This window comes from Podarcis pityusensis, assembly GCF_964106645.2.
Source record: "Podarcis pityusensis genome assembly, chromosome: 2".
In the NCBI taxonomy this organism is placed as follows: Eukaryota; Metazoa; Chordata; class Lepidosauria; order Squamata; family Lacertidae; genus Podarcis; species Podarcis pityusensis.
Window position 1 is genome coordinate 110,020,439 of NC_138029.1, and position 139,233 is coordinate 110,159,671.

The 139,233-nt window shown below is 47.4% G+C and overlaps 8 protein-coding genes and 1 long non-coding RNA gene across 17 annotated transcripts in view; 3 read left to right on the plus strand and 6 right to left on the minus strand.

Moving 5' to 3' along the window:
• Positions 1-16,778: 16,778 nt before the first annotated feature.
• Positions 16,779-38,981, minus strand: LOC308465118 (cholinesterase-like). Its single transcript, XM_080984961.1, has 5 exons — positions 38,362-38,981; positions 20,390-20,423; positions 18,213-19,674; positions 17,809-17,972; positions 16,779-16,962 (listed from the first exon to the last, which is right to left on the minus strand). Exons 1-5 carry the CDS (start codon positions 38,968-38,970, stop codon positions 16,868-16,870), a joined length of 2,364 nt encoding a protein of 787 aa, XP_080841087.1. The 5' UTR covers positions 38,971-38,981; the 3' UTR covers positions 16,779-16,867.
• Positions 35,079-38,351, minus strand: LOC308470160. The gene is made up of 2 exons (XR_013982203.1): positions 38,107-38,351; positions 35,079-36,454 (listed from the first exon to the last, which is right to left on the minus strand). It is a non-coding gene; the product is annotated as an uncharacterized lncRNA (long non-coding RNA).
• An 11,756-nt stretch (positions 38,982-50,737) lies between the features above and the next one.
• LOC308469628 (cholinesterase-like) lies at positions 50,738-57,891 on the minus strand. Of its 2 annotated transcripts, XM_080992361.1 has the most exons (4): positions 57,764-57,891; positions 53,282-54,743; positions 52,378-52,541; positions 50,738-51,506 (listed from the first exon to the last, which is right to left on the minus strand). In XM_080992361.1, exons 2-4 carry the CDS (start codon positions 54,730-54,732, stop codon positions 51,412-51,414), a joined length of 1,710 nt encoding a protein of 569 aa, XP_080848487.1. In that variant the 5' UTR covers positions 54,733-54,743; positions 57,764-57,891; the 3' UTR covers positions 50,738-51,411. The 2 variants fall into 2 exon arrangements, with proteins under 2 accessions (XP_080848487.1, XP_080848486.1); XM_080992360.1 differs by lacking the exon at positions 57,764-57,891 and having other exon boundaries at positions 53,282-54,915.
• A 15,844-nt stretch (positions 57,892-73,735) lies between these two features.
• LOC308469612 (cholinesterase-like) lies at positions 73,736-80,139 on the minus strand. Of its 2 annotated transcripts, none has more exons than XM_080992321.1 (4): positions 80,003-80,139; positions 77,732-79,141; positions 76,764-76,930; positions 73,736-75,112 (listed from the first exon to the last, which is right to left on the minus strand). In XM_080992321.1, the coding sequence occupies exons 1-4, from the start codon at positions 80,122-80,124 to the stop codon at positions 75,045-75,047; spliced, it is 1,767 nt and encodes a 588-aa protein (XP_080848447.1). In that variant the 5' UTR covers positions 80,125-80,139; the 3' UTR covers positions 73,736-75,044. The 2 variants fall into 2 exon arrangements, with proteins under 2 accessions (XP_080848447.1, XP_080848448.1); XM_080992322.1 differs by having other exon boundaries at positions 77,732-79,214; positions 80,003-80,099.
• Positions 80,140-83,174: 3,035 nt separating this feature from the next.
• On the minus strand, positions 83,175-91,264 carry LOC308469579 (cholinesterase-like). Of its 2 annotated transcripts, none has more exons than XM_080992250.1 (5): positions 91,168-91,264; positions 86,685-88,185; positions 85,634-85,779; positions 85,058-85,146; positions 83,175-84,135 (listed from the first exon to the last, which is right to left on the minus strand). In XM_080992250.1, exons 1-4 carry the CDS (start codon positions 91,232-91,234, stop codon positions 85,076-85,078), a joined length of 1,785 nt encoding a protein of 594 aa, XP_080848376.1. In that variant the 5' UTR covers positions 91,235-91,264; the 3' UTR covers positions 83,175-84,135; positions 85,058-85,075. The 2 variants fall into 2 exon arrangements, with proteins under 2 accessions (XP_080848376.1, XP_080848377.1); XM_080992251.1 differs by lacking the exon at positions 91,168-91,264 and adding an exon at positions 90,051-90,199.
• A 6,038-nt stretch (positions 91,265-97,302) lies between these two features.
• LOC308469674 (acetylcholinesterase-like) lies at positions 97,303-104,244 on the minus strand. The gene is made up of 4 exons (XM_080992471.1): positions 104,095-104,244; positions 100,549-102,010; positions 99,160-99,299; positions 97,303-97,618 (listed from the first exon to the last, which is right to left on the minus strand). The coding sequence occupies exons 1-4, from the start codon at positions 104,105-104,107 to the stop codon at positions 97,578-97,580; spliced, it is 1,656 nt and encodes a 551-aa protein (XP_080848597.1). The 5' UTR covers positions 104,108-104,244; the 3' UTR covers positions 97,303-97,577.
• A 1,346-nt stretch (positions 104,245-105,590) lies between these two features.
• On the plus strand, positions 105,591-112,896 carry RPP21 (ribonuclease P subunit p21). 4 transcript variants are annotated; one of them, XM_080993375.1, is made up of 6 exons: positions 105,591-105,693; positions 106,296-106,408; positions 110,093-110,193; positions 110,713-110,795; positions 111,598-111,782; positions 112,259-112,896. In XM_080993375.1, the coding sequence occupies exons 2-6, from the start codon at positions 106,361-106,363 to the stop codon at positions 112,442-112,444; spliced, it is 603 nt and encodes a 200-aa protein (XP_080849501.1). In that variant the 5' UTR covers positions 105,591-105,693; positions 106,296-106,360; the 3' UTR covers positions 112,445-112,896. The 4 variants fall into 4 exon arrangements, with proteins under 4 accessions (XP_080849501.1, XP_080849500.1, XP_080849503.1 ...); XM_080993374.1 differs by having other exon boundaries at positions 105,613-105,748; XM_080993377.1 differs by having other exon boundaries at positions 105,614-105,748; positions 111,636-111,782.
• A 3,182-nt stretch (positions 112,897-116,078) lies between these two features.
• On the plus strand, positions 116,079-126,538 carry LOC308469644 (cholinesterase-like). 3 transcript variants are annotated; one of them, XM_080992394.1, is made up of 5 exons: positions 116,079-116,263; positions 117,299-118,802; positions 122,152-122,315; positions 123,410-123,484; positions 126,138-126,538. In XM_080992394.1, exons 2-4 carry the CDS (start codon positions 117,307-117,309, stop codon positions 123,454-123,456), a joined length of 1,707 nt encoding a protein of 568 aa, XP_080848520.1. In that variant the 5' UTR covers positions 116,079-116,263; positions 117,299-117,306; the 3' UTR covers positions 123,457-123,484; positions 126,138-126,538. The 3 variants fall into 3 exon arrangements, with proteins under 3 accessions (XP_080848520.1, XP_080848521.1, XP_080848522.1); XM_080992395.1 differs by having other exon boundaries at positions 116,080-116,263; positions 123,413-123,484; XM_080992396.1 differs by having other exon boundaries at positions 116,083-116,263; positions 123,430-123,484.
• Positions 126,539-132,891: 6,353 nt separating this feature from the next.
• Positions 132,892-139,233, plus strand: part of PPP1R18 (protein phosphatase 1 regulatory subunit 18) — a 42,326-nt gene continuing 35,984 nt past the window's right edge. The window contains exons 1-2 of the mRNA XM_080992258.1: positions 132,892-134,110; positions 135,512-137,160. Of these exons, the coding sequence (XP_080848384.1) occupies positions 135,541-137,160 (1,620 nt within the window). The 5' untranslated portion in view covers positions 132,892-134,110; positions 135,512-135,540. The remainder of the gene's footprint in view (positions 134,111-135,511; positions 137,161-139,233) is intronic.

Sequence of the window (139,233 nt, forward strand, 5' to 3'; positions counted from 1 at the left end):
AAAGATTTGCTCCGCCGAGCTCGTGACTTCTCTCCCTCCCTTCAACTGATTTCTAATTTCCTGATAAATTATATACACATTTCTGCTGTCAGTTTCTTTTTTTTTTTTTTAGAGAATATTTATTCCAGTTTTAAAGTTACAAAAAATATAGAAAAAACAAACCACACACATCTTACAAAAAACAGACAATATAAAAGAAATAAGAAAAAACAAAGAATCACAATAAAAAATAACAAAAATCGAATTAGAACTTTACAACCTTTTTCCCTTTTACTTATTTCCATGACTTCCTCTCACCTCCCTGCTTTGTATTCTAGTTTAAATCGTATCTCCAGCAAATCCTTCTAGCCTTCTTTTCTTTTACTTATTTTAACATTCGAAAGTATTTAATTCTCCTCTATCCTCATTTTACGCTTCATATTTACTTATTCCATTGTACCATGTCTGCCAATATGGCCTAATATTCTTTTCCAACCTTTTTCTAACATTCTTTTATATTACAGTGTTTCTGAAGATATATTTTAAATTTTCTCCAGTCTTCTTCCATCGACCCTTCTTCCTGATCTCGGATTCTGCCGGTCATCTCAGCCAGTTCCATATAGTCCATCACTTTCATCTGCCATTCTTCTCGGGTAGGCAATTCTTGTGTTTTCCAATATTTCCCAATGAGTATTCTTGCCGCTGCTGTCGCATACATAAAAAAATTCCTATCTTCCCTTCGCACCAATTGGCCGACCATGCCCAAGAGGAAGGCCTCTGGTTTCTTCACAAAAGTGTATTTCAATACCTTTTTTAGTTCATTATATATCTGTCTGGGAACTGACATCAGAGCGGGAGGCGAAGGGGAGGCTCCTAGATGATGCTGGAGAAGGACCCAGCAGCAGGGGGAGAAGCAGCTCAGTGGAGGGGGAAGCATTTAAGCGCAACACCAGGAACAAAAGTGAGCTGATGGGGAAATCGGAGAGAGGGCTCACGGACTCTTCACTGGAACTCAGTGAGGAGGGGACAGGTCCTCCGCTACCTACGCCCACCCTGCGCAGAAGGCTCCCGCGCAGTGAGAGGCGGAGGAGATTGGGTGTCAAACAACTCTTATGTTGGAAGAGATTCAAGAAATGCCCACTGACGGATTCTGCTAGTGACTGAGACAGTCATGATGAGAAAGGGCTGTGCAGTCAGAAAGGTTTAACAAGGCAAATGAGCCTAGAGAAGCACCAGTTTACGCACGAGTAACTCATAATCATCACAGCAATCCGTCAGTCCCTGAAAAGTTGCTTGTGCGCAGCAGCAGGCAGGCAGCATCATGAGCAAGCCCGGAGAAGCAGGCACCCAGGGGGGAGCAGCTGGAGGGCAAACGCTGGTGGAGAGGAACCGAGAGTTGGAGCAGCATGTGGCCATTCTGACGGCGCGGCTGGACGAAAGGCGGTCTCAAGATGCACAGGTCAGACCCACCCCCATAGCAAGGAAGGTACCGGGACTGGTGCACAAGTTTGGGGGGAAGCCGCAAGAATACAGTGCGTTTCGAACGGAAATCGAGTACGCATTGGAATTGCAGCATAACGATTTTGAAGACGACGCGGCGCGGGTGGCATATGTTGTGGGTCACCTGCAGGACGGGGCCAGGGAATGGGTCAGGCCCCTTATGGCGACGCAGAATGCCGCCATGCAGGACCTGAGGAAATTCTTCCAAGCAATGGACGCGATGTTTTCCACTGATGTTCAAAAAAGTGTGACAAGGCGGGAATTGATGAACTGTAAACAGGGGAGCCAGTCAGTTAGGGACTACTGGTCGCGCTTTGCCATGATAGTTCACCGCCTCGGGTGGGAACTGGGCTCCGAACCCATACAGATGTTATTCGAGGAGGGGTTGTCCCCAACGGTTAAGGATGAACTTTCCCGCGCACCCCGCCCACAGGGGATGGATCAGCTGACCAAGGCTGTGCTTGCGATTGGCGTGCGCCAGGAAGCGCGGGCCCAGGAGAGGCGGGAAGGGAGAGAGCAACGTTGCCATGACTACCGCATTCCTGAAATACCAAGGCAGCCCTCCCCGCCAGCAGAGCCAATGGAAATAGATGGGGCACGCGCGCGGGAAGTTTCAAGCACCAGCGAAGGGCGCAAGAAGGAGGGAAAGGATTGGAAAACCTCCAAGAAGTGTTACCTTTGCCAGCGGCCAGGCCATTTTGCCAGAGCCTGCCCTCAAAGAAAGGCTTGGCAAGGAATGGTGGGAACCGCAGGGGGTGAGGAGGAGGTGGTAAAGGAACAGGGAAACGGGAACGCTTGGCTGCCAATCAAGGGGCACAACAGCCAGGCCAGCCACCAGTAAAAGTGCCCCAACCAGACCCCCCCAAGGCGGCAATAGCCATCGAAGTGGTGCTAGAACTCCCGAACGGGCACCCAGTCAAGGTGAAAGGGATGCTGGATTCAGGCAGCTCATGTAATTTCTTCAGCAAAGACTTTGCATTAGAGCACCAGCTCCACTTACTGCCTTTGGATTTTCCCTTGCAAGTGACCACCATTGATGGCAGGGAGCTTCTAGGAGGGGAAGTGACACACCAGACCCCGCCAATGAGAATGAGGGTGTCCAGGCACTCGGAGACCATCGCCTTTCACGTCGCCTCACTAGCAGGACCCCCAATAATATTAGGGATGAGCTGGCTAGCACAACATGATCCAGTGGTGGCGTGGCATCAGAGGACAGTCACCTTTGGGTCAGCTTACTGCCTGGAACACTGTCTGGGGGGGAAGCCCCAAGAATGACCGTGGCCAGGGTGGCTGGGATGGCGGTGGAGCGGAAAGGGGAGGTGCCGACACAATACGCAGATCTGCGGGAGGTCTTCAGCGAGAAAGAGGCAGATAGACTGCCACCCCATAGGCCCTTTGACTGCCAGATCAACTTGCTTCCGGGGGCTCAGCTGCCAGTGGGTAAGCTGTACGCCATGTCAGACAGGGAGATGAAGGAGTTGCGAGAATTTATTGACAAGAACCTGAAAAGAGGCTTCATAAGAGAATCAAAGGCAGTAGGGGGCAGTCCGGTGTTCTTTGTGGACAAAAAGGACACAAATAAACCCAGGCTCGTAGTGGACTATAGAGCTGTCAATTTGGTGTCAGAACCCGTGACCTTCCCAATGCCCAGGATTGACGACATTTTAACGCGAGTGAGGAAAGGCAAAATTTTTACCAAGCTGGACCTCAGGGGCGCATACAATTTGATCAGGATGAGGGAGGGGGACGAATGGAAGACCACAATGTTCACACCCCTAGGTGCCTTTGAGTACTTAGTTATGCCTTTTGGATTACAGTCGGGCTCCGCCTGTTTTCAAGCTTTCATGCACCACGTGTTGGGGTCTCTGCTGTACAAGAACTGCGTAGCCTTCTTGGACGACGTCTTAATTTATTCGGACAATGAGGAACAACATGTTAGAGACGTCAGGGAAGTGTTACAACGACTGCAGAAGCACCAGTTGTGGGTCAAGCTGGAAAAATGTCAGTTTCACGCCAGAGAAGTCGAGTTTCTGGGGTACAAGTTGTCTGACAAAGGCTTAGCGATGGACCCAAGCAAGGTGCAGGCAGTGCTGGAGTGGAAGGCTCCCAAAACACGGAAGGACGTACAGAGGTTCCTAGGGTTCAGCAACTTCTACAGGAAGTTCATCAAGAACTTCGCCCACTTGACAGCGCCCATCACGGATTGTCTCAGTAGCAAAAAGAAGTTTGTGTGGACAGAAGAGGCCCAACAATCCTTCGAAAAGCTGAAGAAGGCGTTCGCATCGGAAGAGCAACTCCTGCACGTGGATCTGGAGAAACCACTGAGGCTAGAGACCGACGCGTCCGACAGAGCCGTAGGGGCGGTCCTTTTGCAGCCAGGGAAGAGCAAGCAGGAATGGAAACCGTGTGCCTTTTTCTCGAGAAAACTGAGCAAGTCGGAGCAAAACTATACAGTGTGTGACCGCGAACTGCTGGCAATCTACGCGGCCTTTCGTCGTTGGCGTCATCTACTGATAGGAGCGCAACAACAGATCCAGGTTTGCACAGATCACAAGAACTTGGAGTACTGGAGAACCGCACGAGTACTCAACCAGACACAGATTCGATGGGCACAGGAATTCTCCAAGTTTTTCTTTGAAATCCGCTACGTGCCCAGAGAGGAAAACGTAAGAGCAGACGCTCTCTCGCGTAAACCGGAGTACCTGGAAGGAGAGGGGCCGCTGGAGAAACGACACGTGATCCCCGAGGACCGATGGGTGTGTGGGGGAACTTTGGTGGGGAAACGAGAACTAGCCGGGCTGACCAGAAACGACGTGTTCGCGCAAACTAAAATCCGGGAACTACGAGACGGAAGAGGGACCCAAGAAGGGTTTGAGGAGAAGGAAGGGGTACTGTACTATAGGGGAGCGCTGTACGTACCGGGGGAGACCCTGAGGGGAAAGGTACTCAAACAACTCCACGACAACCCCACAGCAGGGCACTTTGGACAGCACAAAACCATGATGCTTGTGACCAGGCAGTTCTGGTGGCCCAGGGTGAGGGAGGATGTACGGGAATATGTACGGGGGTGCGACCGCTGCCAAAGGGCAAAGGGGGAGCGGGCTGCCCCCACAGGATTGCTGGAACCCTTACCCACGCCAGGGAAACCCTGGGAGGTGGTATCCATTGATTTTATGACAGATTTGCCCAAGTCCCGGGGAAAGACAGCAGTCATGGTAGTGGTCGACCTACTGACAAAAATGTGCCATTTTATAGCTTGCTCACATGCTGTAACGGCAGAGGAAACAGCCCGGTTGTTTGTGGAGCACATATTCCGGCTGCATGGCGCCCCCTTGAGGGTTATCTCCGACCGCGGAAAACAATTTACTTCCCGGTTCTGGAGGAAGCTCATGAGCTTACTGCAGGTGGAGGTGGGTTTCTCGACGGCGAGACACCCAGAGACCAACGGGCAAGCAGAAAGAGCGAACAGTATACTCCAGCAATACCTACGCTGCTATGTCAGCGAGAGGCAGAACGATTGGGTAGAAAAACTAGCGCTGGCTGAATTCGCGTACAACAACACGGAACACGTGTCCACGGGAATGAGCCCATTCATGGCCAACCATGGGTGTCATCCCAGGGCCTTCCCGGGGAGTGGGGAGGAAAGCTGGAGCGTACCCGCTGCAGAGCAGTTTGTGGAAGAAATGGAGGACCTACACCAGCAACTTAAGATGAACTTGGAGCGGGCCAAGGAAACTTACAAGAGGCAGGCAGACAAGCACCGCAGGGAAGGGGAGACCATACGGGTGGGGGACCGGGTGTGGTTGTCCACCCAAGGGCTACCTTTCAAAGGGGGGTGCAAGAAGTTGCAGCCCAGACGGCTGGGACCTTTTGAGGTAACACAGCAAGTTAATCCCGTGGCATTTAAGCTCAGGTTGCCTGATAGCATGAAAATACACCCGGTTTTCCATAGGTCCCTGCTCTCACCGCATAGGGAAGGGCGGGAATTCCAGGGGCAAGAGGGAGAAGTCACCACACACCCGCAGGTAGAAGAAAGGGAACACCACCACAGGGCCACGGAAATACTGGACTCAAGGTGGCAAGGGCGCCGGGTGGAGTATTTGGTAGCGTGGGAAGGGGAACCCAGGTCCGAAAACACGTGGGTCCCCACGGAAGCCGTCGAGGACAGGTATCTGGTGGAAGTATTCCACCGCCGGTTCCCGGACAAACCCAAACCCCTGGAGAGATTCTGGGAGGAGCAATTTGGAACCACAGATGAGGAAGAGGTTTTTGAGGGATTTTCTGACTCCGAGGAGGAGGGAGGAGAGGTTTCGGAGGAAGAAGCGTCAGACGGGGAAGACCACCCCGTTGGTAGGTGGAAGAGCGATTGGGAAGCGGGTTTCGAATCCACAGAAGATGGTGACAGTTCCTTCCGGGGTTTCCCCGTCTCCTCGACCGACGAAGGGGACGAAGTTGGTCCCACAGGTCGGTCCAGGGGTGGAGGGGATTCTGGGGGGGAGGTGGATGTCAGGGAACTGACATCAGAGCGGGAGGCGAAGGGGAGGCTCCTAGATGATGCTGGAGAAGGACCCAGCAGCAGGGGGAGAAGCAGCTCAGTGGAGGGGGAAGCATTTAAGCGCAACACCAGGAACAAAAGTGAGCTGATGGGGAAATCGGAGAGAGGGCTCACGGACTCTTCACTGGAACTCAGTGAGGAGGGGACAGGTCCTCCGCTACCTACGCCCACCCTGCGCAGAAGGCTCCCACGCAGTGAGAGGCAGAGGAGATTGGGTGTCAAACAACTCTTATGTTGGAAGAGATTCAAGAAACGCCCACTGACGGATTCTGCTAGTGACTGAGACAGTCATGATGAGAAAGGGCTGTGCAGTCAGAAAGGTTTAACAAGGCAAATGAGCCTAGAGAAGCACCAGTTTACGCACGAGTAACTCATAATCATCACAATATCGTTTCCCAGAAGGCCTTGATCTTTGGGCACGTCCACCAAAGGTGGAAAAAGGTACCTTCATTTTCTTTACATTTCCAACATTTATTATCGGGCAAATGATAAATTTTGGCTAGCTTGACTGGGGTTAAGTACCACCTATAAATCATTTTCATTATATTTTCTCTTAAGGCATTGCAAGCCGTAAACTTCATACCTGTGATCCATAACCGTTCCCAGTCAGCAAACATAATATTATGCCCAACATCTTGTGCCCATTTAATCATAGCAGACTTAACCATTTCATCCTGTGTATTCCATTTCAACAGCAGGTTATACATTCTTGACAAATTTTTAGTTTTAGGCTCTAACAATTCCGTTTCCAGTTTGGATTTTTCCTCCTGAAAACCAATCTTTTTATCTAGGTTAAAAACCTCCCTTATTTGATAATAATGAAGCCAATCTCGGACTTTAGTTTTTAATTTGTCAAAACTCTGCAGTTTTAGTTTATCTCCAACTTGTTCTAAAATTTCACAATATTTTGGCCAATTTGTCTCCATATTAGTTTTTTTCAATGCCTTTGCCTCCATTGGTGACAGCCACCTTGGTGTTTTACTTTCCAACAAATCCTTATATCTCACCCAAACATTAAACAATGCTTTCCTGACAATATGATTCTTAAAGGCCTTATGCGCTTTAACTTTGTCATACCATAAATATGCATGCCATCCAAACACGTTATCAAAGCCTTCTAGATCCAAAATGTCCACGTTTTCAAGAAGTAGCCAATCTTTCAGCCAGCAAAATGCGGCTGATTCATAGTAAAGTTTAAGATCTGGCAGGGCAAATCCCCCTCTTTCCTTCGCATCTGTTAATATCTTAAATTTTATTCTAGGCTTTTTGCCCTGCCAGATAAATTTGGAAATATCTCTTTGCCACCTCTTGAAACAGTCCATTTTATCCACAATTTGCAATGTTTGAAACAAAAACAACATTCTAGGCAATACATTCATCTTTATCGCAGCAATTCGGCCCAACAATGATAACTTCAATTTTGACCATATTTCTAAATCCTTCTTCACTTCTGACCAACATTTTTCATAATTATCTTTAAACAAATTCACATTTTTAGCAGTCATATTCACCCCTAGATATTTCACTTTGTTAACTATTGTTAATCCTGTCTCTTTCTGAAACCTCTCTTTCTCAATCTCTGTAAGGTTTTTCTCTAATACCTTAGTTTTCGTCTTGTTTAATTTAAAACCTGCTACTTGACCAAATTCTTGGATTAATTGTAATACTCTTTTTGTGCTGACTTCTGGCTCCTGTAATGTCAAAACTAAATCATCAGCAAAAGCTTTCAATTTGTACTGTTTAGCTCCGAGTTGTATACCTTTAACCAATTGGTCTTTTCTAATCATATTGAGCAAAACCTCCAGGACCGATATAAAAAGCAATGGGGAGATTGGGCAACCCTGTCTTGTTCCTTTCTCTATCTTAAATTCTTCTGTAACTACATTGTTCACAATAAGCTTAGCTTTTTGTTCCGAGTAAATTGCACCTATACCATTTTCAAAACTTTGGCCTACCCCCATCCCCTGCAAATTTTTCTTCATAAAACTCCAAGAAATATTGTCAAACGCTTTCTCTGCATCTACAAATATTAAAACAGCTTTGGTATTGATATTAACTTGCAGTTTTTCTAAAATATTGATAATATTCCTAGTATTATCTGACAGATGTCTCCCAGGGAGAAAGCCCGCCTGATCTTTATGGATCTCTTTTACCAATACATTTTTTAATCTTTTAGCCATAATTTCCGCAAAAATTTTGTAATCCACATTAAGTAGGGATATGGGACGGTAGTTCTTCAGCTGTGTCTTCTCCACTTCGGTTTTTGGTATAAGTGTAATGTATGCTTCTTTCCACGACTCGGGTGCTTTTCCTCCCCGTAGTATTTCATTGCAAAGTTCTTTCAGCGGTTGCAATAACCATTCTTTCAAAGATTTGTAGTACTTTGCAGTTAGTCCATCCGGTCCTGGAGATTTGCCCAATTTCATATTCTGAATGGCTCCTTCCACCTCTTGATCAGATATCGTAGAGTTTAATATTGATTTGCTCTCTTGAGATACTTTTTGTAATCCATTATTTTTCAAAAACCGATCAATGTCTAATTCTTTCTGAGTCTCCTGCGTATATAACTGTTTAAAATAGTTCTGAAAGCACTTCCGAATCTCTCCAGGATTCTGTATGTTCTTCCCTTCTACTACCAAGTTCGTAATCGTATTCAGCTTTTGTCTTTTTTTCATTTGCCAGGCCAGTAATTTCCCACATTTATTTGCCGATTCGAAGGTCTTTTGTTTCATCTGTTTGACCTTCCATTCTATCTCCTGGTTCATCAGTTTCATATATTGTACTTGGTATAGCTTTATCTCTTTTAGAATCTCCTGTGAGTTCGGTTTCGCCCTCAGTCTTTTTTCTCCGTCCTTAATTTTCTCCAAAATTTTTTCTCTCTTCTCATTTTGATATCTTTTCCTAATTGCGTTTTGTTGTATCAAAAATCCTCTCATCACCGCTTTGCTGGCATCCCAAATCACTCTTTTTTCTGTCGTAGTATTCAGATTTATCTCAAAATAGTCTCTCAAATTCTTCTGGGCCTTTTTAATAATTTCCTCATTCCTAAATAAGGAGTCATTCATCCTCCATCTGAAAGCTCCAATTGGCGTTGATATCATTTCAATCTTTACTGGATTGTGATCAGAGCAAATTTTCGGGCAAATCGCCGCTTTTTTTATCTTAGGGGCCAGTCCTCTAGTTATCCAGATTTGGTCTATTCTTGTCCATGTCATATTTGCTTCAGAGAAGAAGGTTCCTTCTCTTTCCAAGGGGTTCTTTATTCGCCAAATATCCACAAGATCCATATTGTCAGTCATTTCAAAAAATGTCTTTGGTAGTCTTCCATCTTTTGTCACCGTTTGTCTTTGGGCTTTATCCATATTTGTAGACACTACTCCATTCATATCTCCCATCAAAATAATGTTGTAATCCAAATAATCCAGGAGAGTTTCGTGCAATTTTTTAAAGAATTCTGATTTTCCCTCATTTGGTGCATATACACCTATTATCAAAAATTTCTGTCCTTGAAACTGAATTTCAATTGCTATATATCTTCCTTGGTCATCTTTAAATATAAATTTTGGTGACAGGCTTTCCTTCGCATAAAGTACTACCCCTCTTTTTTTCACATTGTCCGATGAAATGAATTCTTCTCCCAATCTTTTATTTATCAAAATTTTCCGATGTAGCCTTGTCACATGGGTCTCTTGTAAACAAATGAAGTCCAAATGTTCTTTTTTCAATGTATGGAATACTCTCCCCCTTTTTGCCGACAAATTTAGACCATTAATGTTCCAGCTTAAAACTTGTAGTGTCATTTTGTAGTTACTTTCCTTCTCCTCCAACAGCCCCAAGAAGTTTATCTATGTCTGTCGGTGGCGTTGGTTTCGCTTTTTTTTGCAGACTCTTATCCGGTATCGCAGTGTCTTTTCCCAATCCTTTCTGTAGATCTTCTTCGTATGCACTCAAAAACTTGTTCTTTTCCTCCACTGATCTTATCTTGGTCTTTCTTCCTTTAAAACTAAAGGATAGACCTTGAGGGAATTCCCACCTGAAAAGGATTTTATTTTTTCTCAACAATGCCACCAAGTCTCCAAATTCCTGTCTTAAGTCAAGAAGATGTTTTGGTATGTCTTTAAAGATTTCCACTTTTGATTGTATGATTGTCAAGGGTTTTTCGTAATGCAAGCCCAAAATTTTATCCCTTTCTTCTTTGGATCGGGGGGTAATCAGACAGTCCCTTATTTTAATCTTTCTTCCTCCTTTCCCCAGTCGAAAGGCCCTCACAATCTTAAAGTTCTCTTGTTTCAGGTCCGATTTCCAAAATTCCAGAAATTCTTGTGTCAAAAAGTCTATCAAGGTGCCTTTCTCCAACTCAGGAACAGCTCTAATTCTTAAATTCGTTTGTTTGTCTCTAAGATCAATCATAGACAACGTTAACTTATGTTCTGCAATCTCTTTCTGCAGGTCTGGTACCTTTTCAGTTTCCAATTGCCCCAATTTAAATTCCACAGCAGCAGTCTTTTCCTGTATAGACTTTGAGTCTTGCAGTAATCTCTGAATAGATTCCGTGTTGCTGTTTACCTTTTTCTCCAAGTTGTCTAACGTTTCTGTGTTTAGATCAATTTTTCTATTAGCAATGTCCACTTTCTGGTTCGTTTCTTCCACTTTCCTATTCGTCTCCCCCACCCTTGTACTAAGTTGCTGTATAGATTCATTAATCTTAGCCAAAGCACTGGCTAAAATTTCCTCAGACATTCCACCAGTCTTAGATTGTGTTGCCGATGCAGGCAAACCAGCAGATGATTGCCTTCTGTGTACCCAAGGTTTCCCAGATCTCAAGACTGACGGGTCTTGAGATTTTTGGCCATCTGCCATAACAAAGTGAAGGTCAAGTTCTTTTCCCACGTCTGCTGTTCCTGTTTACAAGTGGAAAATTCCTTTCCTGTAATTTCAGGGAGTCCCACTAGGTGGACACTGTTGCCAGTTACTGTCCTTCTAAAATAACAGGAAAGAGAAACTAAGTAGAGAGACAAAGATGGAGGACACAATGTAACTTTCCAATTATTTTCCCCAACGAAATTGGCCACAATATATCTTCTTTACAGCCAACAAGCAGCACTGACAGCTTTTGACAGCTGAGACGTCTCACTGACAGATTGCTCTTTAAATCTTTAAATCTTTAAGCAGTCCGGTAGAGTCAAAACAGAGCCTTTCCCTTTATCCCTCCGAAAGGTAGATTCCGCCAAAATTCTCAGGTCAGAAAGAAAACATTTATTTCAGTTCTATTTTCCCACGTTTAGCTCAAAATCTCTATGCTTTATTCCGGATACAATGCGGGGAAGCGGACTTCCTGTTTGTACTTCCACCGCGGTAGCCAATTCAGACGTTTTTTTTTGTTTTTTTTTGCAGCTAAAACTTTTCCACTTTTATCCAGATAGTCCATTTAATCAAATTAGTGCTCTTTTAATCCAATTCCTCTACTCACAGTTAAAATTTCAGTCCAAATGTTCCAGGAATAAGTCAGCGCTCTCCAGCAACGGCAACACGGCTTCGCTCAGTGAAAGCAGCGATCCGCTCGCAGCACCGCACTTCTCCCCCGCTCCGTTCCGAAGCCTCAGAAAAAGGCTTCCTCTCGGGTTGGGGGGGCGCTCCAAGGTGCCCGCCGAGCCTCCACGTTCGCAGGCTTCCGCGCCTGCGATTTCTAAGGGTCCCCGCTTCGCCGCAGCGCACAGGACCCGATTTTCCGCTGAGCTACCCCCTCCGAGATCAGAGGAGGTCAGCCATTGCTGCTGGCGCTAACCGGAAGTCCCTCTGCTGTCAGTTTCTGTCCTTCAATACATCTCAAGTCCTCCATGGTCAGATACTATTTTTATATTATGTTGCAGGATTCATATCAATCCTGCTAGTGTCTTCACAATTTGCTCCAATCTCTCTGGAATTTTGGATCGCCTTGGTTCCGGATCCTCACAGTCAGGTTGGCTAACTCCGCATAGCCCATCATCTTCATCTGCCACTCCCTGATCAATGGTAATTCTTGTGATTTCCATCTTTGGGCTAAAAGAATTCTTGCTGCAGTGGTGGCATACATAAATAGTCTTTGGTCTGCTTTTGTAGTCTCTTCTCCCATCAACCCAAGCAAAAACGCTTCTGGTTTTGGGGGGAAGGTATATTTTAACTTGACTCTTGCATTGAACCTGAACTCTTGCTGGAGACTGAATCACCATCTGAATGTGACCACCCTCTGGAAGATAATAGCCATTGTGCATTTGAGAAGGACAGTTAATGCCTTACCGGGCAAACTCTGCTCAATATCGCATCACTCTGCCATATATGTTTGTTTATAAATGCTCTACTAAATAAATAAGTAAAGCAGGCAGTGTTCCACTAAAAAATAATAATTATCTAGTACATATCAGTAGAGCATGAAACTCTTGATCTCAAGGTTGTGGGTTCGAACCTCACATTAGGTGGAAGAATCCTGCACTGTAGGGGGTTGGACTAGATGATCCTCATGGTCCTTTCCAACTCTATTATTCTGTTCTATGACTCTCTCTCTCTCTCTCTCTCTCTCTCACACACACACACACACACCAGCTTAAATAAATGTTCTTGCACCACACCACCAAATTGTGTGGCACACATATTTGTCTATAACATAGCAACCACATTTATTATAAACTTCCCCTTTTTCAGTTAAGGGCACAACCCTGGGTATGTAGGCTTTAGCAGGATCCAGATTAGCAATGTGCAACTCAAAGTCTGTTCCAGCTTTTATGTTCTGTGTGTCTGTTCCAGATTTCATGCTCCGGTTTCTTTAGGGACGTTTTTAATATTTGATGTTTTATCGTGTTTGTAATATTGTGTATTGTAATATTGTAATATTGCCAAGTAATCAAACAGAATTGAAAATAACTGCTTACAAGGAGATGCTCAGAAGCTGCAGCCAAATTAAGAGAAAAGGAAATCAATAAGGCCCACACCAGCGGCCCTCTGAAAAGGAGGGGTGAGGTTGCTCTTAAGGGGAATATCTCACTGCTGGGGAAACTTCTTCCAAACAAAGGAAACTTTGCCAAACAAAGAAAAGTAAATCTTTGCTCACAAGGTCGGCTCAATACCAGTTGATTGAAATAAGGGTGCTTAAACAGACAAAAGACTGCAGTTGGTCAAACTGCTGGTTAGTTAAACTGACAATGCAACTAGAGCTGCTGAACTGCCAGGTGCTTAAAGACAATGCCTCACAAACTGCCGGTCACTCAGAGAGCAATCAACTGCCCCAGCAGTTGAAAAACCTGTCTGGTAACTGTGATGACTCAGGCAAGAAGCAAAGGGAACTCCAAGGACCGATGTATCTCCTGAAAGGGTGGGGGGTGGAGGGAGGGAGGACGGGTGGGGGGAGGAGAAGGAAAGCGTGGGGGGGAGTTGGGAGGGAGGAGGGGTGGGGGGAGTAAAATGAACATGCCGGGCAAGGAAGTTTTTGAAGAAAAGGAAAATAGCTGTCCTTTACAGTGAGCCAAAATGAAGTGGAAATATAAACCGTGGGTTAACCTGGACTTTTCAGTAAGGTACTATAAGCCAAAACCTTTTTTGTTGTTGTTGTTTAAAAGTGGTTTTCTTTAGGGAGCCTGTACTGGCAAGTGAAGCCAATGACAAGAACCAGGCAAAGGCACACCTTCAAAGGTTCTAAACGTATAAACGTGCAGTGCTGAGGAATGGTTCCCTGATCAGAAACCCTGAATTGTCCACCCCAAGCCCTGCCTTATTTCTTCCCCCAAACATGAAGCGAAGGGGGGGGGTGGCTTAGAGAAACCAAGAGGGGTGAGGTTTAAGCACACAGTCTATTCCAAGCCCCGGCAGCCTTTAAAATTTTACAAGGGGCTCCCGATTTAAGTGGTACCAATGGAAGGGATGGCAGGGTAAATTAAACCCACGCTAGAAGAGTAATAAATCAATAAACGGCAGGCACAATAAACGGCAGGCACAAACACACAAATCAATAAACGGCAGGCACAAACACACGCTGCAAGCACACACACACACACGACTTAAAATTAGAGAGGAACAGGAAAAGGAACCCTGAGGATCATCTAGTCCAACCCAAGCAATGCAGAAATATTCAGCTGTCCCATACAGGGATCGACTTGCAACCTTGGCATTATCAGCACCATGCTCTAACCAACTGAGCTATCCAGGCTCTCAAGGACAATGGAGGGGGGAAACGCACCAGCACCCTGGCCAACAAATTAAAATGTAAGGCAAACCCACTCAGTCACCCAGACCAGCCATGCAATTGGACAGGCAAGGGCAATAGAGGGGAAAACGTACAAGCACCCTGGCCAAAAATTAAATAAAAACGCACAGCCACCAAGGCAGAGGCAGGGGAAGGAAAGCGAGGGGACGAGGGAGAAAGAAAGATGGAGCCACACTCACACTCAGACCTCGCTGGGGGCACGTGCTGGGCAAGGGAACAAGCTGCAGCTTAAGAAAGGTAATTCGCACTCAAACCGCACAAACAAATCAAGCACCAGGAGTGGGGGGAAATAGGTTAAATGTAGGTTTTTACACGGAAAAGAGGACACAGCAAGGCAAACCTGGATGCCTGGGTTTTTAAAAGCAGTAAAGCAATGAGCGCACGCAAGCCTCCTAAAGTTAAAAGGCAAGCCAGGAACCAGGCAGCCTCCACACACACAGACCCCCCCCCCGACTCCAAACCTCGTGGCTCTTCCCTGTGATGACTCCTAGCTGATGACTCGCGACGAGACGACGGCGAAGAATGAGGCCAGGGAGAGGCTGGCACCGCAGCATAAGGCTGCTGAACACGCCCCCTCCGAGGCACCTGGTTGGATGCCTGCAGAGGGGGCGTGGGCGCCAGCCAGGTGAGGTGGAGGCAGGGGGCAACCGCCCCCTGCTAGGGGCGGTGCTCGGGCTCCCGCCCACAACCACTCCCCTCTCTTCCAGGGAGGAGAGTTTTTGGGAGCTGCCCATAGTGGCTGGGGAAACCCAGACAGATGGGCGAGATATAAATAAATTATTATTATTATTATTATTATTATTATTATTATCATTATTATTATTTAGCAAATAATCTGTAGGAAAATGAGAAACTGAAGCGGACAAATTTGCTTCTGTAGAATGAGAAAAACTCCTGATGGATCTAGGGTCAGCCTTAGCATTAGGGCAGAGAAAGACTATTGCCTTAGAAGGCTGATGCTGGAGTGATGGGGAGTTTCAGCAAGTGTGCGCACGCACGCGCACACACATGCACACACCACTCCTCCTGGAAACCATGGAAAAGATGGGCAAATCTGTCCATTTCAGTTTCTCATTTCTTCCCTTCTTAAATTCAGTTCTCCACATTTCCACATCAGTTGGTCATTTTCTAAAAGAAGATCCTCGTGAAAATTCACGGGCATTTTAGTGTGAATGTCCCTCCTAATATATACATTTTTATGCAATTTTGCCCAATACTCATATCATATCTCTGCAAACTAATTTCCCCTAATATAACACATTTTTTATGTCATTTTCTCCAATATATGCCTTTCTACGCACACTTTACCCTAGTAATATGTGTTTTGGTAAACATTGCTTGACTGGAAAATTGCATTGCAAAATTCAGAGAATTGCACATTTTGAAGGATGTCTGTGCTTTGGTTGGTATGTTGCAACAGAAAGTGTGAATTAGGTAAACTTGCCTTTCAATGCAAACTAAATGGAATTTCCCCCTCATCCCTGTCAGCATTCCCCTCAGTAGGAGATTAGGGCTGTATGTGCCACAAGTTATGCAAACCAGGAAGCTAGGCGCTGCCCTCAAATTGCCAGTGTTGAAAGTAGTGGTCATTGAATTATGGAGCAGTCGATTTCTTGTCCAGATAAGTCTTGCGTGCTTCATTTAAGTTTTATTCATCAGTTCTTCCCATCCCAATGTGTGATAAAAGCACTTTAAAAACTACGTGAACATTTGCATTATATTTGAAACAGTTTCCCTCCCACGAAATGTGCATTTTGTACATGCTTTGTGCATTTTATGCATGTTTTGACTTAGCATATCTACCTTATATGCATTTTGTTATGTTTTTGCACTGAGATCCGGATCATAGTATTTAGTGTGCTGTCGAAAACCAAATGATACCTATGTTCCATTTCCAGAATGTGCAAATTACATCAGCTCGATTAAAAGAATGCAGACTGAGCAAACATTTCAAGGATCTTTATTAGGAATAAGTTGTTGGCAAAGCATTAAAATCCTATAAATGAGATGGAGGCAAAGGGGGTGACCCATCTAACCTCGATTAGAACAAGGCTCACACCATTCCCTTCAGTTTTTCTGCCACTCAAGCAGTCAGTATCTATTTATACTTAGTGTGTGAAGAGGCTATCCAAAATTCACAGGCCAGTCTCACTGGCCATCCTACCTAGGGAATGTGTGGTTGGCACCGTTCCAGATCCCCATTCTTCTTGAAGAAACCCAAGTACAGTGGTACCTCAGGTTACATACGCTTCAGGTTGCATACACTTCAGGTTACAGACTCTGCTAACCCAGAAAAATTGCTTCAGGTTAAGAACTTTGCTTCAGGATGAGAACAGAAATCATGCTCCGGCGGCGCAGCAGCAGCGGGAGGCCCCATTAGCTAAAGTGGTCTTCAGGTTAAGAACAGACCTCCGGAACGAATTAAGTACTTAACCTGAGGTACCACTGTATTCTGGAGATACCAAATGCCTGAAGAGGGTTTACATTTTTATTCGATTCATATCACAGTAATTTATTCCCTCGTTCAGGTTTATTGCAATGCATGGCTATGCTGCCGTATGTTTTGTACATGACTTCAGATCCCTCAGAGTTTGGCCTAGCTAAACAGTTCCTGAGGCATGGTTTTCGCCATCTCGGGCCTCATTCTTCACATCTTTCTCCTGAACAGGTGGTATACAACCTTCTTCAGATTTCCCTGCAAAAGGAAAAATAAACAATGGTTGGGGGAAATAATTGATCAACAGAAGATCAAACTCCTTTTGCAGGCGATCTGATTAGTCTCCCAGTTTTTGTTTTCCATCAAAAGCAGGCCAAAATCCTTCCACCCTGGATTCTTATGGTACTCCTCATGCCCCATTGAAGATGGGGTCCTAAGCTGCTTCACAGGAAGTTCTCTGAGGCATCCAAGGGGAGCAAGTATTCCCTTCCCCAGCTCACATTTTTGAAAATGCTTTATCGCAGTGGCTTCTGCAGTGAGGCCAGCAAGGCTCCAGCCATCATGTCTCCTGTACCAGAATGCTGCGCGGACTAAAAATAAATTTTAAAAAATGAAAAAGGAGGATGGGGGACACATGGCCCTCCAGATGTTGTTGGCCTGTAATGCTCAACCTTGACCACTAACCACTATGGATGAACAGATCTGCCCATTTTGGTTCTCCCAGCTTCTCATTTCTCTGTTATTATGATTCAGTTCTCCACATTTCTCCAGCAATTGGCAATTAAAAAAAACAAAACTCATGAAATGTTGGGTTGCAGATGACATAACTATTCATGTGGTGGCTCTTATTTTAATGTTTGATAAAGCCTGGAAAAGCCAGAGGATAAGTTAGTAAGGGAGTGGGGAGGAGAGTAGGGACCCTGGAGCACTGAGGGGACAAGACAGCTGTGGGGAGTTTGGGGAGGACCTCTGATAAGAGAAAAATGCCCCCTTTTAATAAAATCCCTTCTCCATATTTTCATCTAGCAATTGCACTACTAAGAGCTGTAGGTTCCCAATCCAGAGCTGGGTATCCCCCCTTTCCGAAGAGAGCCCTGAACTCACTTCCTTCTATTTCATTTGCTAGATGAGTGGCCAGGAAAGCACATCGTGGACCAGGTGGCGTCCATTTGTCCTGGGCTGCCTCTGTGGTAATGTGGAAGAAGTTCTGCTCTGTAGCATTGTAGACCGGCCACTGTTCCTCATTCGGCGCAGATCCGGTGGGATTCCTGTAGAAGCAACAAAGAAATCAGAGCTTTATTACAGCCTCAGACTGATTTCAGGGTGAGGATCCAATGCTTGAAGAAGACAGAGCTGACATAAAAGTCAGAAGCAAGTAGTCATCCCTAGAACATTTTCAGTTCTGAAAACCACAGATCTTCATTTATTTTTAAAAGCATAGTAAAAGGCATGTTGGCATATGTGGGCAGGCATACTTAGTCCTTGGCACAGAAAGGTGAATACCTTACCCGCTTCTGGCAAACTCCGCCCAGTATCGCATCACTCGCCGGCTCAATTCCACCTCCGCCTCCGATGGGTCTTTCCGCAATGATGCTGCCAAGTTTCCAAACAAGTAGGGGATCTCTGCTCCATGGGGGGTCCCTATCCACTCTGGCCAAGGAAAGCCAGAACTGCGGTGGCTGAAGTAGAAAGCATAAACTGGGCTCCCAACCTCCCTGGCCTTTGCAGCAAACTCCATCATTGGGCAGAAAAAGGGATAATCTCCCAAATACTGAATCAAGGCCAAACGGTACCGCTCGGGCCCTTGAAAGTATTCAGCATATTTGAGGGCTATAGCCCTTGCAACCTCTTCTGTTTTCAGAGTTTCCAGCACCCCCTCAAGGAGCTGCTCCCAGGTCAGGATCCCATCATTGACTTCAGCACTAGGAAGCATAAGGTATGCCAGGAATGAGTCTTCATTAGCCATGACACCAGTGAGAATAGGTTTGCCTTGAATGCCTCTCTCCAGGAGCTTTCTGGGCTCATTGGTGAGAAATTCACCATCCATTGTTACTGAACTGATACCACAGAGTTCAGAAAGTGCATGGCTCTCAATTTCCTTTCCCTGTAGGCAGCTGACCATTGCACTGTGGTTAGTTTTAGGACACCCCATGACCTGACTCAACATCGCTGATTCTCTTTCAGCCTTTTCAGGATTCCTCCAAATCCGGCGGGCAGTGGGAACTCCACTATGAAGCACACCACGGGCAACAAGGGGTTGGCTTGCCGGTGAAAGCAGGTGGAAACCAACTGAGACTGCTCCAGAACCGAGGCCAAGGAGAGTCAACTGAGCTGGATCCCCGCCAAAGACAGCTGCATTCTCACTCACCCACTTCAGAGCCAGATGTTGGTCCCACAATGCAACATTTCCTGGGGCAGCTGGCGGCAAGTACAGGTAACCTAACATTCCTCCACGGTAATTCATGGAGGCCACAATGACATTCTCTGTAGCAGCTAGTAAGCCTCCATTTAAGACATCTGCTGAGGCTGAGTTCATGCTAAAACCCCCACCATAGATCCATAGGAGGATGGGCACTGGTGTGACTGGTCGTGGATGGGGCACCCAGATGTTGAGGAAGAGGCAGTCCTCTGAAAGTGGTGTGTTTGGAGTCCATATGGGTCGATCAGGGAAGGAATCGTTATTAAACTGAAGGCAAGAGTTGCCAAAGGTGGTGGCCTCCAAGACCTGGCTCCATGGCTGATGTGGAACCGGCTTCTGGAAACGCAGTTTGCCTATGGGGGGCTCAGCATAGGGGATGCCCAGGTAGGCGGTCACAGAGCCAGGGCCAGCTGGGAGCCGTTTGCCTCTAATAGGACCGCTGCTGGTGACCACCACAGTATCATCTTCAGAGGCAGAGCTGGAAGCCAGGAGGAAGAGGAGGAGGCACAAGGAGGAGGGTGAAGTCCGGAAACAAGGCATAGCGGCTGCAGCTGAATGAATCAGAAATAGGAGAGGCATGGGGCAGCAGCATAGGAAGGGGGACGGGGGGGGCAGGCCACCCCAGGTGCCATTACGGAGGGTGGTGACAAATTATCAAGGAACAATTACTGCCCTACTAGGGCGGTTCATAAAAAACTTTTTTTAAAAAAATGCCTGCTCCAAAGGTCTTATCTTACTACACTAGGGATTATATAGCTATACAGTGGTACCTTGGGTTACATACGCTTCAGGTTACATACGCTTCAGGTTACAGACTCCGCTCACGCAGAAATAGTACCTTGGGTAAGAACTTTGCTGCAGGATGAGAACAGAAATTGTGCTCTGGCAGCACGGCAGCAGCAGGAGGCCCCATTAGCTAAAGTGGTGCTTCAGGTTAAGAACAGTTTCAGGTTAAGAACGGACCTCCGGAACAAATTAAGTTCTTAACCCGAGGTACCACTGTATATGAAATTTCATGCATATCAGTTAATATCTTGACCCTCCTCCACAAAAATAGCTGTTTACTCAGCCGTTTTCCTATGTAGTGAAGGCTGAAATTTCAATTCAGTGGAGCAGGGTCAAGATATTAACTGATATTCATGAAATTTCAGATATAGCTATACAATCCCTAGTAAGATCATATATATATAAGTAAGATAAGACCTTTGGAGCAGGCATTTTTTTAAAGAAAAAAGGTTTTTTTATGAACCGCCCTACTGCCCTAACCTCTGCCGGGCTTCCCGGGTCCCGGAAAGTCGGCCTATGTGAAGAAAATGAGACTAGGCTGAGTAGATTAGGCCTTGCCTTGCCTTCACCCCGCCTCCTGCATGCAGCCGATTGGCCAGCTGGGTTGGGGGCGGGGCGAAGGCAAGGCAAGGCCGAATCTACTCAGCCTAGTCTCATTTTCTTCACATAGGCCGACTTTCTGGGCTGCTGGGAAAGCCTGCCAAGGCCGCTGCCTGTCCTGCGCACCCCCTTCAGGCCCCAATCCCCCTCTGAAAAGCCTCTGCTTCCCCCAAAAGCGGAGCTTTTGGGACAGTGGCAGTGCCACCGCCCAGTTTTGCCCATGCGTGGCACCAGGAGGAGGAGCTCAATGCCGCCCTGAGCACTCAGCAGGGCAGCCTCCCCTTTGCCCCCAATCTTCCCTGCATGAAGCTAGGACCCCCCAAAAGCAGTTGTGTAATTAAAAGAAGATGAGAAAAATCAGCAAAGCAATTCTGTGGCTAACTGACCAATTCCTTTAAATAGGGTCTACTAATGAAGTTCACACTTTTGACAAGCTGTCTGATGCTTTTGCAGAAAAATATTCCTAGACACAAGACTTTTATTTTTTAAGCCCTTTCGGACTCCCATGTCAAGGCTAAGTACAGCAAACTGTACATTCCCACCCCCTCTCCCCAAGGCTGGGTTGTTTACTTCTGTGTGCTTGTGTATCTGTGTCTCCCTCGTATCTATTAGGGACTCTCCTTTCTTTGATATCTATGCTACTGATTACTTCTGCCGTTCCAATTTTAGAGAAAGTGTTTAAGTAAAAAAGGATCTGTACGATAGAATAACAGCGGTAACAATACATTGAAGACAAGTAAATATTTTGGGGAGGGTGGTCCCAGAGCCCTAGCACCACCATCCCAAAGAGGATAAAATGGGTGGACTTTGGTACTCTTTTGTCCTCCCTATCTGAGCTGGCTCCCTGCCTGTTGCGTTAAATGCAGGGAAACCCGTGTGGGGTTCCTCTCTGTGTAAAGTCTTCAAGCTGTGCCTGCGCGTGCCTGACTAATCTGCCCCATTGTCAAAATGTATCTTTTCCCCCACCTCCAGTCTCCGTTGTTGCATGTCCTGGCTGAGGGGAAAAACAGAAGAAGGATGGCCATCGGTCAGGGGTGGTCTAGTTGAAATTCCTGCATTGCCCCAGGGGTTTGGCTAAATGACCTTCAGGGGTTCCTTCCAACTCTACAGTTCTCTGGTGCAGGCTTGTGCAGAGTTTTAGGCACAAGTTGGATGCAAGGGGTGCATAGGATTGCAGCCCATCTTATGCACCGTGGGCTCGGGAATAAGTCCCACTGATCATGATGAGACTAGATTGCTGCTGTGCAGTCCTGTTTCTTAAATAAATGTTTTCCTTTTCGGATAATACAGAGCATGGTGAAATCACAATAAATAAAACCTCCCCTTCAGTAGTTTCAAGCACTACTACAGGTTCCACATAATATCTGTACTGCATTGTTTACTGTGACAGGACCTGCACTTTGGAACTCCCCGCCTATTGCAACAAAGCACGTGCCTTTGCGAGACTCTTTTCGGGCACCTGCTAAAAGAATTCTTCTTTAGGCAAGCATACCTAGATGCTTAGGAAGTTGAAGTAATTTCAATCTTAATATTTTAGCTTTTGTATGTTTTAAAGTAGGATTGTTAAATTTTCTTGATTCTACTGCTTGTGGTTTTTTTGGTTTTTGTTTTGGAAAACCACTTTGCAGGTTTTTAAAAATATTTTTTATTAAATAAATAAACAATAAATATAAATAAAATAACACAAGCCATCTCTTGATCATGCACATCTATCCTAACAGCTACACCCTAAATGGAGAAATTGAAGAGAGTCCCCTTCTTGTTCAAATCTGCTGGGGCATCCACACCCCGTTACTCAAAGCATCGCCAAACTGTACTATTGGTGAAGCTTCTCCACAACTACTGCTGTACGGTTGGGCAGAAGGGGTTATCATTCAAATCTCCAAAGACCTCCAAACCTCCCACAAAAAGGGGTATGTGTGGGTAGGTGGGTATATATATATATATATATATATATATATATATATATACTGACACTGCTAGAACTCAAGTTTCTGATTTCCATTCCTATGGCAGATCTTCTACCTATTCTCCCTTTCTCATTCATTTTTTAGAGGCACTCTGATTTGTGGTCTAGAGTTGCTGTGGTTCCAGTGTTTGGTAATTTTCTGAGTCATCCCCCATGGCCAGCTCACATCACATTTCTGTTCCTTACAGACTCACCCTGATGGCGTTCTCCTGCTCCTCAGTATCCTCTGCAGCTCACTCTGAAGAGGAAATTTAGGTACTGCTGAGGATCCAGAGACTCTTATGAAAAACACCTGGGCGTGGGAGCATCTGCCCATCTGTACGTAAGCAAAAGTCAATGACCAACTGGCTTTGCTCACCCAGTGGGAGGAGGCTACACCTTGGCAGCATCCGAATGTATGTCAGGGGTCAGAGAGGCCTTGCTTTTACATAAATTGGGAGAAGGTGCGGGGGGGGGGAGACAACGGGCTGCCTCCAAAATAAGTCATATTCAGAGGAGATCCACTACAATTAAAGGACATTACTATGATAGGACCATTGATTTGCGTGTGTCCACTCTGAGTAGAACTTAAAAGGATTCAGCCCAAAGTTATTGCCATCCTCCTGTCCTTTGGCAACGGAGTAATACCAATGTCCACAAATACAACCAAACAGTTGCCTGGCTCTCAGAACAAGATGCAGTGCTTAAGTGAAAACCAGTGTGGTGTAGTGGTTAAGAGCGGTAGTCTCGTAATCTGGGGAACTGGGTTCGTGTCTCCGCTCCACCACATGCAGCTGCTGGGTGACCTTGGGCTAGTCACACTTCTCTGAAGTCTCTCAGCCTCACTGACCTCACAGAGTGTTTGCTGTGAGGGAGGAAGGGAAAGGAGAATGTTAGCTGCTTTGAGACTCCTGAAGGGGAGTGAAAGGCGGGATATCAAATCCAAACTCTTCTTCTTCTTCTTCTTCTTCTTCTTCTTCTTCTTCTTCTTCTTCTTCTTCTTCTGTCAGCACAAAGGGCTTGTCATGGGCCAGGAGTCGGCTTCACCTGCTGAGCAGCAGCCTGAAGGAGCAGAAGGCAGAGTGACTCCAACTGCTGCTGATCAACCTTCTTGCTCGTGAGGAGAACCAGATGGCTCCAGCCTCAGTCAGTTGCTAGAAACAACATCTATCTTTCCTGGCCAGACCTTGCTGCTTTTTGCTTCTTGTGACCCTGGACTCTCAGCTTCCTTGATCCTCTGGACTGTTTGACTATGTGAACTGAGATCCTCCTGACTTTAGGACTGGGGTGAACTTTGCGTACAGACTCTGCCTCCAGGCAAATACCCACCCACCCTGAGACTTGACTGGTTGGCTGGCCACTCCTGCCACTGAGCTCTGCCATGGTTGGACAGCATGGGACTTGATTTGTTTACAAGAAACACATATAACAAGGGCACATAGGAAGTTACTGATTAATAAAAGATTAGGACAGGAGTTTGTTTCATCTGACAAAGTAAAAAAAAGAGGAGTTGTGATATATGCAAAGGAGAGACTATCACCGAAATTTATCTTTAAAGACGACCAAGGAAGATTTTTGGCAATTGAAATTCAAGTACAAGGAGAGAAATTTTTGATTGTAGGAATCTATGCACCGAATGAGGGGAAATCTGAATTCTATAAAAAGTTGCATCAGATTTTACTGGATTATTTGGACTACAATTTGATCTTGATGGGGGATATGAATGGAGTAGTATCTACAAATATGGACAAGGCACAAAGACAGGTAGTTACCAAGGATGGTAGATTACCGAAAACATTCTTTGAGATGACAGACAACATGGACTTAGTGGACATTTGGAGAGTAAAGAACCCCCTGGGAAGAGAGGGAACCTTCTTTTCTGAAGCCAAGATGACATGGACTAGAATTGACCAAATATGGATAACTAGAGGAATGGCACCAAAGATAAAGAAAGTAGAAATCTGCCCAAAAACCTGCTCTGACCATAACGCCGTAAGGATGGAGATGAAACAAACAACAACCGGATCCTTCAGATGGAGGATGAATGACACCTGATTTAGAGATGAAGAAGTGTACAAAAAGGCCCAAAAAACCTTGAGGGACTACTTTGAAATAAACATGAATACCAACGTAGAAAAAAGAGTAATCTGGGACGCAAGCAAAGCTGTTATGAGAGGGTTTCTGATACAACAGAATGCAATAAAGAAGAGAAGTCAAAATGAGAAGAAAGATAAAATTTTGGAGAAAATAAAAGAAGGGGAGAAGAAATTGAGAGCAAAACCAAAGTCCCAGGAGATTTTGAGAGAAATAAAATTGGATCAAGTACAATATATGGAAATGATGAATCAGGAAATAGAATGGAAAATTAAATAAATGAGACAAAAAACATTTGAATCAGCTAACAAATGTGGGAAATTGTTGGCCTGGCAAATGAAAAAAAGACAAAAATTAAATACTATTACAAACCTAGAAGTGGAAGGAAAGAGTATACATAACCCAATTGAGATTAGAAATTGCTTCCAGAGCTACTTTAAACAATTATATACACAAGGGCCACAGAAAGAAATGGACATAGACCAATTTTTGAAGACAAATGGATTACAAAAAATCTCTCAAGAAAGTAAATTAATGTTGAACTATAAAATATCTGAACAGGAAGTAGAAGGTGCCATACAAAATATGCAACTGGGCAAATCTCCAGGACCGGATGGGCTGACTTCTAGATACTACAGATCTTTGAAAGAGTGGTTACTGCAACCTTTGAAGGAAGTCTGCAATGAAATATTGGAAGGGAAAAGGGCGCCAGAGTCGTGGAAAGAGGCATATATTACACTTATACCGAAAACAGAGACTGAAAAGACCCAGCTTAAGAACTACCGCCCTATATCGTTACTTAATGTGGATTACAAAATTTTTGCAGATATTTTGGCCAAGAGATTGAAAAAAGTATTGATGGTAGAGATCCATAAAGATCAAGCGGGCTTTCTCCCGGGAAGACACTTGTCTGACAATTTGAGGAATATAATTGATATCTTGGAAAAATTAGAAGTGAATATAAACACTAAAGCAGTTTTGATATTTGTGGACGTGGAGAAAGCTTTTGATAATATCTCTTGGAGTTTTATGAAGAAGAACCTACATGGGATGGGGGTAGGCCAAGGTTTTGAAAATGGTATAGGTGCAATATATTCTGAACAAAAGACTAAATTAATTGTAAATAATGTGGTCACGGAAGAATTTAAGATAGAAAAAGGAACACGACAGGGGTGCCCAATCTCCCCACTGCTTTTTATATCGGTCCTGGAGGTTTTGCTAAACATGATTAGAAGGGACCGGTTGGTTAAAGGTATACAGGTCGGAGCCAAACAGTACAAACTGAGAGCATTTGCAGATGACTTAGTATTGACGTTACAGGAGCCAGAATCTAGTACCAAAAGAGTTTTAGAATTAATTCAAGAATTTGGTCAAGTGGCAGGTTTTAAATTGAACAAGTTAAAAACTAAGGTTTTAGAGAAAATTTTAACACCGATTGAAAGAGATAGGTTTCAGAATGAGACAGGATTGACGGTGGTAAAGAAAGTGAAATATTTGGGAATTAATATGACAGCCAAAAATGGGAACTTATTTAAAGATAATTATGAAAAATATTGGACGGAAGTGAAAAAAGATTTAGAAATCTGGTCAAATTTGAAGCTTTCACTGTTGGGTCGTATTGCTGTGATAAAAATGAATGTATTGCCTAGAATGCTGTTTTTGTTTCAAACATTGCAAATTGTGGACAAGATGGACTGTTTCAAGAAGTGGCAGAGAGAGATTTCTAGATTTGTCTGGCAGGGCAAGAAGCCCAGAATAAAATTTAAGATATTAACTGATGCAAAGGAAAGGGGTGGATTTGCCCTGCCAGACTTTAAACTTTACTATGAATCAGCAGCTTTTTGCTGGTTGAAAGAATGGCTACTTCTTGAAAACACAGACATTTTGGATTTAGAAGGTTTTAACAACGTATTTGGATGGCATGCATATTTATGGTATGATAAGGTCAAAGCACACAAAGCATTCAAAAATCATATTGTCAGGAAAGCATTGTTTAATGTCTGGATAAGATATAAAGATTTATTGGAAAATAAAACCCCAAGGTGGCTGTCACCAATGGAAACAAAAGCTCTGAAAAGGCTCAATATGGAGGCCAAATGGAAAAAGGTATGAAAAAAGGTTTATAAATGGGTAAAAGTTTAATGGTAAGGATTTGCTGAACTAACAAACTGAACTGGAATACAAAAAAGGGAGGTATGAGGAGGTCCGGGGAAATAAGTGTAAGGAAGATATGCTATGGAAAATTAATGTGTTTTTAACTGTTTTTATTTTGTTTGTTTCTTTCTATTTTTCATTGCTTTGTTATATCTTAATAAGGGTTTTTTTTATTCTTCTTGCTGTATTTTGTATTTTTCTGTATTTTTATTTTTTGTTTTTGTGTAATCCTTGTATTTTTTTGAAATTTTAATAAATACCATTTTTTTTATAAAAAAAAAAGCATGGGACTACAAGAGGGCTTGGCTCATAGGGGTTATTCTTCTTATACAGTGGTACCTCGGGTTAAGTACTTAATTCGTTCCGGAGCTCCACACTTAACCTGAAACTGTACTTAACCTGAAGCACCACTTTAGGTAGCACCACACCGCTGGAGCACGATTTCTGTTCTCATCCTGAAGCAAAGTTCTTAACCCGAGGTACTATTTCTGGGTTAGCGGAGTCTGTAACCTGAAGCATATGTAACCTGAAGCGTATGTAACCTGAGGTACCACTGTATTGTCTTCTGGATAGGAACCACAACAACCCCTCATTTAAGAAACCTGGAACTCCATTTTGGATTTTTAAGTAGCAGCTTTTGAACAATACGTGTTGGGTGTAGTGAAGGGTTAACCTTCTGTGTCTCGAGGCTGAGAGGAGGCGCTTACAAGGGAAGTAAGCCAGGACGTGACGAAAGCAGCTTGGAATGCTGTGAGCTGAGTGAAAAGTGAAAGCAGCTTTGCTACGCAGCTGCACACTGAGAGAGAAGGACGCAGAGAAAAATGCAGCTTGAATCAGATGGAATTTCTTGCTTGTAAATATGCTACTTTTGAGCAAATAAAGTGCTACTAGGACAGAAGAAACGTGTGGGACTTCTTTTACTGCCCTTTCAACAAGGACGCTGTGCAATTCTGCTAATTGCTTTACGACCTGCAGAGGCGTGCAGGGGAAGCGTGCCGGACGCCGAACAATAAAGCAATAAATCTACCTAACATGGTTATGGGTCAACGTGAAGCGTGTGAGAAAGGGCTTTGAAGGTTTATTTGCTGATCGTCAGCTTGATCGACTGCCAAGCAAGACTTCAAAGGGCAGATCGGAGGAGGCTGGTGGAGAGGGAGCTGAGAGCCACGTCATCCGGAGTTCCCAGTTTGGCTGAGTGAGTGAGTACCCTTTGGAAAAAGCCAACAGAAGGGAGGCAATGGCTCAGCCCTGTGAACATGGCTTTGAGCTTAAACTGCCATGTCAGAAACTGACTAGCCAAAATTGGCTGCAGTGGAGCTTTCAAGTGGAGCTTTTGCTGGTGGGGGAGCAGCTGTGGAATGTAATTCACCCCCCACAGAATGCAGCTGGGAAAGTAGAGGCTACGAGGGCTGCAGAGCAAAGTGAAGTTGAGAAGCGTGTGCTTGCTTTTTTGGCAGAAAGTGTGGATGCTCATCTGGTGCCTGTTGTCCTGGGTGCAAGAAAGCCAGAGGCCGCTTGGCTAGCACTCCAAGAAGCTTGTGGAGCTGGAGTGGGAAGCAAGGGCCGAGAAGTGGCTGCATCCGAAAGGGAGAGGCAAGATGGCGCCGGCCACATTCTTGAGAGCCGATACACAGCTGGGAGGAGCTGTGAGCCCCCACAGGGGGGCAAAGGGACTGTTGCTGTTGCTGTTGCTGTTAATGCTGCTTGTGCTTTTGCTGAGCCTGGGAGCTGTGTGGATGCTGCAACGTGTCTGTGTGAGGAGCCTGGAGAGAGGCCAAGTGTTGGGAGCCCTTCACCCATCAGAGGGGGTGCAGGAAAACGTCCTGGAGACCCCGTGAGCAGTGGGGGGGGCAGTGAGCAGTGAAAGCTCAGAGACGCCTCTTTCTCCAAAAGCTGCCAAGAGTTGTTTACGTCGTGAGTCGGAGCCTGGGAAGCTGAAAAGAGCTAGAGGCTTCAAGGTCAGCCACCTGCAGCAAGTAGAGATAAGAGCTTCAGAGTTGTGTGGGAACGCCGAGACAAGTCCAGTCTCCATGGCAACTGAGAGAGTTGCATCTACGGAAGCTGTGAAGGTCGTGGGCAAGTCTTCCTGCCGGGGGGAGTCTGTTGCCGTGACAACCAGAGAGGACATCTGCAGAAGCCCCAAGGAGGGGGGTAGTGAGGAGATTGTTGCCCTGGCGACCCAGAAATGTAAACAACAAGACTTTCTCACTGTAATAATAGACTCTGGTGCCTCAAATTCGTTGGTGCCATCTCCTGATCTTTTGAGGAATTGCAGGACAGTAAAAACTGAGAAGTATGTTACGTTTGCAGATGGGAGCAGGAAAAGGCTAACAGAGACAGGACTGTTCTTCTGTCCTTTCCTTAAGCATGAAGTCAAAGCTTATGCAGTGCCCGGTTTAACTAACTGTTTGTTAAGTGTGCATGATCTACTGATCGATGGTTTTCAAATTTCTTTTGCAGGTGACAAATGTGAATTCTCCAAGGATGGGAAACACGTGTACACAGTGCAGTCTAAAGATAATTTGTTTGCTGTAAATGTGCCTTTTTCCACAGGAGAAGATGACACCGAAGATGCGAAGGGCCAATGTGTGAATGTAGCACCCCACAATGGTTGTTCACATATTTGGCACCGACGCGTCGCCCATTTGAATTGGAAATATCTCCAGAAAGCACCAGAGCTGACACAAGGGTGCAAATTTAATGTTTGTGACAAATTTCTAGATTGCAATGCATGTAAACAGGCAAAAGTTGTGACATGCTCATATCCAAAATCAGAGAGGCAGACCACACAACCCTTTGAATTAATTCATGCAGATTTGTGTGGACCCATGTCTGTTGAGTCACTGGGAGGTTCGAAGTATTCTCTGCTTTTGATTGATGATTTTTCGAGGTCTGCTTGGACCTTCTCTCTGAAAACGAAAGGGGAGGCGGCTAAAATGATCAGGGATTGGATCACCGCAGTTGAGGTAACCTTTTCCACCAAAGTTCGTGGTTTTCAAAGTGACAGAGGTGCTGAATTCACTGGTTCTGCTTTACAGGATTTCTTTAGGGAGAAGGGGATTAGCCACAGACTGACCAATCCTTACTCTCTGCAACAGAATGGGCTGGCAGAGAGAAAGAATAGGACGGTGCAGGAAGCTGTGTCTGCGATCCTGTGGGACGCAGGGCTACCCCAGAAATATTGGTCTGAGGCCTGGCGCTATGTGGTCCATACGGAGAATAGAGTGTACAACTCTAGTGTAGGAAATACACCGTATTTCTTACTTCATGGAAGGAAGCCCAAGGTACACTACCTTCGTGTGTTTGGTTGTGAGGCTTGGGTGCTTATTCCAAAGGCTCTACGCAAAAAAGGTGAGCCAAGATCTAAAAGAATGATCTTTGTAGGGTATGAGCCTGGCTCAAAGGCCTGGCGGTTTGCGTACCCAAGTGGAGACCAGTCTAGGTTGGTTATTAGCAATAGCGCTGAGTTCTGTGAGCAAGCCGGTTGGAAGCGTCTGCATGCTAATCCAGACGTGCTTCCACAGCAGTTCTATGACTCAGACGTTGAGGAGGAAGAGGAACTTGTTGCTGGGGACCACGGTCCAGAGCGACAGAGTCCAAGGCAGGGACAACTCAGGATCCCTCAGAGGGGGGAACCTAGAACACCTCCTCAGGCAAGTGTTAAGTTTGAGCCAAAGAGTGAGCCTTCTTCACCTGCTGGACCAGCTGTAAGGCCCAAGAGGCGCAGCAGGTCAGAGGGGGAAGACACTGAAGTTGAGGATGATTTAGCTGGACCCAGTGAAGCGGCAGGGTCACCAGGATTCACACTGAGGAGATCAGCGAGGACAAGGAGGCCTCCTGATCGGTACGACGCTTCAGGCGTCTGGGTAGGTTCTGCAAGATGTGAAGCTGAATCCTTCGAGGATATTCAGAGTTTACCTGAGGAAGAAGCAGGCAAGTGGCACAGGGCAATGGACAAAGAGATGAAGTCCATGAAAGATCTAGGTGTGTTCTCACTCACAGAGTTGCCACCAGGCAAGCAGGCTGTGAGTTCCAGGTGGGTTTACCGCTTGAAACCCACTGGTGCAGGAGAGCCGCAGTATAAAGCCAGGTTAGTTGCTCGATGATTTACTCAGAGGAAGGGAATACACTTCACGGAGGTGTATTCGCCAACATCACGAGCGGAGACTCTGAGAACGCTTTTAGCTTGTGCAGCACAGAGAGGCTGGAAAGTAAACCACTTTGATGTGGATGTTGCCTACCTTAACTCAGATCTCCAGGAGGAGCTGTACATGATTCCTCCTCCAGGGTTTGAGAACTTAAGGCAGGATGTTGTGTGGAGATTGCACAAATCCATCTATGGATTACGTCAATCTGCTAGAAACTGGAACATGTGCCTGAATGAAGCCTTAGAAGAGCTAGGTTTCAGGAGAAGTGTTGCTGATAGTTGCTTTTATTTGAGAGGTTCAGGAGCAACACAAGAGTGTTTGCTGATTTTTGTTGATGACGTGCTTTTCTTCTCAGAAACAGATGAACAGGCGGAGAAGTTTGCCAAAGAGCTAGGTAAACGGTTCAAGCTTAAACAGCTTGGTGCTGTCAAAACCTATCTAGGTGTCAATGTTGAGCGTGCACAGGATGGAAGTTTTTTGCTCAGCCAGAGAGGTAAAATTGAGCAATTGCTTCAGAAAATGAGGATGAGTGATTGTGCAGGAGTGGGAAGTCCTATGGAGACTAGTTTTGTGAAGGACAGCCAGCAAGTAGAACGCGCTGCGTTCGAAAATACTGAAGTGTTTCAGTCAGCCCTAGGGAGTTTGTTGTACTTGTCCCAGTGGAGCAGACCTGATATAGCGTTTGCTGTCAATCTGCTCAGCAGGGAGGCATCAAACCCTAGTGTGCAAGCCTGGAATGGCATCAAGAGAGTTCTGAGGTATTTGCAGGAGACCAAAGACTTTTGTCTTAGGTTGCCAGCACAAGGAGAAGTCAAACTGACTTGCTATGTGGACTCGGATTGGGCTAATCTTGAGGATCACAAGTCTGTGTCTGGCCTAGTGGTGAAGTTTGGGAACTCAGTAGTTGGATGGAGGTCCAAGAAGCAAAGTCTTATAGCGCTCTCATCCACTGAGGCTGAGTTTAGTGCTCTTTCAGAGATGTGCAGAGAAGTAGAGTTCTATGCTTGTTTAGTGCAGGAACTCTGCGAAGTGGATTGTCTGCCGATACGTGTTTTCGAGGACAATCAACCATGCCTGCGTTTGGCAGAGTCAGGTCAGTTCAAGGCCAGAACTAAACACCTAGACATTCGCTTTCGGAATGTGTGCCAGAGTGTTCAGGAGGGATTAGTTGCGCTGAAGTATTGTCCCTCTGCCAAGAACCTAGCTGATGGGTTCACGAAGCCACTCACCTTCCAAAGACATGGGGAGTTTTGTGAAGGTCTGGGTTTGGGACGACCAAGGGTCGATTCTCCCCTCAGGCGCGAGACAAGAGGGGGTGTTGGGTGTAGTGAAGGGTTAACCTTCTGTGTCTCGAGGCTGAGAGGAGGCGCTTACAAGGGAAGTAAGCCAGGACGTGACGAAAGCAGCTTGGAATGCTGTGAGCTGAGTGAAAAGTGAAAGCAGCTTTGCTACGCAGCTGCACACTGAGAGAGAAGGACGCAGAGAAAAATGCAGCTTGAATCAGATGGAATTTCTTGCTTGTAAATATGCTACTTTTGAGCAAATAAAGTGCTACTAGGACAGAAGAAACGTGTGGGACTTCTTTTACTGCCCTTTCAACACGGACGCTGTGCAATTCTGCTAATTGCTTTACGACCTGCAGAGGCGTGCAGGGGAAGCGTGCCGGACGCCGAACAATAAAGCAATAAATCTACCTAACAATACGCACCCATTCCTAAGATATCATTGCAGGCAATGATATTTATTCATATATCCTAAAAGCACCACTGTCTCCGCTGTCCATCATTCCAAGGAAACTGAATCCTGCATAAGCACTGCGATCCTGTTGGCATGCAACTCTTTCCAACGTGTCAATGTTTGAGGCATGCTGGGTTCAAACCTAGTTTTATCCCTACTTTTTTTTCCTGAGCTTTATGCTTCCACCACTCTATGAGGTTTATTCTTTTCTATACAGATTTACAACTATACCTGTAATGAATCCCAGTTTTCTCCCTCTGGTTGTACAAAGCCAGGGCTGAAGATCCTGTGGCCCTCCATCTATTGTTCAGCTGCAACTCCCACCAGAAGAGAATGGGTAGAGATAATAGCAAATGTAGTCCAACAAGATAGGAACGTCTACTGGGTCTCTGTTCCAGCATAAGCACTGGGTAGCCTGGTTCTACTGATACACTGGTTAACCAGTAGGTCACTTACATGGAGGTGAAGGAGACTCACTATGATTTCTTTAATTTTAATGCTGCTGAGAAAACATTTCAATTTTAAAAAAGAATGTGGCTGGTAAACTCTTTCCAGGCTATTTAAAATATGGATTATGTAAGTTAAGTTGCATGGCATCAATTCCAATCTGTTACCCCAAAGGATGTGGACAGGCTGCTTGGACAAGTGAAACCAACCACTTGTCTCCTTGATCCTTCCTCATCCTGGCTTATAAAAGCTAGCCGGGAAGGGCTGGGCGATGGGCTTCGCGGGGTGGTGAATGCTTCTCTCTGCGAGGGAGCCTTCCCAGACCCACTGAAAGAGGCAGTTCTCAAACTGCTTCTTAAAAAACCATCTTTAGCTGTGGCAGTATGGCCAACTATCACCCAGTCTCAAATCTTCCATTCTTGGGCAAGGGGATTGAGCGAGTGGTTGCTGAACAACTCCAGGCTCACCTTGAAGAAGCAGACCATTTGGATCCCTTCCAGTCGGGATTCAGGCCTCATCATGGGACTGAAACTGCCTTGGTCGCACTGGTCGATGATCTCCGGGGAGCTAGGGACAAAGGTGAGAGCTGTTTTCTAGTTCCGCTGGATCTCTCAGCGGCGTTTGATACCATTGACCATAACATCCTTCTGGACTGTCTAGAGGAGCTGAGGCCACTGTTATACAGTGGTTCCGCTCCTTCCTCCTGGGCCGTGTTCAGAAAGTGGGAGGGGTGAGTGTTCAGACCCCTGTGAGGTGCCTCAGGGTTCTGTCCTTTCCCCATGCTTTTCAACATCTACATGCAGCCGCTGAGAGAGATCATCAGGGGGTTTGGACTGGGTGTCCATCAGTATGCGGATGATACGCAGCTCTACCTCTCTTTCAAATCAGAACCAGTGAAGGCGGTGAAGGTCCTGTGTGAGTGTCTAGAGGCGGTTGGAGGATGGATGGCAGCTAACAGATTGAGGCTGAATCCTGACAAGACAGAAGTACTGGTTTTGGAGGACAGGAGGCGGGCAGGTGTGGAGGACTCCCTGGTCCTGAACGGAGTAACTGTGCCCCTTAAGGATCAGGTGTACAGCCTGGGAGTCATTTTGGACTCACAGCTGTCCATGGAGGCGCGGGTTAATTCTGTATCCAGGGCAGCTGTCTACCAACTCCACCTGGTACGCAAGCTGAGACCCTACCTGCCCGTAGATTGTCTCGCCAGAGTGGTGCATGCTCTAGTTATCTCCCGCTTGGACTAGTGCAATGCGCTCTATGTGGGGCTATCTTTGAAGGTAACCCAGAAACTACAACTAATCCAGAATGCAGCAGCTAGACTGGTGACTGGGAGCAGCCGCCAAGACCACATAACACCAGTCTTGAAAGACCTACATTGGCTCCCAGTACGTTTCCGAGCACAATTCAAAGTGTTGGTGCTGATCTTTAAAGCCCTAAACGGCCTCGGTCCAGTATATCTGAAGGAGCGTCTCCACCCCCATCATTCTGCCCAGACACTAAGGTCCAGCGCCAAGTGCCTTCTGGCAGTTCCTTCACTGCGAGAAGCCAAGTTACAGGGAACCAAGCAGAGGGCCTTCTCAGTAGTGGCACCCGTCCTGTGGAACGCCCTCCCACCAGATGTCAAAGAGAACAAGAACTACCAGACTTTTAAAAGACATCTGAAGGCAGCCCTGCTTAGGGGAGCTTTTAATGTTTGATGCATTACTGTATTTTAATATTTTCTTGGAAGCTGCCCAGAGTGGCTGGGGAAGCCCAGCCAGATGGGTGGGGTATAAATAATTTATTGTTGTTGTTATTATTATTATTATTATTATTATTATTATTATTATTATTAAATGGGGTGGTTAATTAGAGGCCAAAGGAACAGTAATGGCAAAGTGAGTGTGTCACACAATAGCATTTGGCTCAGCTGCCAAATATTTTACACTCCCAGAACATCTGGGAACCTCACTTCTTGGAAAGACCTGCATAGATTTAGCTATCATTCCTGTCATTCCTTTTAACAACAACAACAACAACAACAAAACACCAAACACTTGCATTATTTTCGAACATATATATTTCCTCACAAAGTCTGCCTTTATCTACACATTTCAACTAAGCACATCCCTTTTTAATATGCATTTTGGTATGTATCTGAGCTGAAACCCAGTATGCAATATTTAGTGAACTGTGAAAACCAAAGTCTGCCTGTGTTCTGATCTGCATATTTCTTTCAGGACGGACACATTTACATTTGTTCAATGAAAAATTCAGACGGAACAAAAGCTTCAAGGATCCCTAATCTTGATATCTTCTTGTGGTGGTTGGAAAATCCTATGAATGTGAACGATGACAAAGGGGTAATCCAGCTGCCCTCTGAGAGAACGAGGCTGTACTCACTTCATTCCTTTCAGTTTCAGTCCCACTCAAGCACTCGCTACCTGTTTATACTGAACGTTTGAAGAGCCTCTCTAGAATGCACAGGCTAGGCCTTGCTGCCTAGAGGATACATGACTGACATCAGCATAAAGGAGTCCTATAGGCCATATGGAAGTGAGAGCTGGACCATAAAGAAGGCTGATCGCTGAAGAATTGATGCTTTTGAATTATGGTGCTGGAGGAGACTCTTGAGAGTCCCATGGACTGCAAGAAGATCAAACCTCTCCATTCTTAAGGAAATCAGCCCTGAGTGCTCACTGGAAGGACAGATCGTGAAGGTGAGGCTCCAATACTTTGGCCACCTCATGAGAAGAGAAGACTCCCAGGAAAAGACCCTGATGTTGGGAAAGATGGGGGGCACAAGGAGAAGAGGAAGACAGAGGACAAGATGGTTGGACAGTGTTCTCGAAGCTACCAGCATGAGTTTGACCAAACTGCGGGAGGCAGTGGAAGACAGAAGTGCCTGGCGTGCTCTGGTCCATGGGGTCACGAAGAGTCGGACACGACTAAACGACTAAACGACGACAACAACATAGGCCATCTGTCATGGATGCTTTAGCTGAGACTCCTGCATTCCAGAGGTTGGACTAGATGACCCTTGGGCCCCTCCCAACTCTGATTCTATTATTCTATGCAGGTGGCTCCCTCCTTGGGGATGGAAACCCTAAATGAGCCCATGTCTTCTGTAGATCCCATTCATGCACTCAGTTGCCCAGAGTACCAAATGCCTGAGCAGGATTTACATTTTCATCAACTGCCTATCAAACCATTTGTTTTTTTCTTCAGTCAGTTTTGTCCCAATGAACAGCTGCGTTGTGAATAGTTGTGTTAAGGAGCAGGCCTAGCTGAAACTGTTTCTAAGGCATGATTTTTCCCATTTCAGAGCTTCCCGTTTCACTTGCTGCAAGATATTTCCTGTTCTGCCTTTCTAGGTTTCTGTCGCACTGTTCACATCTTTCTCCAAAGTAGATGAAGCAGGAACTTCTGGAGATTTTTCTGCGAAAGACAAAGGTGGGACAGAGGGGGAAAACTGATAAGCAGAAAGTTAAACAACTATCAATGCAGGTGATTGCTCAGTCTCCTGACTTGTTTTTTAAGCAAAAGCAGAATACACCTCCCCACATTTTTACGGTACCCTTCATGCCCCACTGAAGATGGGGTATTAGCTGCTTCAGGGGCAAAGCTCTCAGAGGTGGCTGAGGGGAACAGGTGTTCCTTTCCCCCCTCACTTTACCAATTTATTTAAAAAAAAAAAAAAAACCATTGCCGCTACTCCTACAATGACAACAACAAGGTTTCCTTTTCCACAGCATGCAGCCATCATGCCTCCTGTACCAGAATGCTGTGGGAACTGATGAGGCCTTTTTTAAAAAGCAGAGGATGGGGAACCTGTGGCCCTCCAGATGTTGTTGACCTTTGGTGATCATCCCTGACCAGTAGCCAATAAAGATAGACAGATCTGCCAATTTTGGTTCTCCCAGTTTCTCATTTCTTCATTCTTAAATTCAGTTCCGCACATTCCTGCAGCTGCCGGCAATTTAGGTGGACAAGGACTCATGAAAATATGTGTGGAAGATAATTTATCTATTCGTGTCGTTTTGTTAGGTTGTTTAATGTTCTTGCTGTTTTAATATGTTTCATTAGGCCAGTTGCCTGGGAAAACAAGGGAAAGAATTGAATTGTAAGCAAGTGAATGCTGAGGGTTTGGGGCAGCCTTGGCACCTGTTGCTAAGGGATTTGGGGTGTTGGGAGAATGACCTTTGGAGGGTGGTTAAGCCAGTGAGGGAAGAGGAGAAGAGGAACCTTGGAGTACTGAGGGAACAATACTGCTGTGGGGAGTTTGTGGAGAACCTTTGATAAAAGAAAACCGCCCTCAATTTCTTGAAGTGGCCATGAGGAGAACTGAACAGGACCGTGATGTGAGAAAGAACAGCTAGATGATGATTCGCTTTCAGCACTGGTGCCTGATATGCTGAGGCAACTCTTTCTTAGAGAGGGACATATTTGGGCCTTGTTCTAGAACATTCTGGGCTCACAGAAGATAGCACTGGTTTCAAATTTCGGAGGGCCCTTGAACAAAGCACACATCATGAGGCCCCTTCTCTTACCGAGTCAACTGCCACTCTGGCATTATCACTGGCTGGTATTATTCACCTTTCTCCTCATTGCTACCACCGGCTTGTTTGCCAGATGGAGAGGCAAGCAGACAGGGACATCCACTGCTTTGCCTTTTCACCCACCCACCCCTTGTCTGAGCCAGGGTGACAGGCAGGTGTACAAGCAGGTTGCAACGGTAAAGAAGAGAAGCAGGTGGGAACGGATCCTGTCCATGGTCCCTCTCCTGGGGTGTGGGCCCATAACATATGCCCCACAATGCCACCTCTTTGTGCAGCCCTCACAGAAGTGTTGCCTACTCTCAGTGATATCCCTTCTCCTAGTGGTTGCACTGGGGGCATGGTTCTGATCACGCCAAGGCCACGGGTCTCATTCCCTCACGAGCCATCTGCCTATTCCTGTACTGCAGGGGCTTGCACTAAATGATCCTTGGGGTTTGTTCCAACTCTACAATTCTCTGATTCTGTTCTGTGATTCTAATCCAGAGCTGGGAACTGCATATGGTTCCTTTCCTAAAAGGGCCCTAATCACACCTGTTTGTGTGGCCTTAGAATGCAAGGAGCTCAGGAAATCGCATTGTGGGCTAGGTGACATCTGTTTGAGCTGGGCTGCCACATCTGTGCCAATGTAGAAGAACTTCTGCTCTGCGGCGTTGTAGACAGGCCACTGTGCCTCATCTCTCATGGACCCAGTGGGATTCCTGTAGAGGAAACAAAGAAATCAGAGCCATATCTCAGCCTGAGGTTGGTTTGCAAGGTGAAGCTTCCAGTGTTGTATAATGCAAACACAGCTGCGTTCTCACTCACCCACTTCAGAGCCAGATGTTGGTCCCACAAGCCAACGTTTCCTGGGGCATCTGGCGGCATGTACAGGAAACCTAGGGTCCCCACGCGGTAATTCATGGAGGCCACAATGACATTCTCTGTAGCTGCTAACAAGGCCCCATTGTACATATCCAAAGAGGCTGTGCCAGTGATAAAACCCCCGCCATAGATCCAAAGGAGGATGGGCACTGGTGTGACTGGCCGTGGGTGGGGCACCCAGATGTTGAGGAAGAGGCAGTCCTCTGAAAGTGATGTGTTAGCAGCAAATAGCTCTGCAAATGGCATTTTTTCAATGTTTACCTGAAGGCAAGAGTTGCCAAAGGTGGTGGCCTCCAAGACCTGGCTCCACGGCTGATGTGGAACCGGCTTCTGGAAACGCAGTTTGCCTATGGGGGGCTCAGCATAGGGGATGCCCAGGTAGGCGGTCACAGAGCCAGAGCCAGCCGGGAGTCTTTTGCCTCTAATAGGACCGCTGCTGGTGACCACCACAGTATCATCTTCAGAGGCAGAGCTGGAAGCCAGGAGGAAGAGGAGGAGGCAGAAGGAGGAGGGTGAAGTCCGGAAACAACACATAGCGGCTGGTGCTGAACGAATCAGAAATAAGGGTGGGGTGGGAAACATTAAAATATGGGACATTTGAATAATGCAACCAAGCCTGAATACAAGAAGAAACCCAAATGGAAGGGTCAGTATCAAACATATCTGCTTTTTGTATGTCCCTTCCTACAAAAGAACATATACCACAATAAAAACTCTTTAAGGTACCAGGGGACACTGTCCAGTATTTTGATGGTTTTTTGTCCCTGTACCGTCCTAAGCATATATAGTTATTTATTCCTATTTTATTTAACAGAAGTTTTGGTTCCTCTAAATTATGAATGCAACAGGTAACTGGGTATATCACATCTCTCGATCATGTACATCTGTCCTAACAGCTACAGTACACCATAAATGGAGACATTGAGAAGTATCTTCACCTTGCTCAAATCTCCTGGGGAATCAACACCTGGATACTCAAAGCATCTCCAAACTGTACTTTAGCTATTCCACAAATAAGGTTTCTCCAGATCTATTGTTGTACAGTTTGACAGAAGGGGTTATCATTGAAATCGCCAAAGACAAACCCAACCCCCCAAAAGGTAAAAACAGCAACAACATTGACACTGCTAGAACTCAAGTTTCTGATTTCCTTTCCTATGGCAGATCATTTACCTGTTCTACAGAGAACATTTCCCCATTCTCATCCATTTTAAGAGACACTCTGATTTGTGATCTAGAGTTGCTGTGGTTCCAGTTTTTCGTAATGTTCTGAGTTAACCCCCATGGCCAGCTCAAATCACATTTCTGTTCCTTACAGACTCACCCTGATGGGTTTCTCCTGCTCCTCAGTATCCCCTGCAACTCACTCTGAAGAGGAAAGTTAGGTACTGCTGAGGATCCAGAGACTCTTATGAAAAACACCTGGGCGTGGGAGCATCTGCCCATCTGTACGTAAGCAAAAGTCAATGACCAACTGGCTTTGCTCACCCAGTGGGAGGAGGCTACATCTTGGCAGGATCCGAATGTATGTCAGGGGTCAGAGAGACTTTGCTTTTACATAAATTGGGGGAAGGTCAGGGGGAAAGACAAAGGGCTGCCTCCAAAATAAGTCATACTCAGAGGAGACCCACTACAATTAAAGGACATGACTATGATAGGACCATTGATTTCCATGTGCCCACTCTGAGTAGGACTTAGGATTCAGCCCAAAGTTATTGCCATCCTCCTGTCCTTTGGCAACGGAGTAATACCAGTGTCCACAAATACAGCCAACCAGTAGCCTGGCTCTCAAAACAAGATGCAGTGCTTAAGTGAAAATTTGTGCGATTCTTCTGTCAGCACAAAGGGCTTGTCATGGGCCAGGAGTCGACTTCACCTGCTGAAGCCCAAAGTTATTTCAATCCTTCTGTCCTTTAGCCATGGAGTGATACAAATGTCCACAGATACAGGGAAAGAGTGACCTGGAACTCCAATTCCAGGATTTTGGATTTTGAGAAGCAGCTTTCCAAGAATATACACCCATTCCTAAGGCATGTGCAGGCAATGAGATTTATTCCACTAACAACTAGTGGATCAGCAACAGATTAAGAAAATAGGGATTAATACACAAATAGATTCTAATCTAGAATGTTCCAGCTTCTCCAAAGGTCCAGATGCGCCAATGGCAGCCTGTCCCATCAGGCTTTTCTCACAGTCAGTTTGGGGATGCAACCAATGAGTAAGGTCCTTCTAGATCCATAATTTGATAGCAGTTTAGCAAGGAACTCCAACCAGCAGGTGACAGCAGAGATGTTGCAATAGCAACTGGGGGTGCCAGCTAGGGTTGCCAAACTTCAAAAAGTAAAATTCATGACACCTGGGAGTTCCTAACAGCTTTTTGAGCTGTTACCACTGCTTTGCCCATCTGATGCCATTTTTAAACCCGAAAACCAGGACATGTCATGAATTTTCCTGACTTATGGCAAGCCTAGAATTGCAACACTGGGAGGGGTTTACTGCAGTGCCCAGAATTGTTTAAGCGAAGAAATGTGCTTTGAATGTGCTTCAGATGAATATTTTATACGCACCTTGACTGTGTGTATGAGTCCCTATCCTGAACTTCCTGGGTCTGCCAGGAACCTTGACTCTCTTTTTTTTCATATAATTTTTATTATTTTCATTAATAAAATAAAAACATAAAATATAACAACATTATAATAGCCATTCCTAAAACATTTGCTCCGCCAAGATCATGACTTCCCTCCCTCCCTTCAACTGATTTCTAATTTCCTGATAAATTATATACACATTTATGCTGTCAGTTTCTGTCCTTCAATATATCTCAAGTCCTTCTATTATCCATGGTCAGATACTATTTTTATATTATGTGGCAAGATTCATATCAATCCTGCTAGTGTCTTCACATTTTTGCAATAGTCTCTTGGGTACTCAATAAATTTACTCCAAACAGTCTCTAGAATTTCTGATCGACTTGGTGGATTACAGATCCTCACAGTCAGTTTGGCTAACTCCGCATAGTCCATCATCTTCATCTGCCACTCCCCGATCATTGGTAATTCTTGTGATTTCCACCTTTAGGCTAAAAGAATTCTTGCCGCAGTTACCGACAAAAGAAGAATGGAGGATGAAACTGATGGATGATTTCTGTTCTCATCCTGAAGCAAAGTTCTTAACCTGAGGTATTATTTCTGGGTTAGCAGAGTCTGTAACCTGAAGCGTATGTAACCTGAAGCATATGAAATCCGAGGTACCACTGTATGTGTTTGCCTTGTACATTTATGAACGTTCATTTTATATTTGGGACCTTAGAATTCTTATAACACAGGCATACTAAAGTACAGTATCCAGAAGTGGACCTAAAACCTTAGCTCTCACTCCAATGTATGCTCATGGACAGACCGCATAATGGGACATGGGATGTGGAAAAGCCACATCCACAGACCTGGGAGTCTGTAACCTGAAGTGTCTGTAACCTGAAGCGTCTGTAACCCAAGATACAATTGGAAGAGCACGAGACTCTGAATCTCAGGGTCATGGGTCTGAGTCCCATGTTGGGCATGGCAAAGAGTCAGACTACATGACCCTTGTGGTCCCTTCAAACTCTACAGTTCTATGATTCGATGGCCTAGTATTAAAATTACAAATGTTAAGAACATCAGAAGAGCCTGCTGCATCAGGCCACTGCCCCTTCTAGCCCAACATCCTGTTCTCCCCATGGCCAACCGGATGCCTGTGGGGAAACCCACAAGTGGAATCTGAGCATACGAACTGTGCTGGTCCCGGGGGGGAAAGGTACTAATACCGTAGCCGAAGTTCAGTCCAGAGTCACTAGCAGGGTAGACGATCACTAGATGAGACGCGAGGTCCGAAACAGGGAGCCGGGCGGGGGAACAGGAACGCTGGTAGAGCAGCAGCAGGAAGCCAGGCGGGGAACAGGAACACTGGTGGGTCAGCAGCGGGCAGCCGGGCGAGGAATAGGAACACCGGAGAGTAGAAGCAGGAAGCCGGGCGTGGAACAGGCACACTGGGAGTGCAGATCTAGGTCTGGGTAAACGCAGGTACTCCACAACGACGTTGCTCCCGCAACCTGGGACCGGGCTGCCTGACCTTTATCTTCTTCTAAGGCCGGGGGCGGTCCCGGCCCCCAGGAGCCCCGCCTCTCCTGGCCTTAAAGCGAGCACTCCTCCTGGGAGAAACCAGTTCCCTTCGCCTCTCTGCCCTAAGCCTCTGCAGTTCAGGAGAGGCCGAAGGGTTACTGGGCCCCAGGGGAGGCTCACCTGTAGACACTGAGTCCTCCAGCACTTCTGGGGCCAGAATGGTTTCACCTGATGCCTGCCCCTGAGGATCTGGCACAGGTGCAGGCTCCTCAGCATCTAGGCCTTGCCCCAGTTCAGCCGGCCCTGGAGGCGGGGACTCCTGTGCCGGCTGGGATTCCTCCGGTTCACTCTCAGACTCGGAATCCCAGGCCATCACACCATCCCCCCTCCCAGGCCCCCCCCCCCTCAATTGAGGGTCCGGACCCGGCTTGTTGGGGTACACTGCATGAAACTCTCGGAGGCAGGCAGGCGCGTGGACGTTGGCCACTGGTTCCCAGGAACGGTCCTCCGGCCCATACCCCTTCCAGTCTATGAGATACTGCAGCTTTCCCCTGCGGTATCGGGAGTCCAAAATGCGTTCCACCTCGTACTCACGCTCCCCCTGAACCAAAACCGGCTGCGGACGGGGACGGTTCGGGTGGAACTCGTCGGGTGGGGCCACCGGACTCAGAAGGGACCTGTGGAATACCGGGTGAACCTTCAGGGTTGCTGGCAACCGGAGACGGAATGCCACAGGCGAGACCTGGTTCACGATAGGGAACGGGCCGGTGAACCGGGCATCCAGCTTCCGCGAAGGTCGAGAAGGGTGGAGGTGGCGAGTGGAGAGCCATACCAGGTCACCGACGTGGAGTTCCGGCCCCACCTGGCGGTGGCGGTCGGCCTGGACCTTGTACGCCTCCTTGGCCTGGCGCAGCTGCTCCATCAACAGCTGTTGCTGGGACTGGAGCTCCTGAAGCCACTCTGTCACCGCAGGGACCGCAGATGCCGGCAGCACATCCGGAAACAACCGTGGATGAAAACCGTAGCTGGCCTGGAACGGGGTCTGCTGGGTGGACGCATTCACCGCGTTGTTATAAGCGAACTCCGCCAAGGCTAGGTGGTCGACCCAGTCATCCTGCTGGTAGCTGCAGTAACACCGGAGGTACTGCTCCAGCACCGCGTTCGCCCGTTCCGTCTGGCCGTCAGTCTGTGGGTGGTAAGCAGATGAGAGACAGACCTCTGTTCCGAGGGCCTGGTGCAACGCACGCCAAAACCGGGACGTGAACTGAACGCCACGGTCGGACACCACACGCTCAGGTAGGCCATGCAGGCGGAAGACATGCTGAAGGTACAGCTGAGCGGTTTCCTTAGCTGAGGGTACGGATGGGCAGGGGGCACAGTGCACCATCTTCGTGAAATGGTCGGAGAAAACTAGAAGGCAGGTGCAGCCCCGAGACGGGGGTAGCTCCACTACAAAGTCCAGAGAAACTGTGTGCCAAGGACGTGGTGGAACCGGCAACGGCTGAAGAAGGCTGGGGGGTCGCCCGGTAGGCCCCTTGGCCCGCCTGCAGACATCACAACCAGCGATGTAGCGAGCCACGTCAGCCTTCAGACGGGGCCACCAAAACTCACGGCTTACCAGATGGGTGGTCCGATACCGCCCAAAGTGCCCCGCTGCTGGAGCATCATGGGTCATCCGGAGAACCTCAGCCCGCAGCGGCCCTGGTGGGATGTACAGGCGCCCGTGGTGCAGCAGAAGACCCTGATGCAAGACCAGCCCTGGATACTGAGGGCATGACCCTTCGGCCAGTTCCCGGAGTCGTTCCTGGGCCCAAGCGTCGACCCACTGCTGTTCCCACACCCGAGCCTGCAGTGGCTCAACCTCCTGGGTGGCCAGGAATGCAGCTGGTGGTAGAATCGTGGTGGGTACTGCTTGCTGTACCGTGTCTGCGTTGTCTTCAGGTTTCCGGGACAGGGCATCCGCCTTCTGGTTTTGGGAGCTAGGGATGTAGCGGATCCGGAACTGGAACCGGGAAAAGAACAACGCCCACCGGATCTGCCTTTGGTTCAGCTTGCGGGTGGTCTGGAGGTACTCCAGGTTCCGGTGGTCGGTTCTCACCTCCACCGGGTGTCGTGCCCCCTCAAGATGGTGGCGCCAAACCTCAAAGGCCACCTTGATGGCCAGTAGTTCCCGCTCCCACACGGTATAGTTACGCTCCGCTGGGAGGAGCTGGCGGGAATAGTAGGCGCAGGGTAAGAGTGGCGCTTCCAGTCCGCACTGCTGAGACAAGACGGCACCGAGAGCCGTACTGGAGGCGTCAGTCTCTACCACAAAGGGTCGAGAAGGATCCGGATGTTGCAAGATTGGCGCTCTCTGGAAACAGGCCTTCAACCCTTGAAATGCCTCCTCTGCCTCCTTGTCCCAGGAAAACGGCATCTTGGGGCGCAGTAACCGGGTCAACGGGGTGGTGCGATGAGCATAATCCGCAATGAAGGTCCGGTAATAGTTAGCGAACCCCAGGAAACGCTGTAGGTCCTTGCGGTTCCGAGGTGCCGCCCATTCTCGAACCGCTGCCACCTTCCCAGGATCCATCTGCACCCCACCTGGTGAGAGTCGGTGACCCAGGAAGTCCACTGACCACTGATGGAACTCGCACTTGCTGAGCTTTGCATACAGACAGTGCTCGCGCAAGCGCTGCAGCACGGTCCGGACATGACCCTCGTGGCGCGCCGGGTCACGGGAGTAAACCAGAATGTCATCCAAGTACACCACCACGTACTTGTCTAGCAAGTCCTGGAACACGTGGTTGATGTACCGTTGGAACACAGCAGGCGCGTTGCACAAACCGAAGGGCATAACCAGGTATTCGAACTGCCCGTACCGGGTCCCGAATGCTGTCTTCCACTCATCCCCGGCTCGGATCCGAATCAAATTGTAGGCACCCCGGAGGTCTAGCTTGGTGAACACCTGCGCCCCTTGCACCCGCTCCAGTAACTCCGAAATAAGGGGCAAGGGGTACCGGTCTGGGATGGTAATTTTATTCAGGGCCCGGTAATCATGGCAAAGGCGGAGCTCCCCACATTTCTTTTTAACAAAGAGCACTGGCGCAGCAGTGGGCGAGGTAGAAGGCCTAATGAACCCACGCTCCAGGTTTTTGCGCAAGAAGTCCTGCAAAGCCTCGCGCTCTGGCTCTGTTAAAGAGTATAAGCGACTCACCGGTAGGGGCGCTCCGGGCTGGAGGTCTATGCCGCAGTCAAAGGACCGATGCGGCGGCAGCTGGTCTGCCCCCGTTCCTCGAACACGTCGTGATAGTCCCGGTACTCAGCGGGGAGCGTTGCAGCAGCCTCCTCAGAGGGCGCAGCTGCTAGCATCCCAGTCTCGGCAGGAGAACTTGGGTCTGGGAAGTGTACAGTCCGTTTGACCCAGTCAATCTGCACATTGTGAGCCTCCAGCCAGTCCATCCCAAGCACCAGGGGGAACCGGGGCATGGAGGCAATATCCAAAGTTCGCATCTCACGGTGCTGCTGGAGACACAGGACCAGGGGCTGGGTCTCCTGAGTAACGGCACCCGAACGCAGGAGCCGTCCGTCGATTGCCTCCACCTGTACCGGTTCTGGCTTGTTCTGAAGTGGCACCCGATGATGGGCAGCAAAAGCAGCATCCATATAAGAGCGGGTTGCCCCCGAATCCACTAGAGCATGGGTAAGGATCCAGGGCCCACCTGGAGGGTATAGACGTACCGGAACCATAAGGTGTTGTAGTTCAATTGGTGCGGCCCCATTCTGTGCTGTTTGGGACCCCAGGTAGCCAGGGCCATCAGCTACTGGGGTTGGCGGTTTCCCTCCCTGTGGCTGGCGTTTCTCAGGACAGGACCGGGCATAGTGACCGCTTCCGCCACAATAGAGACATAGATTCCCCTCCCGACGCCGCGACTTCTCTGCGGGGGAGAGGTGTGGCCGCACTGCCCCAAGCTGCATAGGTTCCTCCAATGACTCGGCTGTGCCTGTGGGGCTGCTGGTAGAAACTGGTGCTGAGAACTGGAAGTGCCGGCGGCCCCGAGCCTGACGACGGTCCTCTAGCCGATCGTCTATCTGTAGACTCCGTTGAATGAGGGTGTCTAGCGTGGTGGGGTGTTCCATTGTGGCCAGCTGGTCCAGTATCTCGTCTGAAAGTCCCTCGAGATACTGGTCCCGAAGAGCAGAGTCATTCCAGGTCAAGTCCTGTGCCAGCAGCCGGAATTCCGTGGTGTATGCGGCCACCGTGGACTTGCCCTGTTTCAACCGCCGAATCGCCCGGTTGGCTTGACTCCCCTTCTGGGGGTTGCCGAACGCGGCCTCCAACAGATTGCAAAACCCCACATAGTCCGCCAGCAAGGGGGAGTCTTGCCTGAGCAGCGGCAACGCCCACTTGGCCGCCTGGTCCTTTAACAAACTAATCAAAAAGTGCACCTTGGTACGGTCGTCAGGGAAGTTCCGGGCGCGCCCCTGAATATACAGCTTGGCCTGGGCAAGAAACATGGGAAAGCTGGCCGGGGCCCCATCAAATTTCTCAGGCAAGGCCACTGGGTACTTGCCAGGAGCCGGGGCGTCGGCCCCAGGAGCCGGTAGGGCGTCCAACCGCTGCTGAAGTGCCGTAACCGCGTTACTGAGCTGCTGCACGGTGAGCGTCAAGGCCTGGTTCTCCTGGGCTATTTCCAACAGTGTAGCCGCTTGGTCGGCCATGGCCTCTGACTCTTCCCGAACGCACCCCAACAAAGAGGGAGTGCGGGTGTGGCGGGAGCAAACTGTGCTGGTCCCGGGGGGGAAAGGTACTAATACCGTAGCCGAAGTTCAGTCCAGAGTCACTAGCAGGGTAGACGATCACTAGATGAGACGCGAGGTCCGAAACAGGGAGCCGGGCGGGGGAACAGGAACGCTGGTAGAGCAGCAGCAGGAAGCCAGGCGGGGAACAGGAACACTGGTGGGTCAGCAGCGGGCAGCCGGGCGAGGAATAGGAACACCGGAGAGTAGAAGCAGGAAGCCGGGCGTGGAACAGGCACACTGGGAGTGCAGATCTAGGTCTGGGTAAACGCAGGTACTCCACAACGACGTTGCTCCCGCAACCTGGGACCGGGCTGCCTGACCTTTATCTTCTTCTAAGGCCGGGGGCGGTCCCGGCCCCCAGGAGCCCCGCCTCTCCTGGCCTTAAAGCGAGCACTCCTCCTGGGAGAAACCAGTTCCCTTCGCCTCTCTGCCCTAAGCCTCTGCAGTTCAGGAGAGGCCGAAGGGTTACTGGGCCCCAGGGGAGGCTCACCTGTAGACACTGAGTCCTCCAGCACTTCTGGGGCCAGAATGGTTTCACCTGATGCCTGCCCCTGAGGATCTGGCACAGGTGCAGGCTCCTCAGCATCTAGGCCTTGCCCCAGTTCAGCCGGCCCTGGAGGCGGGGACTCCTGTGCCGGCTGGGATTCCTCCGGTTCACTCTCAGACTCGGAATCCCAGGCCATCACACGAACCCTCTCTCCCACCTGTGATTGTCAGCAACTGGTATTCAGAAGCCTCGCTGCCTAAAACTGCGGATACGGAGCATCTGCATTTGTACCGCGGCCGTTGCGCGATTTCTGTTCTCATCCTGAGGTAAAGTTCTTAACCCGAAGTACTACTTCCAGGTTAGTGGAGTCTGTAACCTGAAGCGTCTGTAACCTGAGGTACCACTGTACAGTGGTACCTCGGATTACAGACGCTTCAGGTTACATACGCTTCAGGTTACAGACTCCGCTAGCCCAGAAATAGTGCTTCAGGTTAAGAACTTTGCTTCAGGATAAGAACAGAAATCGTGCTCCGGCGGCGCAGCAGCAGCAGGAGGCCCCATTAGCTAAAGTGGTGCTTCAGGTTAAGAACAGTTTCAAGTTAAGAACGGATCTCCGGAATGAATTAAGTACTTAAACTGAGGTACCACTGTATCAGTGATTCTTCATGCAGGGCAACTTCCAGCTATCAATACAGTGGTACCTTGGGTTACAGATGCTTCAGGTTACAAACGCTTCAGGTTACAGACTCCGCTAACCCAGAAATAGTACCTTGGGTTAAGAACTTTGTTTCAGGATAAGAGCAGAAATCGTGCGGCGGCAGTGGGAGGCCCCATTAGCTAAAGTGGTACCTCAGGTTAAGAACAGTTTTAGGTTAAGAACGGACCTCCAGAACGAATTAAGTTCTTAACCCAAGGTACCACTGTACCATAATTGATCTGAGAGGGGGAGGAAAATGAGCACCTGGGATCCTGTTGTATAAGTGTTTGCTAATGCAGGGACCTTTGACACACTTCCAGCGTTGGTCTGGCCAAACATGTTATGCTCCCGCTTTAAGCAATATGGTTGCTTTTCTGTCACTCTCATCGGAAGGCCAAGGTCTCTGGGGGGCCTTCATCAAAAGCAGCAGCAAAAAAATAAAAAAAATGCACTCAGGTCCCAGCAGCTTCCAGAAGACGCAGACCTGGCACAGTGTCAGGCTTAATCCGATACAGCTACTCTATTGCATGCACAAAACATTCTGTGACTGCTGGGTGTCATCAGTGCTGGATTTACGCATGAGCTAAACAAGCTATAGCTAAGGGCCCCACTCTCTTGGGAGCCCCCAAAATAATTAAAAGAAAAGAAACCTGGATGTACATTTCCAAAATATAAGATAAAAAACATTCCCTTGTGTGCAAATGGCTTTAGATACCTATTAGGTCCATAAATTACCATATAGCATATATTCAACACAAAAAACAGCGGCAATTTGTTGTTGACAAAGAACAGCTGGACACACAAAGGGCCCCATTACCTTCAGTAGCTTAGGGCCTCATCGAACCTAAATCCGGCCCTGGGTATGTAGGCTTTAGCAGGATCCAGATTAGCAATGTGCAACTCAAAGTCTGTTCCAGCTTTTATGTTCTGTGTGTCTGTTCCAGATTTCATGCTCCGGTTTCTTTAGGGACATTTTTAATATTTGATGTTTTATCGTGTTTGTAATATTGTGATGGGAGCTGCCCATAGTGGCTGGGGAAACCCAGACAGATGGGCAAGATATAAATTATTATTATTATTAGTATTATTATTATTATTATTATGCAAATAATCTGTAGGAAAATGAGAAACTGAAGCGGACAAATTTGCTTCTGTAGAATGAGAAAAACTCCTGATGGATCTAGGGTCAGCCTTAGCATTAGGGCAGAGAGAGACTCTTGCCTTAAAAGGCTGGTACTGGAGTGATGGGGAGTTTCAGCAAGTGTGCGCATGCACGCACACACACATGCACACACCACTCCTCCTGGAAACCATGGAAAAGATGGGCAAATCTGTCCATTTCAGTTTCTCATTTCTTCCCTTCTTAAATTCAGTTCTCCACATTTCCGCATAGGTTGGTCATTTTCTAAAAGAACATCCTCGTGAAAATTCACAGGCATTTTAGTGTGAATGTCCCTCCTAATATATACATTTTTATGCAATTTTGCCCAATACTCATATCTCTGCAAACTAATTTCCCCTAATATAACACATTTTTTATGTCATTTTCTCCAATATATGCCTTTCTACGCACACTTTACCCTAGTAATGTGTGTTTTGGTAAACATTGCTTGACTGGAAAATTGCATTGCAAAATTCAGAGAATTGCACATTTTGAAGGATGTCTGTGCTTTGGTTGGTATGTTGCAACAGAAAGTGTGAATTAGGTAAACTTGCCTTTCAATGCAAACTAAATGGAATTTCCCACTCATCCCTGTCAGCATTCCCATCAGTAGGAGATTAGGGCTGTATGTGCCACAAGTTATGCAAACCAGGAAGCTAGGCGCTGCCCTCAAATTGCCAGTGTTGAAAGTAGTGGTCATTGAATTATGGATCAGTCGATTTCGTGTCCAGATAAGTCTTGCGTACTTCATTTAAGTTTTATTCATCAGTTCTTCCCATCCCAATGTGTGATAAAAGCACTTTAAAAACTACACGAACATTTGCATTATATTTGAAACAGTTTCCCTCCCACGAAATGTGCATTTTGTACATGCTTTGTGCATGCTTTGTACATGCTTTGTGCATTTTATGCATGTTTTGACTTAGCATATCTACCTTATATGCATTTTGTTATGTTTTTGCACTGAGAACGGGATCATAGTATTTAGTGTGCTGTCGAAAACCAAATGATACCTATGTTCCATTTCCAGGATGTGCAAATTACATCGGCTCGATTAAAAAAATGCAGACTGAGCAAACATTTCAAGAATCTTTATTAGGAATAAGTTGTTGTCAAAGCATTAAAATCCTATAAATGAGATGGAGGCAAAGGGGGTGACCCATCTAACCTCGATTAGAACAAGGCTCACACCATTCCCTTCAGTTTTTCTGCCACTCAAGCAGTCAGTATCTATATATACTTAGTGTGTGAAGAGGCTATCCAGAATTCACAGGCCAGTCTCACTGGCCATCCTACCTAGGGAATGTGTGGTTGGCACCGTTCCAGATCCCCATTCTTCTTGAAGAACCCCAAGTACAGTGGTACCGCAGGTTACATACGCTTCAGGTTACATACGCTTCAGGTTACAGACTCTGCTAACCCAGAAAAATTGCTTCAGGTTAAGAACTTTGCTTCAGGATGAGAACAGAAATCATGCTCCGGCGGCACAGCAGCAGCGGGAGGCCGCATTAGCTAAAGTGGTGCTTCAGGTTAAGAACAGTTTCAGGTTAAGAACAGACCTCCGGGACGAATTAAGTACTTAACCTGAGGTACCACTGTATTCTGGAGATACCAAATGCCTGAAGAGGGTTTACATTTTTATTCAATTCATATCACAGTAATTTATTCCCTCGTTCAGGTTTATTGCAATGAATAGCTATGCTACCGTATGTTTTGTACATGGCTGCAGATCCCTCAGAGTTTGGCCTAGCTAAACAGTTCCGGAGGCATGGTTTTCGCCATCTTGGGCCTCATTCTTCACATCTTTCTCCTGAACAGGTGGTATACAACCTTCTTCAGATTTCCCTGCAAAAGGAAAAATAAACAATGGTTGGGGGAAATAATTGATCAACAGAAGATCAAACTCCTTTTGAAGGCGATCGGATTAGTCTCCCAGTTTTTGTTTTCCATCAAAAGCAGGCCCAAATCCTTCCACCCTGGATTCTTATGGTACTCCTCATGCCCCATTGAAGATGGGGTCCTAAGCTGCTTCACAGGAAGTTCTCTGAGCCATCCAAGGGGAGCAAGTATTCCCTTCCCCAGCTCACATTTTTGAAAATGCTTTATCGCAGTGGCTTCTGCAGTGAGGCCAGCAAGGCTCCAGCCATCATGTCTCCTGTACCAGAACGCTGCGTGAATTAAAAATGAATTTTAAAAAATGAAAAAGGAGGATGGGGGACACATGGCCCTCCAGATGTTGTTGGCCTGTAATGCTCAACCTTGACCACTAACCACTATGGATGAACAGATCTGCCCATTTTGGTTCTCCCAGCTTCTCATTTCTCTGTTATTATGATTCAGTTCTCCACATTTCTCCAGCAATTGGCAATTTTAAAAAAACAAAACTCATAAAATGTTGTGTTGCAGATAACATAACTATTCATGTGGTGGCTCTTATTTTAATGTTTGATAAAGCCTGGAAAAGCCAGAGGTTTTTAGTAAGAGAGTAGGGAGGGAGTAGGGAGTAAGGGAGTAGGGAGGAGAGTAGGGACCCTGGAGCACTGAGGGGACAAGACAGCTGTGGGGAGTTTGTGGAGGACCTCTGATAAGAGAAAAATGCCCCCTTTTAATAAAATCCCTTCTCCATATTTTCATCTAGCAATTGCACTACTAAGGGCTGTAGGTTCCCAATCCAGAGCTGGGTATCCCCCCTTTCCGAAGAGAGCCCTGAACTCACTTCCTTCTAGTTCATTTGCTAGATGAGTGTCCAGGAAAGCACATCGTAGACCAGGTGGCGTCCATTTGTGCTGGGCTGCCTCTGTGGTAATGTGGAAGACGTTCTGCTCTGTAGCATTGTAGACCGGCCACTGTTCCTCATTCGGCGCAGATCCGGTGGGATTCCTGTAGAAGCAACAAAGAAATCAGAGCTTTATTACGGCCTCAGACTGATTTCAGGGTGAGGATCCAATGCTTGAAGAAGACAGAGCTGACATAAAAGTCAGAAGCAAGTAGTCATCCCTAGAACATATTCAGTTTTGAAAACCACAGATCAGTTACTAAATGGGAACATTTAGATTTGTATACAGTGAAATGTATGTGCACATGTTGTTGTTTTTTACGATGGTTTAATGATCCAGGTTCCGCCATTTACTTATGTTTATTTAATTAAGTGGATTGTCAGATGTCGAAGCAGTTTGCAGGAACAGAATAGATATTTTAAAATAATAACATTCAGAAGTTTACAAAAAGTTTACAAAAAGTAATCCAAAAAATTAAAGTATAAATAAAATCAGCAGCTGAAAATATTGTTGTGAGTCTGGGGGAGGGTAGCATTCCTTGTAATTCTTGGAGTCCAAGACTTACTGGGAGGTTAATGCTGCCAGCCTCTCCATCATAGCAGCAGGTTGTATATCTGTGTGTGTGCAAATAAACCATATATCCTAAAGACACAGCAGTCTTCATCCCAAGGAAACCAAACCAAGGTGAGACGCCTGGAACCCTGAAATCTAGCACCCCTCAGATATTGGGATGGTGTGCAACAAGATATTTACTTCATTTATTTTTAAAAACATAGTAAAAGGCATGTTGGCATATATGGGCAAGCATACTTAGTCCTTGGCACAGAAAGGTGAATGCCTTACCCGCTTCTGGCAAACTCCGCCCAGTATCGCATCACTCGCCGGCTCAATTCCACCTCCGCCTCCGATGGGTCTTTCCGCAATGATGCTGCCAAGTTTCCAAACAAGTAGGGGATCTCTGCTCCGTGGGGGGTCCCTATCCACTCTGGCCAAGGAAAGCCAGAACTGCGGTGGCTGAAGTAGAAAGCATAAACTGGGCTCCCAACTTCCCTGGCCTTTGCAGCAAACTCCATCATTGGGCATAAAAGGGGATAATCTCCCAAATACTGAATCAAGGCCAAACGGTACCGCTCTGGCCCTTGAAAGTATTCAGCATATTTGAGGGCTATAACCCTGGCAGCCTCTTCTGTTTTCAGAGTTTCCAGCACCCGCTCAAGAAGCTGTTCCCAGGTCAGGATCCCATCATTTACTTCAGCACTAGGAAGCATAATGTATGCCATGAATGAGTCTTCGTTAGCCATGACACCAGTGAGAATAGGTTTGCCTTGAATGCCTCTCTCCAGGAGCTTTCTGGGCTCATCGGTGAGAAATTCCCCATCCGCTGTTACTGATCTGATACCACAGAGTTCAGAAAGTGCATGGCTCTCAATTTCCTTTCCCTGTAGGCAGCTGACCATTGCACTGTGGTTAGTTTTAGGACACCCCATGACCTGACTCAACATCGCTGATTCTCTTTCAGCCTTTTCCGGACTCCTCCAAATCCAGCGGGCAATGGGAACTCCACTATGAAGCACACCACGGGCAACAAGGGGTTGGCTTGCCGGTGAAAGCAGGTGAAAACCAACTGAGGCTGCTCCAGAACCGAGGCCAAGGAGAGTCAACTGAGCTGGATCCCCGCCAAAGACAGCTGCATTCTCACTCACCCACTTCAGAGCCAGATGTTGGTCCCACAATGCAACATTTCCTGGTGCAGCTGGCGGCAAGTACAGGAAACCTAACATTCCTAAACGGTAATTCATGGAGGCCACAATGACATTCTCTGTAGCAGCTAGTAAGCCTCCATTTAAGACATCTGCTGAGGCTGAGTTCATGCTAAAACCCCCACCATAGATCCATAGGAGGATGGGCACTGGTGTGACTGGCCGTGGATGGGGCACCCAGATGTTGAGGAAGAGGCAGTCCTCTGAAAGTGGTGTGTTTGGAGTCCATATGGGTCGATCAGGGAGGGAATCGTTATTAAACTGAAGGCAGGAGTTGCCAAAGGTGGTGGCCTCCAAGACCTGGCTCCACGGCTGATGTGGAACCGGCTTCTGGAAGCGCAGTTTGCCTATGGGGGGCTCAGCATAGGGGATGCCCAGGTAGGCGGTCACAGAGCCAGAGCCAGCTGGGAGCCGTTTGCCTCTAATAGGACCGCTGCTGGTGACCACCACAGTATCATCTTCAGAGGCAGAGCTGGAAGCCAGGAGGAAGAGGAGGAGGTACAAGGAGGAGGGTGAAGTCCGGAAACAAGGCATAGCGGCTGCAGCTGAAAGAATCAGAAATAGGAGAGGCATGGGGCAGCAGCGTAGGAAGGGGGGCAGGGGGGGCAGGCCACCCCAGGTGCCATTACGGAGGGTGGTGACAAATTATCAAGGAACAATTACTGCCCTACTAGGGCGGTTCATAAAAAACTTTTTTTAAAAAAATGCCTGCTCCAAAGGTCTTATCTTACTACACTAGGGATTATATAGCTATACAGTCGTACCTCGGGTTACATACGCTTCAGGTTACATACGCTTCAGGTTACAGACTCCGCTAATGCAGAAATAGTACCTTGGGTAAGAACTTTACTTCAGGATGAGAACAGAAATTGTGCAGCACGGCAGCAGCAGGAGGCCCCATTAGCTAAAGTGGTGCTTCAGGTTAAGAACAGTTTCAGGTTAAGAACGGACCTCCGGAACAAATTAAGTTCTTAACCCGAGGTACCACTGTATATGAAATTTCGTGCATATAAGTTAATATCTTGACCCTCCTCCACAAAAATAGCTGTTTACTCAGCCGTTTTCCTATGTAGTGAAGGCTGAAATTTTAATTCAGTGGAGCAGTGTCAAGATATGAACTGATATGCATGAAATTTCAGATATAGCGATACAATCCCTAGTAAGATCATATATATATAAGTAAGATAAGACCTTTGGAGCAGGCATGTTTTTTTTAAAAAAGTTTTTTTTTATGAACCACCCTACTGCCCTAACCTCTGCCGGGCTTCCCGGGTCCCGGAAAGTCGGCCTATGTGAAGAAAATGAGACTAGGCTGAGTAGATTAGGCCTTGCCTTGCCTTCACCCCGCCTCCTGCATGCAGCCGATTGGCCAGCTGGGTTGGGGGCGGGGCGAAGGCAAGGCAAGGCAAGGCCAAATCTACTCAGGCTAGTCTCATTTTCTTCACATAGGCCGACTTTCTGGGCTGCTGGGAAAGCCTGCCAAGGCCGCTGCCTGTCCTGCGCACCCCCTTCAGGCCCCAATCCCCCTCTGAAAAGCCTCTGCTTCCCCCAAAAGCGGAGCTTTTGGGACAGTGGCAGTGCCACCGCCCAGTTTTGCCCATGCGTGGCACCAGGAGGAGGAGCTCAATGCCGCCCTGAGCACTCAGCAGGGCAGCCTCCCCTTTGCCCTCAGTCTCCCCTGCATGAAGCTAGGACCTCCCAAAAGCAGTTGTGTAATTAAAAGAAGATGAGAAAAATCAGCAAAGCAATTCTGTGGCTAACTGACCAATTCCTTTGAGTAGGGTCTATTAATGAAGTTCACACTTTTGACAACCAGTCTGATGCTTTTGCAGAAAAATATTCCTAGACACAAGACTTTTATTTTTTATTTTTTAAGCCCTTTCAGTCTCCCATCTCGAGGCTAAGTACAGCAAACTGTACATTCCCACCCCTCTCCCCAAGGCTGGGTTGTTTACTTCTGTGTGCTTGTGTATCTGTGTCTCCCTTGTATCTTTTAGGGACTTTCCTTTCCTTTGCTATCTATGCTACTGACTACTTCTGCCATTTTAATTTTAGAGAAAGTGTTTAATTTAAAAAGGATCTGTACTATAGAATAACAGCAGTAACAATACATTGAAGACAAGTAAATATTTTGGGGAGGGTGGTCCCAGAGCCCTAGCGCCACCATCCCAAAGAGGATAAAATGGGCGGACTTTGGTACTCTTTTGTCCTCCCCTCCCCCAATGTCTCGCTATCTGAGCTGGCTCTCTGCCTGTTGCGTTACATGCGGGGAAACCCATGTGGGGTTCCTCTCTGTGTAAAGTCTTCAAGCTGTGCCTGTGCGCGCCTGACAAATCTGCCCCATTGTCAAAATTTATCTTTTCCCCCACCTCCAGTCTCCGTTGTTGTATCTTCCTGGCTGAGGGGAAAAAAACGGAAGAAGGATGGCCATCGGTCAGGGGTGGTCTAGTTGAAATTCCTGCATTGCCCCAGGGGTTTGGCTAAATGACCTTCAGGGGTCCCTTCCAACTCTACAGTTCTCTGGTGCAGGCTTGTGCAGAGTTTTAGGCACAAGTTGGATGCAAGGGGTGCATAGGATTGCAGCCCGTCTTATGCACCCTGGGCTCGGGAATAAGTCCCACTGATCATGATGAGACTAGATTGCTGCTGTGCAGTCCTGTTTCTTAAATAAATGTTTTCCTTTTCGGATAATACAGAGCATGGTGAAATCACAATAAATAAAACCTCCCCTTCAGTAGTTTCAAGCACTACTACAGGTTCCACATAATATCTGTACCGCATTGTTTACTGTGACAGTACCTGCACTTTGGAACTCCCCGCCTATTGCAACAAAGCACGTGCCTTTGCGAGACTCTTTTCGGGCACCTGCTAAAAGAATTCTTCTTTAGGCAAGCATACCTAGATGCTTTGGAAGTTGAAGTAATTTCAATCTTAATATTTTAGCTTTTGTATGTTTTAAAGTAGGATTGTTAAATTTTCTTGATTCTACTGCTTGTGGTTTTTTTGGTTTTTGTTTTGGAAAACCACTTTGCAGGTTTTTAAAAATATTTTTTATTAAATAAATAAACAATAAATATAAATAAAATAACACAAGCCATCTCTTGATCATGCACATCTATCCTAACAGCTACACCCTAAATGGAGAAATTGAAGAGAGTCCCCTTCTTGTTCAAATCTGCTGGGGCATCCACACCCCGTTACTCAAAGCATCGCCAAACTGTACTATTGGTGAAGCTTCTCCACAACTACTGCTGTACGGTTGGGCAGAAGGGGTTATCATTCAAATCTCCAAAGACCTCCAAACCTCCCACAAAAAGGGGTATGTGTGGGTAGGTGGGTATATATATATATATATATATATATATATATATACTGACACTGCTAGAACTCAAGTTTCTGATTTCCATTCCTATGGCAGATCTTCTACCTATTCTCCCTTTCTCATTCATTTTTTAGAGGCACTCTGATTTGTGGTCTAGAGTTGCTGTGGTTCCAGTGTTTGGTAATTTTCTGAGTCATCCCCCATGGCCAGCTCACATCACATTTCTGTTCCTTACAGACTCACCCTGATGGCGTTCTCCTGCTCCTCAGTATCCTCTGCAGCTCACTCTGAAGAGGAAATTTAGGTACTGCTGAGGATCCAGAGACTCTTATGAAAAACACCTGGGCGTGGGAGCATCTGCCCATCTGTACGTAAGCAAAAGTCAATGACCAACTGGCTTTGCTCACCCAGTGGGAGGAGGCTACACCTTGGCAGCATCCGAATGTATGTCAGGGGTCAGAGAGGCCTTGCTTTTACATAAATTGGGAGAAGGTGCGGGGGGGGGGAGACAACGGGCTGCCTCCAAAATAAGTCATATTCAGAGGAGATCCACTACAATTAAAGGACATTACTATGATAGGACCATTGATTTGCGTGTGTCCACTCTGAGTAGAACTTAAAAGGATTCAGCCCAAAGTTATTGCCATCCTCCTGTCCTTTGGCAACGGAGTAATACCAATGTCCACAAATACAACCAAACAGTTGCCTGGCTCTCAGAACAAGATGCAGTGCTTAAGTGAAAACCAGTGTGGTGTAGTGGTTAAGAGCGGTAGTCTCGTAATCTGGGGAACTGGGTTCGTGTCTCCGCTCCACCACATGCAGCTGCTGGGTGACCTTGGGCTAGTCACACTTCTCTGAAGTCTCTCAGCCTCACTCACCTCACAGAGTGTTTGCTGTGAGGGAGGAAGGGAAAGGAGAATGTTAGCTGCTTTGAGACTCCTGAAGGGGAGTGAAAGGCGGGATATCAAATCCAAACTCTTCTTCTTCTTCTTCTTCTTCTTCTTCTTCTTCTTCTTCTTCTGTCAGCACAAAGGGCTTGTCATGGGCCAGGAGTCGGCTTCACCTGCTGAGCAGCAGCCTGAAGGAGCAGAAGGCAGAGTGACTCCAACTGCTGCTGATCAACCTTCTTGCTCGTGAGGAGAACCAGATGGCTCCAGCCTCAGTCAGTTGCTAGAAACAACATCTATCTTTCCTGGCCAGACCTTGCTGCTTTTTGCTTCTTGTGACCCTGGACTCTCAGCTTCCTTGATCCTCTGGACTGTTTGACTATGTGAACTGAGATCCTCCTGACTTTAGGACTGGGGTGAACTTTGCGTACAGACTCTGCCTCCAGGCAAATACCCACCCACCCTGAGACTTGACTGGTTGGCTGGCCACTCCTGCCACTGAGCTCTGCCATGGTTGGACAGCATGGGACTTGATTTGTTTACAAGAAACACATATAACAAGGGCACATAGGAAGTTACTGATTAATAAAAGATTAGGACAGGAGTTTGTTTCATCTGACAAAGTAAAAAAAAGAGGAGTTGTGATATATGCAAAGGAGAGACTATCACCGAAATTTATCTTTAAAGACGACCAAGGAAGATTTTTGGCAATTGAAATTCAAGTACAAGGAGAGAAATTTTTGATTGTAGGAATCTATGCACCGAATGAGGGGAAATCTGAATTCTATAAAAAGTTGCATCAGATTTTACTGGATTATTTGGACTACAATTTGATCTTGATGGGGGATGTGAATGGAGTAGTATCTACAAATATGGACAAGGCACAAAGACAGGTAGTTACCAAGGATGGTAGATTACCGAAAACATTCTTTGAGATGACAGACAACATGGACTTAGTGGACATTTGGAGAGTAAAGAACCCCCTGGGAAGAGAGGGAACCTTCTTTTCTGAAGCCAAGATGACATGGACTAGAATTGACCAAATATGGATAACTAGAGGAATGGCACCAAAGATAAAGAAAGTAGAAATCTGCCCAAAAACCTGCTCTGACCATAACGCCGTAAGGATGGAGATGAAACAAACAACAACCGGATCCTTCAGATGGAGGATGAATGACACCTGATTTAGAGATGAAGAAGTGTACAAAAAGGCCCAAAAAACTTTGAGGGACTACTTTGAAATAAACATGAATACCAACGTAGAAAAAAGAGTAATCTGGGACGCAAGCAAAGCTGTTATGAGAGGGTTTCTGATACAACAGAATGCAATAAAGAAGAGAAGTCAAAATGAGAAGAAAGATAAAATTTTGGAGAAAATAAAAGAAGGGGAGAAGAAATTGAGAGCAAAACCAAAGTCCCAGGAGATTTTGAGAGAAATAAAATTGTATCAAGTACAATATATGGAAATGATGAATCAGGAAATAGAATGGAAAATTAAATAAATGAGACAAAAAACATTTGAATCAGCTAACAAATGTGGGAAATTGTTGGCCTGGCAAATGAAAAAAAGACAAAAATTAAATACTATTACAAACCTAGAAGTGGAAGGAAAGAGTATACATAACCCAATTGAGATTAGAAATTGCTTCCAGAGGTACTTTAAACAATTATATACACAAGGGCCACAGAAAGAAATGGACATAGACCAATTTTTGAAGACAAATGGATTACAAAAAATCTCTCAAGAAAGTAAATTAATGTTGAACTATAAAATATCTGAACAGGAAGTAGAAGGTGCCGTACAAAATATGCAACTGGGCAAATCTCCAGGACCGGATGGGCTGACTTCTAGATACTACAGATCTTTGAAAGAGTGGTTACTGCAACCTTTGAAGGAAGTCTGCAATGAAATATTGGAAGGGAAAAGGGCGCCAGAGTCGTGGAAAGAGGCATATATTACACTTATACCAAAAACAGAGACTGAAAAGACCCAGCTTAAGAACTACCGCCCTATATCGTTACTTAATGTGGATTACAAAATTTTTGCAGATATTTTGGCCAAGAGATTGAAAAAAGTATTGATGGTAGAGATCCATAAAGATCAAGCGGGCTTTCTCCCGGGAAGACACTTGTCTGGCAATTTGAGGAATATAATTGATATCTTGGAAAAATTAGAAGTGAATATAAACACTAAAGCAGTTTTGATATTTGTGGACGCGGAGAAAGCTTTTGATAATATCTCTTGGAGTTTTATGAAGAAGAACCTACATGGGATGGGGGTAGGCCAAGGTTTTGAAAATGGTATAGGTGCAATATATTCTGAACAAAAGGCTAAATTAATTGTAAATAATGTGGTCACGGAAGAATTTAAGATAGAAAAAGGGACACGACAGGGGTGCCCAATCTCCCCACTGCTTTTTATATCGGTCCTGGAGGTTTTGCTAAACATGATTAGAAGGGACCGGTTGGTTAAAGGTATACAGGTCGGAGCCAAACAGTACAAACTGAGAGCATTTGCAGATGACTTAGTATTGACGTTACAGGAGCCAGAATCTAGTACCAAAAGAGTTTTAGAATTAATTCAAGAATTTGGTCAAGTGGCAGGTTTTAAATTGAACAAGTTAAAAACTAAGGTTTTAGAGAAAATTTTAACACCGATTGAAAGAGATAGGTTTCAGAATGAGACAGGATTGACGGTGGTAAAGAAAGTGAAATATTTGGGAATTAATATGACAGCCAAAAATGGGAACTTATTTAAAGATAATTATGAAAAATATTGGACGGAAGTGAAAAAAGATTTAGAAATCTGGTCAAATTTGAAGCTTTCACTGTTGGGTCGTATTGCTGTGATAAAAATGAATGTATTGCCTAGAATGCTGTTTTTGTTTCAAACATTGCAAATTGTGGACAAGATGGACTGTTTCAAGAAGTGGCAGAGAGAGATTTCTAGATTTGTCTGGCAGGGCAAGAAGCCCAGAATAAAATTTAAGATATTAACTGATGCAAAGGAAAGGGGTGGATTTGCCCTGCCAGACTTTAAACTTTACTATGAATCAGCAGCTTTTTGCTGGTTGAAAGAATGGCTACTTCTTGAAAACACAGACATTTTGGATTTAGAAGGTTTTAACAACGTATTTGGATGGCATGCATATTTATGGTATGATAAGGTCAAAGCACACAAAGCATTCAAAAATCATATTGTCAGGAAAGCATTGTTTAATGTCTGGATAAGATATAAAGATTTATTGGAAAATAAAACCCCAAGGCGACAAACCCTAAAAGTACGTTAGCTAATAATTGACAAAGATTCGATTGTGATAAAGCCAATCTTAAATTTTTATCATGGAACATTGCTGGTTGGCTCAACAAGGCGACTGACCAATCATTTGTCAATTTTATTCAAGATCATGATATAGTCTTCTTGCAAGAGACATGGCTAACAGGGGATCTAGATGTAAATGGTTTTGCCTCATTTTCGCTCGCAGGTTCACCAAGCAACAAAGGGGGACGAGTTAAGGGTGGGCTAGGCATTCTAATATCCACAAGGCTGAGAGCATCTTTCGTCGAGCTGGAGCCTCTGAGCAGTGTGGCCATGGCATTATTAATGAAATGCAGATATTGCACACTTCTATTGATTAATATATATGCCCCTCCCCAAAGAGGCAAGCAGCTTATCAAAAATCTCTGGCATAGGATAGAATCTTATGTTGATGAGCTAATGAATCAAACTCCTGCTGCGGCAGTGCTGCTGGCTGGGGATTTAAATGCCAGAATTGGCCAATCAGACGAAGCGTTATATGCTCATTTTCACGACGTACCTCCCATTTCTGAAGAAGCCCATTCTATTCCCCCAAGGCTCTCAAAAGACAAGGGCTGCAATTACGCAGGCCTATGCCTTCTACGTTTTCCCAACAATCTGGATTTGACTGTATTAAATGGTCGTGTCGACAGAGAACCCAGTGGGGAATTTACATTTATATCCAACATGGGAGCCTCCACTATCGATTACGTCCTGGTGTCATCTAACCTTTTGAGCAGAGCACGGGAATGTAAAGTGGTGGAGAGGGTTGACAGCGACCATCTACCGCTCTGTTTAATACTGGATGTAAGAAAAGATTTATTTTGCTCTGATAAACTTGTAGCCCCATGCTTCGAAAACATGGAGCTAAGATACTCACGTATTAAATGGTCCAGCAAATTGAGTGATGAAATATCGGAAAGACTTCACTCAGATATTTTTCTTGCTAGAAAGGAGAACCTCATTAATTCCCCAACTCCTGAGGCTAGATTAGACATGTTCCGGGAACTGATTTCGTCGCTACAACCTTATCTGACCAACAAAAAAACGCCACGGCAATCTCTACACTTTAATAAATCCAAACCTTGGTTTGACCAAGAATGCATGGCTATGAAACGCCTCCTGCTGGATAAGTACAGGAACTATAGAACAGCGAACTTACCTTCGCTTCCATTAGACTGGTTTGAGTCAAAACGCAGTTATAAAGCTTTGATTAGCAAGAAAAAGCTCCAGGCACAAAGGGAGGAATGGCAGTGCCTAGTGGAGGCCTCCCAAAGGAAAGATTCTGCCACGTTTTGGAAAATAATTGCAAAAAGCTGGAGAGACTCCCCGATTGAAATCGAATACTCTATACCCGCTGGAGCATGGGAGGCCTATTTCCTCTCATTATATTCGTCAAATCAACTGGCCCCAGCTCTGCTTCCTGCTTCAAGTGAATTTGGTAAGGAATGGCCCCCTGTAACTACAGAAGAAATTACTGGCCTTATTCAAGCTCTTAAATCAGGGAAAGCCCTGGGTGCTGACAATATCCCACCAGAAATTCTTAAGGCAAATGTCGAATGGTGGGCCCCTGTGCTAGCCGCCTTGTTCACTAGTATAAATCAAGCGGCTATTATCCCCGAGGACTGGGGTTTAGCCATCATCATTCCAATATTTAAGAAAGGAAACAGAACTGAGCCAGCTAACTATAGACCAATCAGTCTATTAAGTATTATTAGCAAACTGTATGCTGCTCATTTATGTGATAAATTAGTGGAGTGGATGGAAAGAGAGCATATTCTATCAGAAGCTCAAGCTGGTTTTAGAGCAAAGCGTTCAACTATAGACCAGGCCCTTACCCTTCAACACCTGGCAGACAAATACTCTAGAAAAGGGGGGTCTTTATATGCAGCATTCATGGATTTTAAATCGGCGTTTGATCTAATACCAAGGGATAGACTCTGGGAAAAGCTTGGCGCTACAAACATAGATAAACGCTTATTACGCCTTATCCGTGGTCTATACGAAAACACCAGGGTGAGGGTAAGATGCGATCGGTCAGGCCATCTAACTAAAGAAATTCAAACGCACTATGGGGTTAAACAAGGATGTGTCCTCGCGCCAACGCTATTTAATTTCTATATCAACTCTCTAGCAGTAAATATGGCGAAAGAAAATGCCCACCCTCCCAAACTGGCAGGTATTCCCATCCCGGTGCTTCTGTATGCGGACGACGCAGTCCTACTCTCCTTTTCCTGCGTTGGCCTGAGGAAGCTCTTGAGATCACTTGCTGACTATTGTCAAGCGGAACAACTATCAATAAATTACAGCAAATCTAAAGTTATGGTGTTTTCAAAAAAAAGAAGGAAACACAAATGGAGAATTAATGGTCAACCTATTGACCAGGTAGCAACTTTCAAATACCTGGGAATAACTTTTCAGGAAAGGGTCTCGTGGCACCAACAGATGAAAAACGCCATTGCCAACGCAGGAAGGGCTAATAAAGCCCTTACAAGATTTTTTCACGGGAAAGGGGGTAAATGCGTTCCGGCGGCCTCCCAGGTTTTTGCTGCAAAAATACTCCCACAACTCACTTATGGATCCCAGGTTTGCAGTTTTAAAAATTTTGCGCCTATGGAGGCATTTCAAACAAAATTCTATCGGTGTTTATTGGGGATCCCCCCCTGTGTATCTAATATAGCTGTCCGCTTAGAAGTTGGACAACCACCCGTTAATGCGCGGCTGTGGATTCTAAAGATACACTACTGGTTGAAGCTTATTTTTTCCCCGGCCGGTTTGGCTCCTTTAACACTCTTAGACACCTTTCATTCCACCTGGAAAGCTTCCCTGTTTGAAAAGATAAGAAGCTTGGGATTCTCCCCGCAGATCTTGATAGCGGCAGGATATGAGAGAGCCGGAAGTCAAGTGCTCCAACGCATTAGGGACATAGAGCTGCAATGTCATATGGGCAAAATGGATAAACATGCCATAATTAGAGACTTTGGGAGAGGGTTCTCACCCGCAAATTATTTGGCTGATTTACAAATACCTAAGTACAGACACTCCTTTACCCTGGCCAGATTTAACGTTCTGCCCTCTGCCCTGCTGCTAGGCAGATATGAGGGCAAACCATATGAGTCACGTGTTTGCCCGTGTGGCTCATCGGAAGTGGAAACAAGTCTGCATGTATTGCTGCACTGTAGTTACTACGAGGATCTACGTTTGACCTTTATTGCCCCAGTTCTACAAAAGCTTAAAAATGAACCAGAACTCCAACGTATGAGAGCCTTGGTTGAAGATAAGGTTCCTGAAATTACGATCAATGTGGCCAAATTTTGTGTAGCCGCTATTAGGCGCAGGAAACAAGAGCTTTCCAATGTCAATATGCAGGCGAAGGCAAATACTTAATTTTATTTATGCTGTCTAATTTTAAATTGCAGTTATGTATCGAAATTGTCCTTTGTTTTTTTCGGTGTTATGCTTCGCTGACTAGCTGTACAAGTTAATCTGGTCTGTGACCGTTTAATAAAATTTGATTTGATTTGAACCCCAAGGTGGCTGTCACCAATGGAAGCAAAAGCTCTGAAAAGGCTCAATATGGAGGCCAAATGGAAAAAGGTATGAAAAAAGGTTTATAAATGGGTAAAAGTTTAATGGTAAGGATTTGCTGAACTAACAAACTGAACTGGAATACAAAAAAGGGAGGTATGAGGAGGTCCGGGGAAATAAGTGTAAGGAAGATATGCTATGGAAAATTAATGTGTTTTTAACTGTTTTTATTTTGTTTGTTTATTTCTATTTTTCATTGCTTTGTTATATCTTAATAAGGGTTTTTTTTATTCTTCTTGCTGTATTTTGTATTTTTCTGTATTTTTATTTTTTGTTTTTGTGTAATCCTTGTATTTTTTTGAAATTTTAATAAATACCATTTTTTTTATAAAAAAAAAAGCATGGGACTACAAGAGGGCTTGGCTCATAGGGGTTATTCTTCTTATACAGTGGTACCTCGGGTTAAGTACTTAATTCGTTCCGGAACTCCACACTTAACCTGAAACTGTACTTAACCTGAAGCACCACTTTAGGTAGCACCACACCGCTGGAGCACGATTTCTGTTCTCATCCTGAAGCAAAGTTCTTAACCCGAGGTACTATTTCTGGGTTAGCGGAGTCTGTAACCTGAAGCATATGTAACCTGAAGCGTATGTAACCTGAGGTACCACTGTATTGTCTTCTGGATAGGAACCACAACAACCCCTCATTTAAGAAACCTGGAACTCCATTTTGGATTTTTAAGTAGCAGCTTTTGAACTATACGTGTTGGGTGTAGTGAAGGGTTAACCTTCTGTGTCTCGAGGCTGAGAGGAGGCGCTTACAAGGGAAGTAAGCCAGGACGTGACGAAAGCAGCTTGGAATGCTGTGAGCTGAGTGAAAAGTGAAAGCAGCTTTGCTACGCAGCTGCACACTGAGAGAGAAGGACGCAGAGAAAAATGCAGCTTGAATCAGATGGAATTTCTTGCTTGTAAATATGCTACTTTTGAGCAAATAAAGTGCTACTAGGACAGAAGAAACGTGTGGGACTTCTTTTACTGCCCTTTCAACAAGGACGCTGTGCAATTCTCCTAACTGCTTTACGACCTGCAGAGGCGTGCAGGGGAAGCGTGCCGGACGCCGAACAATAAAGCAATAAATCTACCTAACATGGTTATGGGTCAACGTGAAGCGTGTGAGAAAGGGCTTTGAAGCTTTATTTGCTGATCGTCAGCTTGATCGACTGCCAAGCAAGACTTCAAAGGGCAGATCGGAGGAGGCTGATGGAGAGGGAGCTGAGAGCCACGTCATCCGGAGTTCCCAGTTTGGCTGAGTGAGTGAGTACCCTTTGGAAAAAGCCAACAGAAGGGAGGCAATGGCTCAGCCCTGTGAACATGGCTTTGAGCTTAAACTGCCATGTCAGAAACTGACTAGCCAAAATTGGCTGCAGTGGAGCTTTCAAGTGGAGCTTTTGCTGGTGGGGGAGCAACTGTGGAATGTAATTCACCCCCCACAGAATGCAGCTGGGAAAGCAGAGGCTACGAGGGCTGCAGAGCAAAGTGAAGTTGAGAAGCGTGTGCTTGCTTTTTTGGCAGAAAGTGTGGATGCTCATCTGGTGCCTGTTGTCCTGGGTGCAAGAAAACCAGAGGCCGCTTGGCTAGCACTCCAAGAAGCTTGTGGAGCTGGAGTGGGAAGCAAGGGCCAAGAAGTGGCTGCATCCGAAAGGGAGAGGCAAGACAGCGCCGGCCACATTCTTGAGAGCCGATACACAGCTGGGAGGAGCTGTGAGCCCCCACAGGGGGGCGAAGGGACTGTTGCTGTTGCTGTTGCTGTTGCTGTTAATGCTGCTTGTGCTTTTGCTGAGCCTGGGAGCTGTGTGGATGCTGCAACGTGTCTGTGTGAGGAGCCTGGAGAGAGGCCAAGTGTTGGGAGCCCTTCATCCATCAGAGGGGGTGCAGGAAAACGTCCTGGAGACCCCGTGAGCAGTGGGGGGGCAGTGAGCAGTGAAAGCTCAGAGACGCCTCTTTCTCCAAAAGCTGCCAAGAGTTGTTTACGTCGTGAGTCGGAGCCTGGGAAGCTGAAAAGAGCTAGAGGCTTCAAGGTCAGCCACCTGCAGCAAGTAGAGATAAGAGCTTCAGAGTTGTGTGGGAACGCCGAGACAAGTCCAGTCTCCATGGCAACTGAGAGAGTTGCATCTACGGAAGCTGTGAAGGTCGTGGGCAAGTCTTCCTGCCGGGGGGAGTCTGTTGCCGTGACAACCAGAGAGGACATCTGCAGAAGCCCCAAGGAGGGGGGTAGTGAGGAGATTGTTGCCCTGGCGACCCAGAAATGTAAACAACAAGACTTTCTCACTGTAATAATAGACTCTGGTGCCTCAAATTCGTTGGTGCCATCTCCTGATCTTTTGAGGTATTGCAGGACAGTAAAAACTGAGAAGTATGTTACGCTTGCAGATGGGAGCAGGAAAAGGCTAACAGAGACAGGACTGTTCTTCTGTCCTTTCCTTAAGCATGAAGTCAAAGCTTATGCAGTGCCCGGTTTAACTAACTGTTTGTTAAGTGTGCATGATCTACTGATCGATGGTTTTCAAATTTCTTTTGCAGGTGACAAATGTGAATTCTCCAAGGATGGGAAACACGTGTACACAGTGCAGTCTAAAGATAATTTGTTTGCTGTAAATGTGCCTTTTTCCACAGGAGAAGATGACAGCGAAGATGCGAAGGGCCAATGTGTGAATGTAGCACCCCACAATGGTTGTTCACATATTTGGCACCGACGCTTCGCCCATTTGAATTGGAAATATCTCCAGAAAGCACCAGAGCTGACACAAGGGTGCAAATTTAATGTTTGTGACAAATTTCTAGATTGCAATGCATGTAAACAGGCGAAAGTTGTGACATGCTCATATCCAAAATCAGAGAGGCAGACCACACAACCCTTTGAATTAATTCATGCAGATTTGTGTGGACCCATGTCTGTTGAGTCACTGGGAGGTTCGAAGTATTCTCTGCTTTTGATTGATGATTTTTCGAGGTCTGCTTGGACCTTCTCTCTGAAAACGAAAGGGGAGGCGGCTAAAATGATCAGGGATTGGATCACCGCAGTTGAGGTAACCTTTTCCACCAAAGTTCATGGTTTTCAAAGTGACAGAGGTGCTGAATTCACTGGTTCTGCTTTACAGGATTTCTTTAGGGAGAAGGGGATTAGCCACAGACTGACCGCTCCTTATTCTCTGCAACAGAATGGGCTGGCAGAGAGAAAGAATAGGACGGTGCAGGAAGCTGTGTCTGCGATCCTGTGGGACGCAGGGCTACCCCAGAAATATTGGTCTGAGGCCTGGCGCTATGTGGTCCATACGGAGAATAGAGTGTACAACTCTAGTGTAGGAAATACACCGTATTTCTTACTTCATGGAAGGAAGCCCAAGGTACACTACCTTCGTGTGTTTGGTTGTGAGGCTTGGGTGCTTATTCCAAAGGCTCTACGCAAAAAAGGTGAGCCAAGATCTAAAAGAATGATCTTTGTAGGGTATGAGCCTGGCTCAAAGGCCTGGCGGTTTGCGTACCCAAGTGGAGACCAGTCTAGGTTGGTTATTAGCAATAGCGCTGAGTTCTGTGAGCAAGCCGGTTGGAAGCGTCTGCATGCTAATCCAGACGTGCTTCCACAGCAGTTCTATGACTCAGACGTTGAGGAGGAAGAGGAACTTGTTGCTGGGGACCACGGTCCAGAGCGACAGAGTCCAAGGCAGGGACAACTCAGGATCCCTCAGAGGGGGGAACCTAGAACACCTCCTCAGGCAAGTGTTAAGTTTGAGCCAAAGAGTGAGCCTTCTTCACCTGCTGGACCAGCTGTAAGGCCCAAGAGGCGCAGCAGGTCAGAGGGGGAAGACACTGAAGTTGAGGATGATTTGAAGTTGAGGATGAGGGAGGCACCAGTGAAGCGGCAGGGTCACCAGGATTCACACTGAGGAGATCAGCGAGGACAAGGAGGCCTCCTGATCGGTACGACGCTTCAGGCGTCTGGGTAGGTTCTGCAAGATGTGAAGCTGAATCCTTCGAGGATATTCAGGGTTTACCTGAGGAAGAAGCAGGCAAGTGGCACAGGGCAATGGACAAAGAGATGAAGTCCATGAAAGATCTAGGTGTGTTCTCACTCACAGAGTTGCCACCAGGCAAGCAGGCTGTGAGTTCCAGGTGGGTTTACCGCTTGAAACCCACTGGTGCAGGAGAGCCGCAGTATAAAGCCAGGTTAGTTGCTCGACGATTTACTCAGAGGAAGGGAATACACTTCACGGAGGTGTATTCGCCAACATCACGAGCGGAGACTCTGAGAACGCTTTTAGCTTGTGCAGCACAGAGAGGCTGGAAAGTAAACCACTTTGATGTGGATGTTGCCTACCTTAACTCAGATCTCCAGGAGGAGCTGTACATGATTCCTCCTCCAGGGTTTGAGAACTTAAGGCAGGATGTTGTGTGGAGATTGCACAAATCCATCTATGGATTACGTCAATCTGCTAGAAACTGGAACATGTGCCTGAATGAAGCCTTAGAAGAGCTAGGTTTCAGGAGAAGTGTTGCTGATAGTTGCTTTTATTTGAGAGGTTCAGGAGCAACACAAGAGTGTTTGCTGATTTTTGTTGATGACGTGCTTTTCTTCTCAGAAACAGATGAACAGGCGGAGAAGTTTGCCAAAGAGCTAGGTAAACGGTTCAAGCTTAAACAGCTTGGTGCTGTCAAAACCTATCTAGGTGTCAATGTTGAGCGTGCACAGGATGGAAGTTTTTTGCTCAGCCAGAGAGGTAAAATTGAGCAATTGCTTCAGAAAATGAGGATGAGTGATTGTGCAGGAGTGAGAAGTCCTATGGAGACTAGTTTTGTGAAGGACAGCCAGCAAGTAGAACGCGCTGCGTTCGAAAATACTGAAGTGTTTCAGTCAGCCCTAGGGAGTTTGTTGTACTTGTCCCAGTGGAGCAGACCTGATATAGCGTTTGCTGTCAATCTGCTCAGCAGGGAGGCATCAAACCCTAGTGTGCAAGCCTGGAATGGCATCAAGAGAGTTCTGAGGTATTTGCAGGAGACCAAAGACTTTTGTCTTAGGTTGCCAGCACAAGGAGAAGTCAAACTGACTTGCTATGTGGACTCGGATTGGGCTAATCTTGAGGATCACAAGTCTGTGTCTGGCCTAGTGGTGAAGTTTGGGAACTCAGTAGTTGGATGGAGGTCCAAGAAGCAAAGTCTTATAGCGCTCTCATCCACTGAGGCTGAGTTTAGTGCTCTTTCAGAGATGTGCAGAGAAGTAGAGTTCTATGCTTGTTTAGTGCAGGAACTCTGCGAAGTGGATTGTCTGCCGATACGTGTTTTCGAGGACAATCAACCATGCCTGCGTTTGGCAGAGTCAGGTCAGTTCAAGGCCAGAACTAAACACCTAGACATTCGCTTTCGGAATGTGTGCCAGAGTGTTCAAGAGGGATTAGTTGCGCTGAAGTATTGTCCCTCTGCCAAGAACCTAGCTGATGGGTTCACGAAGCCACTCACCTTCCAAAGACATGGGGAGTTTTGTGAAGGTCTGGGTTTGGGACGACCAAGGGTCGATTCTCCCCTCAGGCGCGAGACAAGAGGGGGTGTTGGGTGTAGTGAAGGGTTAACCTTCTGTGTCTCGAGGCTGAGAGGAGGCGCTTACAAGGGAAGTAAGCCAGGATGTGACGAAAGCAGCTTGGAATGCTGTGAGCTGAGTGAAAAGTGAAAGCAGCTTTGCTACGCAGCTGCACACTGAGAGAGAAGGACGCAGAGAAAAATGCAGCTTGAATCAGATGGAATTTCTTGCTTGTAAATATGCTACTTTTGAGCAAATAAAGTGCTACTAGGACAGAAGAAACGTGTGGGACTTCTTTTACTGCCCTTTCAACACGGACGCTGTGCAATTCTGCTAATTGCTTTACGACCTGCAGAGGCGTGCAGGGGAAGCGTGCCGGACGCCGAACAATAAAGCAATAAATCTACCTAACAATACGCACCCATTCCTAAGATATCATTGCAGGCAATGATATTTATTCATATATCCTAAAAGCACCACTGTCTCCGCTGTCCATCATTCCAAGGAAACTGAATCCTGCATAAGCACTGCGATCCTGTTGGCATGCAACTCTTTCCAACGTGTCAATGTTTGAGGCATGCTGGGTTCAAACCTAGTTTTATCCCTACTTTTTTTCCTGAGCTTTATGCTTCCACCACTCTATGAGGTTTATTCTTTTCTATACAGATTTACAACTATACCTGTAATGAATCCCAGTTTTCTCCCTCTGGTTGTACAAAGCCAGGGCTGAAGATCCTGTGGCCCTCCATCTATTGTTCAGCTGCAACTCCCACCAGAAGAGAATGGGTAGAGATAATAGCAAATGTAGTCCAACAAGATAGGAACGTCTACTGGGTCTCTGTTCCAGCATAAGCACTGGGTAGCCTGGTTCTACTGATACACTGGTTAACCAGTAGGTCACTTACATGGAGGTGAAGGAGACTCACTATGATTTCTTTAATTTTAATGCTGCTGAGAAAACATTTCAATTTTAAAAAAGAATGTGGCTGGTAAACTCTTTCCAGGCTATTTAAAATATGGATTATGTAAGTTAAGTTGCATGGCATCAATTCCAATCTGTTACCCCAAAGGATGTGGACAGGCTGCTTGGACAAGTGAAACCAACCACTTGTCTCCTTGATCCTTCCTCATCCTGGCTTATAAAAGCTAGCCGGGAAGGGCTGGGCGATGGGCTTCGCGGGGTGGTGAATGCTTCTCTCTGCGAGGGAGCCTTCCCAGACCCACTGAAAGAGGCAGTTCTCAAACTGCTTCTTAAAAAACCATCTTTAGCTGTGGCAGTATGGCCAACTATCACCCAGTCTCAAATCTTCCATTCTTGGGCAAGGGGATTGAGCGAGTGGTTGCTGAACAACTCCAGGCTCACCTTGAAGAAGCAGACCATTTGGATCCCTTCCAGTCGGGATTCAGGCCTCATCATGGGACTGAAACTGCCTTGGTCGCACTGGTCGATGATCTCCGGGGAGCTAGGGACAAAGGTGAGAGCTGTTTTCTAGTTCCGCTGGATCTCTCAGCGGCGTTTGATACCATTGACCATAACATCCTTCTGGACTGTCTAGAGGAGCTGAGGCCACTGTTATACAGTGGTTCCGCTCCTTCCTCCTGGGCCGTGTTCAGAAAGTGGGAGGGGTGAGTGTTCAGACCCCTGTGAGGTGCCTCAGGGTTCTGTCCTTTCCCCATGCTTTTCAACATCTACATGCAGCCGCTGAGAGAGATCATCAGGGGGTTTGGACTGGGTGTCCATCAGTATGCGGATGATACGCAGCTCTACCTCTCTTTCAAATCAGAACCAGTGAAGGCGGTGAAGGTCCTGTGTGAGTGTCTAGAGGCGGTTGGAGGATGGATGGCAGCTAACAGATTGAGGCTGAATCCTGACAAGACAGAAGTACTGGTTTTGGAGGACAGGAGGCGGGCAGGTGTGGAGGACTCCCTGGTCCTGAACGGAGTAACTGTGCCCCTTAAGGATCAGGTGTGCAGCCTGGGAGTCATTTTGGACTCACAGCTGTCCATGGAGGCACGGGTTAATTCTGTATCCAGGGCAGCTGTCTACCAACTCCACCTGGTACGCAAGCTGAGACCCTACCTGCCCGTAGATTGTCTCGCCAGAGTGGTGCATGCTCTAGTTATCTCCCGCTTGGACTAGTGCAATGCGCTCTATGTGGGGCTATCTTTGAAGGTAACCCAGAAACTACAACTAATCCAGAATGCAGCAGCTAGACTGGTGACTGGGAGCAGCCGCCAAGACCACATAACACCAGTCTTGAAAGACCTACATTGGCTCCCAGTACGTTTCCGAGCACAATTCAAAGTGTTGGTGCTGATCTTTAAAGCCCTAAACGGCCTCGGTCCAGTATATCTGAAGGAGCGTCTCCACCCCCATCATTCTGCCCAGACACTAAGGTCCAGCGCCAAGTGCCTTCTGGCAGTTCCTTCACTGCGAGAAGCCAAGTTACAGGGAACCAAGCAGAGGGCCTTCTCAGTAGTGGCACCCGTCCTGTGGAACGCCCTCCCACCAGATGTCAAAGAGAACAAGAACTACCAGACTTTTAAAAGACATCTGAAGGCAGCCCTGCTTAGGGGAGCTTTTAATGTTTGATGCTTTACTGTATTTTAATATTTTCTTGGAAGCTGCCCAGAGTGGCTGGGGAAGCCCAGCCAGATGGGTGGGGTATAAATAATTTATTGTTGTTGTTATTATTATTATTATTATTATTATTATTATTATTATTAAATGGGGTGGTTAATTAGAGGCCAAAGGAACAGTAATGGCAAAGTGAGTGTGTCACACAATAGCATTTGGCTCAGCTGCCAAATATTTTACACTCCCAGAACATCTGGGAACCTCACTTCTTGGAAAGACCTGCATAGATTTAGCTATCATTCCTGTCATTCCTTTTAACAACAACAACAACAACAAAACACCAAACACTTGCATTATTTTCGAACGTATATATTTCCTCACAAAGTCTGCCTTTATCTACACATTTCAACTAAGCACATCCCTTTTTAATATGCATTTTGGTATGTATCTGAGCTGAAACCCAGTATGCAATATTTAGTGAACTGTGAAAACCAAAGTCTGCCTGTGTTCTGATCTGCATATTTCTTTCAGGACGGACACATTTACATTTGTTCAATGAAAAATTCAGACGGAACAAAAGCTTCAAGGATCCCTAATCTTGATATCTTCTTGTGGTGGTTGGAAAATCCTATGAATGTGAACGATGACAAAGGGGTAATCCAGCTGCCCTCTGAGAGAACGAGGCTGTACTCACTTCATTCCTTTCAGTTTCAGTCCCACTCAAGCACTCGCTACCTGTTTATACTGAACGTTTGAAGAGCCTCTCTAGAATGCACAGGCTAGGCCTTGCTGCCTAGAGGATGCATGACTGACATCAGCATAAAGGAGTCCTATAGGCCATATGGAAGTGAGAGCTGGACCATAAAGAAGGCTGATCGCTGAAGAATTGATGCTTTTGAATTATGGTGCTGGAGGAGACTCTTGAGAGTCCCATGGACTGCAAGAAGATCAAACCTCTCCATTCTTAAGGAAATCAGCCCTGAGTGCTCACTGGAAGGACAGATCGTGAAGGTGAGGCTCCAATACTTTGGCCACCTCATGAGAAGAGAAGACTCCCAGGAAAAGACCCTGATGTTGGGAAAGATGGGGGGCACAAGGAGAAGAGGAAGACAGAGGACAAGATGGTTGGACAGTGTTCTCGAAGCTACCAGCATGAGTTTGACCAAACTGCGGGAGGCAGTGGAAGACAGAAGTGCCTGGCGTGCTCTGGTCCATGGGGTCACGAAGAGTCGGACACGACTAAACGACTAAACGACAACAACAACATAGGCCATCTGTCATGGATGCTTTAGCTGAGACTCCTGCATTGCAGAGGGTTGGACTAGATGACCCTTGGGCCCCTCCCAACTCTGATTCTATTATTCTATGCAGGTGGCTCCCTCCTTGGGGATGGAAACCCTAAATGAGCCCATGTCTTCTGCAGATCCCATTCATGCACTCAGTTGCCCAGAGTACCAAATGCCTGAGCAGGATTTACATTTTCATCAACTGCCTATCAAACCATTTGTTTTTTTCTTCAGTCAGTTTTGTCCCAATGAACAGCTGCGTTGTGAATAGTTGTGTTAAGGAGCAGGCCTAGCTGAAACTGTTTCTAAGGCATGATTTTTCCCATTTCAGAGCTTCCCGTTTCACTTGCTGCAAGATATTTCCTGTTCTGCCTTTCTAGGTTTCTGTCGCACTGTTCACATCTTTCTCCAAAGTAGATGAAGCAGGAACTTCTGGAGATTTTTCTGCGAAAGACAAAGGTGGGACAGAGGGGGAAAACTGATAAGCAGAAAGTTAAACAACTATCAATGCAGGTGATTGCTCAGTCTCCTGACTTGTTTTTTAAGCAAAAGCAGAATACACCTCCCCACATTTTTACGGTACCCTTCATGCCCCACTGAAGATGGGGTATTAGCTGCTTCAGGGGCAAAGCTCTCAGAGGTGGCTGAGGGGAACAGGTGTTCCTTTCCCCCCTCACTTTACCAATTTATTTAAAAAAAAAAAAAAACCATTGCCGCTACTCCTACAATGACAACAACAAGGTTTCCTTTTCCACAGCATGCAGCCATCATGCCTCCTGTACCAGAATGCTGTGGGAACTGATGAGGCCTTTTTTAAAAAGCAGAGGATGGGGAACCTGTGGCCCTCCAGATGTTGTTGACCTTTGGTGATCATCCCTGACCAGTAGCCAATAAAGATAGACAGATCTGCCAATTTTGGTTCTCCCAGTTTCTCATTTCTTCATTCTTAAATTCAGTTCCGCACATTCCTGCAGCTGCCGGCAATTTAGGTGGACAAGGACTCATGAAAATATGTGTGGAAGATAATTTATCTATTCGTGTCGTTTTGTTAGGTTGTTTAATGTTCTTGCTGTTTTAATATGTTTCATTAGGCCAGTTGCCTGGGAAAACAAGGGAAAGAATTGAATTGTAAGCAAGTGAATGCTGAGGGTTTGGGGCAGCCTTGGCACCTGTTGCTAAGGGATTTGGGGTGTTGGGAGAATGACCTTTGGAGGGTGGTTAAGCCAGTGAGGGAAGAGGAGAAGAGGAACCTTGGAGTACTGAGGGAACAATACTGCTGTGGGGAGTTTGTGGAGAACCTTTGATAAAAGAAAACCGCCCTCAATTTCTTGAAGTGGCCATGAGGAGAACTGAACAGGACCGTGATGTGAGAAAGAACAGCTAGATGATGATTCGCTTTCAGCACTGGTGCCTGATATGCTGAGGCAACTCTTTCTTAGAGAGGGACATATTTGGGCCTTGTTCTAGAACATTCTGGGCTCACAGAAGATAGCACTGGTTTCAAATTTCGGAGGGCCCTTGAACAAAGCACACATCATGAGGCCCCTTCTCTTACCGAGTCAACTGCCACTCTGGCATTATCACCGGCTGGTATTATTCACCTTTCTCCTCATTGCTACCACCGGCTTGTTTGCCAGATGGAGAGGCAAGCAGACAGGGACATCCCCTGCTTTGCCTTTTCACCCATCCACCCCTTGTCTGAGCCAGGGTGACAGGCAGGTGTACAAGCAGGTTGCAACGGTAAAGAAGAGAAGCAGGTGGGGACGGATCCTGTCCATGGTGCCTCTCCTGGGGTGTGGGCCCATAACATATGCCCCACAATGCCACCTCTTTGTGCAGCCCTCACAGAAGTGTTGCCTACTCTCAGCGATATCCCTTCTCCTAGTGGTTGCACTGGGGGCATGGTTCTGATCACGCCAAGGCCACGGGTCTCATTCCCTCACGAGCCACCTGCCTATTCCTGTACTGCAGGGGCTTGCACTAAATGATCCTTGAGGTTTGTTCCAACTCTACAATTCTCTGATTCTGTTCTGTGATTCTAATCCAGAGCTGGGAACTGCATATGGTTCCTTTCCTAAAAGGGCCCTAATCACACCTGTTTGTGTGGCCTTAGAATGCAAGGAGCTCAGGAAATCGCATTGTGGGCTAGGTGACATCTGTTTGAGCTGGGCTGCCACATCTGTGCCAATGTGGAAGAACTTCTGCTCTGCGGCGTTGTAGACAGGCCACTGTGCCTCATCTCCCATGGACCCAGTGGGATTCCTGTAGAGGAAACAAAGAAATCAGAGCCATATCTCAGCCTGAGGTTGGTTTGCAAGGTGAAGCTTCCAGTGTTGTATAATCAATAAATAGATAAGCCACACCAGGATTTAAATGCTGTCTAAACCTTGCTCCCAGTGCTGCTGGGAGTGCTGTGCCACAAATAAAAGTTGCCCCATAGCGGACATCAGAAGTGGGCAGCTGTGCAAGGATTCCAGTTGCTGACAGCAGTCCTGTATATGGGCAACAGATTCACTTTAGGAAAAATGGCTGTGTTTCTCAAAATGGTGCCCTCCAACCCAGGATCACACATGCTGTGATAGAAGCTTACTCACAGGTGCAGCCAGGCATTGTCCATGATATCTACAGCAGAGGTGGAGAACGCCTTTCAGAGCAGGGGCCACATTACCTCATACATAAGCTTTAGGGAGCCAAAAGTGGGCCGGTCAATGGATGTGACTCTTGCCTTGTACAATAGGCTACATTCCTGCCATGAAAACATCAATCTCTCCATCGAGGCATGCAAGAAATATTACCTCACTTTAAGGACATATTCCAGTCTGGGAAAAGCCCTCAAGGATGGCACAGAACCGAGCAGGTGAGAGGGGTGAACTGGGGAGGGAGACGCCCAATGACTGGACAGAGAGAATCCCACCCGTCCTCCACAAAATGGAAGCCTTTTAGCAAAGGAAACATGCTGGGAGGTAGACAACCCACAACATTCAAGCTGAACCACATTCACAACCTGCGCAAAGGTGCCATCAATGACACAGATGATCCGAAAGTGTTTGATTAATGCCTTACCCGCTTCTGGCAAATTCTGCCCAGTATCGCATCACTTGGCGGCTCAATTCGGCTTCAGCGGCCTTCACCTCCGACCGGTTTGTTTGCAACACTAATTCCACGCTTCCAAACACGTAAGGTACCTCAGCTCCATGAGGTGTCCCCGCCCATTCAGGCCAAATAGAGTCAGGATTGCGGTGGTCGAAGGAGTAAACATAAACTTGGTTCTTATCTTTCCCCACCTTCTCAGCAAACTCTAGCAGAGGGCACACAAAGAAGTAATCTCCCATATAATGACTCATGGCCAAACGATATTGTTCCGACCCATGGCTACCTTCAGTGTACTTCTGTATCACATCCTGGTCAACATTTTGTTTGGTTGCTCCTTTCAAAGTTCCATTGACTGCTTTAAGGGCCTGCTCCCGGGTCAGTATTGCATCCTTCACTGTCATGTTAGGAAACATAAAAAATACCATAGTTGACCCTTCATCAGCAGTGACGCCAGTGAGAATGGGTTTGCCATGAACAAGGCCACTCTCCAGCAGCTTTGGGGGATCATCTGGGAGGAACTCCCCATCCGTTGTCAATGAGAAGAAAGTTTGCAAGGCATCAAACATTCTGCTGTTCATTTCCAACCCCTGTAGGCAGCTTACCATAGCACTGTGGTTAGCTTTAGGGCACCCCACAAGGCCACTCACCATCGCTGAATCTCTTAGGGCATTTTCAGGATTCTTCCAACCCCAGGGGGCATTGGGAACTCCACTCTGAAGCACAGCACGGGCAAAAAGGGGTTGGCTTGCAGGTGAAAGCAGGTGGAAACCAACTGCGGCCCCTCCAGCACTTTCGCCAAAGAGAGTTATCCGGGCTGCATCACCGCCAAACACAGCTGCGTTCTCACTCACCCACTTCAGAGCCAGATGTTGGTCCCACAAGCCAACGTTTCCTGGGGCATCTGGCGGCATGTACAGGAAACCTAGGGTCCCCACGCGGTAATTCATGGAGGCCACAATGACATTCTCTGTAGCTGCTAACAAGGCCCCACTGTACATATCCAAAGAGGCTGTGCCAATGATAAAACCCCCGCCATAGATCCAAAGGAGGATGGGCACTGGTGTGACTGGCCGTGGGTGGGGCACCCAGATGTTAAGGAAGAGGCAGTCCTCTGAAAGTGGTGTGTTAGCAGCAAATAGCTCTGCAAATGGCATTTTTTCAATGTTTACCTGAAGGCAAGAATTGCCAAAGCTGGTGGCCTCCAAGACCTGGCTCCACGGCTGATGTGGAACCGGCTTCTGGAAGCGCAGTTTGCCTATGGGGGGCTCAGCATAGGGGATGCCCAGGTAGGCGGTCACAGAGCCAGGGCCAGCTGGGAGCCGTTTGCCTCTAATGGGACCGCTGCTGGTGACCACCACAGTATCATCTTCAGAGGCAGAGCTGGAAGCCAGGAGGAAGAGGAGGAGGCAGAAGGAGGAGGGTGAAGTCCGGAAACAACACATAGCGGCTGCAGCTGAATGAATCAGAAATAAGGGTGGGGTGGGAAACATTAGAATATGGGACATTTGAATAATGCAACCAAGCCTGAATACAAGAAGAAACCCAAATGGAAGGGTCAGTATCAAACAAATCTGCTTTTGTATGTTCCTTCCTACAAAAGAACATATACCACAATAAAAACTCTTTAAGATGCCAGGGGACACTGTCCAGTTTTCCCTGGTATTTTGGTGGTTTCTAGTCCCTGTACCATCCTAAGCACATATAGTTATTAATTCCTATTTTATTTAACAGAAGTTTTGGTTCCTCTAAATTATGAATGCAACAGGTAACTGGGTATATCACATCTCTCGATCATGTACATCTGTCCTAACAGCTACAGTACACCTTAAATGGAGACATTGAGAAGTATCTTCAACTTGCTGAAATCTCCTGGGGAATCAACACCTGGATACTCAAAGCATCTCCAAACTGTACTTCAGCTATTCCACGAATGAGGTTTCTCCAGATCTATTGTTGTACAGTTTGACAGAAGGGGTTATCATTGAAATCACCAAAGACAAACCCAACCCCAAAAAAGGTAAAAACAGCAACAACATTGACACTGCTAGAGCACAAGTTTCTGATTTCCTTTCCTATGGCAGGTCTTCTACCTGTTCTACAGAGAACATTTCCCCATTCTCATCCATTTTAAGAGACACTCTGATTTGTGATCTAGAGTTGCTGTGGTTCCAGTTTTTGGTAATGTTCTGAGTTATCCCCCATGGCCAGCTCACATCACATTTCTGTTCCTTACAGACTCACCCTGATGGGGTTCTCCTGCTCCTCAGTATCCCCTGCAGCCCACTCCAAAGAGGAAAGTTAGGTACTGCTGAGGATCCAGAGACTCTTATGAAAAACACCTGGGCGTGGGAGCATCTGCCCATCTGTACGTAAGCAAAAGTCAATGACCAACTGGCTTTGCTCACCCAGTGTCAGGGGTCAGAGAGAATTTGCTTTTACATAAATTCGGGGAAGGTGCAGGGGGAAAGACAAAGGGCTGCCTCCAAAATAAGTCATACTCAGAGGAGACCCACTACAATTAAAGGACATGACTATGATAGGACCATTGATTTCCATGTGCCCACTCTGAGTAGAACTTAAAAGGATTCAGCCCAAAGTTATTGCCATCCTCCTGTCCTTTGGCAACGGAGTAATACCAGTGTCCACAAATACAACCAACCAGTAGCCTGGCTCTCAGAACAAGATGCAGTGCTTAAGTGAAAACTTGTGTGATTCTTCTGTCAGCACAAAGGGCTTGTCATGGGCCAGGAGTCGGCTTCACCTGCTGAAGCCCAAAGTTATTTCAATCCTTCTGTCCTTTAGCCATGGAGTGATACAAATGTCCACAGATACAGGGAAAGAGTGACCTGGAACTCCAATTCCAGGATTTTGGATTTTGAGAAGCAGCTTTCCAAGAATATACACCCATTCCTAAGGCATGTGCAGGCAATGAGATTTATTCCACTAACAACTAGTGGATCAGCAACAGATTAATAGGGATTAATACACAAATAGATTCTAATCTAGAATGTTCCAGCTTCTCCAAAGGTCCAGATACGCCAATGGCAGCCTGTCCCATCAGGCTTTTCTCACAGTCAGTTTGGGGATGCAACCAATGAGTAAGGTCCTTCTAGATCCAGCAGAGATGTTGCAATAGCAACTGGGGGTGCGTTGCAAGAGGGAGCTCCAGCTAGGGTTGCCAAACTTCAAAAAGTAAAATTCATGACACCTGGGAGTTCCTAACAGCTTTTTGAGCTGTTACCACTGCTTTGCCCATCTGATGCCATTTTTAAACCCGAAAACCAGGACATGTCAGGAATTTTCCTGACGTATGGCAAGCCTAGAATTGCAACACTGGGAGGGCCCAGTGCCCAGAATTGTTTGAGGGAAGAAATGTGCTTTGAATGAGCTCCAAATGAATCTTTTATACGCACCTTGACTATGTGTGTGGGTCCCTATCCTGAACTTCCTGGGTCTGCCAGGAACCTTGACTCTCTCTTTTTTCATATAATTTTTATTATTTTCATTAATAAAATAAAAACATAAAATATAACAACATTATAATAGCCATTTCTAAAACATTTGCTCCGCCGAGCTCGTGACTTCTCTCCCTCCCTTCAACTGATTTCTAATTTCCTGATAAATTATATACACATTTCTGCTGTCAGTTTCTGTCCTTCAATACATCTCAAGTCCTCCATGGTCAGATACTATTTTTATATTATGTTGCAGGATTCATATCAATCCTGCTAGTGTCTTCACAATTTGCTCCAATCTCTCTGGAATTTTGGATCGCCTTGGTTCCGGATCCTCACAGTCAGTTTGGCTAACTCCGCATAGCCCATCATCTTCATCTGCCACTCCCTGATCAATGGTAATTCTTGTGATTTCCATCTTTGGGCTAAAAGAATTCTTGCTACAGTGGTGGCATACATAAATAGTCTTTGGTCTGCTTTTGTAGTCTCTTCTCCCATCAACCCAAGCAAAAACGCTTCTGGTTTTGGGGGGAAGGTATATTTTAACTTGACTCTTGCATTGAACCTGAACTCTTGCTGGAGACTGAATCACCATCTGAATGTGACCACCCTCTGGAAGATAATAGCCATTGTGCATTTGAGAAGGACAGTTAATGCCTTACCGGGCAAACTCTGCTCAATATCGCATCACTCTGCCATATATGTTTGTTTATAAATGCTCTACTAAATAAATAAGTAAAGCAGGCAGTGTTCCACTAAAAAATAATAATTATCTAGTACATATCAGTAGAGCATGAAACTCTTGATCTCAAGGATGTGGGTTCGAACCTCACATTAGGTGGAAGAATCCTGCACTGTAGGGGGTTGGACTAGATGATCCTCATGGTCTTTTCGAACTCTATGATTCTGTTCTATGACTCTCTCTCTCTCTCTCTCTCTCTCTCTCTCACACACACACACACACACACACCAGCTTAAATAAATGTTCTTGCACCACACCGCCAAATTGTGTGGCACACATATTTGTCTATAACATAGCAACCACATTTATTATAAACTTCCCCTTTTTCAGTTAAGGGCACAGTAGGAGGGCGCTGTCCCCTTGGCCTCTCTCTACTGCCCAACAATTCCCAAAAGAGATTTTTTAAAAAGCTGTTCTGCTAACCAGCACGAAGAGTACAGCTCTCTTTGCTGACCTTGGGGTTCTTTCAGCAAACAAGCTGCAGTCATTCACCTTCCGGACCCTGGCTTTGAACACGTTCTGTGTTTTCTAAGAAAATGTGAGTTGCTGTTTGTTTTTGGGTTCCCTCCCCGGTACGCCCCAGTTCTTTCACACATCTGCCTCAAGGATAGGGAAACCAGCCAGGCTGGATCCATAAAAGACTGTAGGTGAGGCTAAGGTAAAGGTAAAGGGACCCCTGACCATTAGGTCCAGTCGTGACCGACTCTGGGGTTGCAGCGCTCATCTTGCCTTATTGGCCGAGGGAGCCGGTGTACAGCTTCCAGGTCATGTGGCCAGCATGACTAAGCCGCTTCTGGCGAACCAGAGCAGTGCACGGAAATGCCATTTACCTTCCCGCCAGAGCAGTACCTATTTATCTGCTTGCATTTTGATGTGCTTTCAAACTGCTAGGTTGGCAGGAGCAGGGACCGAGCAACGGGAGCTCACCCCGTCGTGGGGATTTGAACAGCCGACCTTCTGATCGGCAAGCCCTAGGCTCTGTGGTTTAACCCACAGCACCACCCGCGTCCCTGTTGGTGAGGCTACCCAACTCTTAATCACCTGACATCAGACATCATGGTGGTGGATGTGAAGTGTTTTCCTTTGCCTGCAACCACATGTCTTCTATGCAGACTCCCAATATTAAGCCCAAAAGGATTTCAGGATCTTTTTGCTAGAGTTATGGTCTGAATACGTGTTAAACTTTCCCCCGCAAGAAAACTCATACACAAGAGGAGCAAAGAAAGACTGGTTTATTGCATGAAATGAAAGTTTCAGAATATATGGATGCCACTTCAGACAGCAAAATTACCCTAAAGGCAGGCAGCAGCTCTTGCCACACCAACACACCTTGATTTTAAAGAGCAAAGGAATCCCTAACTATTCCCAAAAGTCTACAGAAAGTGTGTGTGACCATATTGCCACAGAACTGACACTGAAAGTAAAGTAAGTAAGGGAAGAAGAGGGGCATCTGTGTCCTGAAGCAAAGCACGTTTTGGTTCCTTGAGGGTGTTGAGTTTATTACTGGAGTTTGGAGAGCTAGCTAACCATTGAAAATCAAGTGGCTTTGTACTCATTTTAGCCAATGCATCCTAAAGGAGAGGAAAGAGGTTGAGCAATTTCTTATAACACCGACATGGATTTGTTCTATTGTCTCTTTCCCACAAGTTCCTGTCTGTTTCCTATGTCATTTACTTTGTTCCGTTGGTTGGTGAAAGAATATAACCCTAGTGAGAAATGGCTAAACTGGTGGTCTTTGTTTTCTGAAGCCTGAAGGTTATCTTACTGTGAAAGAGGCATGGCATTGTGGTATGTATTATGATTCTTATTTGGGGGGAACAGGTGGAAGAATGAAGTTGTTAGCTTTGAACTACAGGAATCAAACTATCACTCATCAGGACCAAAGCAAAAGTAACTTTAACTTTGCTAATATCAAAAGGAAATGTATATTAGATGTTTCAGGAATCTACATCTGCCAAAGATATTGAAACCCACATCTCAAAGCAGCAGAACAGTTACTTTGCTAGAAGTTCAAAATTTTGCAGACACATTAAAAGGTGTGTTTTCAATTGGTTGTGAGTGTGTTAAGATCATAGGAAGCAGTGGGTTTTTATCAGCATGGAAGTCCTTGTCAGGTTTTCTTCTAGGTCACTTGGTAATGATGCTTTAAAATCGAGGGACACAAAGTCAAGCAACACCTGTTGAAAAGATGAGTGTGGTTTGGTCAGAATGCAATATAGGCATGAATGAGAGAAATGCATTTAGCCAAAAAAAAGTGTGTGTTAGGCAAAACTGCAGACAAAAAAAAAAGTGTATTAGAATAAATTAGCACTATAATGCGGATGAATTTTCATGAGGAGATATATATATATATATATATATATATATATATATATATATATATGGTAAAGGCAAAGGTAAAGGACCCCTGGATGGTTAAGTCCTGTCGAATCAGACTATGGGGTGTGGCGCTCATCTCCGCTTTCAGGCCAAGGGAACCGGCATTTGTCTGCAGACAGCTTTTCTGGATCCTGTGGCCAGCAGGACTAAACTACTTCTGATGCAACAGGACACCATGACGGAAAGCAGAGCGCACAGAAACGCCGGTTACCTTCCCGCCACAGCGTACCTATTTATCTATTTGCACTAGTGTGCTTTCGAACTACTAGATTGGCAGGAGCTGGGACAGAGCAATGGGAGCTCACTCCATCGTGGGGATTCAAACTGCCGACCTTCTGATCGGCAAGCCCAAGAGGCTTGGTGGTTTAGACCACAGCGCCACCCATATCTCAGCATGTGGAAATGTGGCGAGATGAGGAAGAGGGTAACAGAAGAAAGCACTCGTCTACTTCAGCTCCCTTTGGGCTGCAGCACAAAGCCTTCCTGATGTGGGGAAATGGACAGGTGTTCATGTTCACATTTAAAACATGGTTCCAGGCACAGGTTGCAGAAGGAAGCCATTTTAGCTGTGGGCCATGCAAACCATTAAGCCGGATGACAGAGAGGGGAGAAAATGTCCTCCTCTCAACTGCTCGGTGTGGTCTACCCATTCATTCTCTATTCATTCATTCATCCTTCTATACTCCCCAGCTCCATCATTTCCTCTGTAGTCCTAATGACCTTTCATGGAGATTCCCTCTATTGTGTTGTGGATTCCGTTTTCTCGTCCTCCTCCTTGTGTGAAGCAGCAGAATCCTCTTTCAATTTGTCTGTAGAAGAAGGAGAAGAAGAAAGAAAGAAAGCCAGAGAAAAGTTTGAATCTGGAAATGAGATGTTGAAGACTCTGGAACAAGAGTCGCCGACCTATTTAGGCATATATCCACATCTGGATTTTGGAGTGCGTGCCCAGCTCTGGTTTCTTCTCATGGAAGTGAGAGAGGAAGTGGGAAAGAGTCTCAATCTTCCAGCTTCCTCCTTCAGTTCTTGGCTTTTCACAGGACAAAAGGTAACCTCACTTACCATCTTATGGCCAAAGGATGGAGGGGTAGAGAGTACAGCCATGGGTACCCACACCATTGCATCCATGGTCATCACATTGGCAATCCCTGTTCCAGAAGCCCGGGGCCAGTAGCATCTCATTTCAGCTGTAGGTGATGCCAGCTACAGTACAGTCATTAGAAGCATTTGTCTTATGAGGTCTTAGCCCCCACCGCAGTCCACTCACACCCATACTGCAAGGCAAAGAACAGAGCTCACTTATCAGTGTATTGAAGAAAGTGCAGTGTTGCACAGGTGACCTGTCCACAACCTGGGTTGGCTCAGTGCTTAGGTGGAAGAAGTTCTGCTGTGTGGCATTGTAGAGCGGCCACTCTACCTCGCCGGCAGCTGACCCCGTTGGTTTCCTGCAGAGGATGTAAAACAAATATATAGCTCTAAACACCAATCTTCCATCTTCCATCCAGGCAGAAGGCATTATCAGAGTTTGGGGAGATATCACAATCAGGCAAAAAAACACTTGAGGAGCGAAACAGAGCCAGTGAGAGCTGGAGAATTCTGAAGGCCAGATATACACAGGAACACATTTGGACCTCGTCAGATTTGCAGATGACACCAAACCGGGAGGGTTAGCTAATGCCACAGAAGACATGATCAGAATTCAAAATGACCTTGACAGATTGGAGAACTGGGCCCAAGCCAACAAAATGAATTTCAGCAGGGAGAAATGTAAGGTTCTGCACTTAGGCAGGAGGAACCAGATGCGCAAATATAAGATGGGGGACACCTGGCTTACTAGCAGTGCATGTGAAAAGGATCTAGGGGTCTTAGTGGACCACAAGCTCAACATGAGTCAACAGCAGCACACAAAGAAAGGCTAATGCTATTCTAGGCTTTAAAAAGACAGCTTTAAAAAGGTAAAATACACTCAGAATCTATCTTATAGCAAGATAGTCCTTTCCTCCTCTCTTGGCTGAGAGCCAAGAGGGCATCCTTAGATGTTTCCTGATCGAAGGAAGATGGCAGAGAGAGGCAAGAGAGACAAGAGAGAGAATGGCTGCCTGCCCTGTGCTTTTATCATTTACCTGCACAGGTGAGGCCACACCCACCTCTGGTCACATGCGGAGGAAGTCCGTCCCCAGGAAGTTTACCTGCTTGCTGGACAGACATCCTTCCCCATGTTCTAACATGTACACTCTAGGAATGTTGTCATTGACTGCTCCTGTGTTTTACATCCCACAGCTTTAAGGGTTGAAAGGGCTTGCCTTCTGTGTAAAGGCGAAGGGCAAGCGAGGAAAAGGTCATGCCTTACCCACTTCTGGAAAACTCTGCCCAGTATCGCATCACCCTGCGGCTCAGATCAGCCTCCGCTTCTGTGTAAGTTTGATTGGCGGCCACAGCTTTCTCGAGGGTTCCAAACAAGTAAGGCAGCTCAGCATCATGGGGGGCCCCAGCCCACTCAGGCCAAAAAGAGCCAGAGGTGTGGTGCTTGAAGTAGTAAGCGTACACAGGGCTCCCAACTTCTTCCAGCTTCTTAGAGAATTCATCCATTGGGCACGAAAAGAAGTAATCGCGAAAGGACTGTGACAAGGCCCTGTAATACCGGACTGGATCCTGGCCTTCCTTGCTGTACTCCAGGGCCACAGCCTGGGCAACTTCTTCCGTTGCATTTCGTATTGCCATCCGTATCCCTTTCAGAAGTAGCTCGTGAGTGAACTGGTGGCGCTCGATGCCAGGAAAACTAAACGGCATAAAGGTGTTCCCTTCGTCAGAGGTAAAACCAATGAGAACTGGCTTGACTTTGATGTGCCCAGGCTCCAGAAGCTTCTGAGGGTCATGAGGCAGGAAATCGCCATCTGTTGTTGGTATCACAGGAAGATCGATAAGATATTTGCCTTTCTCAAAGAGGAGCATTTCCTGTGGAGAGAATTCTGTGGCATTTTTCGCCTGTAGGCAGCTCATCACAGCGCTGTCATCGCCATCAGCACAGCCCACCAGCTGGGCGATAGCGAGGGATTTTTGTTTGGCTTCCTCAGGACTCCCCCAAGCCCAGATGGCACTGGGGGATCCACTCTGAATCACAGCTTGGGCAAAAAGGGGCTGGCTGCCTGGTGAAAGGAGGTGGAAACCCACTGCTGCTGCTCCAGCGCTGTGGCCAAATATGGTCACCCGAGTCGGATCTCCTCCAAAGGCGGCGGCATTCTCATGGACCCATCTCAGAGCCAGCTGTTGGTCTAGCAAGCCCATATTTCCTGGAGCTGCTGGTGGCATGGAGAGGAAGCCTAGCATCCCCAGGCGATAATTCAGGTTGACAACTATCACTCTCTCGGTAGAGGCTAAGGATTCTCCTTTGTACATGTCCAGGGAAGATGTCCCAGTGAAAAACCCCCCTCCGTGAATGAAAACAAGGACAGGGGTTGGTGTAGAGGGACGCGGGTGGGGAACCCAGATGTTGAGAAAGAGGCAGTCTTCTGACAGTGGCGTATTGGGTGCCCACACGTCTGCATCAGGGATGCCAGAAATAATAGACTGGTGGCAAGAGTTGCCATAGCTGGTGGCTTCCAAGACTTGGCTCCATGGCTGGTGTGGAAGGGCCTTCTGGAAACGCAATTCACCCACAGGGGGCTCAGCATAGGGGATGCCCAGGTAAGCCGTCACAGAGCCGGAGCCAGCTGAAACATGCTTGCCCTTGATGGGGCCACTTTTGGTGACCACCACGGTGTCATCGCCAGGGGCAGAGCCAGAGGCAGGTGAAAAGAGGAGGAGAATGAAGATGTAGGGGAGCGAAGAGAGGATACCAGGCACTGCAGCAGCTAGAAGGAGATTTTAAAAGTTACATTCAATAAAAGGCAGGTCATTTCTCTCTCAGGGATCCGCTGCTCTGGCCTGCTCACATCAAGCCCTGCTCTGCGGTTCTTCCCCAAGGTCCCACAAGGGCAACACAGATCATGGACCTTGGATGCCTTCTGCAAACAAGCCACGAGCTCCCTCACTTAGCAACCTGGGCTGACTCAGCACCGGGCTCCGTTTACATTGTTAGAAAGGTGGAAAATCAAACGAATTTAACACATTTTCTCCAGGTTTATGTGTTCCAAGGCTCAGCTATTCAGGAGGTTTGGGAGACCAGTTACTCTAGCCATTTCCTGCCCTATTTTTCTGTCTAGGAATCAAATTTAACCACTCATTTCTACATTCTTTATGTATGTCTATGTTCCTATTTCCCCCCTAAATTGCAGCAGGGATGCAAATATGCTTGGAAGTGCATCAGGTGGCGGTGATTAATTTAATCCTTTCACTGCAGATCAAGAGACCAATGAATATTGCAAGGTTTCAACTCCCCTTTTGGAAATGTCCTTTGGATTCCATAACTCTTATAACTTGTTTATATTGATGAAAGCTCCATTGAACGCAGTGAAACTTATCCCTGAGTAAGCATGCACAGGGATTGCCTTGTACATCTATCCACAAGTTTGAGTTCTGACTCTGTGTGTTCCCTTGATGCAGTTGCTGTTTTGCTTTCTCCAGTGTTCCCAATGTTTCTTAAAGCAACAGTTCTTTTTCCAGAACAAGGCTCTTTCCAGAAACAGAGGCTGATGGTGGGTAGGTAATAGAGAGCCTTCATTAACATTTTTCATCCAGCACTTATGTCACAGGGACATACTAGGCTGTCTGATGGCAAAATGCCCCCGGAAACTCAGCTGGACTTTTGAGTAAACGTACATAGATGAAAGCTGTACCCGGGCATAAGCAACATTAATTCAATAGGACTTACTCCGGATTAGACATGGTTAGGATTGCAGCCTTTGCCATATCACAGGGATGTTGTTGGGACCCATTTCTTAGGAATGGAGGAGAAATTCTGTCTATCCAGTATGCATTTAAAGTTGAAACACAGCTATTCTGAATTTTGTGTCTGAATTTTGTGATACAGTTATCTAACCCAACAATGCTTACATAAATGGATGTATTAATGGAAAGTGGAAAGAAGAGTGAGGATCTTAGTGAAAATAGCATAAAAATGCATTATATTAGGCAAATTGTTTCCCCCCAAAATTGTTAATCAGTCAAAACTGCTTATAAAAATATATATATTATGATAAATTCCTACCATGCTGCTACTTAATTTCTGTGGCAATGTCTTTATAAATGCAAATGGATGCAAAATGTGGAGAGCCGAATTTATGGTTGGAAAAATGAGAACCGGAGAGAGACTGATATGGACAGACTCTCCATCCCTATTCAGAAGTAAGATCTTCTGGGATTGATGACACTTCCTTCCTAGTAAGTGTGATTGGGAGTGCAACCTAAATCACCCACCTGAAGCAAAATAATTCAAGAGCAAGTCACTAGACCTTTGGAAAACCTGCAAAGAGGGGAGGGCTTCTGGGTCATAAATGACAGAATGGGCATCACATCCCGCTTTCCCCTCTTTCTCACACCCACACCCCAAAGGCTTGGGTTAAAGCTATGTGTAGCTGTTGTAGTTCAGAGAAATAGCAGTCCAAGGAAAAGATTGGCCAGGGTTGCCTTAAATACAGGAATTGCACAGATTCCTGCAACAGACTTGAACAGTCAACCATTGACATTGTTTCAGAATTAGATGCATGCAGGCCTAGGAAGTCTAAATCCAAATCAATTCTTCAAAAGCAAATGGGTTTTCCTAATTGTAAGGACTCACCTCCCATCTCCTTCATGAGTTGTTTTCCACTCCTGATCCTAGCTCAGGCCAAAGGGGAGAACAAATTGCAGAAGGTACCAGTGTGTTCCCTGCAATGTTCACAAACAACCAGCAGCGACAGAGGGTAACTGTGCTAACTGAAAAGAGCATTGACCTCTCGGGCTCTGTCCAAAGAGTGGGAGGATGCTGTAGATTGACAAGGTGGAAGTTCATGTCTTGGATCAAGCATATGGGGAAAGGGAGGCTTTGCTTTGCTACGGAGTGATAGAGCAGATTCCCAATCCTTGATATGCAACCTTGTGGCTTTGGGAGAAGAAGAGTCCCTGTCTAAGGCTATCAGGGGAATGGTGACTATGCTGTCCCCCACATACACACACTAATGGGGGCAGTGGGACTCTGAATACCAGGTGGGGGGAGCATTATTGTGCTCAGGTCCTACTTCGGGTCATCTGGTTGGCCACAGTGAGAACAGGATGCTGGACTAAATGGGCCTGGGGCTTGATCTGAAAGACTTGTGTGTTCATAAGAGTGTGTCTTAATTTATTTTAAATATTGTTGCATGCCACCCCAGTCTTGAAGCAATGCAAGATTCCAGGGGTTTCAGGCACCAACACAGAGTTTGTGTTTCCTTTTGGAAGTGAGGTCAAGCAGAGACTGTGGTGTCTTTATGATGTATGGTTTATTTACATGTACAGTGGTACCTCGGGTTAAGAACTTAATTCGTTCCAGAGGTCCGTTCTTAACCTGAAACGGTTCTTAACCTGAGGCGCGCTTTCGCTAATGGGGCCTCCTGCTGCCACTGCACCGCTGGTGCGTAATTTCTGTTCTTATCCTGGGGCAAAGTTCTTAACCTGGAGCAACCACTTCTTGGTTAGCGGAGTTTGTAACCCGAATCGTCTGTAACCCGAAGCGTCTGTAACCCGAGGTACCACGGTGTCATTAGAATCTTAGAATCATAAAACTGGAGAGTTGGAAGGGACACAATCTGAGCCCACGATGGAGGGGTTCACAGCATCAGCAGCCCAAAGCAGTCTTGATTCTCCCGTATCCACAGCCTTGCACTGACAAGGTGGAAATCCAGTGCTAGGATCAAAGGCGTTGGGAAACAGAGACTTACTTTGATGTGGAGTTTGAAGGGAGATCTGCAACCTCACAGCGCTCAGTAGAGAAGGGTTCCTGAACATATTTTGGTTCTTTATTTTAAATATTTTTATTCCACCTTTTCTATTGGCTTTTGGCGGTGTGTTAAGTAACATTAAAGCAAGCAATTGGCCGCTGGCCCCTGGGCTTGCTGGCCTTCCACCAAGTTGTGTCACAAGTTTATTTGTACTTTTACACTCACTTTTAAGGAAAAGAAGCAATGAGATCTGGGTAAATAAATGCTACTGCCCTGCTATCCATTGGATAGCTCAGTTGGTTACAGCGTGGTGCTGATAACGCCAAGGTCGCAGGTTCGATCCCCGCTTGGGACAATTGCGTATTCCTGCATTGCAGGGGGTGGAACTAAGATGACTCCCAGGCTCCCTTCCAACTCTGCAATTCCATGATTCTATGAAGCTTCACTTCTGGTAAAGCCAAGGCACACAGCGAGAATTGATGGGAGGAAATAGGGTTACTGTGGTACCTCGGGTTAAGTACTTAATTCGTTCCAGAGGTCTGTTCTTAACCTGAAACTGTTCTTAACCTGAAGCACCACTTTAGCTAATGGGGCCTCCTGCTGCGGCCGCACCGCCGCAGCACAATTTCTGTTCTCATCCTGAAGCAAAGTTCTTAACCTGAAGCACTATTTCTGGGTTAGTGGAGTGTGTAACCTGAAGCATATGTAACCTGAAGCGTATGTAACCTGAGGTACTGAAATATACTCAGAGTCGCAAAGTGATTTCATGCTCTTTATTCAGCTCATAGTGGTGAGGAGGAATGAATAATGTCCCCTCACAGTATCTGCTTTATATACATTATTTACACAATGGGCTGCACATGATTGGCTAATTCTGGAATTCTACTGTAAGCCAATCAGGTTGTGGATTCACTTCTATCTGGAGCAGGATTGGGTGGTTCCTGCCAACCAATCATACTGCTGCATTGTTCTAGGACCAATCAGACTGCTGCATTCTGAATCCTATTGTTCTAGGACCAATCAGACTGCTGCCTTTTGGATCCTATTGTTCTAGGACCAATCAGACTGCTACAGTTTGGATCCTATTCAACTCAGTACATAACACCCCTCCCCTCTAAGTTCCAGTCCTGCCCGGGAGGTCGCATTCATAGTCCTCAAGGTATGCCGGCGGCCTACGTGTGCGTTGTGGCCTGGGGTGTTCCCTGGTCCGGGCTCCGGGTTCTGGCTCGTGTTCCAAGGATGCTGGCTGTGATGCGGCTGTTTGGTCTGGTGCAACCGGCTCGCTCAGTCGTGGTTCTGGTTCCGGTGTCCTTTCGGCCTCACGGGTCCTCTCTGTATTTACTGATTCTGCCTCTCCTGCTGGCCCCTCCTGCTCTATGGGCCTCACTGCCCCGCTGTTCCCTTGGGACTCCTCTGACCTGTCCTCCTCCTGGTTTTCTCCCGGGAATCGTCGCCGTATCTGGTCGCAGTGGCGGCGCCAGCATTGCCCCCCATCCGTTAGCACCTCGTACGACACGGGGCCAGTGACCCTGGTGATTGTGGCGGGTACCCATGCTGGGCCTGCCCCAAAATTCTTTGCGTACACTGGGTCCTGGGCCTCGAAGGTCCGGGGGTTCCTGCCTTCCCCCACCACTACCTCATCCTGAGCTCTATCGGGGTGAAGGCGGTCCAATCTGATTGCAAGGCGCCGACCCATTAGTAGTTCAGCGGGGCTCCGGCCAGTCGTTGAGCTGGGGGTGCTGTGCTGTGCTAGAAGGAATGTGGCAAGGCGGTACTCCCAGTCCCCTTGCGTCATGCGGCGAAGGGTGTCCTTGGTGGTCCGCACCATGCGTTCTGCTTGGCCATTGGTGGCAGGGTGGAACGGCGCCGAACGGATGTGGCGGATGGCGTTCTGCGCTGTGAAGGTTTGGAATTCTCCTGACGTAAATGCAGTCCCGTTGTCTGAGACGAGAGTGTCAGGGAGCCCGTGGGTTGCAAACAGCCTGCGTAGTACCCGGATGGCTGCGGACGTGGAAGTGGACGGTACCAGTGCGACTTCCAGCCATTTGGTGTAGGAGTCCACCACTATGAAGAATGTTTTCCCCTGAAAGGGGCCAGCGAAATCCACATGCAGGCGTGACCATGGTGCTCGGGCGGACTCCCAGGACTGGACTGGGGCCCTTGGGGGGTCTGGGCGGGATTCTTGGCAGGCCTGGCAGTGTTTGACCCAGGCCTCTATCTCTCCATCGATCCCCGGCCACCACACATAACTCCTGGCAAGGGCCTTCATTCTTACTACCCCTGGATGTGTCTCGTGTAGGGCTGTGAGGACCCTTTTGCAGAGGGGCTGGGGAACAACGACTCTGCTTCCCCATAACAGGCACCCCTTGTGGGCCGACAGTTCATGTTTGCGGGTTGTGTAGCTGGCGAATTCTGGCCCGGGGCTGCTGCTGGGCCATCCCCTCCACACCCAGTCCAGGACCCGGGAGATGACCCTATCTTTCTTGGAATGGTGTGCAACTTCTTGTGCCTGAATGGGGCGGTCGGGAAGCAGCTCCAGGCTCATAACCTCTTGTGCAGGTGCTGGGTCAGGGCCTGTTTCCGGTAGTGGTAGCCTGCTGAGGGCGTCCGCATGGCCCATCGCCTTCCCAGGTCGGTGAATCAGTGCATACTGGTAGCTGGCAAGGAAAATTGACCACCTGAGGACGCGAGGAGACAGCACTTGGGGGGTCTGCTTTTCGGGGGCAAACAAGCCAAGCAACGGCTTGTGGTCAGTCACCACGGTGAAGGGCCGCCCGTACAAGAAATCATGGAATTTTTTTACTCCCTTTACGATTGCCAGACCCTCCTTGTCGATTTGCGAGTAGTTCCGCTCGGTTGTGTTGAGTGTCTGGGAAAAGTACGCCACCGGTACCTCTCTTCCATCCGGGAGTTGGTGCCCCAGGACAGCTCCAATGCCATAGGGTGAGGCGTCGCATGCTAGCACCACCGGCAGCCTCTCGTCGAAGTGTGCCAAGACCGAGTTTGAGACAAGCAAGTCCTTGACTGCCTGGAATGCGGCCTCCTGGCGCTGGCCCCACACCCAAGGGGCCCGCTTGTCCAGGAGTCTGTGTAGGGGCTCCGCTACCGCCGCCTTGTGGGGAAGGAAGGAATGGTAAAAGTTCAATAGTCCCAAGAAGGCCTGAAGTTCAGTCTTGCTCTTGGGCGCTGGGGCATCACAAATGGCCCGTACCTTGTCCCCAGTCGGGTGGACCCCTTCTGCGTCCACCATAAATCCCAGAAAGTCCACCTGAGGCACTCCTAGTAGACATTTTTCCCGCTTCACCTTGAGACCCGCCGTCTGGAAACGGTGCAGAACGGTGCGGAGGCGGTCCTCAAACTCCTCTGGTGTGGGGCCGGCAATCAACACATCATCGAAGAAGGGGGTGACGCCAGGAATCCCTTTAAGGAGAGAGTCCATTATATTCTGGAATATGCCTGGTGCCACGCTGACACCGAATTGCAGCCGCTTTACCCTGAACGCTCCTCTGTGCGTCACAATCGTCTGTGCCTCTGCTGTGGCCTCATCTACTGGCAGCTGTTGATATGCTTGGGCCAAGTCCAGCTTGCCAAAAATTTTCGACCCAGCCAGGGTGGCAAGGACATGGCTGACCACTGGCACTGGGTATGCGTGGGCCGTGAGGGCCTTGTTTATGGTACATTTGTAGTCTGCGCAGATGCGGACCGAACCATTAGGCTTGACGGGTGTGACGATTGGGGTTTCCCAGGGAGCATTAGGCACCGGCTCCAGCACTCCTTGCTCTACGAGTCGGTCCAATTCCTCGTCTATACGGGGTTTCAAGGCGAACGGGACCCGGCGGGCCTTGAGCCTGACCGGTCGTACTGCGGGGTCCAGCTGTAGCGCAATGGGGGGGCCCGTATACTGTCCCAATTTCCCATCGAAAACCCCTGGAAATTCCTTGCATATGGCGTCCACGTCCACTTGTAAGCTAGTGTGGTTCACCCCGGTGACAGCTAGCCCCAGTGGTCCAAACCATGCCAATCCCAGTAAGCTAATGTAGGGGCCCTTGACCACAAGCAAGTCCAGTTGCCGCGTCCGCCCTCGGTATTGCACCCTGAAGGTCCCCACCCCCATTGTGGGGACCTTACATTTCTGGAAGTCCCGGAGGGTGAATGGGGCCGGCCTGAGTTTGGGACCCCCAGTGGGACACAGTTTCCTTAAGGTCCTTGCCGAGATTATGGATAGAGTTGAACCCGTGTCAAGCTCCATGCGGCATGGGGCCCCCTCTATCTGTACCTCTACATAAATTTTCTCTACGTTGGGGTGGGGCAACTGGTATACCTGGAAGTCCGTGAGCTCCGTCGAGTTGCCTTGGTGCGTTGGGCCCCGGGACCTGGGGCTCTTGGATTGGTCATCTGATGCCTGGTGTCGGGTGGGCCGAGCCCGACACACCCGGGCGATGTGTCCCGATTTTCTGCACTGCCTGCACTCTGCGTTGCGGAAACGGCAGGTCCTCCTCTCGTGACTCTCCCCGCAGCTTGCGCAGTTCCCTCCTTCTCGTCGAGGCAGCTGTGGTCTGTGCGCTGCTTGAGTGCGCTGCTGTACTCGGTGCACCTCCTCCCTGTCGGATCCTGAGTCGTCGGTGAGGTCTTCATGGTGGACCCTCGGTTGGGATGGCAGGCTCGGCCGTGCCTCTTGGGTCGACCTCTCGGCAGCTTCTGTTGCCAGGGCCTCCTCCAGAGCGACCTGGAACGTTAGGTCCTTCTTAGCGTAGAGGCGTCGTTGCAGCTTCTCATCCTTCAGGCCACCGACGAGGCGGTCACGAAGCATGTTCTCCAGCTCTGAGAAGTTGCAGAACCGGGCGGCTTGGCGGAGAGAGGTCACAAACCCAGTTATGGTTTCCCCAGGGGCTTGCCGCTTTGCGTAGAAGGCATTTCGACGAGCCACCACTGAGGGCTGCGGCGAAAAGTGCCCCTTCAGCTGTTCCATTATTGTTTTGTATGGAACAGTAGCGACGTCTTCAGGCGCAAGGAGAGCCCGGGCGATTTCAAACGTCTCCTCTCCGCAGACGCTGAAGAATATCGCCCTCTTCTTGGCGTCTTCTTCGTCGGTGACCCCTTTGGCTTCTAGGAGGAAGGTGAAACGGGAGGCGTACGCTTCCCAGTCTCCAGATGCTGGGTTGAATGGCGAGAAGCTGCTGTTGGCTGCCATTCTGAGTTCCTTGTGCCCCGGAGCTGAAGCCTGGATACACGGTGCGAGGCAGCGGTGCGGCAGTTGGCGGTGCTGCGGTGCTGTGTGTGGCAGTCAGCTCAGCGGGATCCCACCTTCGTCGCCAGTGAAATATACTCAGAGTCGCAAAGTGATTTCATGCTCTTTATTCAGCTCATAGTGGTGAGGAGGAATGAATAATGTCCCCTCACAGTATCTGCTTTATATACATTATTTACACAATGGGCTGCACATGATTGGCTAATTCTGGAATTCTACTGTAAGCCAATCAGGTTGTGGATTCACTTCTATCTGGAGCAGGATTGGGTGGTTCCTGCCAACCAATCATACTGCTGCATTGTTCTAGGACCAATCAGACTGCTGCATTCTGAATCCTATTGTTCTAGGACCAATCAGACTGCTGCCTTTTGGATCCTATTGTTCTAGGACCAATCAGACTGCTACAGTTTGGATCCTATTCAACTCAGTACATAACAGGTACCACTGTATATCTGATTCAAGAGAGAGAAGCAGCTGAGGGAGGCTTGGCAGGAATTGCTCAGGGGGGACCAGGGAGTGCCTGGGTGCAAGAAGAATTCTGACACAGCCCTGAATGATCAAAAGGCGTCATGTGAAGTAAGAGGGAGAGTCCCCCAGCAGAGAGCAGGAGGAAATCCAAGCTGAGGAACAGGGAAGCAAGAGGCAGAAGTATTTGCAGAGAGTGAGTGAAGGGCAGGAGAAATCCCTGCATGAATCGGAGTGAAGATGTGGCCTGTAAATGGAGGGTTGTTTGTTTCGGAGTGTCTGTCTGAAAGAGGAACTGAGAAACAGGAAGATTAGGTACAGGAATTGTAACTTCACTTCGCAATTTACTTTTTTCCCATTTTAACTGGAAAAATTGTTGGTGGGGGGATAATAAAAAGGAAATAATCACCAGACTCCAAAAGTTCTCAAAAGTTGCTGTTGGCTTCTTTTATTTGTTTGTGGCTGTGGAATCTTAGAGCAAAGGCTGAAATCATATTTTAAAGCTGTTGTTAATGACTGACTGCATCTGAAAACACTTCTTTCTCTCTCGTTTTTCTTTGAAAAGTGAGATCCTCAAGATATTCACACACAAAGTAAAATCGACCTGCCACATTGCTTGGCTGAGATTCGGGATAGTTGAAGAACGAGGATAGTTGCATTTTTAAGTGAAATCTACATCATCCATTTCCAGATACTTTTACCAATCAGAGTCACTTTCTTCATCCATCAGCTCAGAGTCTGGAAAACAGGAAGGCATGTTTGGGTAAAGGAAGCTGCAGTAGGAAAAATGCTGGGGTTGCAAATCATATTCCCATTTGCATTGCAGGGTCAGTTATTCCTGATATAGAACCATTCTGAAACTAATGGAAAATTGGGGGGCACCTCTCCCCATACCAACCCTGAGATGGACAGGAGGGGGCGGGCTCTGCTTGTGCCTCCACCAATGCATGTTGCTCATTCTGCAGGGATAAAAATGAGAGTCTTTTCTGTGGTGGCACCTTAGTTATGGACACGCACACCCTCCCCTTGGAAGCATAACAACACTAACAGGTTTCTTGCGTTTGGTGAAACCCCATTTCTGACCTCTCTGCTTGGAGGACCTAAGAGTTTGTCTTAGGCTGTGTACATAGACCTACAATGTCAGGAAGTCTGCCCCAATAGGAGGTGACCTTAGAAAGCACCATCTGCATATGCAGGCAGGCAGAAATGAGGATGATATTTATATGCTGCCCATCTGACTGAGTTGCCCCAGCCACTCTGGGCGGCTCCCAGAAAAATATTAAAAACACAATAAAACATCAACCATCAAAAACTTCCCTGAACAGGGATGCCTTCAGGTGTCTTCTAAAAGTCAAATAGTTGTTTATTTCCTTGACATCAGTTGGGATAGCATTTCATAGGGTGGGTGCCACTACCAAGAAGGCCCTCTGTCTGGTTCCCTGTAACCTCACTTCTTGCAATGAGGGAACCGCCAGAAGGCCCTCGGCGCTGGACCTCAGTGTTTGGGCTGAACGATGGGGGTGGAGATGCTCCTTCAAGTATACTGGGCTGAGGTCGTTGAGGGCTCTAAAGGTCAGCACCAACACTTGTTGTGCTTGGAAGCGCAGCCTCGTCATAAAACAGATTATAACTTTTCCAGAAGAATACGCTTTAGATCGGCAAATAAGACAGGGGTGGCATATGGGATGTAAAGGTAAAGGTAAAGGGATCCCTGACCATTAGGTCCAGTCGTGACCGACTCTGGGGTTGCGGCGCTCATCTCGCTTTATTGGCCGAGGGAGCTTCCAGGCTTCCGGGTCATGAGGCCAGCATGACCAAGCCACTTCTGGCAAACCAGAGCAGCACACAGAAACGCCGTTTACCTTCCCACCGGAGCGGTACCTATTTATCTACTTGCACTTTGACGTGCTTTCGAACTGCTAGGTTGGCAGGAGCAGGGACCGAGCAATGGGAGCTCACCCCGTCACGGGGATTCGAACCACCGACCTTCTGATCGGCAAGTCCTAGGCTCTGTGGTTTAACCCACAGCGCCACCCGCGTCCCTCATCATGGATGAGGCCATGTGTTCAGCACCCCAAAGCAGCACTTGCACCCAACACTTGGTGCACATTATCACGGAGTGTGCTGGTGCCTATCAAGTGACCGGCTGACATGGGCGGGGCAAGACAGTGTCACAGACAGATGCTCCCGAATTACATTGAGCAGAAGGGTTATCTGACTGGGATGTGGTATCTTCCAACTCCCCCCACCCGCCGGCCCGAAACCGTGCTCTTCCTGACCCTTAAATCCTTCCGTGGCTAGCCACACCCAGAAGCCACAGTAACGGGTGGGCAACACCTCCTCAGCCTGAGCTGGCTCTGTGGTAATGCGGAAGAAATTCTCTCCTGTGTAGACAGGCCATGCTCCATCATCAGGAGACCTGTGAGGGGAAGCAAACATTGCCAATCAGTAAAAGGAATAAGAATGAGATAAAAATCAAGTGCGGAAATGTAATAAAATTCCACTAGTTAAGCGCCACAATCAGCACAACCATGGAAGTTGCTCTGTGACAAAGTGCAAATGGGCGGGTCTTTCCTCAATCCCCTGTCACTCAGCTGCCGGGTAGGACAACGGTAGCCAGAGTTGTGTTTGAGGAGGTTGGAAGCAGACTGGAAGCTGTAGACACAGGACTCAGCTACACAGCTGCAAATATAACGTTTTAAGTGTGTTTTAAGCGCATTATACAAATGTGCCACTAGATGGCAATGGTGAGCTTTAGGCAAATGCCATATATTTTTCAAGAAAAAAGGTATTTTCACAGCGTTTTTTATAAGGATCTAGAGTCCACCACCGAGTCGTGCTTGCTCTGTGCCTGCGAAGAAAGGAGAAGCTTGACCTTTTGAGGGGTGAATGCTGCAAGCCCCTCCATCTTGTGCTCGGGTTGTATAGGTTTATCCTAAAAACGCCACAGTCGCCGCTGACCTTCACTCCAAGGAAACTGAACGCCACCCTCTAAATCAACATGCACTGCTGCTCAAAAGCAAGGCCATGTTTAACTTTTTGCCAGTTTGCTTTTCCTGGCCTTGATAAGATAATATGGGATGTTTCAAAGAACATAACCAAACCCGTTTACGATCCGGCGATACTCTCAGTACAACAACTCACAAGAGTAAGCCCAGAGCTTTTTCAAAAATACATAAATAAAACGATGACCCTTCCTTCCTCCTTATTTTCTGTTTTTAGAAGAAATGTTGATTCCCCCCCCCTTACTTCTTTACTGTTGTAAGCCACTTTGGGTAGGCTTTGCCTGGAAAAGTGGCCTATAAAATGTGGGGAGGGGGGAGCAAAGATAGTTACTGTTCTGCCAATTCAGGCAATCACTGGTTATGACAAGCAAAGCCAAGAAATTTGGGCTGCATGCACACATTTAGAGCACATCTCCTCCCCCACCCCAAAGAATCCTGGGAACTCTAGTTTGTTCAGGGCGCTGAGAACTGTAGCTTAAGTGAAGAGTAATCTGCGGTTCCCAGGATTCCTTGTGGGAGGGGTGCTTTGAATGTTCAGTACGTACGAAGTCTTGTTCTCAAAATGGGGAAGAGGAAGAGTGCCCAAATGGGGAGCTTGCTATTCAAAGAGAACAAGGACCACCTCTTCTGTTGCCGGTGCTAAAGACTGGAGGGATCACTTACCCGGTCCTTATAAACTGTCCCCAGTAGCTCATAACCCTTTGGCTCAGAGTCCTCTCAGTGTCTGTGTATCCCGACGTAGACAGTGGGTCACCAAACAGAAAGGGCAGCTCAGCGCCATGGGGCACTCCAACCCAGTCGGAGACGGTTACAAAGGAGGGCTGGTGAGTGAAGGAGTAGGCAAATGCCAGGCTTTGGGCTTCTGCCACACGGGTGGCCACCACAGCCACAGGGCACAAGAAAAAGTAGTCTCCAGAAGCTTTGATCAAGGCGTTTCGATATCGTTCTTCCCCCTGCTCCTCCTGACTGTAGATGGTTGCTGCGGTTTTGATGATCACCTCAGGTGCCTCTGGAACCATCAGACGGAGGCCTTCCAAGAGTTGCTCGTAGTTAATCAGGCTGTCGTTGTATAGGCTGAAACCAGGGGCATTTCCTGCGAGGAAGATGGTGCCTTCATCACGGGTGAAGCCGGTCAGGATGGGTTTGTCCAAGAATTGCCCAGCTTCCAGAAGTTTAGAAGGGGCATCTGGAAGGAATTCCCCATCAGTCGTGGGCACGAAAGGGAAACCCAACAAAGTTTTATGACTGAGGATAGGCAAGTCCTTCATCATCTCCCCTGGGTCTTTCTTCCGCAGGCATCGCACCACAGCCCTGTCATCACCCTCGGCGCAGCCCAAAATCCGGCCCAGGGTTCGCCCTCTGTTCGCAGCCTCCTCAGGCCTCACCCAAGCCCAGGAGGAAATGGCGGCACCGCTTTGTAAAGTGGCCTGGTCAAATAGAGCCTGACTCGCCGGCGAGAGAAGGTGGAAACCAACCGAGGCGGCCCCGGCACTCTGACCGCCCAGGGTGAGCCGGGTTGGATCCCCTCCAAAGGCGGCCATGTTTTCCCTCAGCCAACTCAACGCCAGGTGTTGGTCCCACAAACCAGCGTTCCCCGGAGCCTCTGGGGGTAGCGAGAGGAATCCCAAGGCACCTAGGCGGTAGTTCATAGAAGCCACGATGATATTCTCAGTGGCAGCTAGGAAGCTCCTATCGACGGAGCCAGACCCGTTGAGAAAACCCCCTCCATGGATCCAGACGAAGGCAGGAGCTGGCGCAGAGGGTCGGGGATGAGGCACCCAGACATTGAGGAAGAGGCAGTCTTCAGAGAGGGTGGATTCCGAGTTTTGTTCCGCACGATAGCCGGGAAGTTCTATATCCCCTTGGTGGCAGGTATTGCCAAAGCTGGTGGCGCTCAGGGTGTGGTTCCAAGGCTGGTGAGGACGGGTTTTTTGAAAACGCAGCTTCCCCACAGGAGGTTCAGCATAGGGGATTCCCAAGAAAGCTGTCACCGCGCCAGAATCTGTCATGAGGCGTTTGCCACGGATGGGACCGCTGCTTGTGATCACCAGAACATCTTCCTCAGAGGCGGAACTGAGGCCCAGCAGGAACAGGCATGAAAATACTTGGCACAACATCATGGCAACTGAAAGGAATTAGTTTTTTTTTATGTAACTATTTTTTTAATGACTGCTTTAGACTGTTTATTTTTACAGCTTAGAGGCCTTTTGTTCTAGTAAAGAGTATATAAATATTTTATTTTTATTTGGACATGAAAAGCAACAATAACATACAGTGGCACCTTGGTTCTCAAACTTAATCCGTTCTGGAAGTTTGTTCCAAAACCAAAGTGTTCCAAAACCAAGGTGTGCTTTCCCATAGAAAGTAATGCTAAATGGATTAATCCATTCCACACTTTGAAAAACAGCCCCTAAAACAGCAATTTAACATGAATTTTACTAACGAGACCATTGATCCATAAAATGAAAGCAATAAACAATGTTCTGCAGTCAATCAATCAATCAGTAGCTGAACTGGGTTCCACACAGTCACACACACACACAAAGAGCTGCAAAAACAAAAATGCAAAATAAATAGCAAAACCAGACAGACCCAGCGTAACACTCTAAACAGAAGTGTGGCACTCAAAACGGAGCACATTCGACTTCCAAAAATTTAGCAAATCAGAACACTTACTTCTGGGTTTGCAGTGTTTGGGTTCCAACTTGTTTGAGTACTAAGAACTAAGGTACCACTGTATTGCAGGAAAATAACTTTCATCGAAGCAACAGACACAAACCAGCAAGGAGGCCGTTTGAAGAAGGAAACACAGAGCAATGAGCAGAAAAGGAACCAGATTATGCATCCTGAGAGCCATAAAGACAAGAAGGCATGAAGAGCTTAAATGCAGAGGTGGCAGCAGGCAAAAGGAACGTCTATGAGAAAATTAATGAATATTTCCAAATGAAACAAGGATAGCCAAATTGGTGGAGCATGTGACTCTGAATCTCAGTCTCGTGGGTTCGAGCCCCACATTCGGCAAAAGATTCCTGCTTTGCTGGGGGTTGGATTAGATGACCCTCATAGTCCCTTCGAATTCTACAAGTCTATGTTTCTATGAAGTCCTACTTAACTGGAATGAGGACTGTGCCATAGCCTCAAATGTTACTTACTCCTTTTGCCAGCAGGTGACAGCAAAGTCCATCTGTTTAGCAGTACCGAGGGTGAGCTTTCTCAGGATGGTGCTGGCATCTGTCTGTCTCTCCTCTCCTCTAAAGATAAAGGTAAAGAGACCCCTGACCATTAGGTCCAGTCGTGACCGACTCTGGGGTTGCGGCGCTCATCTCGCTTTATTGGCCGAGGGAGACGGCGCATAGCTTTCGAGTCATGTGACCAGCATGACTAAGCCGCTGCTGGCGAACCAGAGCAGTGCATGGAAACGCCGTTTACCTTTCCGCCGGAGTGGTACCTATTTATCTACTTGCACTTCATGCTTTTGAACTGCTGGGTTGGCAGGAGAAGGACCGAGCAATGGGAGCTCACCGCGTCGCAGGGATTCGAACCACCGACCTTCTGATCGGCAAGTCCTAGGCTCTTTGGTTTAACCCACAGCGCCACCCACGTCCCTCCTCTCCTCTAAAGGACTGCCCAAATGTTACAGCTGTAGCTTCTGAAAGCACATAGCAGTTGCCTTGGCTCCCTGCCCCACCTACCCAACTTTTAAAAACAGATTATCGGTGCATGCAAACTATCTATTCTGTTCAGATGTTCTGCTGAAGGAGAGAGCCAGTGTTGTGTTGTGATTAGAGAGTCAGACAAGGACCTGGGAAACCAGGGTTCAAATCCCTACCTGGCTATGAAACTCACTGGGTGACCTTGGGCCAGTCACAGTCTCCCAGCCTAAATGGCCTCACAGGGTTGTGGAGAGGATAGAAAGCACTGGGGAAAGACGTTGCCCTCCAAAGAGCTGCTATTTGCCCCAAGGACCAAAAAAATTAAAACAAAACAGAATAAATCCCTACATAACCTTTTTTTTCAGCTGCCAGAGTGGGCAAGAAAAACATTGCAGGAGTGAGGGTTAAATCCCCCACTTCTTGAGTGGCTGCACAGAGCCTTTAAAACAGGAGATCCAGTGATGGAGATCTAGTCACGAATCTCCATCATCACCTCCCTTGTTTGGCCCTCAGCATTTAACCCTTCCTTGGGTGGTGGAGCAGAGCAGAGACTCACCTCTTTGTGCCATGATGAAGTTGTGGGTTTCTGGTTCTGAGCCAAATTCCCAGTTCAGTTTGGAAGCAGCCGGATTAGCAACAGGTCAGCTATTGTTGTCTCGGGAACAAGCGGGTAGTCTGTGGTTATGATCCTGGTGTCTCTTTGCCTCTTAGCCAGATGGCATATCTCTGTGGAGATACCATATCAGCTGTGCCCCAGTGGAACCCCAGAACGAAGGTCAAAAGCTTAGGAAAACATGCACCTCCTCTGATTAAAGTCTCTGGCAATATCTTGAGATGAAAGATCTTCATCTGACCTATGATCGCTGCACGCACACGGCACGCCGAAAGCACATCATTTCCCACAAAGAATCCTGGGGATCTCATGCAGCTACAATTCCCAGCACCCTTAGAAAACTACAGTTCCCAAGATTCTTTGGGAGAAACAATGTGCTTTAAATATATGGTAATTGCCCCATTATTAGGCTGCTAACACTGAGCACAAAGGCCCGTATAGTTAAAGCTATGGTTTTCCCAGTAGTGATGTATGGAAGTGAGAGCTGGACCATAAAGAAGGCTGATCGCCAAAGAATTGATGCTTTTGAATTATGGTGCTGGAGGAGACTCTTGAGAGTCCCATGGATTGCAAGAAGATCAAACCTATCCATTCTGAAGGAAATCAGCCCTGAGTGCTCACTAGAAGGACAGATCCTGAAGCTGAGGCTCCAATACTTTGGCCAGCTCATGAGAAGAGAAGACTCCCTGGAAAAGACCCTGATGTTGGGAAAGATGGAGGACGAGGTGGTTGGACAGTGTTCTCGAAGCTACCAGCATGAGTTTGACCAAACTGCGGGAGGCAGTGGAAGACAAGAGTGCCTGGCGTGCTCTGGTCCATGGGGTCACGAAGAGTTGGACTCGACTAAATGACTAAACAACACCAACACTGAGCACAGAGTGCATTCCTCAGAACACATTGGAGTTTGGTTTGGTGTCCTTAGGTATGGCGCTTGCTTGACAGTAAGGGACAAGTGTCCTATGGGGGTGGGTTCTGTACATCTTTTGAAGTTGCTTTGCAACTTTTCTGGTCCAGTGTTTACAACATTAACATCTGGAGGGCCCTGGCTCCAATAGTCGGAGTTCTCAGACAGCGATCGAATTGCGACATCCTTTTCAGGGGGACGTCACTTGAGCCTGGCTTAGCCATCCCACCTGCTTCTTCCTCCCACTCTGAAACCATTCCCTCCCATTTTGGCACTGGATTATGATGGCGTTCCTTGTCAGGATTCCAGAAGATCGGGGGGGGGGGGCTTTGTCCTGAATCCATCCATCACCCGATCTTGTCCCACTCCAATAATACTTCCCATGGGAAAGTCTCTGAGCAGCGTCCCTTAGCTGTTTAAAACTTTTCAATGGTGCCTGCTGTTTCTGAGGGACCCTGTGCACACCTGGCGCCTCGACTCCCTTTTGGTGTTTCGATGTTTGTTTGCATTAATCCACACTAGACTGAGAGCGGACTACATTTCCCAGGTGCCTTTGCTGCATCAAACCAGGAAGAGGATGCACGCGGACGGCTTGGTTGGAGAAAGCGATTGATCCGAAGGCGCCTCTTTGTCTTTGCGTAAGTTGTGCTAATGGGGTAACAATCGGGGGTGCAAAAGGTAGGATCTTTTTAGGTAAGTCCAGGAGAGAGAGAGCTGATTTCCACATAAAGGGGATTTAATGGCTTAGCACGCTGCGGGAGAGCTATCGGGATCTAACTCACTCTGCCTTTCATGGCGCTTCCTGCAATTTATTTGCAGCAAGGCTCAGTCCTGCCATCTGTTTTCATTGCTAGGGAATTTTCCTTGCACGTTGTGGCATCGAGAAAGAACTTGTTTTAAAATAAGAGCAGGGTGATTTTCCTTAACTGCTTGCTTTAAATAAGAAGAATGCAAAAATAAATATACTCTCGCTTCTCCGAGTTTTTCCACATTCACCACTCATATTTTTATTTTTACACATTTTCTCAGGTTACAATAAAGTATATTGGGTTCACAGTTTCACCCATTGATGCAATTGTTTTGATTTTTGGCCTACGAAGAAATAGATCATACAATTAAAATCCCTCAAAAATAGAAGCTGAAGACATTGGAATAGCCCTGTGAGATTGCATGACGTAGGTTGCTGTTTGCTACAATTGCTGCCTTTTTTCCTTGATTTTTAAATCCCTGTTTACTGCAGGTTTCTCTTCTGTTGTGTCAGCACCATCACTAAAAAAAAAATTGTAAAGATTCCCTGTGTCAGCCATGATAAAAGACAAAGAAGCATTTCAGAGGCTCAGCTTCCTCTACCAGGTAAGGGAGAGTGTTCCTTGTACACCAGTCGTATTTGCTAGCTACCGTGTTGTTCACAAAATACTGTACTTGCAGAATCCTCATCCTTTCTCTGGCACAACTGAAAGCCTCTACCCTAAACTGGCTTTCTTGTGCTTGGCCTTTTGGCTTCGCTTTTATGATTTTCCCGCCTGCCTCTATACCTGCCTTTTGCATCACTGGCGGAGGAAGAGGCGTGCAAGGGGAGCACACTGCCCCCGGCAGCGCAATCTCAGCGGGGTGCCATCGCGGCTGGGCCCCCGCCCCGGCCTGCACTGGCCGCCACGCCCCTATGGGCGACACCACGCCCCCAGGATGCATGCCACACCCCTACGGGCAGCACACCACGCTCCCAGGACACGCACCAGCCCCGCTCCCCCCCCCCCCCCCCGGTGCCGGAGAATGAAGCTCCACCACTGTTTTGCATGTGTGTCTGGCTCTGTACTTAAAAAACAACACCCCGTTTTGCAGCACTTGCAAAGGCAGAGCGATGTATAAATGGCATAAAGTGTTCAGTATTCCGTCTGATCAGATGCATGGTTATCCTCAGCTGGCAAGTAATAGATGCAGTGGATGCAAGTGGTGGTGGGAACTGTGAGCGGAGTTTATATAATAACAAAATGCAAACAGACTCCCTGGAAAAGACCCTGATGTTGGGAAAGATGGAGGGCACAAGGAGAAGGGGATGACAGAGGACGAGATGGTTGGACCGTGTTCTCGAAGCTACCAGCATGAGTTTGACCAAACTGCAGGAGGCAGTGGAAGACAGGAGCAGTGGCGTAGCGTGGGGGGTGCCAGGGGTGCCAGCCGCACCGGGCGCAACATCTGCGGGGGGCGCGAGTCCAGAGGGAAGGGACAAGTTCCTTCCTCCGCCGGGCTCCCCGCCGCCACCACCAGCCTTGCGCCCTAGCGCGCGCGCGCCCCCCGCCGCCGCTGCGGCTGCGCTCCACTCACTGCTCGCAGGAGGAGCAGCCGCTGCAGCAGCGCTGACACCGCCACCGACGCCTGGCCGGGCACGGGCAGCCTCCGCACCCCGACGCCGACGCCATCCCCTTCCCCCTTTTTTTCCAGAGCTGGGGGAGGGGGAGGTTTTAAAAGGGGGTCTTGCATTGGCAATCCTGCAGCACTTTGGGCCGTACGACGCGAGCGCGCAGCACGGATCAGCCACGACCCCATCCCGTGCATTTCCCGGGGAAAAGTGCTCCACGTGGGAGGTGCGTTTCCCCTTCATTCCCTCTCGTGCAAATCCTCCTTGGGTTCCCTCCCCCGTCTTTCCTCTCCCTACCTCACAAAAGCCTCACCTCGTCGACGGAAGAAGGAGCAGGGCGCTTCTGCAACTTTGGATTGCAACTTCCTGCTTCCCTGGGAAACAGAGCCCGGCCGGGTCAGTTGTCCAGCGGAGGGCCAGTTCCCCCCCCCTCCCTCCCTCTCTCTCTCTGCAACCCTTGCGCCCCCCCCCCTGCGTACTACTTGCAATGCAACTTCCGCGCTCCATGCGCTTTCATAGAATCTGTCGAGCTGGAAGGGAGCCGAGGGTCATCTAGTCCCACCCGCTGCAATGCAGTAATACGCCGCTGCCCCCCTACAAGGGATCGAACCTGCAACCTTAGCCTTATCAGCGCCGTGCTCTTAAACTGAGCCATCCGGGCTCCCCTTTCCCCCACCTTCTTGCGTGCCTGAACCTGTCCGCGTTTTGCATTCTAACACTTGCAAGCTCCATCCTCCAGCAGTTCCCTGACGCCAGCTGCGCTTCCTTTCAGGCCAATACTTGGCAGCCATAAACTCGCACCGTGTCCAATATCCTATAAAAAGCATTAATCGGAATACCTTGCAACATTTCATCAAAGAAAATTGAGACGCCCTATTCCATAATAATAATAATAGTAATAATTTTATTATTTATACCCTTCCCATCTGACTGGGCTGCCCCAGTCACCTTGGATAAAAATATAATAAAACATGAAACATTTAAAAAAACTTCCCTTCAGATGACTTCTGAAGTTGTAGAGTCACTTATCTCCTTGGCTTGGGGGGGTGTCTAATAAAAATAAAAATAAATTATTTATACCCTGCCCATCTGGCTGGGCTTCCCCAGCCACTCTGGGCAGCTTCCAAAAAAATATTAATACGTCAAACATTAAAAGCTTCCCTAAACAGGGCTGCCTTTGGATGTCTTCTAAAAGTCTGGTAGTTGTTCTTCTCTTTGACATCTGGTGGGAGGGTGTTCCACAGGGCGGGTGCCACTACTGAGAAGGCCCTCTGCCTGCTTCCCTGTAACCTCACTTCTTGCAGGGAGGGAACCGCCAGAAGGCCCTCGGCGCTGGACCTCAGTGTCCGGGCAGAATGATGGGGGTGGAGACGCTCCTTCAGGTCTACTGGGCCTTTGAGGCCGTTTAGGGCTTTAAAGGTCAACACCAACACTTTGAATTGTGCTCAGAAACGTACAGGGAACCAATGTAGGTCTTTCAATGTAACTTCATACATTATTGTTGTTGTTGTTGTTGTTGTTGTTGTTTAGTCATTTAGTCGTGTCTGACTCTTCGTGACCCCCTGGACCAGAGCACGCCAGGCACTCCTGTCTTCCACTGCTTCCCGCAGTTTGGTCAGACTCATGTTTGTGGCTTCCCCTCCCCATGCAGCTTGGTTTCCCTAGCCACTCGGAAACCCGAACCCTATGGAAATAGGGATGTCAAGGTTGCAGGTTCGATCCCCGCACGGGACAGCTGCGTGGTCCTGCATCTTTCCTCAGGGCCTGCAAGACAGAGCTGTTCCACCTGGCCTTTGGTTTGGACTCAGTGGGACCCTTATGTCTTCCCTCCCCTTACAGTTTTGATTTGTGGGCTACTTTTAAAATGAGGCTGCTTTTCAAATTGCATTTTAACCTGTATTTTAAATTGGTCCCTCCCCCCATTATGTTTCTATTGTAATTTTACCGGTGTTAGCCGCCCTGAGCCCGGCTCTGGCTGGGGAGGGCAGGGTATAAATAAAATGTATCATCATCATCATCACCACCACAGGGGGTTGGACTAGATGACCATCGGGTCCCTTCCGACTCTACGATTCTATGATTCTATAAAGTCAAGTGTTACCGGAAAAATCCGAGGGCGCGCTCGCACTCGAGTGCTAAAATCCACGGGTTAGGGGGCGCAAATTACTTGCCTTGCCCCGGGTGCTGACAACCCACGCTACGCCACTGGACAGGAGTGCCTGGCGTGCTCTGGTCCATGGAGTCACGAAGAGTCGGACACGACTAAACGACTAAACAACAACAAACAGTGTAGTTTGCAATGATTCAGTTAATTCTCAAATGTATGCCAGACAAGCGCAATGCCCATCAATAACCGCTGCAGTCGGTGAAAATAGCACTATAGTTTTCACATAGCTAAGTAAATTAAAACCTGGAGTGGGACAAACTGCCTAACTATTTTATCCTTCTGCCACTGTAAGCTCTGGTCCATAGAAGCTTATGCTATGGTATGTTTGGCCTATAAACCGCTGCAGGACTGTATTGTTTTTTCCATAAGAGACTTAATAAGTTATGGGTGCTGCCACTGGCAAGGATATGTTGTGCAGGAAAACTGTGCATTTATGGAATCTGCATGGTTTCTTGGTGGGGTGGGAGGTGATGCCGAGGATGTTCAACTTACTTCCATTCCCCCGCAACAGGCTGCGCATTGTGTCCTTCGGCAGAACCCAGAGAACCAGGAACTGGCTCGCTTTTATTGCCACACGCAGAACAGCATCAGCCGGCGGCTCGTGTTAAGACAGTGAGTGCCAGGACAGTGGTTAGGGGACCCAGATGCCCGTGAACCCCAGCCACTGACATTCACATGCATCCTTCATCTGATACAGGGACGCGGGTGGCGCTGTGGTCTAAACCACTGAGCCTCTTGGGCTTGCCAATCAGAAGGTCAGCAATTCGAATCCCCGCGATGGGGTGAGCTCCCGTTGCTCCGTCCCAGCTCCTGCCAACCTAGCAGTTCAAAAGCACACCAGTGCAAGTAGATAAATAGGTACCGCTGTGGTGGGAAGGTAAACAGCATTTCTGGGTGCTCTGGTTTCCGTCACGGTGTCCTGTTGCACCAGAAGTGGTTTAGTCATACTGGCCACACGACCCGGAAAGCTCTCTGCGGACAAATGCTGGCTCCCTCAGCCTGAAAGCGAGATGAGCGCCGCAACCCCATAGTCACCTTTGACTGGACTTTACCACCCAGGGGTCCTTTACCTTTACTCAGTTGTCCAACACGACATTTGCTACTTAACCTTCATTTCCCTTTGTCTTGCAGGGATCCATCTGTGAAAAGAACCATCTGCAAATCTTGCTTCTCGCCTCTCGTCCCTGGAGTCAGCTCCACTGTGCGCCAGAGAAGTGAGTGGCCCTATCTCTTCCTCCTCCTCCTCTTCTGTGCGGCTATGTGGGCTCTGTGCCCTGGAGAGGCCCTTGGGTCTGGTACAGAGGTTCCCCTCTTCACAAACAAAGCCGAGAGTGGGCTGCACCAAGTTGGGAAGGCAGGAAGGACAAAACAAGGGAGTGTCTTTCCCCTTGAAAGATGTACGGGTGGCACTGTCTACAAACTAAATTACCCTGAGCATTCCCCCAGAATGGTGGCGAACCAGTTCACACATTCCTATTTGAAAGTGTAGTGTGGCCTGCCCCTGGGAATGTGGGTCATATGCTGCATAGGGGCTAGGTGCCCATGTCTTTGGATGACCAGGCAAAAGCACCCGAGGGGGTGTGGCAGCAGGGTTGGTAAGGGGCGGGGCCAGATGGAGATTCGTGGAGGGCCACATTCAGCCCCCAAGACTTGGGTTCCCTATAGCTGCTCTACAGGGAACCAGTGGCCCTCCAGATGTGGCTGAGGTCCATCTTCCATTATCCCTGTCCATTGGCCATGTCAACTGGGACTGGTGGGATTCAACAACATCTGCAGGGTTCCTCATCCCTTCTATGTTGGGATCTTCCTTAGAGACCACTGGAGAATTAATATTTCTTCCTAACTTCCCATTATGTACAGATTATTAGATTGAGAGATGGATTATTGTGGTTGTGAGCGCAGAAACAAGTGAGGCTGGGCAAAGAAAAAGTGAGGGAACTGCTGATGTAGTTGAAAGTTTGGGAGGAAAGCTGGAAATATCAGGGCAGGGAAGCAGTCTGACCCACTGTTTTCCAGGCTTCCCTGACTCATTTGCTCCTCGCCTCTCTCACCAGAGCGCCGTCATCAGCGGTGGACCATTGTGCGTTGTCTCACCTGTGGCCGCACCAAGCGTTTCCTCAGCAACCCTGACTACAAGTTGTGGTCGGAGCAACCTGAGGCGTTGCTGGAGAAGCAGATGCCCCCTAGTGAAGGAGCAAAAGGTGAGCGAAGAAGTTAAGTGTTTTAATATAATCAATGCTGTTGTTGTTGTTTTTGTTGTTGTTGTTATCATCATATTATAAACATATATATATATATATATATATATATCCCTCCCCTTCAAGCTGAAGATTTCCAGGGTGGAAATCTTTCCCAGCTGATCTTAAGCCAGTGCCTAAGCCCCAATGCCTTCTCATAATTCTCTTGAATAAAGGGCTTGAGTTGTTGGGAAAATATGATAGGGAAACATTTAGAAAGTTTCCATACAAAGGGAAGGAATTTTGCACAGGCAAAGAGGGGTCAATTGTTGCAGTGGCGGCCATTATAAGGGTCTTGGTAAAGTTGAAGGGGAGTAAAGATGTGGGCAGCAAAGGTTTGGAGGCCCAAACTAGGTGTGGAGAACGTAGCTGTGGAAAACATTTTTAGGAAGAAGCTTCAACGGAATCACCTTGGGCTGTTTTTCTTTCCTTGTGTCCAGCTTCAGGCCAGACCCCCAGCTCAGTGCAAGAGCCCCCCAAGGCCTCCCGAGCAGAAAAGGCAACACCACCTGCAAGTTCTGGACCTCACAGCCGTGCCTCTGAGGAGACGACAGCAGGCACCAAATCTAAAGGGAAGAAGGGGCAACGAACTCTTCCCAGTCAGGCAGGCAACTGTGGCTTGGTAGCAAACGCATAAGCCCCAAGTCGGGGCAGAAGAGTCAAATGTGCTTAATACGATTATTGGCTGTGGAGAAAGGACCCTGGATTGTTTGGAAACTAAAACCTAACTGGCTAACCCGTGGGACTTGAATGGCTGAGGTGATTTGAGTTCAGTGATAACGGCCCTCTTTTATAGCGCAACTAGCTTTGAGGCACCCACAAGAGAGGGGCTGGAGCCCATAGCGGCCTAGTGAATACCACGGCCTGCATTTCTTTTCTCTCGCCATCTCCATAGCTTGAGGTTCATTTTCCACCTGGAGGGGTGTCTCCACTTAGGAGCTGTTGGAGACCAGGAGATTTTGTTGAGCTCCTTCCTATTGGAACTTGAGGTGAAGCGATGATGGGGAAATGGCTTCCCATCCAGTCTCATGTACTACGCTATGTAAAAACTTGGAAATAAAATTTTGTTTCAACAGGATCATTCTTGCGTTGTGCTCTGAGTCATGCAGAGTAATAGAGCGACTTTACCCTCAAAGACCTAGTGATGAAGTAGACGCCACACATAAGACTTTGAAGATAGCTCTTTAATTGCAGGATGGCAACTATGACCAGCAGTATCATACATATACAGTGGTACCTCGGGTTAAGTACTTAATTCGTTCCAGAGGTCCATTCTTAACCTGAAACTGTTCTTAACCTGAAGCACCACTTTAGCTAATGAGGCCTCCTGCTGCCGCTGCACTGCTGCTGCACGATTTCTGTTCTCATCCTGAAGCAAAGTTCTTAACTCGAGGTACTATTTCTGGGTTAGCGGAGTCTTTAACCTGAAGCGTATGTAACCTGAGGTACCAGGTTACATACGCTTAAGTCCAGTGCAATGTGTTTCACTCTCTTGAGCCCAAGAGAGGGTCTGATTGCTTCTAAAACTGCTTTGAAGCAGCCCATAAATTATACCATCGACCATTCTGGAGCAACTCTCCGAACTAGGAGTAGGTGGCACCGCTTTGTGGTGGTTCCAGTCCTACTTGGATGGTCGTTCCAAGAGGGTATTGCTTGGGGAATGCTTTTCAGCCCCATGGAACCTTCAATTTGGGGTTCCGCAGGGCTCAATCCTATCTCCCCATGTTGTTTAACATCTACATGACACCACTGGTTGGGGTTATCTGGAGGTTTGGAGTACGTTGTCAGCAGTATGCTGATGACACTCAGCTCGTATTTCTCCTTTGCATCTGCAGGTGAGGTAGTGAAAGTACTGGACCAGTGTCTTGCCTCGGTAACGGAATGGATGAGAGCCAACAAACTGAAGCTCAGTCCAGATAAGACTGAGGCACTGTTAGTGGGTGGTTCCCTAGGCCAGATGGGTGGGAGATCGCCTGTTCTTGATGGGGTTACACTTCCTTTGAAGGAGCAGGTTTGTAGCCTGGGGGTCCTCCTGGATCCTTTGCTGTCGCTTGGGGCTCAGGTAGCCTCAGTAGCCCAGAGTGCCTTCCTTCAGCTTCAGATCATAGCTGTCAACATTTCCCTTTTTTGAAGGGAAAATCCCTTATTCAGAATAGGATTCCTCACAAGAAAAGGGAAAAGTTGACAGCTATGCTTCGGATGGTGACCCAGCTACGCCCCTATCTGGACAGGGATAGCTTAACTACTGTTGTCTATGCTCTGGTAACCTCAAGGTTCGATTACTGCAATGTGTTATGCCTAGGACTGCCTCTGAAGACGGTTCAGAAACTTCAGCTAATGCAGAATTCAGCGACCAGGTTGCTCATCAGAGCAGAACAGTTTGAGGATATTACACTGATCCTGGTATGACTGCACAGGCTACCAATTCGTTTCCGGGCCTAATTCAAAGTGCTGGTTTTGACCTATAAATAGCTCAGGACCACAATACCTTGAGGATCACCTTTTTCCATATGAACCTACCCGGACCCTGAGATCAACTTCTGAGGCCCTTCTCTGTGTGCCTCCTCCTCAAGAGGTCCGGAGGGTGGCAACAAAAGAACGAGCCTTCTCTGCAATGGCTCCCCATCTATGGAGTGCTCTCCTCAGCGAAGTTAACCTGGTACCTTCATTATATACCTTTAGGCGCCAGGCAGAAACTTTACTTTTTAACCACACTTGGTTGGTTTGATTGACATCCTATGTCCTTTGAAAATGTGTGTGGTTTTTTTGGGGGGCGGGGTTGCGTTGTTTTTATTTTGATTATGTATTTTGTGGTTTTATATTTGGATTTTATTTTGTGAACCGCCCTGAGACCTCCAGGTATAGGGCGGTATATAAATTCAATAAATAAGTAAACTAGTGTCCGCCTCTCTGCCATCTGCTCCACTGGTCCCAATTTTGGGGGATTTCTGTTGACATTGCTAACTATCCTCTACAGTTTTCTTTGCAGATAGGTAGCCGTGTTGGTCTGCCATAATCAAAATAAAAAAAAAATCCTTCCAGTAGCACCTTTAAGACCAACTAAGTTAACTTAGTTGGTCTTAAAGGTGCTACTGGAAGGATTTTTTTTTTTAGTTTTCTTTGCATTTGAGTTGGGAGATTTTCGTTTAAATTTGGAGTCTTCAAGCTGGCGTTCAACTTAACTGCTTTGCGGAATCAATGACCCCAAGTTGATTAGGTCTATTAATTTCAGTAGGTTTACTCAGAGTAGAATTAGCATTGAATACTGCCCCCACTTATGCCAGAATACTTCGTGTGTTGATAATTGTGGAGGAGGAGAAATAATTCTGGAGAAATGGTAGGGTGTGTGTGTCTTGCTCAATGTTTCTTCTGTTCTCTCCCTTTGCACAATCTCCCTTTCCTTGGAAAGAGATGTTTTTACCAAAATCATCATCATCATTGTGGTCATCTTTGTAGTAGCGAGGATTAGGATTGCAGCCTAAGTGTGTGTGTGTGTGTGTGTGTTGCTCAATTCCCCATTTACCATATTTTTCCGTGTATTAGATGCCCCCATGTATAAGATGAACTCCTATTTTTTGAGACTAAAAATTAAGAAAATGGGGGGAGAAGCCCAGAGCTTTTGGGGGGGATCACAAACATTTCTATAGCTTCTTTGGGAGGCAGTTAGCAAAAAAACACTCATCCTACAGAGCGCCGCTTTCAATCACGCGTGTCACTAAAGCCACCTACCGTCTGCTCAATCAGTGAAAGCAGACTCAAGGCACTCCCGATTGACGCAGCGCCAGCCAATACACTGCGGACGTTGCCGCAATCACCAGTCACCTGCCCAAGCAGTTACTAGAAGATTTAATGATAGTGAAGTTTAGATAATAAATACATATGAATTGTAAAACAGCTAATAAAAAGAAGTAAAGTACAAACTTCAGGAAAGGAGGAGTAAATATCGCCAGATAGGAATATCGCCAGACAGGACACACACTAAAACATCAAACATTAAAAACTTCCCAATACACTCTTGCATCTTTGCACTTGTGTACAAAAGGATCTCAAACCTTGTGGCAGAGAACTCTTGCACACGAATAATAATAATTATTATTATTATTATTATTATTATTATTATTATTATTATTAATTTGTACACCGCCCATCTGGCTGGGTTTCCCCAGCCACTCTGGGCGGCTTCCAACAAAGATTAAAAATACATTAAAATGTTACACATTAAAAACTTCCCTTTCGCAACTGCCCCACTTCACCTAGAACAACCCTTTTCCAACATTTCATTTGTTCTGTAGTCTCCTCCCACTCTGTGTACATAACTTGATGAATCACTGTTCTTGAAATCATTGCAACCAGTCTCTCGAATCCCTTTCCAGGGGAGCAAGGGAGACACCGAACACGCTGAGAACGATAAAAAAAATAAAACCCACCAGGAAAAAGAGAGAGAGGTGAGTCTGTGCTGTCTTGGGAGATGCACACATGCCTCAGGTGATGGGAGAAATCTCGCCTAGAGGATGTGGCACGGTTGGTCCATTTAGCTTAGTCTTGCCTAAGCTACACTGACAGGCAACAGCTGCCCAGGGTCTCTAACAGGAGTCCTACCCAGGTCTACCTGAAGATGCTGGCGATTGAACCTTGGACCTCCTGCATGCAACGCAGATGCTCTTATCATTAAGCTACAGCCCTTCCCTTAGTGTGGGTGGCAAGGAGAGGAAGCAGGGTTGGGGAGAAATAAAAGGGGATTGCAGAAAGGGAGATGGAGAGACACCCTGCTTACTTTTGGCTCCAGCCCTGATCACTGCTGGTGGCCCCTAGAAGATTGAGGTAAAGGGACCCCTGACCATTAGGTCCAGTCGTGACCGACTCTGGGGTTGTGGCACTCATCTCGCTTTATTGGCCAAGGGAGCCGGCGTACAGCTTCCGGGTCCTGTGGCCAGCATGACTAAGCCATTTCTGGCGAACCAGAGCAGCGCACGTAAACACCGTTTACCTTCCCGCCGGAGCGGTACCTATTTATCTACTTGCACTTTGACATGCTTTCAAACTGCTATGTTGGCAGGAGCAGGGACTGAGCAACGGGAGCTCACCCCATTGTGGGGATTTGAACCGCCGACCTTCTGATCGGCAAGTCCTAGGCTCTATGGTTTAACCCACAGCGCCACCCGTGTCCCCCCTAGAAGATTACCACTGAGGGAATGCGCCCCTCCAGAGGAAGAATAGGTTACAACTCCCCTGCTCTTAACTTTCGAGCTAGCTGTCCTTCAAAACCAAAACTAGGCTTTAAAATAAGAAATTCCACCTCGGCTATTCAGAGGTGTTATGGGAACCACAAGAAGGAAGAGTGCTGTTGTGCTCATGTCCTGTTTTTGAGCTTCCCATGGGCATCCTGATCTAGATGGGCCAATCGACTGATCCAACAGGACTCTTCTTCTGAAATAGCGTGTTCTGTGTATTCTACAATTTCTGGGACGTTTCCCTTTCAGCTGCTGCAATGGCCCCCCATCTCCTTCCTTGGCTCTTGTGCCTCATCCTTTCGCTGGTGGGACCCAGTTCAACTGCTGAAGATGACTTGGTGGTGGTGACCAGCAGTGGCTCAGTCCGGGGGAAGCGTCTCTCGTCTGGCTTTGGCAACGTCACGGCCTTTTTAGGCATCCCCTACGCTGAGCCCCCTGTAGGCAAGCTGCGCTTCCAGAAGCCCGTTCCTCATCAGCCATGGAGCAAGGTCTTGGAGGCCACCAACTTCAGCAATTCCTGCCCCCAGATAGTTATTTCCGGCACTCCAGATGCCGAAACATGGACGGCCAACACGCCCCTCTCAGAGGACTGTCTCTACCTCAACGTCTGGGTGCCCCATCCTCGGCCCTCCAAGCCAGCCGCTGTCCTTGTCTGGATCTATGGCGGGGCCTATTTTGTTGGCACAACCTCCCTAGTGATATACAATGCGGAATTCCTAGCTGCTGCCGAGAATGTCATTGTGGTCTCCATGAATTACCGCCTGGGGCCTCTAGGTTTCCTTTCGTTGCCACCAGCTGTCCCAGGGAACATGGGCCTGATGGACCAGCAACTAGCCATGTCTTGGGTGAAGCAAAATGCAGCTGCCTTCGGTGGAGACCCTACTCGGATAACCATTTTTGGCGTGAGTGCTGGGGGAGCCTCTGTTGCATTTCACCTCCTCTCACCAGGGAGCCAGCCTCTTTTCCATCGTGCTGTGCTAGAGAGTGGAGCTTCCGTCGCGGCCTGGGCTTGGCTGGATCCTGAGGAGGCCAGGAGAAGAAGTCAGAAGCTGGCCAAAGAGATGGGCTGTGCTCAAGAAGAGATCCCTGCTTTGGTGAGTTGCTTGCAGGGAAAGAACGCATCAGAGTTCCAAACCGCCCAGTTCCTTGTTGTGGACCCCACGGTGGTTCTGAATCCACCCTTTGCACCGACAACGGATGGGGAATTCCTCACCGATGAGCCGCGGAAGCTTCTAGAATCCAAGAACTTCACGGCTAAGCCTATCGTGATTGGTACCACCTCCGACGAAGGGTCTAGCTTCGTCTTATATGCAAGCCCTTTTTTGAACACGACCAAAGACTGCCTTTTGACCCGGGAGCAACTGTTGAAGGGGCTGCAGATGACCGTCCGCAACGCAACCAGTGACTTCATCAAAGCTGCAGCTGAGAGGTACAGTCAGGCAGAACCTGAAGGCCCAGCAAGGTACCGTTCAGCCATGGTGAAAGCCTGCGGCGATTACCTTTTCGTCTGCCCAGGCACGGATGTCGCCACAGCAGTGACAGAGGCTGGAAGCCCCGTGTACGTCTATACATTCCGCCACCGCAGCACTGGCTCTGTTTGGCCTGAATGGCTGGGGGCCAGCCACGGAGCTGAGGTCCCGTATGTTTTCGGAACTTTGACGCTGTTGAAAGGAACCAAGGAAAAGCACACAAAGGCAGAGTTGGAGCTTATCTCCCGTGTCATGCGATACTGGGCGGAGTTTGCCCGAAGCGGGTAAGAGAACTTTTTGGTTTCTCCTTTCAGTCACCCTTGCCTCAACAGCACAAAGACAGTCGCTTCTCTATGAGTACGACAACTTAGCCAAAAGACTTGTTTATTGCTTTGAGATTGAAAACATGAAACTTATGGGTAACCCACAACTTGTGCGTATTCCATACCCTCCAACATTTCTCCGATGAAAATAGGGGCTTCCTATTCCATAATAATAATGTATTATTATTTAGATCCCGCCCATCTGACTGGGTTGCCCCAGACACTCTGGCAGGCTTCCAACATATATAAAAAGTGTAGAAAAACATTAAGCATTTAAAATCTTCCCTACGCAGGGCTGCCTTCAGATGTCTTCTAAAGGTTGTATAGTTCAGGGGTCAGCAACAATTTTAAGCCGTGGGCCGGTCCACTGTCCCTCAGACCATGTGATGGGCCGGACTATATTTTGAAGGGGGGAAATGAACAAATTCCTATGCCCCACAAATAAACCAGAGGTGCATTTTAAATAAAAGGACACATTCTACTCATGTAAAAACACGCTGACTCCCAGACAGTCCACGGGCCGGATTGAGAAAGCGATTGGGCCTCATCCGGCCCCCTGTCCTTAGGTTGCCTAGCCCTGGTATAGTTACTTATCTCCTTGCCTTGAGGGGGTCACATAACTCCACACCCTCCAAAATTTCTCCCATGAAAATAGGGATGTCGTAAGAAAAAGCAGGACATTCCGGGCTCACATCAGAAACCGGGACGGCTTCTATAAATCCAGGACTCTCCCTGGAAAATAGAGACACTAATGCTAGAGAGTCTCACATTCAGCTTTACACGTTTGGCAAAAAACCCAAAAAAATTAAAAGGGGGTGGAAAATGGGTGGGTGTCCAGGACAAAAGACTTTGTCAATCCCGCCCGCCACTGAACCCAATATGTTTTGGCTATGGTTTTGGCAATGGTAAATTGAGGGTGGCCTGTATAAAAGCCAAGCTCAAACTAAGATTAGGAAGCATTTCTGATATTCTCAGTCTTCAAAAGTTTAGCTGATATCATAATTTGTGTGCATGCTAATTATAAATAATGTCATTATCTCAGCCTCTCTGGATCTAGCTTGCATTTCTCTATACTAAGATAGATATTCTACTTATTCTAAAACCCCACACTTCTTTCTCCTGTGGGTTGAGGCAGGTGGTCGCTAATAGCTAATCACGATGAGCAGGCAAAACCTCCGGAAGCTGCTATGCACTGATAACACTGATTGCAAGAAGGGTTGTTTGTGCAAGTGCAGAGTTGCACAGTTAACAGGCACTGCATTCCGTTTTTGTTGGGGATAGTGAGCAACCAATTAATGTGAAAGCAGAGTGTTTCGAAATTTTGTACAAAGTACACGCGCATGCGCATGCACACACACACACACACACACACACACACACGTTAGCTATAATGCAATTGCATTACAGTGGTACCTCAGTTTTCGAAGAGGTTAATTCACAAACAACTTGGAAAGCAAACGCTGGAAAACCGGAAGTAGGTGTTCCGGTTTTCGAACTATTTTGGAAGCTGAATGTGCTCTGTTTTGAGTCCCCCTGTGTTTCCTGTTGCGCTGCTAATTTGTGTCCCCCACCCCCATTGTAATTCAAGCCTTCTGTTTCCAATTGCAGTGTTCTGAGGTGATATTTGGAGCTTGAGGCTTTTTCAGTTAATTTGTTTTTGTGACTGTGTGGATCCCAGTTTAGCTACTGATTGATTGATTGATTGATTGATTGTGTGACTGTGGAAATGGATAAATGGATACTGTTTTATTTATTTTATAGTAGATCACATTGTTTTCATTTTATGGATCAATGGTATCGTAAGATAGCAAAATTCATGTTAAATTGCTGTTTTAGGGATTGTTTTTAAAAGTCTGGAACGGATTAATCTGCTTTGCATTACTTTCTATGGGAAAACACACATTGGTTTAGGAACGCTTCGGTCTAGGAACAGATTTTCCAGAACGGATTAAGTTTGTGAACCAAGGTATCACTGTATAGTTTTGAGATCTGGTTCTCACAAATCTGGAAATTAATATTTTAATGGACAAGCTGACAACTCATGTACGAGAGAGTCAAACGGACAAGAAAATCACTACTTCTCAATCTACCAGTTTTATTACATACGTAACATCAACAGAACATAGTTACAGGCCTCCAAAACCACATGGCGATTGGTGGGAACTTTGCTTAACTGAAATGACTAAAAAGTTAAATGTAATTAAAGAGACATTTGGTGCTTTGCAGGGGCGGGGGTGGTAAAATCAACTGTATGAACCACTGTTTATGACCCCAAATAAAGAAAAACAATGAGGGGGGAATGCATGCAACTCCATGAAATAAGACTGCAATAAAGAAAATGCACCTTGAAAGAGAGAAAAATAGTATATGTTACATTATAGTAATTCTGGGGACGCTGGTGGCGCTGTGGGTTAAACCACAGAGCCTAGGGCTTGCCGATCGGAAGGTCAGCGGTTCGAATCCCCGCGATGGGGTGAGCTCCCGTTGCTCGGTCCCTGCTCCTGCCAACCTAGCAGTTCGAAAGCACGAAGTGCAAGTAGATAAATAGGTACCACTCTGGTGGGAAGGTAAACTGCATTTCCGTGTGCTGCTCTGGTTCGCCAGAAGCGGCTTAGTCATGCTGGCCACATGACCCGGAAGCTGTATGCGGACAAACGCCAGCTCCCTCAGCCAATAAAGCGAGATGAGCGCCACAACCCCTAATGGTCAGGGGTCCCCTTTACCCTTTACCTATAGTAATTCAACACCTTTAATTACTGCCTGGTTAGTCTAAAATAATTTTTTAAAAGGAAATTGGATTAACAGAATCAGAAATAGTACTCCCATCTAGTATCAAAAATAGCCAATAGTTTGGACTTTCTGAAATATTTTGTATATTGTATATTGTATATACCAGATTTCTCAGAAAGTGCACAAATCTGTCTCTTATTATGGAATCACAGATCCATTCGTCTCTGCAGTCTGTAAAAAGGAAACGGTTGCTCTTTTAACTGGAAATCATCTTTCTTCCTCCTCTACATGCTTTTGTGAAATCACAGCCTCGTTAGTCTTTGGCTCAATGAGCTCTAACCCAAGTTTAGAATATATAGCTGACGATGATGAAAATGGGAGGCATGTTATCCCTCCCCAAAAACCGGCAACATTACATTAGCTTAATTATGAACACGAGTCAAGTATTTCACTGATACTCAACATCGTTGTTTCGGAAACCCCTTCAGATGGGCAGGGTACAAGAAAGCAGAGTTGTATATCGTGTGCCTCACACAGAACCAGTGCTATTTGAGCAATGATTTCTTTGCTTCCCACTCAGCAACCCGACTCCTTCCGATGTCAGTGAAACAAAATGGCCCGTCTACGACCCGGCACAGCAGAACTTCTTCGTCCTCAGCACCGAGCCGCCCCGTGTGATGGAGCCATCACCGGCTCAGCAATGCAGTTTTTGGAACACACTCCCATCAGGGACATCAAAGCCAGGTGAGTGGAAAGGGGGAACAGACAGGGCCAAATGCTTTCCTTGCAATGGTCACCTGTCATGGATGCTTTAGCAAGGATTCTTGCATTGCAGGGGGTTGGACTAGATGACCCTAGGGGTCTCTTCCAAGTCTGTAATACGAATAAATGTCCCCCGCCACCATTCAGGCATGGCTTTTCCCAGTTAAAACACAGTGATTTGGGTTTTACATGAACAAATCTCTCACTCGCGCACATATTCGCTTGGGGAGCTCATTCTCACCTCAGATATCTCTTGAAGGTCTTTTGTTTATACTGACAGGCTTATTCAGTTGCTTGCAGTCATTTCTATATTTATTTTGCATTGTTTTATGTGCATTTTATTGTATTTCATCATCATCATCATCATCATTTATACCCCAGCCATGTGACTGGGTTTCCCCAGCCACTCTGGATGGCTTCCAACAAAACATTAAAAATAGGATAAAACATCAGATATTAAAAAAATTCCCTAAACAGGGCTGCCTTCAGATGTCTTCGAAAAGTCAGAGAGTTATTTATTTCCTTGACATCTGATGGGAGGATGTTCCACAGGGCAGGCGCCACCACTGAGAAGGCCCTCTGCCTGGTTCCCTGTAACCTCACAGTGAGGGAACCGCCAGAAGGCCCTCAGAGCTGGACCTCAGTGTCCGAACTCATATGGGTGAGTGGAATGTAAATATTTTTGTAAATAAAATAAAAATAGATCAGAAGCTCAGTGTGGTGGTGGCGGCCCAGGAGAAGGGAAATTCTCTGAGGCAGCCCTAAGTTGTGGAATTCCCTCCCTACAGAAGTGTGTTTGCATCTGGCACCTTCATTACCTAGTTTTTTTGTCATGTGTTGAAGACATAACTTTTTACGATGGTCTTAGACACCTGGGAGATATATTCTTATGTTCTTATTTTTAGCATCCACCATATACTTACGACCTTACTTGTTGAAAGCAGTTTTTTTAATATATATTTTTCATTGCTGTAAGCCACCCTCTAATCTCACAGGGAAGGGTGGATAAGAAATCAAAATACTACTATTAATAATAATAAGTTCATTTCCTCCTTCATTTGCCATTAAAATCCAAGAAGATGTCTTATCCACACAGGAATATGAAAGGAAGGAGGAGCTGTGAATTAAGAGAAAGGCTTTTTTTTTCACAGGTAAGTATCAGTAAGGATGGAGAGAAAGAAAGAATCTGGTTGGGAGTTGGGAGAAAGTAGTCCAATGGGACCAGTATAATTTTTTGGTGGAATACAATTTTCTCCAGCCAAAATTAAGCGTTTAAAAGATCCATTTGAAAAGATTTGATTGGGGAGCAATTTAAGCATCTGCTCCTGGAAATAATGGGGATTAAAAAGTGGTTAATTTGGGTTGGATTGTGGTTTATATTTACTTCAGTTTATGCCACCACACTGTCCCATTTGATTCACGGTACTTGATACTATTTTTACATTGGCAATTACAGTGGTACCTCGGGTTACATACGCTTCAGGTTACAGACTCCACTAACCCAGAAATAGTGCTTCAGGTTAAGAACTTTGCTTCAGGATGAGAACAGAAATCGTGCTCCAGTGGCACAGCAGCAGCAGGAGGCCCCATTAGCTAAACTGTTGCTTCAGGTTAAGAACGGACCTCCGGAACGAATTAAGTACTTAACCTGAGGTACCACTGTAGTTCTACGCAAAGAAGACCTGTTGAAATGAATGGAAATTACTAACAGGTTCCTTAAACTTCAATGGGCCTACCCTGAGGAAGACTTGGTTGAATACAACTAAGTCAACATAACAGCTCCTACACCTTCCGGGTCCTTACGGAAGACGGGTTACTGCACCACTGGCACCTGGGCACCCCTTGGAGACGACGGGCAGGTTACAAATGTGAAATAATCACAATACATTGTGAACTGAAATAGGAGTGTAGTGCAAAGGAGAACATTTTTCTTCCATATTTCATTTTTATATATATATGGAGAAATCGTCATTTTCTTGATTGAAAATATTTGGATCCTCTCAGTCACCAGGATTTCCTCTTTTCAAACATTATAAAAATATGAAATCGTTGATATGAAACACACCAACATTTAAACCAAGGATGGAGAATGTGTGACCCGTTACCCCCAGCCAGCATAGTCAATAGTAAGGATTGACTCAAGTTCAGCAACATATGGAGGGCCACATGTTCCCCACCCGATTTAGGCTCCATCTGTGGTCTAAACCACTGAGCCTAGGGCTTTCTGATCGGAAGGTTGGCAGTTCGAATCCCTGTGACGGGGTGAGCTCCCGTTTTTCGGTCCCAGCTCCTGCCAACCTAGCAGTTCAAAAGCACATCAAAGTGCAAGTAGATAAATAGGTACCACTCCAGTGGGAAGGTAAATGGCGTTTCCGTGCACTGCTCTGGTTTCACCAGAAGTGGCTTAGTCATGCTGGCCACATGACCTGGAAAAACTGTCTCTGGACAAACATCGGCTCTGTCGGCCAGTAAAGCGAGATGAGCGCCGCAACCCCAGAGTCGTTCGCGACTGGACTTAACTGTCAAGGGTCCTTTACTTTTACCTTTACAGAAGGCGTGTAATGCAATATCTGATACCACTTCAAACAGCCATGGCTTCTCCCCCAAAGAATCTTGGGCAATGTAGTTTGCTAAGGACGTTGAGAGTTATTAAGAGACCCCTAGTCCCCTCTCAGAGCTACACTTCCCAGAGTTGCCTGGGAAGGGAGCAGGATTGTTAAATGACTTTGAGAAGTGTAGCCCTGTGAGGGAATATGGGGTCTCCTCTCACAACCCGTAACAGACGGCATTTCCCAGGATTCCCTGTATATCCATGACTGTATAAAATGATATGATCCTGCTTTCAATGTATATTGCAGATGGGGCCTTATGCAGATAAAAGAGTCGGCAGTTGGGTTGAGGAACAAAACTTAGGAAAATATCCCGTCGATAGCTAAAGGGGAGGAGAAACCCAGTTGTTCATGTAAAATCTCCAAGGGAACTAGCAACTACAAACAAGGGAGAGAGTTCTAGACATGAGGCACCCTGACTAAAAAGTCCCTGTCTCTTGTTGACTTGCCACCCACCTTCGAAAGTAGGGACATTGAATGGAGCCTCTGAAGAAGGTTTTAACAACTGGGCAGGTACGTATGGAAGCAGGCCGTTAGGAACCCAGTTCCAAGTTGTTTAAGCAGGGGTCAGCAAACTTTTTCAGCAGGGGGCCGGTCCACTGTCCCTCAGACCTTGTGGAGGGCCGCACTATATTTTGAAGGGGGGGAAATGAACGAATTCCTATGCCCCACAAATAATCCAGAGATGCCTTTGAAATAAAAGCACACATTCTACTCATGTCAAAACACCAGGCAGGCCCCACAAATAACCCAGAGATGCATTTTAAATAAAAGGGCACATTCTACTCATGTAAAAACACGCTGATTCCCGGACCGTCCATGGCCCGAATTTAGAAGGCAATTGGGCGGGATCCAGCCCCCGGGCCTTAGTTTGCCTACCCATGTGTTTAGGCCAGGAGTAGAAAACCTATGGCCCTCTAGATGTTGCTGAATTACAGGTCCCATAAACTCTGACCATTGGCCATGTTGGCTGAGGCTCATGGGAGTTTTGTAGTCCAACAACCTCAGGAGAGCCACAGGTTCTCAACCACTGGTTGGCGGGGTCAGATCAAAATCAGCACACCCTCAGAAATGTCATGGCCTGCACATGTGGTTTTGGGGAAGATCTTCCAGGACACCCATTCGCAACCACACTGAGTTATCCTCCGCCTGTAAAAAGAGCTCCTGCTAACACCAAATGCTTTGTGTCCCTCAGAGATGTCTGAGAAGATACAGAAGAACCTATTATGTGGAATTATAAAGCTTCGTTTTCACAGAAAGGGCTTGCTACTGCCTTGCAAAGACCTGCTGAAAGCCAAGGTTGAGTCTCCAAGGGCTGCAACTCTTCGAGATGAAGCAGAAGTATAGTGAAAATGGATACCTTTGTTTTCTTTTTGTGAACCACTAGGCATCCACAAACTCAGCCCTCCAGATGTTTTGGGACTACAACTCCCATCATCCCTAGCTAACAGGACCAGTGGTCAGGGATGATGGGGATTGTAGTCCCAAAACAACTGGAGGGCCGAGTTTGGGGATGCCTGACTTAGAGGTTTGCTTGCTTTTTTTACAATCAAGCGGGATGTAACTTTTATGCAATAAATAAATCTTTTGAAAGCATTTTCCCAGCTTCCTATTCCTGCCTCTGCATTACAGCAACAAAGGTCAGCAATATAAAGTGAAATTTTGTGTGGAAACTGGTGTGAAAAGTTTAGCTTTAGTGGGGATATTAATGTTCTGCACAAAGGCCAAAGTTCAGATCCTCATATAGAGTTTGAGTTCAACAACACCTAGAGGGCCATACAGTCCTCTCTCCGCATTTATATTTTGTTTTTACCAGCTAGATTTATTATGACATTTATATCCCGCTTTTCCTCCAAAAATTTCAAAGTGGTGTGCATGGTTCTCCCCTTCCGCATATTTTCCCCTTAACAACCCTGTGAAGCTGAGAAGTAGTGACTGGCCCAAGGTCACTCAGTAAGCTTTATGGCCAAGTGGGGTCTTGAACTCTGGTCTACTGGGTCTTGGATTGCATTAAATGCAGCCAGTACAAGCATGGTATGTGTCGGTTATTTGGTTATTATACAAGAAGAATTCATTGGATCCCTAAATCCCAAGGCAAGGTGGAATACTGTCCATTAAAAGAGAGCCCCAGAAGAAGTTTTGAAACACAAAACATGCAGCAAAGAAAAGTGTGGGAATATGGGCTACTAAATATCCTGTTTTAAGTCATTTACAATACTTCCCCTTTCTACCCTCTTAGCATAGAATAGACCACAGAGTTGGGTATGTTAAAATGGTTTTTACTTACAAACTTTCCAAAGGTCAGATTCATGCGTTTTTCTGTGCCGCAGCAAGAAAACACAGGCAGACATTTTGGGTTACAAAATATAGCAAAACGTTTCTGAACAAGTGGTCTGAGCTTGGAGCGATCAAGCTCACACACATCCTATCTGGCCAAGTTCACATGTTGGAAGAAGACAAACAGTAGAAAGAAAGAGAACAAAGAACCTTCCTAACCGTTTGCCACCACATGTGAGAGGGCAGAACCTGGTTGAGTCTAGGGAAAAAGCTTACTCTATGGTCTTAACCCTTTCATCCATTAACAACAGCTAAGCATGCTGTTTTATATGAGGCTGCAATTATATCCCACAGCTTTAGTAAGAGAGGCCAGGGGCAAGCCATCAGGAATATCCCCTCCTTCAAAATGAATGGGGTGGTGTGAGAGTGGTACCACAGCCTTGACTGTGCACACTTATCCCAGTATTGTCCATGCTCAGAATTTTTGTAGAGTTTAAAAAAAAAAAGTGGGACAAACTGATGTGCAGAGTACAGTGGTAACTTGGTTCTCAAACTTAATTCATTCCAGAAGTCTGTTCCCAAACCAAAGCATTTCAAACCAAGGCATGCTTTCCCATAGAAAGTAATGCAAAATGGATTAATCCGTCCCAGACTTTTAAAAACAACCCCTAAAACAGCAATTTAACATGAATTTTACTATCTAAGGAGACCGTTGATCCATAAAATGAAAGCAATAAACAATGTACAGTACTGCAGTCACACATTCAATCAATCAGTAGCTGAACTGGGTCAAACACAGTCACAAAAACAAAACGAAAAGAGCCGCAAAAACAAAAATGCAAAAACAAAATAGCAAAACCTCAGTGTAACACTCCAAATGGGAGCGTGGCACTCAAAACGCAGCACGTTTGGCTTCCCAAAAAAGTTTGCAAACCGGAACACTTACTTCTGGGTTTGTAGTGTTTGGGTTCCAAGTTGTTTGAGTACTAAGGCGTTTGAGAACCAAGATACCACTCTACCTGAAATAGTCTCCTATCACACCAAACCCTCTTTGCAAAGGAATCCCGAGGAGACAGTAATATTGGGCAGACACTAGGTGGCACCATAATGCTAAGCATCAAGAGCAGAGACTTTTAACCCCAAGAGTTTGGTGTATGGGAGTCTCCAATGAACTATCTGGCCACAAAGATAGGTATACTGACACCCTGCAGCTGGTGTGTATATTTCCCTCTGAAGTTAGTACAGTAAGAAGTTGTTCTTGTCAGGAAGAAGAAAGAGTATTCTGGCACCTTAAAAAATAAACAGATTTTTTATTCTGTGAGCTAGAGGAGCTTGCTCATGCCAGTGTATTGTCTGTAGCAGACAGTTACACACAACTCTGGGGCCAAAAGGCAGCACTGGGTCTTTGGAAACCAGAGTCATAGAAGAGGCTTGTTCACACAACACACTCTACACAGGTATACGTGTGCAAGTGCTTTTGTGAAAAAGGTATATTCTTGTTGATTTGTACACCTCAACTATTGTCTGCACAGACTGTACACATGTGAAGCTCTGCGTGTATGGTAAATAACTATGAGTGTATAGCTATTTGTGTACACAGGCACACGGATTTTACACTTGCTGAATGGAATGGGTGAACACCCTTAAGAAAGCTGCAGGTCCAGCTCTCAGTGGCAATTTGTTGTTGTTGTTTAGTCGTTTAGTCGTGTCCGACTCTTCGTGACCCCATGGACCAGAGCATGCCAGGCACTCCTGTCTTCCACTGCCTCCTGCAGTTTGGTCACACTCATGCTGGTAGCTTCGACAACACTGTCCAACCATCTCGTCCTCTGTTGTCCCCTTCTCCTTGTGCCCTCCATCTTTCCCAACATCAGGGTCTTTTCCAGGGAGTCTTCTCTTCTCATGAGGTGGCCAAAGTATTGGAGCCTCAGCTTCACGATCTGTCCTTCCAATGAGCACTCAGAATGGATGCGTTTGATCTTCTTGCAGTCCATGGGACTCTCAAGAGTCTCCTCCAGCACCATAATTCAAAAGCATCCATTCTTCGGCGATCAGCCTTCTTTATGGTCCAGCTCTCACTTCCATACATCACTACTGGGAAAACTATAGCTTTAACTATTCGGACCTTTGTTAGCAAGGTGATGTCTCTGCTTTTTAAGATGCTGTCTAGGTTTGACATCGCAAAAACAAACACGTGAAGTGTGAAAGCTCATTTTGCGGTCACGTGCCTTAAATCACACCTTGCTTTGTAGCTCTGCTACAACAAACAAAAACATGGATCCAAAGCACGGATCCTCACAATTTTAATCAACCAAGCTCCCACATTTATCATGTAAACCAGGGGTGCCCAAACTTTTTTCAAAGAGGGCCAGATTTGATGTAGTGAACACGCGTGAGGGCTGATCAAAGTTGTTGCACTTTTTATAGGATTTTACCCCAGGACATATACTGCCATGGGGGCTGGGTTAAATCACCCGGCAGCCCGGCCTAGGCCCCAATATGGACTTTGGACATGCCTGATGTAAACCTACCTCACCATCCATGCGTAGGACTGCACCATGTGTTGCTAAAGCATAAGCTGAAGGAACGCAGCCTCATGATCCATGCGCTGGAACCTCAAGACTAGACTACTGTGATGCATTCTGTGTGGGGCTACCCTTTGGCTTGGGGCACAGCCTGCTGCTGGTGCAAAACACAGCGGGTAGACGGTTGATTATCACCAGCCCACAACTCCAGTGCTCAAAAGTCTGCACAGCCTGACTTGACAACTACTGGGCCAGGTACAAGGTTCCTGTATTAATTTAGGTAAAGGTAAAGGGACCCCTGACCATTAGATCCAGTCGTGACCGACTCTGGGGTTGCGGCGCTCATCTCGCTTTATTGGCCGAGGGAGCCGGCGTACAGCTTCCGGGTCATGTGGCCAGCATGACTAAGCCACTTCTGGCAAACCAGAGCAGCGCACAGAAACACCATTTACCTTCCCGCCAGAGCGGCACCTATTTATCTACTTGCACTTTGACGTGCTTTTGAACTGCTAGGTTGGCAGGAGCAGGGACTGAGCTACGGGAGCTCACCCTGTCGCAGAGATTTGAACCGCCAACCTTCTGATCAGCAAGCCCTAGGCTCTGTGGTTTAACCCACAGCGCCACCCGCGTCCCTTTGTATTAATTTACAAGGCCCTTAATAATTTGGTCCTTGAGGATACATCAAGGACCACCTAATGCCTTATATCTCAGCCCGATTACTGAGGTATTTGTAACTGTTAGCGGTCCCCAATGTCTGGGATGCATGGCTCATATTCTCCCTGAGCTGCGGGTGTAGTACTATGGACCCAGTTTCATGAAACTTCCTTCTGGCTGAGGTCAGACAAGCCACCAACCCTGTCGAACATCTGGCACCTACTCAATACTTTTTAAAAATTCCAGCAGGCATGTTAATTGAAGCTTGGTTTTATAATTTTAACTGCTTTTTACATTGTATCTTTGTAAACCGCTTGCTTAGAGACCGTGGTAGTTGAGCAGTATATAAATTCCTTAAGTTAATAAGTTAAGTATATATAGTTGAGCACTTATAACTTAAATTCCTTAAGTTATAAATTCGATAAGTTAATAAACAAATGGTAGTTTCTGCAGAGCTATGCCAATGTTTCCCAAACTTGGGTCACCAGCTGTTTTCGGACTACAATTCCCACCATCCCTGACCATTGATCTTGCTAGCTAGGGATGATGGGAGTTGTAGTCCGAAAACAGCTGGGAAACGCTGACCTACGCAGATGAGTTAACTCACAGCTGACCCAGCAGGCTTGAACTCTGCACCCATCAGCTATGGGGCTGTGACTTCAACTCCGCCTTCTCCAGGGGCTGGCTGCACGAGGGAGTTATCTGGATCCAGTCCAGCAACATCTGGAGAGCCAGTGTGGTGTAGTGGTTAAGAGCGGTGGATTTGTAATCTGGTGAACTGGGTTCGCTTCCCCGCTCCTCCACATGCAGCTGCTGGGTGACCTTGGGCCAGTCACACTTCTCTGAAGTCTCTCATCCCCACTCACCTCACAGAGTGTTTGTTGTGGGGGAGGAAGGGAAAGGAGAATGTTAGCCGCTTTGAGACTCCTTAAAGGGAGTGAAAGGCGGGATATCAAATCCAAACTCTTCATCTGTGCCTGACACACACCTGACAGCTGTGGGGTATGTGGGCACCATTTGCAGGAAAGAACTTTGCAGGCCTAACTTGGGAGCCGAATCTAACCCACAAGCTGGAGGTTCCCTACCGGTTACAAGCAGGTAATATTAGTAGTAGTAGTAGTAATAATAATAATAATAATAATAATAATTTATTTGTACCCCGCCAATCTGGCTGGGTTTCCCCAGCCACTCTATGTGGCTTCCAACAAAAGATTAAAAACTGGGCTGCCTTCAGATGTCTTCTAAACTGGGCTGCCTTCAGATGTCTTCTAAACTGGGCTGCCTTCAGATGTCTTCTAAAAGTCAGAGAGTTGTTTATCTCTTTGTCGTCTGATGGGAGGGCATTCTACAGGGCGGGCGCCACTACTGAGAAGGCCCTCTGCCTGGTTCCCTGTAACCTCACTTCTCGCAGTGAGGGAACTGCCAGAAGGCCCTCGGCGCTGGACCTCAGTGTCTGGGCAGAACTATGGGGGTGGTATACTGGGCCAAGCCTGTTAAGGGCTTTAAAGGTCACTACCAACACTTTGAATTGTGCTCGGAAACGTATTGGGAGCCAATGTAGGTCTTTCAAGACTGGCGTTACGTGGTCTCAGCGGCAAGTAGCAGCGCTCACAGCTTACGGACTGCACCGTGTAACAGGTGTCTGGCCCAGCAGCCTAAGGCGGACAAGCCACTGAAACAGGCATTCAGAATCCATTCATTTCATAAACCCTGCAGGGCTCAATCTCTGTGTTTGTGTATGTGTGTGTTTCTGTTTTGCCCAAGGGTCTGGGAGTGGGAGAGAGCTCTTTAGCCTGATGCTTTTAAAATAATTAAATTCTCAACAAACAAACTTGATGCTACGAATAGCAACGGGGGTCTACTCGGAAGTAAATACTGCGTCCAGGCGCAATTAGCGCCGATTTAAGGTGCACCACACTAAGCTAAAAACCTCACCAAAGAAACGCTTCGTTGCAGAGGGAAGAGTTTGTGCACCGTGGAGGCTGGAGGGCTTCTATTCTACATGCGGGGGTGGGGGGGGCGAGGAAAATGTGCTCCGTGGGGGGGCGGGGAAGGCAAGGAAAGGAGCTGAGCTCTAACTATAGGCTCCCACGCTTGAGCAGGCCCGACTCCGTGGGGCGGACCACCCTCTCTCCTGGAGGAGGAGGTTCCCATCCACGGCGTGTCCTCCCGCGCTCCTGAACGGGAAATCTCTGCAGCCCAAGACTCTCCGCGAGGCAGCTCCTCCCTTCCTGCCTTGAGCCGCCGCCAGCCGCGCCCCCCTCCCCAGTTATCTGCTGCCTGCCAAGCCCCGCCCCTCTTCATTGTCCTCCCCTTTCTGTTTATACACAAAGACCCCCATCTTCTTCCCCCTTCCCCTTCCTCCATCCCTCGCTTTTTTCCTCTCTTTCCTTTTTTAAAAAAAAAATCTTTTCTCTTTCCCTTCTTTTTTTCCACCCTTTCTTTTCTCTCTCTCTCTCTCTCTCTCTCTCTCTCTCTCTCTCTTTCTCCCCCCCCCCATCCCCGCCCTCCTGCCTTCCTGGGTTAAAGGATTTGAGCAATGGGTCTGGAGGTGGAGCTCGTCGGAGGATTAGAAGAAGCGGATGTGAGAAGAGATTGAGAGGGATTTCTCTCTCTCTCTCTCTCTCTCTTCTCTGCCTCGCTCTGTCGCTCCGATCCCGAAAACTTCTCGGAAAGAAGCAGAGGGAGGAGGAAAGAGGAGGGTTTGCTGTTTTTTTAAAAAGGGAACTAACCAAGCCCCCTTCCTGCCCTCCACCCAGCAACAATCCTGACTCAGACCCGCTTGGATCTGCCCTCCCTTCCCCTCGGCTTGGGGAAAAGAGGAAAAAAAGATCTGCTGCTGAAATCTACCGCCAAGCAGAGGACCAGCTCCGCGCGCGCCCAGCTACGCTCCCGGGGATCATGGGCCAAGCGAGGGATCCAGCCTGCCGCCTGCCCCACACCTCCAGGACCTAGCTGGATTGAGACTCTCCTCGCGTGTTTTTGCGTGTCGTCGGAATACCCTTTCCCCTCCGGGTCCTCCGAGCACTGGAGGTGGCTTCCCCCCCCTCTTGGCGTCTTGAAGACAAGCCGCCTCTCCGGATCTGGGTTCTGATTTCGGAGTGGACGACCCTCCTGCCTTCTCGGACGCCTGGGTTCTAACGGAGCCGTGAAGAAATTCGGCGGATGGTGGAGCGGGGGAGAAGAGAAGAAGAAAGGATTCTTTTGATCTCGAAATTCACTGCTTTTTCCCTTCCAATTCTCGGGCACTCTGATTCTCTCCAGATACTGAAATATATTATCTCTACTGCTGGCTTTAAAAAATAGGACTCCTTTGATCTCTTGGTTTCTCTCCGGACTCCTAGGTTCTGTCGACTTATTGGAACGCTCCACCATTTTAATTATTTATTTTTGATGTCTATAATCCTCTTTCCTCCCGAGCTCCGGGACTGCAGAATTCTCGGGATTTTCTGAATATTAAGAAATTCTTGTTCTACAGACATCCAGGCACCTCTCTCCATCCTTTTGGGTTTCCAGCTTGAGATTTGAGCCCATCTCTCCCCCCCCCCACCGCCTTGGGCTTTGTGCTGATTTCCTCATCAGGGATCCTGACTTCCTGACCCAGTTAAGAACTTTTAAGAGAAGGAGTTAGGTACCAAAGTCAGCTCGGCACCTCCATCGTTGCTGGATTTAAACTCCTGGAATCGCTTGAAATCCTCGCATTCGGACTCTGGTAAATTTGATATTTAATTTTACCTCATTTGCACGCCGCCTTTTGCAGCCCCACAAACCCACTTTTCCTTTTCAGTCATCCACTGGGGGGCATCCTGATCAGTTTCTGCCAACAGGCAGGAGAAATCGGAGCCATTCGGGATTTATTTTATCCCAGTTATTTAATTACAGCTTACTTCCTGTCAGTAATATTAATCTCCCCCCTACCCCCGTTGCCAATCGCATGGGTCCTTGGTGACCTTCTGAACCCGAACCATTCCCCTCCTCAGGTTCAGATGAAAAGAATTCCCTCCCCCATCCCCAAATTGGGAGCCAAAAAAATTGCCCCCCAAACTATATCCCTGTTATCCGAGATTAGTTTCCACTTCTCAGTACGGAAACCACAAGACCTGCATGTTTTAATTTAGATCAAGTAAGGAGGATGGCCTGTCAGCCTGTGCACACACTTGCCTCTTCAGATTAGTCTGTGCCACTGTTTCAATCTGGATTAAACAGCCTGGAATAATTTCACCACCCCTGGGTTATTACTCCCTGTCACCAATAAGAATTAAAAAGCACACCTGCAGCATTAATAGCCATTGAGTGGGTTTTCAGAACAGTGGTACATAGGGAGCTACCTTATTATGAATCAGGCTCTCCAGGGTGGAGGGGTGGGCATCCTCTTCCCCATCTCTTTAACCACTCTGGCCTCGTCTACAAAACTATGGCTGCAGCATGCCACGCTGCCCACCCCCTTTCTCCTCGGCTCCTTCCTTCAGTGGTGTGGCGCCTGAGCTCCTTGCGTGAAGAGATCCACGTGGAGAGCTGTCACCGCCCCAAGGCAGGGGAGGCAGCATATGGTGTGCGGTGTGTGTCTGGGTGTGAGCCGGAAAAAAGATGAGTGGATTGCGTGCAGGGAAAGAAGGCAACTCCCAGGTGGAGCTCCTCGAAAAAGGGCTTTTCATCTCCACGCCCCTTCCTGAACGGACCCTCACAGTTATCTTTCCTTCCCAAGTTCCTCCATTTTCTTCTTCATCGTCTTCCTTCCCTGAATCTGTCTTGCTCCCCCTTCCTTCTTTCCCAACCCTCTTTCCTCACCGCAATTCCAACTCCTTCCTGCCTAGCTAACCCCTTTCCCTTCATGCCTTTCCCCCTCCCTCCTTCAATCACATCCCTGTTTCTTTTCTTTCCCTCTCACAAGCCTTTTCCCATCTACTCCCATTTTGCTATTCGCCTTCCTTCCTTCTCCCCCCTCCTCTTTTTCCCCTTCGCTTCCCTCTTTATTCCTCTTTATCGCTCTTCCTGCTCCTCCTCCTCCTGAGTCTTTCACTTTTCCCAACTTGCTCTCCCTCCCTCTTCCTCCTCTTCTTTCTCATCCCTGGATTTCCCCTTCTTCTTCTCACGTTCCCTCCTTCTTTCCCAGGTTTCCCTCCCCGAGCTCCTCAGGCGAAGATGTCTTCTTCGGCTTCGGCTCTGCCGGAGTGGAAGCTCCAGCTCCTGGAGCGCCGGCGCAAGGAGGAGGAGGAGGCCCGCCGGCGGGAACGAGAGCAGCAAGACCGCATGGCCAAAATGCCCGCCTGGAAGCGGGAGATCATCGAAAGGCGCCGGGCCAAGCAGGGCTCCGGCACCTCTTTCTCTGAGTCTGGGGGGCCAGGAGGGACCGAGAGCGGCGCAGCTCCGGCTTCTAGCGCTCCGCAGCCCTGCCAAGAGGGGGAGCCGGAGAGTTCGGTGCTGCAGGAGAAGATCGGCCCCATCCACCAAAACCCATTCATCCAGCTGGAGAAGCGGCGCTACAAGGAGTCGGAGAGCGACCTCGCCAACGCCAAAGCCAAGCAGATTGTCGACCTCTACGGGCAGATCCCAGGCGTCCGCACCTTGCGTGCCGACAACGTCATCATCATCGAGACGGTCCCGGGGGCACCGCCGGCGCAGCTGGCCAGCAGCCGGCAAACGGGCGAAGCCAAATCGGGGAGCGTGGAATCTCTCAACGAGCTGCTGGCTCGGCGCGGGGGTAGCGTGACCGAGATCCGCGCCGGGGAGGTCTTCATCGTCAAGTCGGCCTTGAGCCGCAGCGTGGAAGATCTCAATTCAGTCGGCCGGGCCGAAAGCCGGGGCTCGCTGCCCGAGCAGCACCGAGGGAGGGTCAGCAAACTGCTGAGCCACTTCAGCCAGGAGGGCGGCAACATCGGGTCGGCGTCTCCGCGCCCGGTGCGGTCACTGAGTACCGAGAACCTAACGGAAAGCAGCTACATGGCAAGGAGGCCGGCCCGGGTGGCAGCGGACCCCAGCCCGACCCGGAAGCACTTCGACAGCAGCCCTCCGCGCGACCTTCCCGGATTGAGCCCGCCTGTTCCCTACACTGTGGCATCCTATCGCAGCCAGTTTGAATCCAAATCGAGCAGCGGCGAAGGCTGGCCGGACAGCCCTCCCAGGCGCTCCCCGACCGGGAGGAGCTGGGGCCGGGAGGCTGCGTCGCCAGAGAGAAGCCCCAGGAAGGACAGTGTAGATTCGGAGGTCGCTTTTGAGATCCAGCCGGCCCCCCCGCCGGCTCCGGTGGCTGAGGACGATGTCCAGGGCAAAGCCTTGGCCAACCTGCGCCTGCACTCTCGGAACTCCTTTGTGGTCGTTCCGCGCCGGGCCCCGTCCTCCCCACCCCCAGAACTCAAGCAGGAAGCCAGCCCTTCTCTGTCTGCTGTCAAGCCCCCAGCCCCCACTTCCTGCTCCTCGCTTCTCCCAGACGCAGAGGAAGAGCCGCCCGAGGCTGCAGAGGCCATGAGGCGTGGTGTGGGGAGCGGTGTCGCCAAGGAGGATGTCCGGGTGGGGGGCTTGGCCCGCGCCTCGTCCCCCCACCCGGCCGTGCAGCGCCGCAGCGGCAACACCATCACCATCAACCCTCGCAAGGCCCCGGCCGCACCTGTGTCCGTGGTAGAGAACGGCATCGAGAGCGACACTTCCCCGGCTGCGGCGCCCATGAAGAAACGCTACCCTACGGCCGAGGAGATCCAGGTGATCGGAGGCTACCTGTCCCTGCAGAGGTCCTGCCTTGCCAAGAACGACCCACACCGGAAAAAGGTACACACAACTGGCTGGCTGGGCTGGCCCTGGCTCAGTTTTGCAGGACCTCCTTCGCTTCTCTCGCCACTGCCCCCTTTTGAGTTTGCTTCTTGCTGCCTTAGTTGGCCCTGCCTGCTTTCTAACTTAGGTGTTACTCTTTCATCGTCTTCCTTCTCTCCCAAATTATCCTCCAATTCCTTTTGTTTTCTTTTTCCTGCTTCCCTCCCTTCTTTCATTACTTCGTCCTCTTTACTCACAGCTCTGACGCAACTGGAAATAGTCATGTAAGGAATTGTACCGAGGCAACTTAGCTGGTTGAAGGGTGTGGGATTTGAAAGCAGGAGCCAGAACCTAACCTGGTGAGCTAGGCTCCGTTTATGATTGAGCCTTCCAGTAGCTTTTCTTTTTACAAAGTGCAGAATGCTTCGCTATTCCCGCCGGTTAGGTCGCTGCTATTCCCATTTTACAGATGGAAAAATGAGGCCAAGGAGATGCAGCTTGCTCGAGGGTAGACGTATGTCTGAAGGGATTTGAATTCATGCCTAGGAAGCTGCCTTATACAGTCAGACCATTGATCCACCTAGCTATGTTTTGGCTACACTGACTGGCAGCCGCTCTGCCGGGGATCAGACAGGGTGCAGGGCTCCCATCCCTTTCTGAGGATGGCAGGGATTGAACCTGGGTCGCATCTTTTGCAGGCAAAAGTGTGTGCTCCACCCACTGAGCTTCACAGCCTTGCAGGCCCTGGGCTCTAGCCCCGAAACACCCTAGATTTCTTTCAGCTACTTCCTCTTGGTCTTGAGCATTCCTTTCACATTAGGCATAGTGATGTGAAGGCCTTTTTTTGTTTTGTATATTAAAAGGCGCACTGTATACGCAGTAATTTTACTCATTGCCTTGTAAGGCAAAACGTTTAGCAGGATCAGCTGTCTGCTGGAGCACTTAGTCCTTTTCTCCTGTGCTTTTTTTGTCCCCCTTTCACTCTTTCTTTATCTCTTCCCTCCACCCTTTCTCTGAATTTCCTCCTCACCTTCTGCCCTCAGCCTTGCTCTGACAAACTGCTGCATCCTGAGAATTGCAGTCGCCTTCCCCTGCCTTCCCCGTGCATAATTTTACACGGGAGCTGTGGCTGTGGTTTGATGTTGACCAACAAACTCTGGACAAAAGCTTGGAGTGTTTGCACACTAAAAAAGCACTTTTGAGCTTCTGTTTCTACTGGTGCCATGCCTGGGTGTTCTTAATGGAGGACAGAATGCAGAACACTGTCTGCAATGTGCAGGGTTATTGTTGTTGTATTTTTACACTTGTTTGCAGTTGTTTTTGGTTTTACAGATGGATTTAAGACTCTCATTTGTAAATTACCTTTGGCTATTTATAGACGAGGACCCCGGGAGAGCCCCAGTTACAGGCTAGGTCCCCTGTTGGGCTGGCTGGGCTTCACAAGCTGCAGACCCGAAATGCAAATCTTCTCCCGGTTCAAAGGGGGATCGATATCACAGTTGTAGTTAACATGCAATTGCTTGTTCATCTGAAATTTCATCAGGAGTTGGCTGTGATCACTTGAATGCAACCACTGCCAAAGGGAGAAAAGCTTCCCTTGTGAAGGAGTGGGGCATCCTTTTCTCAGTAAACACATTTCTACAAGACACTTGCTTCTCTGTTTCTTCACACGGTGGTCTGGATTATGGGTTGTGTGCTGTGTGTGTGTGTGTGCTCAAATGTGTCTGCGTGTGTGCAGATTGTTGTGACTCATAGCAAGAGATGTTCCCATTTCCAGTCATTCTTAATATCCGAAGAGCAAAACGCCAGCAATTTCTGACTTTTGCCAGTCAATGTTGAACCCGTCAGGGTATCCAAATGTCATGCTTGTTTTCCCATCGTTTAGTTGTTCAAAGGACGCTTCTCATGCCATGGATACGAATGTCAAAAAAACACAAGCTGCACACCCACAGATGTTTCTGGTGTTTCCAGTTGGGCCGTTAAAAATCATAAGAGTTACTGGTTAATGCCAGCATTTACCAAATTCTGACATTTACCACAACACACACATAAGTCCTTGTTTGCATGTAACAATAAGCTAGACTCTATGGC

Excerpts from the sequence above, each read along its gene's own strand:
- LOC308465118 (XM_080984961.1), bottom strand. The coding sequence starts at position 38,970 with ATGTGTTGTTTCCGGACTTCACCCTCCTCCTTCTGCCTCCTCCTCTTC. Across the intron at positions 20,424-38,361 it reads GGGTGAGTGAGAACGCAGCT|GCCGACTTTCCGGGACCCGG; the intron begins GTGTTTGCATTA and ends TTCTTCACATAG. Across the intron at positions 19,675-20,389 it reads ACCCGGGAAGCCCGGCAGAG|CTGCAGCCGCTATGCCTTGT; the intron begins GTTAGGGCAGTA and ends TGATTCATTCAG.
- LOC308469628 (XM_080992360.1), bottom strand. The coding sequence starts at position 54,771 with ATGCCTCTCCTATTTCTGATTCTTTCAGCTGCAGCCGCTATGCCTTGT. Across the intron at positions 52,542-53,281 it reads GCGGAGTTTGCCAGAAGCGG|GAATCCCACCGGATCTGCGC; the intron begins GTAAGGCATTCA and ends TTGCTTCTACAG. Across the intron at positions 51,507-52,377 it reads AGCAAATGAACTAGAAGGAA|GGAAATCTGAAGAAGGTTGT; the intron begins GTGAGTTCAGGG and ends TTCCTTTTGCAG.
- LOC308469612 (XM_080992321.1), bottom strand. The coding sequence starts at position 80,124 with ATGGGCAGATGCTCCCACGCCCAGGTGTTTTTCATAAGAGTCTCTGGA. Across the intron at positions 76,931-77,731 it reads GCAGAATTTGCCAGAAGCGG|GAATCCCACTGGGTCCATGG; the intron begins GTAAGGCATTAA and ends TTTCCTCTACAG. Across the intron at positions 75,113-76,763 it reads TTCTAAGGCCACACAAACAG|AAAAATCTCCAGAAGTTCCT; the intron begins GTGTGATTAGGG and ends TGTCTTTCGCAG.
- LOC308469579 (XM_080992250.1), bottom strand. The coding sequence starts at position 91,234 with ATGTTCAGGAACCCTTCTCTACTGAGCGCTGTGAGGTTGCAGATCTCC. Across the intron at positions 85,780-86,684 it reads GCAGAGTTTTCCAGAAGTGG|GAAACCAACGGGGTCAGCTG; the intron begins GTAAGGCATGAC and ends CATCCTCTGCAG. Across the intron at positions 85,147-85,633 it reads TTTCTTCAATACACTGATAA|ACAAATTGAAAGAGGATTCT; the intron begins GTGAGCTCTGTT and ends CTTCTTCTACAG.
- LOC308469674 (XM_080992471.1), bottom strand. Across the intron at positions 99,300-100,548 it reads GGACAGTTTATAAGGACCGG|GTCTCCTGATGATGGAGCAT; the intron begins GTAAGTGATCCC and ends TTCCCCTCACAG. Across the intron at positions 97,619-99,159 it reads AGCCACGGAAGGATTTAAGG|ACTCTGAGCTGATGGATGAA; the intron begins GTCAGGAAGAGC and ends CCTGTTTTCCAG.
- RPP21 (XM_080993375.1), top strand. The coding sequence starts at position 106,361 with ATGATAAAAGACAAAGAAGCATTTCAGAGGCTCAGCTTCCTCTACCAG. Across the intron at positions 106,409-110,092 it reads GGCTCAGCTTCCTCTACCAG|GCTGCGCATTGTGTCCTTCG; the intron begins GTAAGGGAGAGT and ends CCCCCGCAACAG. Across the intron at positions 110,194-110,712 it reads CGGCGGCTCGTGTTAAGACA|GGATCCATCTGTGAAAAGAA; the intron begins GTGAGTGCCAGG and ends TTTGTCTTGCAG.
- LOC308469644 (XM_080992394.1), top strand. The coding sequence starts at position 117,307 with ATGGCCCCCCATCTCCTTCCTTGGCTCTTGTGCCTCATCCTTTCGCTG. Across the intron at positions 118,803-122,151 it reads GCGGAGTTTGCCCGAAGCGG|CAACCCGACTCCTTCCGATG; the intron begins GTAAGAGAACTT and ends CTTCCCACTCAG. Across the intron at positions 122,316-123,409 it reads ATCAGGGACATCAAAGCCAG|AAGATGTCTTATCCACACAG; the intron begins GTGAGTGGAAAG and ends TTAAAATCCAAG.